Raw genomic sequence first — 144,179 nt, 5'->3', positions numbered from 1 at the left:
TAGGCAGTTCCCAAAACCACGTAAAATATAATGAAAAAAATTCCTAGTTTATGTTTGGAGATGTCTCAAGGAAAATTTTGAATATAGTATGCAAATGGGCATATATCATGATTCTTATTAATATGTAAACTCCAATTTTCATTTGATATCAAATTTGAAATTTCATTGTTTCAATGTGAATGTTTAAATATTTGAAGTTTAAATCATAAATATTTTATTTTTCTTGTTTAAAATGGAAAATATACAAATTCATATATATATTCATATATATTCATATATATATATATATATATATACGAACCCACTTACACTATTTCAAAAAGTGTTTTCCCCGTCTCGATCCTCAAACCCACGTTTCCAAGCAACATAGGTATAGCTCCATCTTCCAAATTTCTTCCTCTAGGTTGTTTGTTATAATTCATATATGATGTATTAGCGCGCTTCCGTTCACAATCATGTGTCAACAACCTCAAGTTGTATTGCACAAAAACCAAGTTTTCTGCTTAGCTTTCATTGAGGCAGTTTCTTCTCACATTGTGGATGAAGCTATAGGTGCTCCAACACCTCTTTGTATAAGAAGTATTAACAACTTGTGAAAGCACTTTTATTGCCAATTTTATCAAAAAGTCCATCACCATCATACATGTTCCACCATGTGACAGCATCCATTCTGTCCCTATCTTCCATTGCATGCAAAGAAACAAACACACCAATGCTACTAAAGTATTTGCCTAATTCTCCACGCAATCTAGCACACTCCTCCCTATAAGGGAGCAACTTGTCTAATGTTGTCATATGCCCAACTTGTACCTTTGGATATGTAATGGGTTTGGTCTTAAACCCACCCCGAGGTGCAGGCTTTCCCAACCAAGATGGAGAGTAGTATTTTGGCATAAGGATATATGCCAAGGCATGTAGTGGAACATTAAGTTTATCCCACCATGCACACACAAAATTGTGAATATGATCATACAAGTTGGGATGTTTTGGTTGAACAATATATTTTATTTGCCTCAACATGTTATCCATCTACTCATACACCTCCACAATCACTAGTGCATTTGTATCCACAAAATGAATCATGTTATAAATGGACTTGGTGTATTGCAAAACATCCTTCACATGTGCCAAAAACAGACCATCAAGAGTGGTTTCCTCCGCCTCTTAAAAACCTTCCTTGTCAGGTGCAGTTGGAGCCATGTCTTAATACCTACCAATGTTGACTTACCATGTTATCCAATAGCCCTCTTACCTTCAAAAAGCACCTAAGGGTGAGGTAATAGCTAGCAAATCTAGTCTTCCCAATCTTCAATAGCTCCAACCTTGAGTGACTATGGAAAAGCCCATGGGTATTGCTATGATTGGTAATAAATTTTATCGTTCTTTTGTCTCTCTTGTACGAATCACCAATCCATTTGTATTGAGGTTCCTTGATCTTAATAATATCATGCATCATAAGGTTCATTGATTGAACCAAACACCCAAACCAAAATATGTTATGGTATTTATCCTCAATGATTGTTCCTACTACCTTATAATTAGAAGCATTATCAATGATGACTTGAATGACATTGTATGGCCCAATACTTTCAATTATTTGAAGTAATGGTTGTGCAATGTTGATGGCGATTTTGAACTTTTTTGAATAATGATGTGTTGAAAGAAAGATTGCACTAGTGACAAACACGCCAAGAACACTTATCAATAGCTTGCTTTTTACACACAAGACAATAGTATTTATGATGGTTGAATCGCTGCATAAAAGATCCCATGCATCACTGGGCATCTCATTTCAATGATTACACAGTATGTTCAGGTCACAGTTATTCATGTTGGAAAGCCAGCAATTACATTGCTTATGCCAATTTAAGTTTAATTGTTAGGTATAGTAGACTAATGCACTCAGGCTGGTTATGCCTAAGCTTGAGCTCCTTATTGCAGGTTTGATGAATGATATGGTTTGCACTCAATCATTAGCAATCTTGGATGTTATTCCATGTGGTTTTGAGCAGTAAAACCCAGCCCATCGTCAGATCAGCTCACTGCCATACCTTCCTACAGTGGTTGTGATAAACATCATGGGTCAGGTTCATTTGCACTCAGGCATTAGCAATCCTCAAGGTTATGCCATGTGGTTTAAACAGTAAAACCCAGCTTAGATCAGCTCACTACCATACCTTCCAACGGTCATTGTGATAAAACATCATGGGACGGGCCCAATCTATTTTTCAAATACAATTGTAAATTGAGATGGGGGCAGACCCATTTGTATACATCTCGATGAAGTCGACATACTTCTTGCATTCACTAGAATTTGAAGGGTTGCGGCTACAGGAACACTATTCTTGCGTTTATTTCAAAGTTTCCATCACCAAGCGCTCTATGTAAGATGTCTCTCCTGTACAAAATCATGTATGATATGTTTTTCCTGAATAAATTGGTGCGTAGAGCAACTTCATTTGGAGTGTTGGTGGTATTTCAGCTGATTTAGGCTGGTGATTCTTGCACCAAATGTGGACCAAAACCTTTCCATGCATGCTGATAATGGTTATATTTTTACCATGGTCAAGTGTGCTACCGCAAGACCAGCTATACAGTTGTTTAATATGACTGTTCTAAGGCACCAGATTCAAGATCGGCTTGCTCATACTCTGATATTGGCATAATAGCATTCGAGTCGGCTTGTTATTTGTTTTCTTGCAAACTGGATTACGGCAGTATAAACAGCACGTCTAAGTGTTATCCCTATAGTTGATCCTAAGACCGAGGCAACCAGTTTAGCAGGTTTAAAAGGGGGTCTAGTTGAAATTTTGGTTTACATCCATATATGCCCATTTGCGCATGGAGACAGTACAGGTGGATCTATATCGTTCAAACCAAAAGGTAAATGCCCCAAACGAGAAGGAGAATTCAAGACAATAGTCCATTGATTGCATATGATTCAAGAGATTCCATCTTAGATCTACTTTGAGAGAGAGTGTGGTATAATTTGATATCCCCTTGTGTAATAAGGAGACATTTTTCGCCAGGAAAATAATGGAATTTTTTGCATGATTTTTTATTAAATCTGGCATAAATATTTGGTTATAGTTGTCAACCTTCAGAATTTGGGTGCCCAGGGTTTTTATGGTGTTGAATCCGATTCCACCATCAAAGAAGATTCAAACACTACAGGGTCAGAATTTTTGAAAAAAAAAGGGTCAGATTCCAATGAAAATTGATCGTCTAAGCAAAATCGTCGTCTCAATAGACAACGTCATTTGAGATCCACTAAGGGTGTCATTGAACTTACTTGGAAGGACGCATCCACCTTGGAGGATATGCTTGATGTAACCACTCATTGTTAAATTCTTTGTTTGACCTGTGTTCAACGCTGGTTAAGAGTTGTCATTATTTTATGTGTTTTCCTTGGAGAAAAAAGCGGATCTAAAACCATTTTTAATATTTTGTGAAAATTAACTGAGGAGGTTAAAAGGTAATCTATTTAATTGTTATCCTTGAAGCAAATTGTGGATCTAAACAAAAAAATCATTTTTTATTGCAAGGGAAGTTTAACTAAACATTGTACTATAGACTTGCTCCTATTTATAAAGTGTGAGCAAAATAGCTCCCAAACTGTGGAATAATATTGTCTCATCTTTGTCTAAGCTTTGTGGAATGGATATTCAACCTTATTAAAATATGGTGTATATTCTTGGTTCATATTAGTAGGATTTTTGTTCCAGGTTTGGATTCCCAAACTTAATTCGTGCGCCATAGAGGACTGGTATCACTATGTTCAGGGAGTGAAACACTCTTTGTTCCATTATTTTAAAGAGAAAGTATCTTCCTCTATTACTCCTTGTGAACAAAAGCATAATTGTATTATTTGGGTAAAGAACGCTCTCAAATTGATTTGGAAATAATGTGAGTCTTGAAGACCCTTTCTTTCATAAAATTGTTACATTTGGCTTGCCAAATCTATGACTCTTTGAATCTTTGTTTTGAGAACCCAGTTTACTCTTTTGATCTTTTGAAGAATCACCCTTTGAAGTTGCATTTTGACCTCATATCCTGACGAAAGTAAGGCACTAATCTTCTCTTTCATCCACCACCTAAAAATATAAACATTTTCAAAAATTATTTATGTTTTCTAAGGATTCTCTTGTTCCCATTTCATACAACAACACATTGAACTTATTTAACCATAGAGAAGCACCCCTTGACTAGAACCCTTCTATCCTAAAGTGAAAAGGTAATACTATTAAGGTGATAGTGAGTAGTTTTCCCAAGTTGTCTTTGGGGTTTCATATCTTATGTTTATAGAACTTTTGCACCAAGTGAGAACCTAAACCACATGGTTTGGGTTCGAATTTGGGTTTGGTATGATTAGGTTTCATTTGAGTTCAAACTTTTTGATGAGATTCTAATGAGGTTCACAGTTACGTTTGTCTATATATTAAAAGGAAATATAGCATAGAGTAGTATGAAATTAACATCAATAAACATAAAAGATGTTACCATGGACTTGGAAATTGTAAAGATAGATTGCAAGCTTGAGTTGTGAAGGTTATGAGTTTTGAGCTATGAACTTGGTCAATGACTATGAGGTTCAATGAGGTTTACCGAACCTCAAAAAAAAATTAAGTTTACCAAATTTCGAACCTCAAGGTTGACGTTTGGATAACCTTGTAACATAGGTGAGAACCTAGGAGATAGCAGGAGCCACATTAGTTGTTGATGTGTAGATTGATAAAGGGTGCACTCAAGGCACTGAGTCTAAGTTCCAATGGAGGATCTTATCTTTTCAAATTGGCTAAAAAAAATCGATGTATCCTAAGAGATATGAATATGTATGTGTAGTTGCAATTACATTAAAAGAGTGGACCAAATCATTGAGATTCCATAATAATATGTGTGTATTTTTTAATTCCTTACTCTATCCATGGATACTCGCTATGGGAGTTGTTGCTCTCCAAGTAACTCCCCTAGAGACACGCTTAGTTGGTGTGATTGGTAGTTGTTTTCATGAGATTTCTACTTATTAACCTGGACCTACTATTCTCCATTCATCAGTTGCATTTTTGTGCTTATCAGTTATTCACATACAATGGTGTATCACTTCTCATTCCCTTGATCTCAAATGTGCTAGATGATATCTCATGTTCATTTAATGATTGGTTGGTATGGTTTCCTTGCTTAACTTCCTCACCCAAAAAATGGTGCTAAGGTTTTAACTTATTGTTTAGATTCTAACATTACATGGATGTTTTAATCACATTTAACTTAGTAAAGATGTCACCTTGTTACTATTTCTAACCATCAAAGACGTAATTGTTTTTGGGTAAGTGTGCCTAAAGCTAGACCACTAGGTACCACTGGGAAGTTAGGGTGGCTGGCATGGTCATATTCCTTCCATAAATAATATTTTTCGTTAAATACCTTTTCACTTTCCATCTTATCCATAAAAAAATAAGATTCCCCTAACCTATGGTTAACTTACCAAAGGTCATCGAGGAAAAGGTCATGAAGAAAGATAAATAAAGAATGCAAGCCTCAAAAAGTCAAATCAAGCCTAATAAAAGGCTAAAGAAGTAAAGAGTAAAATAAGCTAAATGAAATTACTTCAGTATGCACTAGCCTCACCCCCACACCCCAAAGTCCTAAGAAAGAAACACTTTTCTAAAGAAAAAGGACTCATAAAAAACTAAAAAAAAAAGTTGAAGGGGAAGTTTGTGTAAAGCATAGTAAAAGCCCCCTCTTAGAAGGCTTTACCAATGAAAGAAGACTCCTAACCACAATTTAATCAGCCAATTGGACTAGAATTACACCCTCAACATTATATAATGACTTTGGAAGTTAATTCATATATTACCCATACATCCTTTTTTCATAAATAATAATAATAATAATATCATCATCAACCTACTTTAACTTAGAGGACCTGAGAAATATCTTATGTTCTATCCCAAACTTGACATGTGTAACAAACGCAAATTGTTTCCTTGGTTACTTTTCGAGTAATTTGGTAACATTGGCTAAGTTATTTGCGTTAATCTATCTCATCTTTGTTAATGCCAAACTATTAGTTAAAGTTGAACATGTTATTAAATGTTTAGAATTAGACATTAGCGATTTCATCATCCAATGTAGATAACTACATGGTGCTTCATCATCTCTAAATGTATACATCAACATTAATTAGAGAATTATTTATAAATATACGAAGTTTTTGTCAACACATACATGAGGAATATTTATTTTGTCCATGTTCATAATTGAGAAAATATTTCATGTGAAATTGGATTCGTTGGCCAAATGTAAACAATTATCTCCAACTTTTAGGTTTCTAGAAGTTTCAAAAATGTTTTAACCACTTTATTATTTTAATTGATCTTCCAAAAAGTGTACAAATATTCGGTTCGTTTTTAATTATTTTATTGTACAAACGTTAGTTGGAAAATCACTTGTATTTTTCCATTGTTTTCGAGAATACATGGAATTGTAATTGAGAGATTAGAGGTCTCCTTGTCTTATAAAGGGAAAGCATTCTACATGATTCAACAGATTTGGAGATAATTACAATATATATATATTTTCTAGTCATCCGGTGTATATTTTTCTCTTTCCTTGTTGATGTGTCATCATGTTGTAAACAAAATCACGCAAAGGTCCATTTCTTTAGGTGATCAAGGTCAATACAAAAGTGTTAAGAGAGGTAAATTTCTTATTTTTCATGTGTTGTTTAGGTACAATCATTTAGAATAGTTGGGGAGAATATCATAAGATTCTTCTTGGTATTTTAGATTTAGCTACACAACTCCTTTGTTTTCATATAGTTATTTGACTGGTATTGAATTTAACCTCCCAAGGGAGAAGGATTTTTTTTTTTGTTTATTTCGATTTAGCTACACAACTCCTTTGTTTTCATATAGTTATTTGACTGGTATTGAATTTAACCTCCCAAGGGAGAAGGATTTTTTTTTTGTTTATTTCAAGTTGTTAATTTTCCTCCATATCCTTTACACAAAGGAAAATTTCATAACAATAATTTTGACATGAGAATTTGCAATGGAAAGGAAGAGTGGCCTTGGTAGATTTTAACAAGAGTTTCAACCTCCTCTAATCAAGTACGTGTAATATTTCCCCAACCATCTAAAATTTCTTAGGAATTTAGGGTTTGATTGAATTAGTTCTAGATGAAATTTAGGATTAAATTTGAAATTAAGTACAAATTTAAACGTAAATTTAATTTTTAATTTGATTTTATTATTTAGATTTTGAATTTATTTTGTCTTGGTTTTATTATATATTTCATTTCATTAAAAGTATATTTAAATTTTAAAAATTATAGTAGATTTAGGTTAAAGAAGTTTTTTTTGATTGCTAAATTATGTGAGTCTTGAGACCAAAGGTATGTCTAACATGTGGCTTGAGTAGTTGCAAGCTAGGGGCATCTAAATAGTCTCATATGTGGATGTAATTTGTAAAAAGTTGTAAAATCATTGAATTGCTCCACTATTAAATGTTTAAATGTGTTGAGAATTTTCTATTAAATAATTCATGTTAACGAATGATGCTTGAGCACAAGATTTGAATCAATTATCTCTTTAAGTCATTTTTGGGACACTGATAAATTTGTTTGATAGTGTGATAATAAGTGCATGACAATTGCTTTGAAATTAACTTATATGGTTCTTGGCATAAGTACATTCTGTTTTTTTATCTTTTAAGTTTAAAATATTTTGAGTTGCATGCTTATGAATATTTGAACAATTGATTATTTAATTAGAATATCCACTCAAAAATTACTGAAACATTTGGTACATGTGATTGTGTTCAACAAATGAAATTAATGGTGTAGTAATTTTTTCTTGAACAATATCTATTTCGGTTGATAGACACAAGTATGCTTAATATAGTTTACAAATTTTACGCATGAATTCATTAGCATGGTTGTTTATGCACATTTATTAAATGTCTCAATTGCATTGAATTTACACGTCTCTAGATGATCATAAAGTTATTTGGAGCATTCACTTAGAATATTCATTTATCATATAAGAAAATATATTTTTCAATGGAATGAGTGATGATGATAATATATGCTAAGAAACAAAATAACATGGTCTCACATGCACTTTTTGAGCAAGAAATCCCTTTAGAGATCTAGGTTAAATATTTGTTTTGACATCTATAAATAACAACAAGAATTATTATTATGCAAGGAAACTACAGTTTGATATTCATACACACAAGGAAAATCCGTGACTTCAGGGGACTGCTCTTTAAGCTTAAGGCTCACCTTGTTAGAGGTCTAGTTTACCCCTATTGGTACCCACTTGAGTAGTATTGCATTAGACAGGATTGAACATGGACATTACTTACATGTACCTTAAGTATATTGAAAGTCCCCTCAGGTCAATCCTAAAATTAGCCATTCACGTACCTGACTCTTATAATGCACTGAAAACAACATTCAAGAATATTACTCTCTCATACTAGTCTCGCATCAGTATATACGAAGTTTATAACATCAGTAACAACCATTCTACAAGTCATTTATTGGTCAGAAAACCTTAATGTTAATTTGTGTTACTTGACCAAACATTTACTCTTTAATCGTGAGCTTTAATTATGTTAATTTGTGTTACTTAACCAAACATTTACTTTTTAATTGTGGGATTGAATTAAAGGTTAATGATTATATACCTTATTATGCTACAATTTCATTTGATTAAGATATATGGTTCATGTGCAATACATAATTCATTAATATGCACTAATAACTAATTGAACAATCAACATTGGACTAAAAATGTTCAAACAATTCATCATCATACAACGACTCTAAGAAAGGATCAACATCTAATCCAAGTCATACCCTCAATCTACTAAACAACAACCTTAGGATTAGAATCAAACATAGGTAAACCTCCATTAGGATAGGAAATCACACACCCAAACTTAGAAGCGAGATGCAAGGCTACCGAGGTGACAGTGGGTGGTTTGCCTATTAGTTTCCTTAGGCTATCCCCTAGTGAGGTTGGGACTTTTTCTCCAGAAATAATTTGAATGACAACAGAAGCCACACTAGTAGGTTGTGCAGAGTGATATGGAACCACATAAGTCACCAAGTGTAATTTATAGTGGAACCCCACAAGTTTTCAACTTGAATAAAAACATCAATGTAATCTAAGACCTAAATATATAACTCTTTGAAATAGCAAACAAAATAATATAACTCTTGGAAATAAAAAGCAAATTTCTCTAAAAAATATTCCTCCATACCCATTGGGAAAATCCTAAAATAACATAGACATTTGTATGCTTAATCATTAAACATTCATAGAGATACCAAATAAGACACCATGTTGAAATGATGCCAAGATTGTAATACTTATCCAAATCAAATTAATCATATTTGAACACAATAAATTGGTGTTAAAGTTTCTGCAAATATTACTAAATGAAGTCCCCATTTAAGCATTCATAAACAAATCAGTTTGTAGATTAATTCCAACTACGGAGTTATCTTCCCTTGCTTGAACGTTATATGTAGAAAAGTTTAGAACACCAAAGATATTTGAACTGAATAGATTGGTGTTCATTAAAATTTCTACAAACTTTACAAAAAAAAGCTCCCACAGTTTTTTTATAGGTCAGTACAAAAAGATTTCTATTAATATAAAAAGTTTTGCATCGATACCATTCTATGGCCATATGATAAAACCAGCCTGAAGATGGTCATAGACGGAATAGGCCTAAGGATGGCCATGAAACAAAGTAGAGAACACATATAGAAAACAAAAAAACTGAATCATTGGAATCATGCAGCTTGGGGTTGATCACTAATGCATCCTTTCTTTCCTTTCTTCTTTACTACTTTGGTCCAACCTTCTGGAGGTGTGGCTACCAAAGCTACCTTAAGATTGTTCTAATAATCTAAGGAAGCGTCCTTGTCAGAGGCCAATGAGGTTGGTTTATGGGTGTGCTTCATGGCACTCGTCGGAGCATTGTTACTGAGTTCTTCTCTTATGACTGACAAAACTTGGATCTTCTGACCTCCTTCACAAGGATTTTGAAGATCTAAATTATGGGCCTCGTCCGATGGGAGCATGTCGTAATCAAACTCATCATCTTCATGGTCTAAGGAAGAGGAATCCTCCTCTTCTCGAGGAGGCAGGTTGGATAGCTTCCATGATTTAGATCTGGGGTTTTGTTTCATTAGTTTTTGAGAACAAGGGTTCTAAAGATGACATGTTTGATGGAAAAGTCGACACGGAAAAGAAGTGTTCTCATATTCCAACTATTGGGTCCAGCGAAAATCACCTATTTTTAAGTTAATTTTTTTATGCAAGCCTTTGTTGATGTCGAGTTCTACACAAATCCTGCGATAAGTGAAGGCTCCACTCTGGACTTGTGAGGGATCTTCTTTCATAAAATTACCCAAGGTGTTTCCAATACCCAGAAACACTAAAGAATGTCATAAATGGACCAGAAAATTCGAGGGCCTAACCCAAACAGGTAGCTTTATGATAATAGTTTTGGAGGGCTCAAAAGTTGGGAACCAAGAGGTCAGGAAGAACCCAACTTTTCCCTAAAACCAAGGCCCCTTGGAAAGAGCATCCTGATAATCCACATCCTCCTTAAAAACTACGATGAAGAAACCCTTGGAACAGAAGATGACCATGCATTCCTTGGTCCAAGTTGAGTGGACCCACTAGTAAAGGTTTGTTGTACGCAGCCATAGCCCATTGAGCAAACAGATGAGGCCATTACCTGCCAACAATTCATAGATTCCATCCATATCTAGATGAGTGATTTCCACTGAAGGTGCATCCTCAGCTTTGTCTACTATAAAAGGACCTGGAACAGCCTAGGCTTGAGCTGCATTTCCTGAGGGTGGGGGATGTTCCTAAGGTGGCTTTGAACTTTGGGGAACTTGGTTTCGGACTACATCTTTGTAAGAGAAGGCTTGGGAAGAGGAAAGCTTTCCCAAATCTCCCCCACGTAGTAGAAGAGCCAAGAAAATTGTGACATCCCTGCATATATTATAAACAGAGAGGGGAAAGAGATCTTCCATTTGCTAAACTTTGAAAAGAAGGTGTTGTAATCTAGAGGGCATCCCTGTTTTGAGTTCCAATGATAGCTTGAGGTATTTTACCATATCTGTATATCTAACCCAAAAAAATATTGAATGTCCAGAAATAAAATTGATCGAGATTTGAAAAGGGCTCAGAGTGGTGACAGACTTAGCCTTCTCACTAGCGGCTTCCCCAGCATCAATCTACTGAAACCCTTGAGAAACCCACAAGGAATGTGTTTCATATTTGATTGTTTTAGGACCTCTACATACTGTCACTAACAAACTCTTCCTATGCATACTTATGTTTCAACAAATTGTCGCCAGGCCCATAAAAGGGCTCACGAGGAGCCATGCGCATTGGAGTTGAGTGCGGGCTGACTTGGTATCCTAGGGGACTCATTGGATTCCTCGAACCCTCCATGGGACCACCTCCTTCAGGACCCAAATTCTTGTAAGGATACCCTTCCCTAGTAAATCCATCAAGCCCTGAGCCACCCGCCATAACATAATCCCTTTCTGAAGGAATTTCCATCGAATACGGAGGACCCATCCCTGCGACCTTCCCATATTGATAATCCTGGGGAGACCTAGGTATCGAACCTTCTTCACCTGGACATTATCTAGAATTACCATGCCCTAATCCATTAGACTGAAGTGGCAGCATTGTTGGGGTTGCAGCATAAAACCTATCAAGCTCATTGTTTCTTACAGCAAAAGGGCCTGAGGGGAATGGTTGTTGTTGATTGGATGGGGGAAACACATCCATCATAGTGATTGATCACTTCTCGAGTATTCCAAACCCTAACTCCATTTTTGAAACTTCAATCTCCTTTTGGCCAAGAGGGATATGTCAATAGAGAATGTTAGATGTGCAGAGAATATGATAGAGAATCGGGGATCTGATGGCAGAGAAAGGCCAAAAAAATTGTGGCTCAAACTTGAACAATGCAAGAATTCCCTCGTTCTTTGATACCGGGTTAAACACAAAACAAAGTTCCCATTTAAACTTAATTCCATTTGTGAAGATATCTTCCCTTGCTTCAAAGTTATCTCCCATTGTGGTGTATACCTTTGATTGAATTGTATTGGCATCAAACAGAATGCATTGATACTTGCATCAATAATGTATGTGCTCTCCTTCCTCAATTCACAAATTTTCCTCATTAGAAAAACATACAAGTTCCTTTTCCTAGCAACACCAATCCATTGTTTAGAAAAATCAATTAAAAATGGAAAAAACAACAAATTTTTGGCCATCTCTACTACATAATGTTGAAAAGAAAATAGATTCACTCTTTTAGGAAACCCTTACAAGGAAGCAATCATATATAGCATTATTTAAATTTTAACCTTTTCCCAAACTCTACAAAATATTGACATGTCAAACAACATTATTGTACGAATAAAGTGTAATGTCCTCTTCTAATTAAACTGCCCAAGAGAGGATGGAGTAGCCTATCCAACCTTATAGGCTATAGTCATATGTAAAGTGGAAAACCCATTATTTGATGTTATTTGGGTAACTTTGAATAATTTGTGGTAATTAGGGGAAAACTTGTGATTAAAGCCAAATTTGGGGTAAAATGGAAGGAAACTTGTTAGCCCCACCATTTAAAATTAGGAGGAAAGACCCCATCATAGTTGTGGGTACTTTTGATTTGTGAGGTTCTTGGAGGGTTTTAAGACCCCTTATCTCTTATTGGTTTCAGTGGTGAAAGAATCCACCCTAGCCAATCATTTCTCCTCATTTTATTTAGGATAATTTATGAGGTATCATTCATCTATTTGTGGCAATCAAGAGTTTTTGAGGAAGCAAATATGTGGTAGCAAGGTTTTGTGGTTATCTGGGAAGTAAAAATGGCTAATCTTTAGCTGTGTGGGCTTGTTTTAGGTTTCCAAGGGTAGCAAGGTAGCAAACAACCTTATATGAGGCATGCAACCAACTTCAAGGATGTTTTTCTGTGGCAACAAAGTTGTTTAATGGAGGGTAAATCTTAGTTGCAAGGTTTTGAGGCCCTACCTGAGGCTGCAACTAGCCTGGAGGAGTATTATTGTGTCAACAAAGCGCCAACAAGGTAGTCAACCCTATCTGAGGCAGTGGAAGCATATTTTGTGGTTCTAGGGAACCTATTTGGCAATGGAACACCCTTACTCTTCTCTCTGAGGTTGCAGCCCATTTTGATTGTGGTTTCCTATGGCAACACGTTCACCCGAGGAAGTGAAAACACTTGAGACTTCACCTATGGCTACAACCCACCTTAATGATGTTTCTTGAGGCAGTGTAGGTGTTATAGACATTTTTGTGCCTTACAGCTCTAAGCATGAAATGTCCATAATCCAAGGGATCCAAAGTCCCTAAAAGTGTTGTTCCTACCCCTAGAGGAACAAGGTCAACCAATGACAGCTTCTCCCAGAAGTTCTCCACCAGAAACTACTCAGAACTAGTCAAATCAGGATCAATTCAGATGCTCCACTAGCTGGCTGCGTTGCAAAGCACCCAAATACACTGGCTAGGTGTGTTGCAACGCACTTGAATGCACTACCCAGGAGCGTTGAGCGGGAAATGACAAGTGGCAGAGTTATTCAACGAGGTGGAGAGACAATGGAAGCTTCCAGAATCTTCTCCAATGACACTTGCCTCACTGAGTTCGACCAAGGATGAGTAAGAGGCTCTCAGCCTCCAAGTGGAAGCAAGAACTGACAGAGAGAAGCCACAAGTCAAAAGATAAGCTGACTCATCCTCTCTGCTTACATCTATATATGGATCCCTCATCCCAGAGATCCAGGGGCTGGAATTTTGTACTTTGCAGAGAATTGTTGTTGGTTTTGAGATTGAGATTAGTGCATTGGGTGATTTATGCTTTGTTGGAGGTGAGGAATGGATTCCTTTGCTGGGAGGTAGATGCTGGATCGGGACTCACTTGGTTGTATCTCCTCCTGGATCTTCTTATCATATCAATAAAACTATTTTAGTTTCTCCTACATGCTTGTGTATCAGTGATGTTTTGTTATATTTGCATGTTTAGCTTAATCTGATCCTAAGCTTTTTATGAATGTAAATCTATATCTTTGTGTAGTTTCTCTCTTCTGTGATCTTGCAGGAACTTGATGAAGCTGGGCCAGTAAGGGAGCAGGTAGCTGGAAGCTGACGAAGAGGAGAGCGATTGGATCAACAAACTAGCGCAAGACACAGGTTAGTTCATCTTTCCTCTCTGTTTACATTTCATAAAGAAGAATACTCAAGTAGTTTTCCTTGTTTGTTGCTAAGGCACTGTCACACCTTAGAGTGGGATAGGGGCGTTCTGAATAGATACTTTTCCCAACAACAAAATGGCGACTCCACTGGGGATCGTGTCTAGTTAGTTTATTTGTGTTTCTCTTGTTGTTTGCTTCATAAACACAGAAGTAGCAATCGAACTGCATTTGCCATTATCAAATGCAAAGTAGTTGCTGCTTCAATCCTCTCACTGGATTTGTTTATGATTTGAACAGCTGATCCACAAATGCTCTAATTGCCCTTTGTGATAGCTCTTAGTCCTCCTTTAAATCATCCCTCTAATTGTACCTTACTGATAGCTTTTACTCGGCCAAAATCCATAGATTAAACTGCAAACCGTGACCCAGAACCCAGATAGAAGTCTCGTTTCTGCCCCAGCGCAGGCTCTGTGAAGAGGTTCTACATTTCAACGCAGGTCCCGAGAGGGCTACCTGCGCTGCAATTCAGTTTCTCTGTGCAACAGGTGCGCTGATCAGCCCTTGCCCTGTGCAGCTGAGGTTCTTTGCTTCATTTTGTCCAGTTTTATCTCTGATTTTTTGCAGCCTGTTATCAGTGTGTGTACCTATCTGAAAACCCCTTTTCTTTGCCTTAATTCCGCCTCCCTTGTACAAAAATACTGTAGGTGTTCTTTGTGTGTTTGTTACATCATTTACAGTTTTCCATTGAAAAGTAAAATAGTCATACTGTCGTCCTTAGATTTAGATCTGTCGTAAGTGTCGATTTTGATCTTAGGAGAAAGTTTCTTTGTTGTTGACAGTTGATTATACCTTTTACTTTTTCCTTTGGTTTGAATTTGTCTCTTTCTAGTGTCGAAACGAGTGTTTATTTCAAAATCATAAAGTGTCGTAATCTTCTCTACCTTTTTGATTTCGAAAAAGAAGCTTGTTTGTGTTTTTCACTTGAAAGCAAATTCAAATTTGTACATCAACTTTCTTTTTAGGCATCAATATTAAGAAAGTGAAAACAAATACATGCATTTGTGCATTTGCATATTGATAGTTTGTATGGTTTGATTTAGGAAAAGTGCATTTACAGTGTGCTCTTTGCTCTTTGAGAAAAGATTGTGTCTTTCTTTTCCGCTTGTAGCTAGGATTTTCATTGTTGAAAAGAGATAAATGCTTGCTTATCATCTTTAGATTGCATTTAGGAATTACATCTGCATCTCGTGGTGATCCAAAAAGGAAAACTTCTAAGAAAGATCAACTTAAAATAAATTGAATGAATCCAACAATGCATTGGAACTTAACGCACAACATAGAGGTCTAAGCTAGAGACGTGTTCTGGCGTCGTAAAGCCTGGTAACTGTTGTCCTCACTGATGGTTGGGTGATTCCTCCACTGTGAGACGATAAGTGCCAGTACGGATTGTGCTCCCACGTACCGTCGAGTATATATTGGGAGACCCCTATAGGCTTAAAACCTTTTATCCATAGGAAGCCGTGTCAGCCGCCCTACTGATCGCAATGCACCGAACACAGCATTCGGGAAGATTGATTGCCGTACCGTAAAATGTATTCTGCATTTTTGTGATTGGTTTGGCACACCCTCTACCTAGATCTCCTGAGCAGTCCCTTTCGTTCCTTTTCAGACTCCTTAACAGAAAAGGTCCATCTGAGCACTTGTCACTTCAGGCTCATTAAAAATCGAAGGAGACTAGAGTCATCTTTTGTTTTTTCTCGACTCTTTAAAATTGAAAAAACAAGTTGTGTCCAAGCGTCGTAAAATTTATTTTAAACGGAATATTCATACCCTTTTCCTACGTTGATCTTAAATTGAGAAAATGGAGTCTACCAACCAAGGAATTCCCCTTGGTGGAAATCCTAGTCCCTTCTCCTCTTGGGGCGATGTTGGTGCACCCCATATGGCCACATTGTCGCTTCCAGGACTGACAATTGGCTTGCCAGTCTGGCTCTTCTCAACCAATGTCGTTCAGAACACCATTATTCCTGAACAATCGAATCAACAGTTAGACCGGTCCAGAGTTACCCACCAATCTTCTACTTCCTCTAATTCTTCCTCTCCTCCTTCCTCTTCGCTTGATGGGGCTAGCAAAGCCAAAAGTCAAGTTCCTAAGGAGAAGAAGGAAAAGAAGAAGAAAGAGAAGAAGAAGAAGGAGCCAAAAGCGACTGGGGCCAAACGAGTGTCGTCTAACGAAAATCCACACACTGCACTGACCAGGCCTAAATCGCCATGTGTCATTTGCAAGGGAGACCACTTTCACAGAGATTGTCCTTGCATCCCTCGGATACTAAGGGACTGGTCTCCCCGTTTGCACAATCCGATGGCTTCAACCTCTGATAGCCACGTTGAAAGCACACCGTCAACTAGCGAAAGTGAAGTCCCAAGACAAAAAGGGAGAGCTAGATCTCCCTGTAAACTGTGCGAAGGCGATCACGCCATCCACTGTTGTCCCTTCTTAGACGAAGCTAAAAGAGTTTTGGATGATCGTCCGGTTTCACCGTTACGACTCCCTCCTGGATATAAAAAAACTCTTGCCGAGTCCTTCGTTAGTTGAAAACCCATCTGGCCCACTCAAGTGGTCAGCTAAAGCGCCTGTCATTGAAGATGAACCAGCTGAATCCATACCCGACGAAAGTCAAAAGGTCGAGGCGACAGTTGACCCGGTCTTACCTTCAGAGGTTTTATCTTCGAATGACACAGTCACTGGAGAGAACAAGGATGACACCATCCAAATTCTCTTCATCAACACAGACTCCGACGAACACGGGGGCAACCCACCCATTCCTTTATCGCAGGAAGGAAGTTCGTCAGAGCTGTACCCGGCCGTCTACTCGGTCCCACCACCAAGCAACCTAGTTGTCTCCTTCGACTGGAATCAACTAGGCAGACCCCGTTTACCAGCAAGCATACCATTCAGAATTATCGTCCAAATATATAGAATGGTCATAGCTGGTACCATCATAGATGAGGGGGCTTCTGTGAGTATCCTTTCCTCTACTGCTTGGAAAGCGCTTGGTTCGCCATCGCTTTTGCTTGAGATGAGAAATCTGACAGGCTTTGATAAAGGAACCAGTCGACCTTTAGGGATCCTCCCCAATGTGCCCATAACATTGAAAGGGAAGACCGTTCAAATGAACGTAATGGTCGTTCAAGGACCCTTGGATTATAACCTACTCCTTGGACGAGACTATATTTATTGCATGGGAGCCATCGTCCCCTCACTCTTTAGAGTAATGTGTTTTCCGCACGAAGGAAGAGTGGTCAAGCTCGTGGACCAACTTTCATTTCCCGGATCACGCATCGCAAATAGTTATATACCATCCCTAAATGGTCTCTTCATGCAAGAAATGTCTCAACCCACGGTCCGTCCTCCCGATGAGCACGAGTAATTCGGAGGGATATGACTGGAACCCAGGGGGCATGTGTCTTGGTCTGCTTCGGCAGGAAAACTTCGGGTATAGGGTAGGTTTCCGCGGGAGAATATGACTAGTCTGTACCCCGTCCGTCAGTGGAAGAGGGGTTACTCTAGAATAAGATTCTCTTTTCAAAGTTATGTGTGTGGCGCTCATTGTCACCCACCTTTGTTTATCTCGGTAGACATCGCCGAGGAAGTGTTTCATTTGTAACGCGAATGAGACAATCTTTGGTAACCTGAAAGAGGTAGGCCTTTCTGTTGGCATTATGATTCAAGTATTGTCCTTGATGGCAACTCACTCAGAGGTTGGTACAAGTGCTCAGAGGTTGGTACAGGTGATGGCAACTTAATCAGAGGACAGATCTTAGTACAACATGCCAAGAAAGTTCATACACGCAGGTTCGTTAAGCCCAAGTCGCGTATACAAGCAGGTTCACTATATACCAAGTCGCGTATACGCAGGTTCTCTATATATCAAGTCGCGTGTACACGCTGGTTGGCTTCAGTAAAAGCGCGTGTATGTGGAAAACTTATCTTTGGTCCACGGCGGTTATTCCTTGGAAGTTGTGCCTATGGTTTTGGACCTTGGTGTCTCGACGGACGTGTTGATCCCTAGTTTTGAGGATGATGGTATTGGATTTCTATGGTTTTGGCTCTTGGTATTGAATAAGGCCTAAGGCTATATAAGGAGAAGATCATTAGGCAAGTTTAGGTAAGCAAGGTGTGTTTGACGAAGTGAGAAGATCTGGTATTGCTGTTTATCTGTTCGGGACGCTTGGCAAGGGTCGGATCTGATTATTTCTAGATCTGCACGCGGGTTGCCTTTGGAGAAAGCGCGTATACACGCGGTTTTGGTACAGTGAAGTAGCGTATGCATAATAAGATCTGATATTTCATGTTGTTGTTGATTCTAGTGGTTGTTTCAGAGTTCTGGGCTCTGGTTTGGGTTCTGTGTTCTTGATGACAGGGTTTCAGTGATTCAGTATTGGGTTGTTTAATGAATTATGATGCAAGTATAAGTTGATGATTGTATTGCAGTAATGTTTGTTTTGAACTCTTGGATCCAGTCTGAAAATGTATGAAACGTGGTCCCTAAAGGAAAGAAGGTTGTAGGGTCAGCACCTACGTACTAGTAAATGGATCGGCTAGTACAAGAGCTGAGGGGGTTGTAGCTCCCTTCCAGAAGTAGTTGGAAAACGAGAGAGGGTTGTAGCCCTCTGCAGGTTGTAGCCTGCGTACTGGTATAAGGCTGCACCAGTACAAAAGATTGTAAACTGAAGTTTCTTATTAAAGAAAGAAAGAGACGACTTGCAGCAGGTGGTTTTCACCCACATTGGGTTTCCACCTTATATCATGGTGTTCATGTGTGTGGATTTTATGTGATGATCTGTTCTGTTATACTGCACCTGTTTACTGTCAATGTGGTTAATAATGTTCTGATGCATTTACTGAAGATAAGCTAACTGAATCATAAGATTTCTGGATATACGCTAGTTGCTTTAGACACAGTAGCGTGTACACGCGGGTTCACTTAACTGAAGTAGCGTATATGTTTCTGAGCATGAAATTTGAAAAGTTTTATTGATCTGTTAATACTGATTCACCCCCCCCCCCCCCTCTCAGTATTATTTCCAACAATTGGAATCAGAGCAGGTCCTTCAGAGGAAGCTTGACCGCTTGAAGGAAAGGATCCATCAGAATGGCTAATCCAGAAAGAGAGGCACACATCAGGCCACCAGTCTTTGACGGGAACAATTTTACTCACTGGAAGATAAGAACCACTGCATATCTACAATCACTTGGAGCAGAAATTTGGGGAATCGTAGAAGGAGGATACAAATTCCCATCAGCAACTCCTACAGATCCAGCAGAGAAAAAGCAATATGAGCTCAATGCCAAAGTTGTTACTGTCCTATTGAGTAGTTTGACACAATCAGAATTTATGAAGATCATGCATTTCAAATCAGCTAAGGAAATATGGGACAAAATCGTCACAAGCTACGAAGGAGATGATCAGGTAAAAAGAGCAAAGCTTCAAACTCTCAAAATCCGGTATGAAACTCTTAAGATGCATAGTAATGAAAGCATAGCTAATTATTTCCTGCGTATGGATGAGATTGTGAATTGTATGAGGGATCTGGGTGAAGAATTTGAGGAAGTTGTCTTAGTTGAAAAGGTTTTGAGATCTCTGTCTGCTAAATTTGATTCTAAAGTATCTGCCATAGAAGAAAAGGAGAATGTGCAGAAAATCACCATGTCACAGCTTCACGGGATCTTAACTGCTTTTGAAATGCGACAAGAGGTACCACCAGAAGCCGCATTCGAAGTGTCAGAGGAAGAAGAAGAGGTAAATTTTGTCAAGAATCTTGAACGGGGAACTGGACGGTTCAAAGGTAAGCTACCTTTCAAATGTTTTCTATGTGGTAGAGTTGGTCACTATGCTGCTAGATGCCCTCATAACAAAGGAAGGATATCTGAAGAAGATGGTAGAAGCTATTATACCCATATTACAAGTCCATTCAATGATAGTGAAGATATTAGAAGTCTCATGGCACATGAAAAGAAGAATGCTTCATCCAATAATAGCAAAGATATTAAAAGTGTCATGGCACATGAAAAGAAGAATGCAGAAACTGAAGAAGTTACCAAATTAAATGAACAATTGGAGACAGTAACCAGGGTAAGGGAGAAATTGCAGGATGTAGTAAAGGATCAGAGCATAACTATTCAAAGGCTTGAATCAAAGATCATCTCTCTAAAAGAAGATCTTAAAAAATCAAGAGAACAGAACAAAGAAGCTCTTGAAGATCAAGAACATGAAGTGATCAAACTAAAGCGACAAGTGGAAGAAGGAAGAAAAGCTGAAGAAGACCTAAGGAATCAGTATCTGATAAAGGAAGAACAACATCAAGTTGAGGTAAATATCTTGAAAGGTAAACTAGAAGAAAAGGATAAGCTTTTACGATTTCAAGATAGTACTAAAATCTTGGATGACATTCTTAATAGCCAAAGGTCTCCTGCTATCAAAACTGGTCTTTGTTTTCATGAATATGTTGAAGGTGAATCTAGTTCACAAGGTGAGGCAAGAAACTCTAATGAGAAATCTGAAATGCTCAATAAGGAACAACCAAGGAAAGAAATTCCTCAAGGAAGATCCTTTGCTCCTAACTATGGACGTGATAGACGATTATTTCCTTCACTGAATAATGTTGAATGTTATGTATGTCATAATCTTGGACATGTTGCAGCCAGATGTAGAAGTAGAATGGTTCAAGAAAGATCATCGCATCCCAGGTATTTCAGAGGATATTGCTTTGCCTGCAATGCATATGGACACAAAGCAATTGATTGTGATAGAAGGAACATGAAAAATGTAAGGTGTTATACATGCAACAACTATGGGCATAAAGCAAGGGAATGCAGGAGTAGATTTCAAAATTCAAAACAAGAGGACCATACATCATCACAGTTCCAGGAACTGAAGAAGACAGAGACAGAAAGGTGTGGCATAATTCAGACAGCTGACATAACAGACACAGGGGAATCTGAAAGTGATGAAATTCAGTATTCCATCCTGCATACGCTGATATAATGAAGACAAGTCGCGTATATACGCGAGTTACAGGCTGCAAAGTCGCGTATATGAAGAAAGGGCAGCAGAACAGACCCAGGTTTAGTCATGGTTGGCTCAGGCTCAGGGGGAGCAGAACAGACTCGGGAAATGGTTCAGTCATGGTTGGCTCACACTCAGGGGGAGCATATACTTCAAATCATTCATTGTTGGCATTATGGTCAGAAGTTGCTGATGAAACTAAATGATACATCTTGTTGTTTGATCAAAGGAATAGTATTGCAGATCTGAATGGCTGGTCTTAGAACCTGCATCTGCTCAGGGGGAGCATGGATGGATTGATACAACTTGGCATATACAAAGGGGGAGCCAAATCAGAAACTTCAGCATGTACTCAGCGGGAGTATGGACAGCAGTATGGACAGTAAAAGGTATACCAAAGAAGAGAATATCTTGGTCCGCCCTTTGCCCTTGATGTCAAAGGGGGAGAGTGACTTGGTGTGGTGGTTGCCATCAAGTCCAAAGGGGGAGATTGTTGGCATTATGATTCAAGTATTGTCCTTGATGGCAACTCACTCAGAGGTTGGTACAGGTGCTCAGAGGTTGGTACAGGTGATGGCAACTTAATCAGAGGACAGATCTTAGTACAACATGCCAAGAAAGTTCATACACGCAGGTTCGTTAAGCCCAAGTCGCGTATACAAGCAGGTTCACTATATACCAAGTCGCATATACGCAGGTTCTCTATATATCAAGTCGCGTGTACACGCTGGTTGGCTTCAGTAAAAGCGCGTGTATGTGGAAAACTTATCTTTGGTCCACGGCGGTTATTCCTTGGAAGTTGTGCCTATGGTTTTGGACCTTGGTGTCTGGGCGGACGTGTTGATCCCTAGTTTTGAGGATGATGGTATTGGATTTCTATGGTTTTGGCTCTTGGTATTGAATAAGGCCTAAGGCTATATAAGGAGAAGATCATTAGGCAAGTTTAGGTAAGCAAGGTGTGTCTGACGAAGTGAGAAGATCTGGTATTGCTGTTTATCTGTTCGGGACGCTTGGCAAGGGTCGGATCTGATTATTTCTAGATCTGCACGCGGGTTGCCTTTGGAGAAAGCGCGTATACACGCGGTTTTGGTACAGTGAAGTAGCGTATGCATAATAAGATCTGATATTTCAGGTTGTTGTTGATTCTGGTGGTTGTTTTAGAGTTCTGGGCTCTGGTTTGGGTTCTGTGTTCTTGATGACAGGGTTTCAGTGATTCAGTATTGGGTTGTTTAATGAATTATGATGCAAGTATAAGTTGATGATTGTATTCCAGTAATGTTTGTTTTGAACTCTTGGATCCAGTCTGAAAATGTATGAAACGTGGTCCCTGAAGGAAAGAAGGTTGTAGGGTCAGCACCTACGTACTAGTAAATGGATCGGCTAGTACAAGAGTTGAGGGGGTTGTAGCTCCCTTCCAGTAGTTGGAAAACGAGAGAGGGTTGTAGCCCTCTGTAGGTTGTCGCCTGCGTACTGGTATAAGGCTGCACCAGTACAAAAGATTGTAAACTGAAGTTTCTTATTAAAGAAAGAAAGAGACGACTTGCAGCAGGTGGTTTTCACCCACATTGGGTTTCCACCTTATATCATGGTGTTCATGTGTGTGGCTTTTATGTGATGATCTGTTCTGTTATACTGCACCTGTTTACTGTCAATGTGGTTAATAATGTTCTGATGCATTTACTGAAGATAAGCTAACTGAATCATGAGATTTCTGGATATACGCTAGTTGCTTTAGACACAGTAGCGTGTACACGCGGGTTCACTTAACTGAAGTAGCGTATATGTTTCTGAGCATGAAATTTGAAAAGTTTTATTGATTTGTTAATAGTGATTCACCCCCCCCCCCCCTCTCAGTATTATTTCCAACACTTTCCTGATAGAACAAATGTTTTGTCTGCAAATTGAGGGGTAACCTTGAAACCATATTTTATACCTGGGGGCATGCAAACCTTTTGGAGTGCAAGCAAGGGGCGGCTATTTATTTTTTTAAATTTTTAGGTCCTCCCTTTAAACCTGTAGGCTAACCCTTTAAACTCGTAGGATTAGTCGTTTCCAAACTTGCATAACGAAAGGATGCGGGGCAAAGCTTTGTAAGGCGCAAGCTCCATAAAAAATGGCATCTTATATGAAACATTCTTATCATATGACTGGATTATCGAGCAGTTTTAGCACATAGTTCATGCTCGTTAAAAAATAAACATAAGACCGAGCAAGTGTTTCAATCCGCGTTTAAGCTCGTTAAAAAATGAACTATCCTCCGGTAAATAACCACCATGAATGTAACATTATCAGCCATTAAAGCCTTGGTCGTGTTTGCACCGTCACCTCCACTTTTCCATTGACCGATCATTCACCTCCATTTGATTGTTTACCCATTTTGAGGAACAGCTGCGAAGAGTGATTTCACTAGCCATCCTTGTGACACTGTCGTGCTTGGAAAATTCCAACCCTTACCTGGAATCAGCTGCTACCCATTTTATCACTCGTTCCTCAAAAGACGAGTCTTCTTTAAGCTCTTTTCATCTGACTCGTAAAACATGAAAAGATTGTCGAGTTTTGGCCTTCCAGCTCGTTAAAGCGACCGGAAGAGCTATCCCTCCTCTAGATTTTAATCTTTTTGGACCTGAGGGATTATTGCACAAAAAGATCGAGCGCTTGTTTTGTTCGGCTCGTTAAAACTATCGAAAATTCATCCCTTCTGTATTGTTTTATACTTTTTCGGACTTAAGGGATTAGATGACGAAAAAGGAATTCCGGAGTTAACTTTACGTACCTTTTCAGACTCTCTAAAAATGAAAAGGACCGAGTTATCTTTGTTGTTAGACTCGTTAAAAACATTAATAGCGACAAACTTGTCTTTAGACGAGAACGAGTTTCACTATCGCTAGGCTCGTTAAAACATAGCGATGGGTTTGCCCGAAGGGAAAATTATAGAACAAGCATATGTTATCCTCCTCAAGCTTGACAAAAATAAAGAGGTACTGGTCAGCAATGACTGGGGAAAAATTGGGAAGAAACTCAAAGAATCTTTATTGGTAGCAAGTCGCTCTTGAACATGACACTTCCACTCCGTGCCTGAGTCTGGTTGGGTTGTTTCATTCACCGGTCACATCACCATGGTCTCGCCATACCATCCACATTTGGGGTAAATGCTACCGATCCATCACATAAGTGTCGTCGACATGTTCAAGAGAAGTCATCCAGAGAAGTCACCCGTGTCCCATCCACTACCATACATTATACTTCATTCTTTCATGACCGCCACCCTGAACCATATATCATCAGATCGTTTTCACCTCCATCAAAATCATTTGGTCTGTTCTGTGTCATTGATGTGGGATTCATCAAGGCCCTCCTTTGACGGATCGCTTCTTGTCGACATCAGCTCATTATCCAAGAAGTTGATCTAGGAACACCCCATTCAGTACTTTGAAGCTTGCATGCCTCAATGGCAAGTTTCTCACTTCCGGCGATAGGTATACATCAATGACCTTCGACCGAAAGATTTTGCGTGGTGTTCGACGCCAAGTCCTTTATTCACACCACGTGAATTGTACTGCAGTACCTTGAGGGTCATCATCCTTATCGGTGATTCCTCTCGCTCTTGTTAACAGTTTACATCATTGACTGGTAATCAAGCGATGTCTTTCCGTGTTCGACTTCAAAACATTTTTCACATGGATCGACTTGTACTTCGAGTAAAGATCGGACGAGATTGAAGACCCCGGATCTAGTTTCATCCATCCGGGCTACGATATGTATTCAGGAAAAATAAAGACATTGACATGTACAACATTGCAGCACAGATAATCATCCTACCAAAAGGATGATGACTTCATCAAAATCATCAGTCTACCATCAGACGATTGTCTGTACTGTGTACATAAAAATGAATTTATAAAGTTGAGCATGGGAATGCCCGCCTCAGCTAGATCATGAAAACAGTATGAAAATAATGTATTGTATTGTATCTTATTACAGGTCTCCTCCCAGCATTGAAAGAACTTCGGATCCTCCTAATAAAGCATTTCACCCGATAAACGGCCTCATACTTTAGGGGGCAACTGTTATAGACATTTTTGTGCCTTACAGCTCTAAGCATGAAATGTCCATAATCCAAGGGATCCAAACTCCCTAAAAGTGTTGTTCCTACCCCTAGAGGAACAAGGTCAACCAATGACAGCTTCTCCCAGAAGTTCTCCACCAGAAACTACTCAAAACTAGTCAAATCAGGATCAATTCAGATGCTCCACTAGTTGGTTGCGTTGCAAAGCACCCAAATACACTGGCTAGGTGCGTTGCAACGCACTTGAATGCACTACCCAGGTGCGTTGAGCGGGAAATGAAAAGTGGCAGAGTCATTCAACGAGGTGGAGAGACAATGGAAGCTTCCAGAATCTTCTCCAATGACACTTGCCTCACTGAGTTCGACCAAGGATGAGTAAGAGGCTCTCAGCCTCCAAGTGGAAGCAAGAACTGACAGAGAGAAGCCACAAGTCAAAACATAAGCTGACTCATCCTCTCTGCTTACATCTATATATGGATCCCTCATCCCAGAGATCCAGGGGCTGGAATTTTGTACTTTGCAGAGAATTGTTGTTGGTTTTGAGATTGAGATTAGTGCATTGGGTGATTTATGCTTTGTTGGAGGTGAGGAAGGGATTCCTTTGCTGGGAGGTAGATGCTGGATCGGGACTCACTTGGTTGTATCTCCTCCTGGATCTTCTTATCATATCAATAAAACTATTTGAGTTTCTCCTACATGCTTGTGTATCAGTGATGTTTTGTTATATTTGCATGTTTAGCTTAATCTGATCCTAAGCTTTTTATGAATGTAAATCTATATCTTTGTGTAGTTTCTCTCTTCTGTGATCTTGCAGGAACTTGGTGAAGCTGGGCCAGTAAGGGAGCAGGTAGCTGGAAGCTGACGAAGAGGAGAGCGATTGGATCAACAAACTAGCGCAAGACACAGGTTAGTTCATCTTTCCTCTCTGTTTACATTTCATAAAGAAGAATACTCAAGTAGTTTTCCTTGTTTGTTGCTAAAGCACTGTCACACCTTAGAGTGGGATAGGGGCGTTCTGAATAGATACTTTTCCCAACAACAGTAGGGTTCTGAATGGCTAATCTTTGTGACTACAATGGTTTTAAGCATTTGTTTGTGAAATGAATTATTAGCCATACATCCTTTGAGGAAGTGAGGGTTCCTGTGTCATATTTGATGGAGGATATGTTCAGGGAAACTCAGGTTAATTCAAGAGTAGTAGCATCATCTCATGTAAACCTCTCCAAGGAGTTATGTGGTAGAGACTAGGGTTTGGTTGTTTGATTTCTTATGTGCGGATTTACAACAATAAATTGTGGCAAATGACATCTAAATGTAGCAAATGGTTGGGTGAAGGTGAAACCTAGAAGCGTCATGACAATAGCTAATGTAATAGAAAAGTTGTGACTTACTTTGTAATGTGGGAATTGGGACGATTGTGAACCTAAACTCATTGTATAAAGTTGGATTAACTTCATGTGAATGACTTGTTAATTACGAATTACCCTATCTTATTGCATTTGATATTGTCACTGATTGCAGAATTTGAAAGAATATTGTGATAATAGCTAGAATATGAATCTTTTCTTGTGTTCTTTCCAAACCCTAAGGGTAAATTTTCCCTAAGGGATATTATAGTGGAATCAGAATTGTGCATCTTGCCATCATGTGCACATATGAACCTTGGATATTTCTAGAAGACAGGGAGAATGTTACAGTCAGGAAGAAGTGGGGTGCCCACAACTCAATCATGGAAGTCGGGGAAGAAAAAAGAACCTTTTTGACATCTTGAATGAGCTATCCAGGGGGCAATAAGAGATAATCCAAGGGTAGCAGAAAATAGCTCAACTGTTAGCACAAGGGTAGCAACAAATGACCCATTTTTTGCCCAAGTCTGGAGAATCTAAACATTATAGGTAACAATGATACTTGTAGATTTAATGGTGGTAACAGGAATTTTGCAGAGGGGAGTAACAACCATAATCTTAGTTCCTTCAACAACCTTGCACAAGCAAACATAGAGGCGACCAGTAGAAGGAACCATAGGCCTAAACTACCCCAGCTTCTAGATAGTCAGGGAGTAGAAACCCAAGGAGAAACAGAACATAATGGAGATTTTACAGAATATTTCCGAGAGTATGCATCACTAGGAGAAGATGTTCGGGTAGCCATGACTTCTCATGAGTTCAATAGCATTAAATACATAAATAAGCCCAAAGCACAACAAAATCATGATCTAATGTGTAATGTTGAGAAATTTCCCATTCCCTCCTTTGATGGATCACTCAAAGGCTCGCCAAGGGCTTGGGTACAAAAACTAGATACCTACTTCCAACTTAACCCCATGTTGGACGCAGATGCTATCAAATTTACCACTTTGCATTTGGAAGGGGAAGTGCATGAATGGTGGTACCATGGATTGGTGATCTAGATTTAAACAGGAATGCAACAAATTACAAAGATAACCATAAACACAGAGATGTAGCGGAAATAATACTTCATTTCATTAATGTAAAATACTAAAATATGCTTACAAACAGAAATGGAAATAAACCAGCTAGGGCGATGGTAGCTTATCTCTGAGAAGATATGTGGTGGCTACATGCCTCTGAACTGTCTTACAATGAGGCTCAAGGGCATATTTTATCATTGAACAATAAGAGCAAACCCTAAACAACCAAAACCCTAACTCGATTAGATGTAACACCAAGAGTTTATGGGCCCCGTTGGGGTGAGTTGGACAATCAACTTCCCGAGGTCGTGACTTGGTCATATTATCTCCATTTGACACGCATGATAACCCGTTGGAAATATCTCTCCGAGGACTACGACAGAAAAGACAATTTTAGACAAAAATCATTGGTGGTAGATTTCCAAAAAACGTCGTTTAGGGCCTCAAAACGGCTCCAAAAGTTTACGACCCGAAAAACTGCTAAAAATAGTAAATTGTGCTACAATTAAGGAAACTGAAAAACTGAAAGAAGCAATGGTGGGGTTCCAAGTGGAATTGGCGGGTGGCCACCAATATCCACCTGGATCATTCCTTCCCCCTTAGGAAGCAATGGTCCCCATTACGTTGAGTTCCTCCATGAGATGAGGAAACTTCTGCTGAACTCGGTCCCTGGTGAGCCACTTCCCCTGGTGAAGGAGTTGGCCTGCTTTGACAACTCGATACAGTTGGATATTTTGCTAGCGAGTGTGCTTGATCTGTGTCTCCATGATCCGATCATTTGTAGCTTGTTCCATGCAATCTGGATTTAACTCTATGGATGTGAGTTGTTCTGCAATGTCGAATGTGTCTAGTAATGGTGGAAGGTATGGCCGAAGGCAATCTACATTGAACATTGGGTGCAGGCCAAGGAATGGGGGAATTTTGAGCTCAAATGCATTGTCTCCCACAGCCTTGGTAATGGTGTAAGGACCACGTCGGAGTGGTCTGAGTTTCCGATAGGTTCCGGTAAGGCATTCCTTTTGCAAATGCAACCAAACTTTGTCACCCACCTGAAACTTGTGTGGCACCCGATGTTGATCATGTCGTTGCTTGTACTTGGCATTTGATTCCTCCAGAATGTCATGGACCTGCTGGAAAATATGTTGGATGTGCTCAGAGAAGTTGTTTGCCTTATTTGTTTCAGATTGGACATGAGTCGAATCTGCGTGAGTAGCTGCAAATGGCATGGCCACATCAATGGGACATGGTGGCTGGAATCCCAAGCCCACCTGAAAAGGGCTATGGCCAGTCAAGCTATGGAGAGCCCAGTTGTAGTTGTTTTGAACATAAGGGAGGCTCTCGTTCCATGTGCGTGGATGCTTTGAGTTGTAAAATTATGCGTAGATGTGTACGATCATCCTGTTGACAACCTTTGTTGGGCCATCAATTTGAGGATGGAAGGTTGTGGACTTAGTGAGTTTGGTGTCCAGCATCGACCAGAGACTGGACCAAAATGTACTGGGGAACCTGCTGTCCCGATCTAAGATGATAGATTGTGGGATCCCAAAGTGTACCCACAATTGTTCAAAGAATAGTTTAACAGTGGCTTCGCCAATGATATTCTTCTTGTAGGCCGCCATAATGGCCATCTTTGAGAACCTGTCGACGACCACAAAAACACAGTCGTTTCCATGCTTAGTGGAAGTAAGGCCTGACATGTAATCCATGGAGATGGATTCCCAAGGTCGACTAGGGGTAGGCAGCGGGGTATAGAGGCCTTGCTTCTTGATGGTCAGTTTGGAAATGGTGCATGCAATGCATGATCTGATGTAATTCTCGACATCTTATCGAAGATTCGGCCAATAGAAATACTTCTGCAGTACTACCACCATTTTCTCAACCCCGAAATGCCCAGTAGCCTGACTGTAGTGTGCTTCCAAATCATCTTAGCAGGCTCGCTCGAAGGAACACAAAGGTGACCCAAGTGGCATAACAGGGCATCCTAGAGGTGAAAATCTGGAACACGCTGACCCTCCAAGAGTGTCTGGTATGTGTGGCTGAATTCTGGGTCGCTTTTATAGAGAAGTAGCTAATCAGAAGTCTCATGCCCATAAGAGTTGAGCATGGTGGTTAACGCTATGATCGATGGTCGACTGAGGCAATCTGCAACATTATTGGTGCTGCCCTTATTATACTTGATATTCAAATGGAACTATTGCAGGTATGTGGACCACTTCTGATGGCGATCATTCTGCAATTTCCCTTGGGTCTGTATGAACTGCAGGGGTCGGTGGTCTGTGTGAATGACCGCTTCCTTCCCCAAAATGTAATGCTTCCATTGCCGGCAAGCCTGCACAATGGAATACATCTCTTTGTCATAAGTGGGATACTTCCGGACTGTGTCTGAAGGTGTCTCATTGTGATATGCCACTGGATGCATGTGTTGAGTAAGGACTGCCCCAATAGCATAGTTAGAGGCATCTGTCTCGACCTCAAATGGTTGTTGCAAGTTTGTAATGCGAGCACTGGTGCTGAGCAGAGGCGATGTTTCAACTCTGTGAATGCCTTCTTTTGAGATTCAGACCAAAATAATTTTTCTTTCGATCCTCCCTTGGTGAATTGACTCAAAGGCCAAGTGATATGAGAAAATCCCAACATGAACCTGCAGTAGAAGTTGGCAAGACGTAGAAAGTTGCAGAGCTCTATCAGAGTGGTTGGCTATGGCCAATCCTGAATGACTTGGATCTTGGTTGGATCCACATGCACCCCCTGTTCATCAATAATGTATCCCAGATACTGAACCTAGGTCCAAAAGTGCATTTCTCCAAATTGGCACATAACTTGTGTTGTTGCAATGTTTGGAGAACCTGTCGGATGTGGTGGAGGTGCTCTTCCCAACTCTGGCTAAATATCAGGATGTCATCCAAGTATACCACTACAAATGAATTGGTGAATGGCCGCCAAATGTCATCCATTAGCCTCATGAAGGTTGCAGGAGCATTTTTCAATCCGAAAGGCATAACCAACCATTCAAAAAGGCCCTCCTTGGCTTTGAAGGTAGTCTTCCACACATCAAAGGGTTCGATTGGTACCTGGTGATATCCTAACTTCAAATCGATCTTGTTGAAATATTTTTCCCCCTTCAGTTGGTCTAGGAGGTCATCAATCCATGGGATCAGGTACCTATTATGGACAGTGGTCTTATTCAGCGCCAATAGTCAGCACAATGTCTCCAAGTCCCATCCTTCTTCTATACCAACACGATCGGGCTCCCACAGGGCGATGAACTTGGATGGATTTGAACTTTCTGCAGCAACTCCTAAATCTGCCTCTTGCTTTCATCGTTCTCCAGAATGGAGCACCGATAGATAGGTCCATTGGGCAGCGGCGCACCTGGGGTCAGATCGATGGAGTGCTTGACCTTACAGTGTAGAGGAACCCCTATACTGGAGGTGAAGATGTCCTCGTAGTCCTCCAGGACCTTGTCCATTTGTATTTGTCGTGCGGAGGGGCCCTGTCTAGAGGTCGTGGCCACCGTCTTCTTCTTTCCTTAAGGGCGTATCATCAGGAAAACAAATTTCTCAGTTTTGGAAATGAGCTTACTGCATTGTTTTGCAGTAACCAAAGAGATGGCGGTACGCGGTGCTATCTCTAGTATCATGTACAACTTATTTCCCAAAGTAATAATAACAGCACGGGACCTTGATTCATACACAGCATGTCGCTTCCACAAGTATGGTTTTCCTAATAATACATCACAAACTTCATGGGAAGCAATGTCACACAATACCTCATCCGTGAAGGGCTTGATGTTGTATGGAAAGTGACACTGTTGGCTCACGCGAAGATCCCGTCCTTGGTGAAGCCACCCGATGGTGAATAGTTGTGGATGTGTTGTGGTCGGTAAGCCCAGCCGCTTCACGACCTCTACTGAAATTAGGGTTTTTTGGCTCCCGCTGTCAACAATGGACTGTAATGGGGAGCCCTTTACCCACATCTAGGAGTGTGAAGCGAACAAAGTTCCTTCTATAAATTAATTACTCCAAAAGACTTGAAATGTCAAGATATCCATTTAGGATACAAATATCATATTAAATATGAATAATAATGAATGAATGATTTACAATGAGAACGAGAGGCTTGCTTATATACCACACAAGTGTCTCTTCATGAAGAGTCATGTCTCATTTAGACATGCCTCTTCAACCTAATTACTACTTAACTAATTATTATTTATGATTATTATCATTTACATTATATTTATATTATTTATATATTTTATTTGTTACATTGCCTCCTTCCTCAAAAAGCTTTGTCCTCAAAGCTTGTTGATGAGAAAAGGCTTGATCTCTTTTTCGGCTTCGAAAGTCTTTTTGTCTTGGAACACTCATCTTCGTCGATACAAGCTGATATAATCTTCTAAGTGACAAACAAAATTGTCACACCGAGAAGGGATCAGACCATCCCAGATTAATCTTCTGTATAGTATTCTGATCACCGGAATTTTGCAACGACTTGTTAGCATAAGACGGAATTGATGTTATGTCATTATTCTCTGAAACATTAATTTGTTGTCTATAGTTTGAATGGTCCTGATACACAGCGTGGTTGATTTGTCTATTCTCATGATTCGGATGCCGATATAAAGTTTTTAGATTTTCTTCTAGTGAAGATGTTGTTGAATTGGTTATGGAACATTTACTTAGGATGTCCATTTTCTGAACTGCAACATCTACGTGTGTCGTTTCTTCAACTAACTTGTCTTCTTGAGTTGTCATATTCACTGGATCGATATTCGTTCCCTTATTTTCAACTTGCACTATTGTGACTGGAGATTTCGATACTTCTTCTTGAGTGACTTGTTCCAACTTATATTTTAATGCTTTCTTATCCTCCTTAAGTTTCTTAGTTTGATTGAGCAAACTTTGATTATGATTTCTCAGACGTAAGAGTTCTTTGGTTTTCGATTCATCAACCTTGTTTTCAGTGTTTTGAATTTTAATTTTTTCATCTTTTAGATCTCTGATTTATTCTAATAAATTTTTATTAAGGTTTTTTAAACGTAAATTTTCCTTTTCTTGTTCTGATAAACGCTGCTTGAGTTCTTTCTTTGAGATGTTAGTCTTCTTCACTTGTGCCAATAATTTTTTGACGTGGTCCTTGAGACGAGAAATTTATTCGTCCTTTTCCATTATTTCTTTGTAATGTATATCCACAAGATTTTTATGTTCGCATTCTAACACTTCCTTGCTTTGTTGAATTTTGGCTATTTTGTCATTCTCTTGATTTTTTTGCTGCAATTTCTTGGTACATTGGATTATATCGTTTGGTAGAAGCGATGATGGGCTTTCAACTTCCAATATGGATTCTATTTTCTTCATTTCCTTATGTCTTGCCATTAATTCTCTCATTTTTCTTGCTATTAATTGTTTATCTGCATCACTTAGAAGTTCGACTAAGGTAAAAGTTTTGTAACATTTTGTGCAAACAACATTTTGATTTCTGAATGATTCTTGACAATTAGGGTATCCTTTTGAACAAAAAGGACATAGTGCAAAGAAACCATTGTTCTTTGTGGACGACATCTCTTTTTTTTTTAATAAATTCTTTTTGTATATATAAATTTTTTTTACTCTCTTTTTATATAAATTATCCTCTTCTTCTTCTTCTTCTTTGTATATATTCTCTTATTCTGTAAAATATATTTCCACTTCTCTCTTATAAAAATCTAATATATATATATATATATATATATATATATTTCAAATATTCTCTTTTCTTCTTCTTATTTTTTGTTCACTCTTTTAATAAAAATTTTATATAATAATAATTTTTTTAAATATATATAATTATAAATTATATATATTATATAATTTTAATTTATATATATTATAAAATTATAATTATATAAAATTTATATATACTTTTTTGAGACCTACTTTTCCTTTTATATGTAAGTATATAAGGCTTATATAGTATCTTTTTTATAATTATAATAATATTTTTTTCTCAGAAAATTTGGATGAGACGTGATTCTTGGTACAGTCACAATCTTTAGATTTGAGCGATTAAAATTATTTAGATCACACCTTTTTTCTCCAATGTTATCAAAATATCTTTTACTTTTAAAATACCATGGGTTGTTTCTAAAACCTCGGTTAATATTCTCCACGTAAAATGTAAAACTTACTATTGGTTTCTAAAGCCACGGGCAATTACCATTGGTTTCTAAAACCACGGGCTTCTCCACGAAAAAAGTTTCAAAGATACTTGAAAAGATTCTCGCTTATCTTTTTTATGCATTTTTTATCAATAATGTAAAACCTTATATATATATATATATATATATATATATATCACTTTTTTTTGTTCGTTCAGAATATATTATTTCCCTTCCTCTTTTTTTTATATACCCTTCTTTTTTATTCTTTATTAATTTTTTTTAAATAGATTTTTTTTTTTAAAGCAAATGGCCAAAGACCTAAAAAATGGAGAATCTCCCAATGTGTGCTGAAACACTTCAATTATGACAGCAACAAGGTTGATGATAGATTGATAGCCAAAAGCCTGGTGATCAACCAAACGTGGCTTTGATACCAAATGAAGCGAACAAAATTCTTTCTGTAAATTAATTACTCCAAAAGACTTGGAATGTCAAGATATCCATTGAGGATACAAATATTATATTAAATATGAATATGAATGAATGAATGATTTACAATGAGAACGAGAGGCTTGCTTATATACCACGCAAGTGTCTCTTCATGAAGAATCATGTCTCATTTAGACATGCCTCTTCAACCTAATTACTACTTAACTAACTATTATTTATGATTATTATCATTTACATTATATTTATATTATTTATATATTTTATTTGTTACAGAGTGGAAGAGACGCTCCTCCTCCTCTAGATCTTTAAATTACTCCTTCTGGATCTTCGTGGTGGCAACGGTGGCATTGGGCTCCGCATCGATAATTTGCTTCCCTTTGTCATTCCCCTTGTCGGGTTCTGACTCAGAGTCAGAACATGCATTTGATTCTGAAACCTTTAGCTCGACCACCAGTGACTGCTTGACCCGACACTCACTTGTTTTGTGAGTGGAGTTCTTATGGAACTCACACCACTTTCCCGTGTCCTTTTTCGACTTCGCGGCACTGTTCTTTGCTTGCAGCTTTAGCGGGTTGTCTTAGGCCGCCCCGCCTTGGCTTTGTCCTTTGTTCTACGATTTGGGGGCACCTTTCCCTTGCTTCAAATTCGCATATTCAAAGTTTCGCTTCTTCTGTTTAAACTTTTGCTCAACCTTAACGGCATATCGATATGTTGTGTCGAGCGAGGAGATGTTTAGGAATTCTATTTCTTCCTAGATGTACTTGTGCAGGCAATCGTGGTATTTGAGTACCAAACGCTGCACTGAATCCTTGATACCCAATTTTGTGCGAAGGGTATGGAAAATATTGGTAAACTTCGGCACGTCTTGGTCCCTTCCTTGCCGCATCATGGTCCACTTTATGTATTGATCCTCATAGCTTCTGACAGGGTAGTACTGCTCCTTGATGGCATCCCAGAATGAATTCCAAGTGGGCACGGCTAAAAATAGTGAGCCTGTACTTTCATCCTTCTGCTCGCAGTAGGTTTCCCACTAGTCCTTGACGTGAGGGGTTGCTTTGAGAAGAGCGAAAATAATATTTTCCCTGCTGGAAAAGTCATGAACAGAAAAATAATCCTCTAGCAGATTTAACCATTATCAACGACATCTGCGTCTATCTAACCCTCGAATATGGGGATTTCAAAATTAACTTGTACCTTAAACAGTGTGGCATTTCCAGAGTAGTTTTTTGAAGCCGATGCGTCGCCCCTGGGTAGCCTCTGAAGGATCTGGGCAAAGTTGTCCATCATCGCGTTCCTTTGTCGCTCGAGGGCTTCTCCAAGCAAGATTTTGATAGGATCTCCTGCCCCCTCGTCTTTCTTTTCATCCGCCATGGGAGGCCGTCGGGATTTTCGAGGCTGGTCTTGCAAAGGTTCGACCAGTTTAATCCTAACCCCTTATATCCCGACCTTGTTGGGGACATGCAAAGAAAAACAGAGAAAAAAAGCAGACTGCTTGGATACCACTAATCTGGATTTAAACAAGAACGCAACAACTTATAGAGATAACCATAAACACAAAGATACAGTGGAAATAATACTTCATTTCATTAATGTAAAACACTGAAATATGCTTACAAATAGAATTGAAATAAACCAGCTAGGGCGATGGTAGCTTATCTCTGAGAAGAGATGTGGCGACTACATGCCTCTGAATTGTCTTACAATGAGGCTCAAGGGCCTTTTTTATTATTGAACAATAAGAGCAAACCCTAAACAACGAAAACCCTAACCCGAAGAGATGTAACAACAAGAGTTTATGGGCCCCGTTGGGGTGAGTTGGACAGCCAACTTCCTGGGGTCGTGACTTGGTCATATTATCTCCATTTGACATGCATGATAACTTGTTGGAAAGATCTCTCCTAAGACTACAACGGAAAATATGATTTTAGATAATAAATCGCTAGCTGGTAGATTTCCAAAAAAATGTCATTTAGTGCCTCAAACGGCTCCGGCAGTTTAGGACTTGAAAAAACTATTAAAAATAGTAAACTGTGCTATAATTAAGGAAACTGAAAAAACTGAAAGAATAAATGATGGGGGTCCAAGTGGAATTGGTTGGTGGCCACCAGTATCCACATGGATCAATTGGTCACCTTGGGACATTCCAACGACATTCCAACATCACTTCTTACGAGGTCTTCACGCAAAGAGTGATAGACTGGCTTGATAGGAAGGATCTATAGGTACACTTTAGAGAGGTAGCACCACTGAAACAGATTAGCACACTAGATGCCTACATTGATGAATTTCAGCAAGTGGTTGTTACAATGATAGATATATCTGAGCAAAGGTTGGTCATGCTCTTCACATAAGGTTTATTCTAGCCACTACATGTGTTATGAATATAATTCATATAAAAATAATAAATGTAAATATAAATATAATAATAATAATTAATAATTAATTAACTAATAGTTAGTTAGTTAGTAATGAAGAGGCATGTCTTAGAAACATGACCATTCATAAAAGGGCACCTGCCTAGGTATATAAGCGGGCCCTCATTGTAATCATTACCCACATTTTTTTACAATTCAACAATTTTTATATACAATTACGACTGGTCCTACGATGGATACTTACATATTTTAGTTCTTCTGAATTATTTCATTGCGTATATGAACGTTTTTCGTTACATTGGTATCAGAGCAGTTCTCTGAGTATACGAACTTCGTTACAATGGTATCAGAGCCACGTTGGCAAATCCCAGTCTTTGGCCATCACTCCTTCGTCAACCTTGTTTTCATCGCAACTAAAGCATTTCGCTACACAAGTTAGAGGTTCTCCATTCTGTCAGATTCGTCGTCATGCCTTGGCCATTTAAGGGAAAACAAAATAATAATAATAAATAGATAAAAGTTAAAAAATTATATTAAAAAAATAGAGGGATTTTGGCCATTAAAATATATAGACATAAAAAAATGAATTAAGAAATAATATATATATATATATATAATATTAAAAAAAAATGAAAAACAAAAAAAAAAAAGTGAAAAATTAAATAAATTGTATACTAAAAAAATAAAAAAATAAATGTATATATCATTCAATTTAAAAAAAGAAAAACATCATAAATAAATTAAAAAATTACTGTGCAACCCCAACAGAGTCCTGCAGCACCGCCACAGACCTCTACCGCCATCGTTGAACCTGTGCGTCACAACCAACAGGCCGCCATTGCCTTCACTGATGTCATCAATCCTCTGCATTCTCCATCAGTTTCACGCTACATACATTCCCTACCCATTGACTTTGTCACGTGCATTGCAACCACCAATCCATTATTGATCATCTGCCCCTCACTAGCGACTGAGGCCAACCCCGTATCAGCGACCGTCACACCTGTCATACCTGAAACCAAATAATTCCACCACACAGACCACCTCTATGAGCTTGCTCTATCTTCCAACCATCTCTATTCATCATTCTCCACATGTCTCCTTCCTACGCACACAACACAGTTACAGTCATTACTATACAGCCGCATCTGCAACCACTCTGTGCAATTTCGCCAAACTGCAGTGCTACTGCTTCCATCCACTGCAATGTGATACAAATTTTTTAGATTAGTGGCCATCACAAGATAAGGGTTGTGATTAAAAGAAGACATGACACGACGATTCCAATAAATAATAATTTATATGTTTTAATTTAAGTTAAGGCTATTCCTTAAACTATATAAAAGAATTAAAGATAAAAAGAAATTTGATTAAAAAAAATCCCTATGTAAAGGAAAAAGAGTAAGGTTACTTATATATATAAGGGGGCGCTATTACAAAACTCAAGAATTTATTAGCAATCAAAGAAGATTCATATAAAAAAAATTATTCTAAAGATTAAAAATGGGTACCTTTAAAAAATCTAAGGTCAAGAAAAATAGAAGTGGGGGTAATTTTTGAACCAAAAAAATGGATTATAATCAAAAAATGAAAGATGAGTCTTATAACCAAGTAGATGTTTCGGACTAAATGTTCATTTTGTCTAAATAAAATTGGATATACATATATTCAAAAAAAATTCAATTTAAGTTGTCCAGCGTGTGGGAGATTATTTAATACCGAAAAGCATCAAGGTAATACAGGGACACAAACAAAAAGATCAGAGAAAGAATCCGCAGAGCTTAAACAAAAAAAACAATGCATCGAAAAAGAAATATAAAGATCTCGAAGACATGTTTTACAATAAGTCAAAAGAAAATGATGAGGAAATTTTGCATCTAAGGGACCATAATACTAAAACTTTTGAGAAGGTCAAGTAGTCCAAAGATACCAGGAAAAAATGAGAGGAAGAAAATGGATGTCTCAAAAAGAAATTCAACAAGAATCTATCAGAAAAGGAAGAATAAAATTTGCGTTTAAAAACCCTTAATCAAAGGTTATTAGATCAAATCAAAAATTTAAAATATGAGAAAGATACTAAGAACAAAGTCAACAATCCAAAAAGCGAAGAGCTTTTACATCTAAGAAATCGTTACCAAACCCTACTTAAGCAAATAAAGAAGCTTAAAAGTGACAAGAAGTCACTAAATGACAAGTTAGAACAACTTACTCAAGAAGAAATATCCTAGTATCCAGCCGTAACAATCCAAGTTGAAAGTATAGCAACAAATACCGATCCAGTGAATATCATAACTCAAGAAGATGAAAAACCAACAAGAATGTTAAAACATATTCATATGTTGTAGTTCAAACAATGGAAATTCCAAGTGATGATGTCGTAGCCAACTCAACAACAACAGTACCTAAATTAAATGAGGAAATTACCACACACATAATAAGGGGAAATCCAACAAGTAGAACTTCTTATTGACATTCGAACCATAAGAGCAAACAACTAAGTCAGTCTATATATTTGAACCATTCAAAACGGAAACAACAGATTTATGTTCCAAGGAATACTTTACTCTGCATAATCCAATCCTATGATAACAATTCATTACAAAATTCCAGTGATCAAAAGTTTCCACAAAACGTTAATCGAGGATGGTCTGATCCATTCTCAGTCCGACAATTTTGTTTATCACTCAGAACAACATATTTCCTTGTATCAACGAAGATGAAAGTTCAAAGACAAGAAGATATTTGAAACGGGAAAAGAGATCAAACCCTTTCATCAGTGATCTTTGAGGACAAAGTTTTTTGAAGAGGAAGACAATGATATGAATACAATTCATATAAAAATAATAAATATAAATATATAATAATAATAAACCATAATTAATTAACTAATGATTAGTTAGTTAGTAATTAAGAGGCGTGTCTTAGAGACATAACCATTCATGAAAGGGCACTTGCCTAAGTATATAAGCGGGCCCTCATTGGAATCATTACAAACATCTTTTATACATTCAATAATTATTATATACAATTACTACTTGTCCTACGATGGATACTTACATATTTCGGTTCTTCTGAATTATTTCGCTACGTATACGAACTTTGTTTGTTATATTGGTATCAGAACATTCATCTGAGTATACAAACCTTGTTCGTTACAGCATGGGTGAGTCAAGGCCTTCAAACCCACCACCTTAAAAGATGTCATTAGCAGGGCACGAGATATGGGAAATGCAGTTCCAAAAGTCGAGATATGGGAGATGTTGTACCAAAAGTTAAATTTCCATCCAAACCACACAACCATTTGAAGAACAAAGATAAGAAGCCAGTTCAAAGAGTTGGGACTAAGAAGGGCAAGTTGGATGAGGAAACTCGAAGCGAGTTGAGAAGGAATAAAATTTGCTTCACTTGCAAGGAACCATGAAAACCAGGCCGCAAATGCTTGGGAAAGGGGAAGGTCCACTATATTGACGTAGTCTCTGATAGTGACGATGAAGATAATACAATGCCAACACCAAGCAATGAGCTTAGCAGTTCTGGAGAAGAACAGTGCTTTGAGGAGGCCAAAGGAGATAAGAGACCATGTACATGAATTAAGAATGGTACCATCACCTCTCTCGAGAGTCCCAAAATATTACACCTTCAAGATCAGGGGGGTCATACAGGGGCAACAAATCATAGCTTTGGATGGTGGAGCTACACAATTTCATCAATGTAGCTTTGGTGGTGAGTAGAGGTATTCCCACAGAATAATTTGAGGGCTTCAATGTGATGGTAGTTGATGGGTACAACATGAAATGCATGCAGGTGATCCACATTTGAGTGTGACTCTAGGTAATTACACATTCACCGATGATTTCGACATAGTACATATTGCAAACAGCAATGTTGTGTTAGGGGTACAGTGGTTGTACTCAATAAGAAAATTCTCAATTAACTACCGGGTGATGGAAATGGAATTTAGGGCCTCGAATGGAAACCAGATAATATTGAGAGGTATATCCAATGGTGGTCCTCGAACTATATCAGCTAAGAAAATGGAGGTGGTATACAAGAATGAAGATGTGGCTTGCATAGCAAAATGTTGGATTACAAAACCCAAGTTATCAAATACCAGCATAGAGGCCTATGAGTTTGGTACTAAGTACAAGAAGAACTTTGTGGTTGATGCGCTCTCTAGGAAACCAACCACATGCACACTCATGGAAATCACCAAAGATTGGAAAGCCCACCTCCTAGTAGAATATTCCAAAAATAAGTTTGCTTGCAAATTGATGAACAACCTCATCCAAGATGACAAATACAAAGTAGAGGATGAGGTCATTTTCTATAAAGACAGGATATGTTTGATCCCTTAATCTACACTCAATAAGGAGATCTTCAAGGCCATGAATAATGCACAACTAGTAGGACATCAAGGGCTCTTCGAAACATATGGGCAAATTAGAGAAAGGTTTTCTTGGAAAAGCCTAAGGATGATGTGTTAAGGCACGTAAGAGAGTGCAAGACTTGTCAGCAGAATAGGCCTAGGTGTACTCTTATAGGCTGCTACAGCCCGAGTCAATTTTAGTGCTTATAGATGGGAATGCCAAAAAGAGGAGGCAATGCTTGGGATAAATTCTTGCTAAACAGAAAGAATTAAGCATTTAAGTATCTAAAGTACCATATCATCATATGAATGGATCATATGAAGCAGCTATAAAGGTACCATGTATCAGGAACTTTACATCCCCAAGGTCTGTATTGAATGATGCTAGTGACTTTAAGGTGAAACAAAATAAGGCATCAATTGAAACAGTCAACCCTGCTTTTGGTATTCAATGCCCTAAAGATGCTCCATGAGTGGATAAAGGCAATAAGGGGGACTTTGGCATAGCCCCACAAAATGATATCATAGTCATGGATGAGCTTAGGCATGATGAATGTGCATCTCAAAGAGAATTTGAAGGCCTACTTGTTTTGCTGTGGATTTGGCTTTTTTCCTTACCTACAACAATTAGCTTTAGGAATCTTCTGCATTTGAGTTGACTGAGACACTTGCAAGCTTGTGTTCACATGCATTTAAAGAAATACCAATGGAAAACACTATGGAACATGATGTTCGGAATAGGAACATGGATTATCTCAATCTTCCTCAAAGTGAGTATAGCATGGTGTTCACTATGAGTAGAGACTTTGCCTTCAAATTTATTGCGAAGGCATATCCAAGTCACCATAATTAAAGGTCGTTAACCATGTTTGTCAACAGAAGTGAATATCTTAACTAGATGGATCAGACTGGGAGAGAGAAAGGGGCCAAAATACAAAGTGCTTGGTGCAAGTGGCCAACACTTCAACTATGTAGTGCAAAGCTTAGAAAGCAACTCAAGCATAGGAAAAAACAGAAAAAGGATTTTGTGAAAGGACCCTTTGTGTTTCTTGTCCAGCCTAAGGTGAATGGAGCTAAGCATTCTTATTAGTGATGTCTTTGGCACAGCAAAACAAGTTGCATGTATTACTTGATGCAACTGCATTTGGACTAAAGAATATGGATTCTCTTGAATTGTCTCTTTAAGCCAGATTTTATTATCACATCCTTTTAGGAGGGAAATGGAAGCCTTTCCACAATATTGAGTTTTGCTTCAAGGAAACCGCCCTGGGGAAAAATTGTTGGAAGAAGTGGACCTTCTCGTGAAATGCATAATATGGGAAGGGTTGATCCCTAGGCAAAAGGTGGAAATCGTCATTTGGGTCCCTATAGACATCATTCTCCTAGTTATTACAATGATCATGTTGGGTCCAGAGCCCATGTTTTTGCAAATGCCATTGCTACTACCAAAGTTGAAAGAAGTAGCTTTGTTGTTCCCATGGATGGTTCTATGACAAAAGATGATTTCATAATATCTTAGCAGGTGGAAGGAATTGCCCGAAGAGGACACCACATGGGAAGGAGAACAAATTTTGCAGCACCCAAATTTGCAATTGCTTGGGGGAAGCAATATTGGGAAGGGGGGATTGTAATGTCCTCTTCTAATAATTGTCCAAGGGAGGATGGAGTAGTTTATCTAACCCCGTAGGCTATAGTCATTTGTAAAAAGGGAAATCCATTATTTGAGGTTATTGGGGTAACATTGGATAAGGAGTAATTGGGGGAAAGCTTGTGATTAAAGCCAAATTTGGGGCAAAATGAGAGAAACTTGTTAGCCCCTCAATTTAAAATTAGGAGGGAAGACCCCAAAGGGAATCTATAAAAAGGAGAGAGGAAAATCATTTTTCTCATCAAGGTTGTGGATATTTCTGATTTGTGAGCTGAGTCTCTTAGATGGTTTTAAGACCCCTTATCTCTTATTGGTTTTGGTGGTGAAAGATTCCACTCTAGCCAATTCTTTCTCCTCATTTTGTTTAGCATAATTTGAGGCATCATTCATCTGTGTGTGGCAATCAAGGATTTATGAGGAAACAAATATGTGGCAGCAAGTTTCTGTAGCAAAAAGGGCTAATTTGTACAGTGTGGGCCTGTTCTAGGCTTCCAAGGGCAGCATGGTGGCAAACAACCTTATATGAGGCATGCATCCAACTTGAAGGAGGATTTTATGTGGTAGCAAAGTTGTTTAAGGGAGGGTAAATCTTACCCAACAGGGAAGCGAACCCTATCTGAGGCAGCGAAAACATTTTTTTTGTGGGTCTAGGGCACCTATTTGGCAGTGGAACACCCTGACTCTTCTCCCTGAAGCTGCAGCCAATTTTGATTGTGGTTTCCAGTGGCAGCACATTCACTCGAGGCAGCAAAAAACCCTTGAGTCTTCACCTAAGGCTATGGCCCACCTTAATGATGTTTCCTAAGGCAGTGTAAGGTTCTGAAGGGCTAATCTCTGTGACTGCAGAGGTTTTAAGCATCTGTTTGGGCAACGAATTATCAGCCAGACATCCTTTGAAGCAGCGAGGGAACCTGTGTCATATTTGAGGGAGTATCTGTTCAAGGCAACTCAGGTTAATTCAAGAGCAGCAGCATCATCTCATGTAACCCTCTCCATGGAGTTTTGCGGTAGCGACTGGGGTTTGGGGGTTGGATTGCTTTTGTGTGGGTCTACAACAGTAAATTGTGGCAACCAAGGTCTGGAGGTAGCAAAAGGTTGGGTGAAGGTCAGACCTAGAAGCATTAGGACAGTAGCTAGTGTAATAGAAAAGTTGTTACTTACTCTGTAATGTGGAAATTGGGAGGACTGTGAACTTAAACTCATTATGTACTGCTGGATTAACTTCATGTGAATGAGTTGTTAATTATTGGTTACACTATCTTATTGCATTCAATATTGTTTCTGGTTGCAAATAATTGAAAGAATATTGTGATAACAGCTGGAACACGGATCTTGTCAGCCATTTTGCCTTTCATTTGTCAAAGGTCTTACCATTCTGCCAATTGTTACAATTTTCTACCCTTCGTGTTATGCCAATTTTGAAATGTTTTTTTTCCATATTGCAAACCGGCGTCATTTTATTTTTTATGACATTGAGGAATATAACAATTGTTTAAGATGCCACATTTGAAGAGAAATTATTCTCGTTTACAGATGCATTAACGTACATCAAAATCTTTGACCAGTAAACTCCCATCCAAACAAAAGCAAATCAGCCAGCAAAAACTCTCCCACTCAAAAGTATTGAGATCACAACAACGTCAGTTGAACCTGCCTATATCCATAACTCGATGGTTGAACATAAGCTTAGATTCACATATATGACATAGATAACATCACCATATAGTTTGATCAGTAAACCCCCATCCAAACAAAAGCAAATCAGCCAGTGAAAATCTTTAACTCATAACTATTCAGATCTCAACACCTTTAGCTGAACCTATCCATAACTCGATGGTTGAATATAAGCTCAGATTCACATATATGACATACATAACATCACCATATAGAAATGCATTTGATTCTCTTTGCTGAAGTAAAAATATGGCTCACATTTTTCATGGAAAATCAGTAAGAAATACCGGAAAGATATAATTATTACATAAATCACATTAAACGACTAAATTTTAATTAATATTTTGAGATGTATCTTTTACTGTACAAGGGCCCTGCCTCTTAACAATATTTGGGAGCCTTTTCAATGGGACTCCATGTTAAGCTTCTTTACACAGGTCATCTTGCACTTCAAGCTCAAACGCACCATCTTTACCAAGACGTAGGATCCATCTTAAAGCTTGGAAATATCTAAACCTGCAAAAACATAAATTTGAATTCAAACCATCTGGAAAGATCCACTAAGATGTAAAGGAAAGACTCCAAGCAGAGATAACACACCTAGTACTTTTGCATTGACAATGCTTGGACAGGCAGCTGGAGGTGTAGAGTTCTCATCTAGAAAGGGTTCCAATCTGTTTGCATCTGGCCACACAGGGTATCCCTTGACCTTGCCCTGGCAAGGTAAATACAGCCCAATCAAAATTCATATTTCATGGTCTCAATAACTGAAGGCTACAATTCAGACATTTTCCAGTAAACTCCCATTGAAAAATTGTGCACTTTTAACTTACGAGTACATTTAATGCAGCAAGTGTGGCCATCCCTTCTCGAGTCCACTGAATACACAATTTGAAGATCTCTTCAGTGGGCATTTTATGTTTATAACATTAAATACAATTGGCAAGATGAGATCCAAAACCAATGATAAATACCTAGTAGTAGTCATTTTATACTTACTGGAAATTCAGTAATTTTTCATGCAGGAATATACTTTTGATACAGATTACGAAGCAGTAGCATCACAATGACATAGTCAGTGAAATCTCAAGAGGAAAATAAACACATCATGATGCCAACAAGCACTTACCATATTCAAAAGGGATGCTATATCCTTATTATTGTCCTCAAAAGAAGAAATAATGACATAGATGACCTGACACCAAGTCGCTTGTGACACAGAGGAAACCAAAATCATGAATCAGAAGCCAAGTCCCATACGATCTTGGAGAATGTTGCTCGGTTGTAATTTTAGAGTTAACCTTCCAAAAAGGAACAAAGGCAAAGGCAGCCATCACAAAGCCCACACAACCACTCCAAGGAGAAGCACTGCGACGATTGCAAGTTTTGAAACAAACTATAATGCGCACATCTCAAGAGACAGTCACAGCGTTGGTATGCCTCACATATACAGACAGTTACCAAGTACAAGATTGCTCAATATTTCTGGATTTATTCGAATGACCAATTATATCCATTAAACTTTTATATTTTACTAGAGCTTGCTATTGTGTACATGTTAGAGCGTTCTAACTTAAGATATGTCATCAGATGGAGTAACCAATCATCGAGGATAAAATATTTTGTTTTATTATGAATTAGAGGAGGGGATTGGTCAAGTCCATCAGGGCTACTAACTGCTATTGTGGCTGGTAGTTGAGACACCCTCCATCTGGATATTGCAGGGAAAATGAGAGGATCCCATGAGGTTTTCCTTCAAAGAAAACAAAATTGAGCTGATAATGAACATAAAGGCGTTGGAATGCTAGCCTCTAACAGACAAAAATCTCCTAATGCAAATCACAGATTGATGAGGAACTGTGGGCAAAAACAATACACTGGACAGAAATACAGAATTGCAAGAAAAACTTGTGATAACAATACCTTGGAGAATGTTGCTCGGTTGTAATTTTAGAGTTAACCTTCCAAAAAAGAACAAAGGCAAAGGCAGCCATCACAAAGCCCACACAACTACTCCAAGGAGAAGCACTGAGACCAATTGCAAGCTTTGAAACAAAATATAATGGGCACATCTCAAGAGACAGTCACAGATTTGGTATGCCTCACATATACAGACAGTTACTAAGTACAAGATTGTTCAATATTTCTGGATTTATTCGAATGACCAATTATATCCATTAAACTTTTATACTTTACTAGAGCTTGCTAATGTGTACATGTTAAAGTGTTCTAACTTAAGATATGTCATCAGATGGAGTAACCAATCATCGAGGATAAAATATTTTGTTTTATTATGAATTAGAGGAGGGGATTGGTCGAGTCCATCATGGCTACTAACTGCTATTGTGGCTGGCAGTTGAGACACCCTCCATCCAGATATTGCAGGGGAAATGAGGGGATCCCATGAGGTTGTCCTTCGAAGAAAAAAAAATTGAAAAGCTGATAATGGAACATAAAGGCATTGGAATGCTAGCCTGTAACAGACGAAAATCTCCTAATGCAAATCACAGATTGATGAGAAACTGTGGGCAAAAACAATACACTGGACAGAAATACAAAACTGCAAGAAAACCTTGTGATAACATCCTTTAAAAATTAGTGAACTAAAAAGAAAAAACAAATGTGCATAAATGAAAAATGCAGAAAAAGATGCAACAAAATGCTAAACTCTTAAAACTACTATTTAGACTTCAACCAATTGCTCCAAGGGGCAAACATAGAACCAATTCTGGAATTGTAGACATATAGCTTCATTTTTTCCCTATCATTCCTACTTTTGTACATATGAAGAGTCTGCATAATAACCTTTGAAGCTGAGGCAATGTGTGGCACCACAACAACATTCTTCTGCTCTGCAAGACCAGGCTTCATGTATGGCTCATTCTGTACCATGTCAAACAAGGAATGAAGCGGTTTATTCCTAACACCAAAAAGATTGAAACTTGCTAGTATGTGTCTTCTAAAACTAGTAAATATGATAAGAGAGTGCTTTGCCTTCCATGCTTAACATAAATTCTAGCTTCATTCGCAATATCAACTTGGTCATTAAACCAACATATTTTGCACACACCAGACTTCAAAACTGCAATAAATATGCATCCACATGAAAGTGTGCCAAGGAAACATATAAAGTAAATTACCTCAAACACATCCAATCCTACACGAAACATGGGATTTGCTTTCAAATGGTCCACTAAGGCTGCTTCATCAATCACTGGGCCTCGGCTTGCATTTACAAGAACTGCTTCCTGCATCCCAGAAGAAACTTTTAACGATAAGTTTTCCATTTTGTTAAATGCATTAAAATTGAGAATTATCAAAAATTAGATGCCCAGTCCAGACACAATCAAGCGGGATACATAATATGTTGTTAATGATGAATGCTCTGATTTCATAAAGCAAGCGTTGAAATAAAGACATTACCTTCTTCATGATCGATAGCCTGTCTTTGTTAATCAAGTGGTAAGTAGTCTTGTCTAGTACAGGATGAAGGCTTATCTGCCAAAAATTACTATATGTTAAAAGTATAGAAATCAGAGAACTAAATAGTATGGAATACTCACCATTTTCCTATTACATAGTGTTTTCGAATTTTCAGTACACATTTCCAAACATTGATTTTTGGCAAAGCTGTGATATGGTACAAATTTTATCTCTTAGATTCTGATTAGTCAAGATATTTTATACAAATGGAATCAATCCAAAATAAACAGCAAATAGATGTACATTGTATACAATTCAAAATTGCAGATTTGAATTTAATCCTAATGAAAGCACAAGATCCTAAGAACAATTCAGTCAACACAATATATCCAATATATCTAATACAACACTCAATCAGACATTCCCTTAAAGAAACTCAATATCATATAACACAATGATTGCATGTCCATGAGACAGATAAGAATTTCAAAAGACTGCATGTTATTTAAGTGTAATTAAGTAAAGCAATCATGAGATACAACGTTATGCAAATGCATGTACATCAGCACACATCGTGATGCTTTAACTACTGTGATATCTCTCAGGGAAAAATTGCCCTTAGGGTTGCAAAGAGCACATGACGAGATTTGTATTATAACTAGTATCACAGTGTTCTTTCAATTTTTGCAAATGGAAACAATATTGAATACAATAAACAGTGTAACCAGCATTTAATTCCACCAACAATTCATGTACATGAAGCCAATCCAACAGAACCTAATGGGTTATAAACCCATAGTCCTTCCAAATCTCACACTACAGTTTTAGATACACAACAATTGCTATTGCATCAGCAAACCCTATTATTCTAATATTCTTAATCTGACCTTGCAACCAGCCTCAGGAATCAGCCAGATTTCGCTGCCTCTCTGCTACCACAGTTCAATGGCTTCATTAGACCTGCCCTGGATAATCACAGGGTGATCTGCTGCCCAATTCATGCCCTAAACTCACACGCTGCCATATCTTAGAGATGGTGAGCCGCTGCTCCAGCAACACCTTCACCAGCCTATGCAATCCCAAACAGCCTCCGCTGTTCAAACCAACCTCAGGAGGTCTTCTGTCACAAACTCAGGCAGATCATTGAACTAGGAATGACCTTACGTCCTCTAACTTGTCTTCCAGATGAGCCGCGGACAGTGAGGAACCTACAAGGGTAACCCACAGCCACAATAGGGCTGAAACAAGCCCTTGCTGTCACAGAAATACACCTTGTTGCCTCAGGTAGGTCTCGCCGTCCAGTTAGGGCATTCGTTGCCACAGAAAATGCTTCTCCAAGGTCGCCGCTGCCTCAAGTAGGGCCTCAGGAAGCTCCACTGTCAAGATCTATTCCTTAAATAATTTTTTCTGACACAGAAAACTCCTTCAGAAACCCTTGGTTGCCACAAACAGATGGATGATACCTCAGAAATTATGCTAAATAGAATAAAGAGAGAGGATTGACTAGGGTGAAAACTTTCACCACCGAAACCAATCAGAAATAAGGGGTCTTAAAACCCTCCAAGAGCCTCAGCTCACAAATCAGAAAGATGAACAATCCACAATGATCAAAATGAATCTCCTCCCTCCTTTTTATAGATTTCCTTCGGGGTTTTTCCCTCCTAATTTTAAATTTTGAGTGGCTAGCAAGTTTTTCTCCATTTGCCCCAAATTTGATTTCCATTACAAGTTTTCCTCCATTTACCCTAAATTATCTAATGTTACCCCAATAACATCAAATAATGGGTTTCCCCCTTTATAAAACAGAAAAAGGACACCAAGGCAGTGTTTCCTAGAGCTTTTGTCTTTTCACCTAGGAAAACAAATTAAAACACCTTTTAGTGACTTTATGAGTTATTAAAGTCATGTGACTTTAGTCACTTTATGTGGTATAAAAGTACAAAGTACTTTATTATATTAAAGTTACTTTATGAGAAAAAACGCATGGTACCTTATAATATTATAGCCACTTTGTGTTTTTAAAGTGACTTTATGTGAAACTATGAGTTTCTGATATATGTGATTTGTGGACAGTTGCATATATCTGGGGAGGTTGCTAGTTCCCCCATCAAAATTTTATCATTAAAGAAAAAGGTACAAGGTACAACTTAAAGTTATCAAATGACTAGGGAGACTCATTAATGAGGGGGGACACATAAAAAGGAGGTCAAGTGAGGAAAAGATCTCCACCATTAATCTAGAAGGCCGAGATCTAATCTCAGCCCTAGATCAAAAAGGCCAGGTTCTCTCATCTTAATGAAGCTAAAAGGGGGGATGGAGGCAGGGGAGGTAAGAGAGCACTCATTCTTCATGAGCAATGTTGGAGAAGAGGAGCAAGGAGAAGAAGGGAGGCAGAGATTGTTATTTTGCTGAAGGAGAGACAAGTTTACGGGGGGCAAGACCACTTATAGGCTTGATTTTCAAGGCTGGGTGTGGCAAACAGTTTGAGGAGAGGTTGTAGTATCTCCAGTGTGAAGTCTGAGACTACTACAACGAATTTTCCTTGGTAGAAAAGAGCTGATAAGCAGCTCGAAAACAGGGGGACAGCCCAAGTTTTAAGGCTGTCACAGCACGAAATTCAAGGTTCTGCATGATTTTCGAGGTGGTCTCCAGCACAATTTGTTAGGAAATCCAGCGCAGATTTTGAGGAACATACTACATTTATTTCAGTTTGACAGGCCCACAAATAAAGGAGAAGTAGCAGGCTTGTGTCTCAAAATTCGAGGCAGATGATGTCTGCCATTGGCACAATTTTCTGGGCAGTGAACTGCTGGACTGTGGCACAAAAATCAAGGTACAAGTGTTGAGTAGTAGCATGTTTTTCAAGGTGCAGAGGTCTGGAAGTAGGGCTGAAGTTTCAATCTAGTGGCTCAAATTTTGGCATAGAGAAACCTAACCAGAGGCTGAAAACACATTGGACAGTGGCCCAAGTTACAAGGCAGAAGTCCAAAACTGTAGCTAACTGTGGCCCAAATTTCTAGGGAGATAAGTACCTCGGATTTTGTTGCTGTGTAAATTTCCTGAGAGAAGTATAATGATAATCCTCTTCTAGACTGGTTTTCCCCTTGTGGGTTTTTCTAGGGTCAGAGATTGGCCAAAAATCTAAGTCTCTAGATGTGTGAATGATTATCCATATTTCTATTATCAGTTGAATGGTTAAAGTGTAGAGGTAGACTAACAATATTTGTTTAATGCATATGATGTTTAAATATCATCCAAGTGAAATGTGGGGTTGTGGGTGTAAATGCAAACAAACTAAATTGGGAGGTGCTACAGGAAATCCTAAAAATTTCCACATGGTATAAGAGTTACGAGTGAACTTCAGCTGATAAACAGTGAACCTACAGCAAGCATACCTTCTGCTAAAACAGTGAACAACAAACCAAAACCTACCTTATATACCAGAGAACAATGGTTGAGAGGGAGGTTGTTTGTGCCTTTATTTTTTCAATGATTGAGAAGTAGTGTTGGTTGAAAGGGTCATAGCAATTGGACTGAGGATGGAAGATATGCTGAGTGGAGCTGAAAATTTTGGCCCATGGAAGGAGAGAATGATGTTGCTGCTTGAGGAAGTTGAGGTGTGGGATATTGTAGAGAGTGCAATACAACCTCCCACTGATCCAGTTCAGTTGGCAGACTTCAACAAGCGAAATGTGAAGGCAAGGAGAATCATTCTTGATGCTATTAAAGACCACCTATTCCCTCATGTGACAGGGAAGAAGTTTGCCCATGAGATGTGGGATTCCCTAGTAACATTTTCACCAGAGCTCCAATGAGAATAGGAATATGGTGTTGTGTCAGAAGTTAAGAAACACCAATATGACCAAGACCGATGCGATGACCTTATACCTCACCAAGATCACATAGGTGAGAGATGAGTTGGCTGCGGTGGGAGAGGCTATCCCTGAGGACCAGTTGGTCAGGACGGCATTAGATGGTTTTCCCAAGCAATGGGATAGATTCATAGATGGCATTGTTGCCAAAGAGCATTTTCCTGATTAGAAGAGGATGTGGGATGATTTCATTCAAGACGAGACCAGGAGTGCTAAGAGTGGCAGCCAGCGTGGTGGGGTATACGAGGAGGAGAATGTTGCCCTTGCAGCCAAAGGCAAGAAGAAGAAGAAGGGGTCCACAAGTGGGGCAAAGCAGCAGAAGGGGAAACAGGAGTCTGAGAAGGACTTGAGCAAAGTGAGATGCTTTTCTTGTGGGAAGATGGGTCACAATGTTGCTCAGTGTCCCAACAAGAAAGGGAAGAAGAAGGATGTGGCAACATCAGCTGAGGTGGATGAGTTTTCCACCAAGTTTGACTCAAACGTGGATGCGTTTTCCACCAAGTTTGACTCAAACGTGGATGCGTTTTCCACTAGTGTTACATCCTCTAGTGTTTGGTTTATAGACAGTGGAGTATCTTGCCATATGAATGGAGTGAGAGAGCACTTTCCAAGTCTTACAAAGGATGATGTAGACTTGGAGGTGGTGCTTACAGATAACTCCAAGATCAGAGCGACAGTGTGGGGACTATATCCTTTCAGAGGGAGTCATTGCCACCTTTGAAAGTGACAGAGGTCCTATATGTTCGAGGGCTAAAGAAGAAACTCATTTCAGTTTCCAGCATTGAGGACTAATAAAACATACAAGACTTGGGACAAAAATCCAAAGAAGGGTAATTTGGAGGATTGGACAATATTTTGGAATACTTGGAGTCCAATCTTGCTTTTTGAGGCTAGAAGAGTCTAGATATTGATCATGCTAAGATCTCAGCCTCATGAATTGCCACTGTCAACAATGCTCCAAATGCAACAGCTTCAACTTCACATCCACGACCACATGGGCATCATGTAGGTAGTGGCAGTGCCCTTCCCAATGTCCTTAATACAGCTAGCTTTAGAACATGAGAACTAGTAGAAATTGATTGTGGCAGGAAGACAACCAAGTAGATAATATAATTAGAATATTGAAATTTTTTCATGTTTTTTCTATTATTATTAATAGTTTTATTTTTTTAATATAACTTGTCATAGACTCTAATACTTTAGCTCACTCAGTGTTTTCAGTTTCTCAATTTGGCAAATCGACTATTTTGTGAACATCATGTATCATATGCATGCTATAACTGTATGGTAATGATGGGCTATTTCATTTTATAAATTCAAATTTCATAGTTTACTTTCTGCTATCTAATCTAAAACTTTGTGAGTTTGTAATGACTAAAAAATTACCGCTACATGTTATCTGTGCACTAAATGATTGATGTTCTAATGATTAATCTACTAAATATGGAAATTTCTAACTTCTAAATAATGTAGTATTCATCTGCAAGTCATAGCACAAAAAACTATGTTAAATATTTTCTGCAACTAATTTGGCATTTTGCATGTTTTTTTGAATCTATATGCATTAACTTTAGATAAAAACATGGTTTTTTGGGAATCAGCACTCCCTCTCCGCACTTTTCTCCTGTTTCTGCTCCAAGAAACCTTGAGTCTAATTAATAATTACAAACTACAAAGCAAAATTTGCTTTCCAAAGAAATGTCTGAAAGGACATTCCTAGCATGGTATTCCACGCTTGCAAGAAACTATGCATATTCCAGTGTGTAAACGTAAATCAACGCAATACATAATGTCAAGATATTGTATTGTTCTTATTCAGTATTTACAATAGATATTTGCAATATTGTCAACATCATAGAAATTTCTACCAAAGTCATTACTATGTTATTCAGGAGGATATACTTCTCCTCTCTTTCTGCATATAATAAAGGTAATAGTACTATCTGGCAGGATGTTTTTCAATATCTGATGCCTTTTCCAGTTTCTTTTGCCTTCGAGACATGCCAATGTAAGTTTTAAAGTTACAAAATTATTGTTCTAAACAAATTAGTCCTTTTCTTTATCGAGGGTGCAAAATTTATTGAAGTCTTTTATTACATCATTCACATTTACAATTTGCAAATAATGAACCAATGAGTTTTTGTATCTTATATAGAGCCCTTAAAAAATGGATTGGACCATGAATTTTCTTTTCTGTGCGGTGGGGGGCTGGGGGGATCTAAAAATTGGAGAAGCATCAATCCAATAATAAGGCTAAAAAAACAAAGCCATATTGTCTCCCTCGACAGACTGTAAACATGGAATGTGCGAACAATGTGACAAAATTAAGAAAACATATGAAGCATAAATTGAATGATAAAGACATACCAACCAGTCTAATAAAAGATAGCTCTTAACTCTAAGTTTAAGATCAGATGCTAACCACGTCAGCGTCTCTGAGAACATCCTCAACAGTGGAGGCCCTTTTCCATGTAACTGGCGCTTCACCTTGAGACATCAAAAACTCCCCATAAGCTGCAAAAAAGTCACTGACAACATTAGTGAGAAAAGATGCAAGCAAAAGTAAAGCCACTGAAATTAAGATAACAGTGTGAAAAGTGATTATTTCTCAGTGCAACTCGGCATCTACCTAATAAGCTTCGAAAAAGTTTGTGTATTTCCACACAAATAGATAATGAACATAAGAAACATTTCCATCAAACAAGACTCTAACTACAAGAGAAATATTTTTAAAGAGTCACATAAATGTCGGGAAGTCAAAAATGCAAGGCATGGTAATATTGTCTTCGTTGAATATATGGTATGGAAAATAGTTTGTTGCCTACGATCACAAGTAATTCAACATTTATACAAACCTGTCAGATATTTTTCAAGTCGAGTAGATTGGTATAAATCATAGTATATGAGATTCATTTTAAAACCTTCCACCTGAAATTGACAATAGACATATTAAACATATGGATAAGCAGTAATGGCCAGGTCTCAGTTAGATTAACTTTGAAACCAACAACCCAAAAACTAAAGATGAAAAAATATTTAGAACTCTAATTTGCATCTACACACATTTAATCAATTTTGTTAACTATAGAAGCCAGTCAACTGTTGTACCATCATTCGGGCATACGCAGAGCCAATCCTTCCAGCGCCAATTATGCCAACGGTTTGTCCCTTGAGCAAGTTTCCAACAAATCTACAATTCTCGTAGTCATAGCATTATTTAAACACTGAAGCAAATTAGTTCTAAAAGTATGTTTCATTTAAGGTTTGTATGTTTTTAGCTTTTGTGAATTTTATGTTATGCAAGACTCTACACCAAAAGAGACTTTGTATTTAGGTGTGCCTCATAAGTAGCATTATACTTTTCTTTATTTTAAGAAAATTATCTACCATTAAAAGAAACGCAGGATCTTTAATAACTCAGAGAAAAGGATAGACTTTCAAGAAACTCACAAGTGAGGTAGCCAACCATCATATAGACCTGCTCTCATAAACTGATCTGCTTCAACTACTCTTCTAGCAGCTGCTACTGTTAACGCAACTGCCAACTCAGCAGTTGTTTCCGTAAGAACACCCTACCGACATTTCAGAAGTAAGCATTCTCAGGTTTGTCATGAATCAACTAAATAAAGATCACACAAAAACATGCCATGGCACTTACTACTGACTTTTACTAGGGTGAGATAAATTCGTGCTATTGTAATCATTGTTTTATTTGTCATTACAAATATACTTGCGAAGTTACTGAATTAATTCCACTTTCCACTGGATTCTGTTAGGCATCCTGTAAGCATTAAATTTCCACAAAGTTGAACTAAAGTACAAAGGTCCTTGGATCACTTGAAACTGGTAAGTTCACAATTTTTTTGATATGATAATATATTATTCCAGTTTAACTTGAGCAAAGTCATTCCAACTTAATACTTCATACCGGAGTGTTGCCAACTGCTATGCCATATTTGTTTGCAGCATTCACATCCACATTGTTGTAACCGACAGCCATATTACTAAATGCAGTTCCTCCAGCTCGTTTGAGGGTGCTGAAAAGAGTTTCGCCCCAATCCTCTGTCAACTGCAGGACAGAACATTAGGTGAAAGTTGATTATAAGCAATTATCTCACCAGGACATCATAGAAATTACAGAGCACGTCACACAACAAGAATTCCAGGAAAAGCTTACATTACAAATAAAATACGCTAATCACAAACTACAAGTCAAAACTAAACCAAGAATCCTATCTTCTATAAGACGTTTCAAGTTTCAACCATAACATGAAATTACTAGGCAGACACGTGACGTAATTAAAAAACTATATTCAAACACGCAGTTGAGTTACAGGTTATGGCACTTCAGCGGATACATTTTGTACACCTATTTATTTTGCAATTGTAATATATACATTCAATATTCAAACATGAGAATCTTGAAGTGGATGGCAATCTAGAATCATTCAAACATGAGAATCTCGAAGTGGATGACGATCTGGAATCTTCTTCAAACTTCGTTTTGATGCTAAGGGGGGCAAGGTGACTCTTTGGGATGCTACAGGAGTGGTTTCGGTAGGCTGCATGGAGAGTTCCCAGCATGCCTCAAAGGATGGAGTAGGACTCATAGCGCTTTTAAAAGATTTGAAGATTGCAAAAGAAAAGAGGACTCAAATGATGCTAGTGCAGGGAGATATAAAGCTGTAATTGAGATCATAGGAGGGAATTCTTGACTGAACTATGTGGTGCACAAGAGATTAGCAATTAATATCCGAAACCTATTTGAAGACGAAGAAGAAACCAAGTTGACATGCATTTCCACAGATAAGAACCATCAGGCAGGTGCTAATGTCAGGGCAGCTTTGTATCTCGAGACGAACAAGTTTGTGGTAGAAGAATTATCTAGTCTTTGAACCTCAGAATAAACATTTATAAGATGGGGGTGGCCTTTTTTTAGGGCAAAGGAGACCAGTTAAATGCGTTAGGAGGCTATAGGAAGAGGAAGGTTGTCTCCATGTAGAAACTACTACCCATTGGGTTGAGGCTTCCTTGCATTTCAATCCTTCCAAATTTTGATTTGCATTTAATTGTTGATTTTAAGTAGTTTGAATACTTTTGCTGGTTGGTCTGAAAACAATAATGAAGAAAACTTGCCTGTCCAATTACTCCGTCACATTTGTCACCAATAAGCGCCTGTATGTCCTCCACGTCTAAAATAGTTTTCTTCTCCGAGCAAATCTGACAAAAAACAGTGAAAATCTTAGAGATTATTTCCATAAGAAAACGCTAGTACTTACCAATGTAAGCAATTGAAATGCTACGGGCCCTCTAGGCCATTATAAAATAGCTATTTCAGATATGTTTAATATCTCTATAATCAAATTTCAGACGATAAAAAATTTGAAAATAAGTAACATATATAGAATAAATTCAGAAAAAACAAAAATAATTAAAGAATTTCTAAAAAATATAATGTTTATTATAATTATAATTTTAAAAACCCAATACTTATAGTACTGGAATGGATGCCATTATCATCCTTTTAAATTGTATATACAAAGTCAATATTACATCAAAATGGTCTTTCCCTTACATATCCATGCAAGTAGGGTATGTGCATGCAATTTCTACATTTACTAGTTTTCCACCATCTTTGTTAAGGCAATCAAACAACCTAAACATCGTAAATCCAAAAAGGCTCAAATTGGCTAACCCAAACAATATTGTGATTGGAGACATTAGGGAGATTTTCCTTGACTCTCTCTCCATGAAATCCATTGACGGGTGACTTTGCCATAAAGTTGTGCTAGACAACCGATTGAATAAGTTGTAGAGACTTAAATCGAAGCGAACAACTCGGCTCCTTTAGATGCACAATAACTGAAAACCCTTGGTTGAACCCAAGAAAGCCTTTTTTGCTTGGTTGCTTGGTCCCTTACCCTTGGAGGCTTGGCTCTCAACCATTGGTCAGTACATCTTTGTTGAGAATTTTGCTCAGACGGGAAGTTCCGCACAAGTTCATTGTGAACATGCGAGAACTAGTTAAGATATTTTCAAAAAGTAATTCTGTTTTATAAAAGTCATGCTATTTTGTAATTCAGTTTAGTAAAAAACGAAAAGTCTTATATTTAGCTGCTAAATCTACAAAAGGTGCATCTCATGCATGCATGACTTTAATTAGAAGTATACTCAAAAATAGATTAGGATTTTGATTCAACTAAAAGTATTAAGGCAGAGCAAGATAGAGGTCTTCAACAAACTAGAACATCGAGCAGGTTGAGCGACCAGGAGAGAGAGGGCAGGGATTCAGGCAGAAGCAAATCTGGGCAGCAGACTGTACAGGGTGTCATACGGATCCATACAACCATACGAAACAATTCCATAGAATCATACAGTCGTACAGACAGATTTTATAGTTCATATAGCAAGCCATATAAGCTCAGCTCAGCGTGATTTTGTAACAGTGCAGCAGTTGTTTATTGGGCAGCTTGTGGAGGTTTCCTTGTAAGGTTTTCGAAGGCATGAAAAGTTGATGTGAAAAAAAAATTACCTGTATATGTGTGAAACTGTTTTATGCTTCCACTATTTAATTTCCAGCTATTGTGAAATGGATATTATTGTCTGAAATTTTAATTTCCTTGTAAGGTATTCGAAGGCATGAAAAGTTGATGTGAAAAAAAAATTACCTGTATATGTGTGAAACTGTTTTATGCTTCCACTATTTAATTTCCAGCTATTGCTAAATGGATACTATTGTCTGAAATTTTAATTTCAACGTTAATTACATTCAACAATTTATATATTTAATTAAGATCAAAAGGACGTCAGCTATCTAGGGTTGGAAATTTCTACTTGGGATCAAAGCTATTTCACTGATTGAGATTTTTGGGGGTTTGCAGTAGTAAATCAATTACGAGGAAGAAGGACAGGCTAGAGGGTTTCACAGTTTTATTTTCTGATTTGGGAGTTTGTGCAGTAGATGTTAGAGATGGCATCAACTAGCCTCAGATCTGAGGACAAATTGGATGGTGCCTCCAATTTCTTATCATGGAAGGTGAGTGTTACAGTCTTACTAGAAGAGAATGATCTTCGGGAAATTATCAGGAGCGTTATCACTCTGCCTACAAATCTGCAGCAATTGGCAGTTCAAAACATGAGGGAAGTGAGGGCCAAGTGGATGATCTTGGATGCTATAAAGGATCATCTAATCCCTCATATATTTGAGAAGAAGACAGCAAAGGATGTGTTTGATGCCCTAGTTAGTCTCTACCAGAACGAGAACATAAACATGAAGATTTTATTACGAAACAAACTCAAATCCATAGTGATCATCAACAATTACCTTATGAAGGTCACACAAACTCATGATCAAGTTCTAGCAGTTGGGGTGGAGGTTGCAGATGCAGAACTAGTGAACATGGCACTGAATGGATTCTCAGCTTCATGGGAACCATTTGTCAAAGGCATTTGTGCTCAAGAGAACCTTCCTAACTTTGAGAGGCTTTGGAATGACTATATCTAGGAGGAGACTCTGATGGAGTTAAAGGTCAACAAGAAGGGTGGTGATGAGAACCTAGCTCAATCAAATAAGGGCAAAGATAAAGAACCAGCAAGGGTAAGGGAAAGAGTGAGTAGCCAACTTCATAGATAGGAAAGGACTTAAGTAAAATCAAGTGCTTCATTTGTCATAAGCATAGTCATTATGCATCACAGTATCTAGAGAAAAAGAAGGGTAAAGAAAAGCAGCAACGAATACAGGTAGCCAAGTTCAAGAAGGATTTCTCATTGGTATCTTGTCTTTCTACCAACACGATTCTAATGAATGCATGGTATGTGGACAGTGGGGCATCTCAACGTATGACACCAATTGGCAATTATTTTCTAGTATGAAGAAGTAGGAATTAGGCATGCAAGTTGAGCTTGGTGATGATGCCAAGTATCAAGGAGCAGGAGTTGGTACTATTCCCTTCCACTCAAGTCAAGTAATTATTTATATTTTGATGATGTCTTGTTTGTTTCGGGCAGTGTTCCACAGGGTTGTGTCCCCCAGGGTGGGGGGAGGGCCACTCCCCATGTTTTCCACGTTCTCAGGATGGGGGAAACCCTATAGAAACATTTCTCCACATCCCCCTATTAGGGAAACTCCGATAAGCACAAGGGGAAACTTTTCCCAATGTGGGGGATGTTTCTCATTAGTATCTTGTCTTTCTACCAACACGATTCCATTGAATGCACGGTATGTGGACAGTGGGGCATCTCGACATATGACACCAATTGGCAATTATTTTCTAGTATGAAGAAGTAGGAGTTAGGACTACAAGTTGAACTTGGTGACGATGCCAAGTATCAAGGAGCAGGAGTTGGTACTCTTCCCTTCCAACTCAATTAATTATTTATATTTTGATGATGTCTTGTTTGTTCCAGGCAGTGTTCCATGGGGATGCGTCCCCCAAGGTGGGGGGAGGGCCACTCCCCATGTTTTCCACGCTCTTAGGATGGGGGAACCCCTATAGAAACATTTCCCCACATCCCCTTATTAGGGAAACTCCGATAAACACAGGGGGAAACGTTTCCCCAATGTGGGGGGCGTGTTTCCCAAAACGGGTGCTTGTGGACATCTCCTCTCAAAAAGGGGTGTCTATAAATGTCTCCCCTCTAAAGGGGAACATCTGAGCACCCCCGCTAAATTTTGCCTTCAAAAAATAATTTATGAGTGGGGAAGCCTAATATTCAACCCTAGGGCCCTACTAATGCTATGTAATTAATAGTCATCCTTTTACTTAAATTTTTAACATTCCCATTAATTATTTTAGGATGTTTGAGAGTGTTTCCAACATCAATGGATTTCATATGGAGAAAGCAGAATTTTAGATCCCGCTCAAAATCTAGCAAACTTAACAGCGTTCAAGATTTCAAGAGTGGGGCGCTTGCAACGTTTCCATTGGATTCTATCATGTATGAGGGTATGGAACTAGCATTTAATCAAGAGCTACAAGCCCTCTATATACCTCAACGTTGGTGCCATTGATTGTTGAACTTCTTTATCATGACACTAGTAAAAATGAACCCATCACTCAAACAAGATCTCAATTTGACATGTTAAGCTTTTCCTATCTTATTCTAATGCTTGGAGGGTGATATTGATGATTAATATCTCAATATACGCAATGATTTTGATGATTTGTAGGTATTTGTTGTAGAATGATTTCTTTTAGACTAAAGGGCATGTAGAGCCTCTTTGTTGATGGATTTTTGGCTCAAAGATGGATTGCACCTGGTATTTGCACCCTTGCTATATATACGAAAACTTTGCAACTACTTAGTGTACAACTGAAAATAAGGTAACCAATACTAAAACCAAATTTACTACCATGAAGATATAGAGTTCATTAATTAATAAGCAGCAGAATAAACAAAAAGATAAAGACACAATCACAAAAATTAAACAAAATATTTTTTCTAGGGAACCCAGCTGGGAAAACCCTCTCCTTGTTATAGAACTTTATTGATAAAGTTACAGCAATTAGATCTCTTTGCAATGCAATTTATCTCACTAGAAAACTCAATGTTTTCACTGCTTACAATAGCTTGAAACACCCTGTAACAACTTTGTCCCAGCTCCTCCTTGCTAGTGGCCTACCTTGCCCACTTTCCTTGCGCCAAGTCTGCATTGCTGGCACGAATTCATTGCACACAAGCCTCCTTTGGCTGGCCCAAATTCTCTGTGCACAGACCTTCTTTGGCTAGCCCTAATTCTTTGCGCACAGCCTCCTATTCTCTAGTGCTAAGGGCCTCCTATACTTTGGGATGCAACCCCTCACACCTAGCACAATCTAGCATCAAGGAATTCTCTCTATGCTCTGTAATTTCTCCTCCAAGGTACCAATCCACAGCAAGAATCTCTCTCACACACAAACTAGTGAACCCTCTCACAAACTCGTGAGCTATTGTCTTGTCTCACAACCTTTAACACAAAAAATTTGTTCAATTTTGTGCCTTCGTCCTTTTAACAATTCGATCCATGTTATAATTAGAAAATTATAATTAAGTGAATGGAGACTTTCACAATTACTCATATTGTGATGGAGATTTCTGGAATTAATCTGTGTAATGAATTTGATCCGTCCAATGTTTCAGATGGTTACTCCATCCGTCATCAGGGATCAAAGCTAATTTGTCCCTAATGATGGATGGAGTAAGCATCTGAAACGTTGGATAGATCAAATTCATTACACAGATTAATTCCGGAAATCTCCATCACAAATTATAATTAGACAATTACAAATTTGGAATTGCAGTTACGATTGACTTGGTTAATTGAGTTCGAACTAAACTCTCTCCAATCATAACTTGGAGTTATAACTCGTCCTTCTTCAATCAAGGACTAAAGTTCCCAACTCGTCTTATCCCAAATTCAACTGCCACTTGGAGATCCAGTTAACTGACCCTCAAACTCCATGCATAAATCTACTAACTCGTTCATCTCCACGAACTCGTACTTGACAAAAGGAAGACACCTTGTGTTCTTTCTTGACTAAGGCAAAAGTCAAGAAGACCTTCTTTGCTACCATTTTCAACACTCCCTCTTATCGAGGAAGGTGCTTCTAGAAGAACTTCGTCCACCTGGATCCGTCTCCAACACTACCACGTTCTTCGTTGTTGTAGTTGCACCCTCTGAACTAGAAGACTTCCCTACTTTCTTCTGCGAAATCTGACTTGAAGACATATTCTTTCCAACCATGCTCTACAAGTCTATCATTCTAGTCATAAGTGCCATGTACCCTATGTACCTCTATCGTTGGTTCCTTTGGCTGAAGGTGATACTGGAAGATCCAATTCTCTCCTGATCTCCCTTAAACAACTCTTATGCCCACTTGGCATGAACTCTCCTTGTACTAGGAGTCACTAACTGAGTGGTTTTCTTCACTCACCCTGGGTTATGCTCCTCATCATCCGGTTGGTCAGCCCAAATGCCAACTAGTCGGGACTCAAACTAAGATAATGGTTGAGGCTCCATCTTGAGACTCAAGAGCTCTATCATGCTCTCGCTCAACCATCACTTCTCTACTTTGTGCACTACCTACATTACTGCTCAAGTTTGTGCTCGTCACAACTTGTAGTAAGTACAGATTCTTCTTCCTTACCACTATCTGCTTCGTACATCCAGAAACCAAGTGTTGGAGGTAAGCCTTACCTCTGCTGAAGATGATATCATAACCCTTGTCCTCAAGGGTAGATACTAAAACAAGATTCTACTCCAAGCCTGGAACATAGAGGACATCTCTGAGATGGAGGGCACTACTTGACTCCCTCTTAAAACTGACAGTATCAACTCCTCTAGCTGTATACATACCATCATCTCCTAGCTCGATCTGAAACTGCATGTCCTTCTCCTTTAGGTGGCTGAAATTCTTCTTGTTCCCAGTCATGTGGAAGGAAGCTCCTAAATCAATATATCGTACACTATTGTCTATTGAGCTTGCCATGCAAGCAATCCATGAGAAATCTTTCTTGAACTGGGCAAAAAATGCATTTGCCTCCGTTGATGCAACTACATGATCCTTCCTGGACTCCTTCCAATTAGGACACTTAGTAGCATAGTGCACTTGATCTTGCTCAAATCCTTCTTCTTCTTCTCGCCCTTCTGACAGGACTTGGCCTCTCCTTGGCCCTTCTTTCCCTTGGCTTTGCTACCTGCCAGGGCAAAGTTCTCCTCATCCTTTGTCCTTGCTTATCTACCATCTTTGGTTCCTCCGAAACTCTTCCTGAATGTAGTTAACCCACAACCTTTCCCAACCAGGAAAAATTTCTCGGCCACTTACCACATCCTGGAAGCCATACCATGACTTATGAACTCCTAGGAAAGCAAAACTCACCAGGTCACTCTCTGGTACAACCACACCCACTCCTCCTAGCTCATCTCAAACTTGAGTGAACTTAGAAAGATATGTGACGATGGGCTCATTTTTGCTCATCTGAATACTTCTTAGCTTCTCTTTGAGAACTAGCTTCCTGGCATCATTGGTCCCTTGAAATAGATCTAAGATGGATTTAAACATCTCATATGTTGTCTTCTTCTCATGGAGATGAGGAATGATATGGTCTATAACCCCCGGTAGAATGATCCTCTTCGCCTTGGTGTCATTCTTAGTATGTTGGGCCAGTTGTTGGGGATCTTGAGGTGGCGCTATCACCTACTTGATTATCTCTCCCACCCCATTGTTATTCGCTCCTTCTATGCACAAAATTCGAGGCTCCCTCTTGTTATTTTTTGTAGTATCGATTGTGTTTTAGCCTTGAAATTTTGTAGAGAGGCTAGAATACATGAGATCTCCAAAACCTAGATATTGTTTCTGGAAATTCCGCCTAGAAGTGTCTCAATTAGATTATTAGCCAATTTTTAAATATTTCCTAAGTCTAAACTTAGTGAATATGGTTAATTAATCAATATTAATTGAGATAAGGTTAGAATCATCTAGAAACTCAAAAGGATCGATCCAAAAATTATCCTGGCCATTGATTAAGTTTTAATCTTGGTCATTGATGCTCCAGAAGTGGATTATAAAAGGAAGTCGATGTGGTGATGGAGAAATCATCCAGTGCAGATACTCAGTTGCCTAGGCAGTTCAATTTTCTCAGTGGCAGTAGCTCAGCAAAGAAGAAAGAGCCAAAGGGTGAGTAGCAAGTGGAAGAGGAGAGCACCAACGTTCCAGGAGGAAGATTTCCAGTTCCTGGAAGAGTCGAAGGAAGGAAGGTCGAAATCTTCAGAGGTCCAGCGTAGGCCCTACGCAGAGGGTGACGCAGGGAGTTCAGCGCAGAGGTTGGGGAAGCTATTTCAGAGGCAGAAAATAATTGTGGGGTGAGAGAAAAATCTCACAATATTTTTGTCAGTATTTTCCTCAGATTAGATTGTCAGCTAGGCATCTAAATTATTGTACTCAGAATTGTTGTTGAATATTAATAATAAAACCCTCATCTGTTGCACTGGTTTTCCCAATTTGGGTTTTTCCGCGGACAATTGTCCAAAAATAATTGTGTTGAAATTATTGTGTGTGCTAGAATTTCTCAATTTCCAGTTTTTTATTTTTCATAGTATTTTTTATGGTGCAAATTGCAGTGGTGATTTTATTCGTATTTGTTGTAGCAAAGAAACTACATAATTAATTTTTTGAGTTAGAAGAATGTCAGGCCAGGCAGTAACTCTCCAAAGGCAGAAAAAACTGATTCGTCTGATTATTCCATAGGTAGGTTATTGTTATATACATTAGGAGTGATTGTTCAGTTCATCTCCCGATGACTGTTCACATTCATGATTTATTTATTTACAAATTCCCCCCAATCATGAAGATTAGGTGTCAACATTCCCCCCCTTAATCTAAAGGGATGTTGCTGAGTCCAAGCATCATTCTGAATCGTTCAAGCTTTTCCTTTCCAAGTGCTTTGGTGAAGATGTCTGCAATTTGCTCATTTGTGGAACAATGACGGAGATGGATTGTTTTGGCCTCAACATGATGTCGAATCAGATGATATTTAGTATTGATATGCTTTGTTCGATCATGGAACTTTGGATTCTTGGCGAACTTTATTGCAGAGGTGTTATCAATCATGAGTGGAGTTGATTGTACTTGTTTTACCTGCAAATCTTCAAGAATTTTCCTGAGCCACACAATTTCTTTCGTTGCTTCAGCTGCTACCACGTATTCTGCTTCTGTTGTGGAATCTGCTGGAACTGATTGTTTGCGTGATCTCCAGGAGACAGCTCCCGATCCAAGACTCATAGCATATCCTGAAGTAGATACCCCAGTTTCTTTGTCTCCATCGAAGTCTGAATCAGAGTATCCAATCAAGCTGAAGTCGTCCACCTATGTATACTTGATTCCAAGGTCTTGAGTTCCCTTCAAGTACCTTAGAACTCTTTTTGCAGCAGACCAATGTCCCTCACAAGGCTTTTGCATGAACCTGGAGAGGATTCCAACAGTAAATGAAATGTTTGGTCTGGTAGTAGTGAGGTAGATGAGACTTCTTACAAGCTGTCTATACTTTGTTGCATCCTCAAATTCCTTTCCTTCAATAGATGTGAGCTTTAAGTTTTGTTCCATTGGAGTAGAAAGAGGATTGCACTCTGTCATGCCAAATCTATTTAACAAATCTCCAATGTATTTCTTTTGAGAAAGAAATATGGATTTTGGATGTTGGGTTACTTCAATGCCAAGATAGTAATGAACATAGCCCAAATCAGTGATTTCAAAACTTTTCCCCAATTCCTTCTTTATGGATGCAATGTAGCTTTCATTGTTCCCTGTCATTAAAAGATCATCTACATATACCACAAGATACACAACTGTTTTGCCAACTTTCTTGACAAATAAAGTTGCATCATCAAGATCAAAATGATTGAAGTTGAGTTTCAGAAGATGCTCAGTTAGTTTTTCATACCAGGCTCGCGGTGCTTGTTTGAGGCCATACAAGGACTTCACAAGTTTGCATACTTTATGTTCATGTCCTTTCATAGCAAATCCTTCAGGCTGGGACATAAAAACATTCTCTTTTAGATCTCCATTCAAGAATGCAGTTTTTACATCCATTTGATGGACTTTCCAACCGTTCTGAGCTGCTAGTGCAAAGAGTGTCCGAATGGTGGCCCATTTTGCTGTGGGGGCAAAAGTTTCCTCATAATCGACCCCTTCCTTCTGTGCAAAACCTTTTGCCACAAGCCTAGCTTTGTGCTTGTCAAGTGAGCCATCAGCTTTGTACTTGTTCTTGTAGACCCACTTGCAGCCAATTGGTTTGGTTCCAAATGGAGGATCAACCAGCGTCCAAGTGCCATTCTTTATGAGGGCATCATACTCCTTTTGCATCGCTTCTTTCCATTCATCATGAGAAGCAGCTTCTTTGAAGGAAGTTGGTTCAAAATCTGTAGACAAGTTCAATTCACAATCATAAGTAACATCCATATCAACAGGTGAATTAGAGTCATCTACATCACCTCCATTTTGTCGGTTTGAATTTCTGGTTCCTGTTTTTCCGATTTCATCAGATGAACACTTTCAAGTGTCTTTGTCAGCCACTTTGGGGGACCTTTCTGAGATGGTCCAGGCTGCTCTGTTGATTGAGTTGGGACTGAATCAAGATTGAGTCTCCCAATTCTATCAATTACATCACTTAAAGCATCATCCGTTGTTGGAGTTTCATGCAGAGGAGATTGTTCTTCAGAAGAAGATTCCACATGTTGTTCTAGTATAGGAATCCCCCCTTCAAGATGTGGAATCTGATTATCAAACTCTTGAAATGATTTTGTTTTTGCGAATCTATCCAAGCGATCAAGTTGCCGCTCAACAACATTGTCAGATTTGGATGATTCAAGAAAAATTACATCTCTAGATACAACAAACTTTTTATTTACTTCATCATAGAGACGGTATGCTTTGGAGGTGTTTGAATACCCCAGGAAGATACACTTACGACTTCTAGCACCAAGTTTGTTTCTATGTACCTTTGGTATCAAAGCATAACAGGTGGAACCAAAGATCCTGAGATGTTTTACCGAAGGAACATGTCCATACCACAATTCATAAGGAGTCTTGTTTCTTATAGCATTAGATGGACATCTATTCTTTATATATGCAGCACATAGAACAGAATCAGCCCAAAACATTATCTTTACATTTTTGAAGAAAAGCATGGATCGTACCATATTCAAGATTGTTCTATTCATTCTTTCAGCTACACCATTCTATTGGGGATTATAAGGCACAGTTGTTTGATGTTTGATCCCATGTTGGCGAAGATAGTTTTCAAATTCATTTGATGTATATTCTTTTCCATTATCAGTGCGAATAGACCCAATATGAGATTGTGCATCATTTTCAATCCATTTATGAAAATTCTTGAATGTTTGAAAGGCATCAGATTTGTTCTTCAATAAATAAACCCAACAGATTCTAGTGTAATCATCAATAAATGTCATGATATATTTATTTCCATTTGCAGAAGGAACAGGCATTGGACCACATAAATCTGAATGAATGAGTTCAAGCTTCCTATGTGCTCTTGAATGTGAATCATGAAAAGACTGTTTGCTATGCTTTCCTAGAATGCAAGCATCACATTGCTTATGTTTCCTAGGAATTGTAGGCAAACCAGCAACACCATTTTTCTTCAATAAGCAGAGACTGTCATAGTTTAAATGTCCAAATCTAGCATGCCATAATAAACTTGATGGAAGTGTACCTTCTTCATGATGAGAAATATATGAGAAATGTTGTGCACGAGCAGAGGTTCCTTGCAGTTTGAGAAGTCTTTCTTCTTCTATTCCCCTCATGACAAGTGAGTGGTCAGATGCTTTTCTTACCTCAAGCTTGCCATCAAACATATGAATGGAGTGACCTTGCTGGCGGATGTGGACCAAGGACAGCAAGTTTCTCTTAAGCTGTGGGAGATATAGAACATGATCCAGAAGAAAGTCTGGAAGACCACGCAGTTTAAGCCTGATTGTGCCAAGCCCTGATGGCTTGATTTTTGACTGATCTGCAAAGTATACTGCTCCATCAACATTGTCAGTGAAATCTTCAAAAAAATCTTTTCTATAAGTCATATGACAGGTTGCTCCTGAATCAAGCAACCAATCATTTTTCGAAGAAGCAAGTGAAGCATTAAACAAATCTTCATTTACTCCAATGTTACATTGTGCCTCAATATAGTGAGCGGATTCAAGGGCTTTACCTTTGTCTGTATCATCAGTTTTACCTTTCTGTTGGTTTCTTTTCTGCTCAATTTTGTCCCATGGTAGCTTGCATGTAGAAGCATCATGTGATCCATTTCGTTTGCAGCGAATGCAATGCAGATCTACCTTTTCTCCTTGAGAATGTCTGCCCCCCTGCCTCTGAAGTATCTTCCTCTTCCTCTTCGTCCACCTCTTCCTCTTGTAGAATCTTGAGCAGGATGCTTTTCTTTATGAGCAAGGCACACAGTGTCTTCAGAAGATTCAGGGGCTGTCTTCTTTCCAAAGGCTTTCTCTCTTTCAGCGAACTTTTTCACAAGAGAGTCAAAGGTTATATCTTTAAGATTTCCATTTGCTTGTAAAGACTCAAGATAATTGGAGTAGGTAGGATAGAGTGCCTTGAGAAAAGCAATAAGAGGGATATCCAGCTCAACCTTAGTGGATTTGATATCATGCATTATAGACTTTACTTCAGATGCAAGAGCAAGAGGATCATTATTTTTCAGTTCAAGAGTGAAGAGTTTAATCATGAGCTGAACAACTTCAAGTGCAGAATGTGAGCCATAGAGTTCTTTCAGCTTTTGTAAAGCTTCAAAGTCAGTTGAATATGATGAAATATGGCGACTCACCTCTTCATTTACAGATGCTGCGATTAATGCATAGGCTTTGTTGTTCTTGTTTTCCCAAATGATGAGCTCTTTGTCTGATGTAGGCTACACTAAGTCATTGTCTCCTTCTCCGACACACACTCCTTTCCACAACTCATTGAAGATGAGGGTGTGTTTTATCATCCAGGACCATTCAGGATAGTTCTCCTTGCCAGTGAGAACTATTCCTACCATAGAGATGATTGAATGCATTCTGTAAAAAATTACTTCTGCTGATAAAAAAAACTTCTGCTGATAAAAAAAACTTCTACTGATGTAAAGTGAAATTGCACTCAAAAAGGCATTCTCAAAGGATTTCAAATCTCTTCCTTACGCTACAACTTTATGCACTATATTTTCTTCAAATCTCTCTAATGTTAGATAAAAGCATCCAGAATAATACCAGTTGTTCATCCATACATAACTTCAATACTTACAAGATTATCTGAATACTTATTACAATGATGCAAACTCGGTTTCACCTTATACTTATTACAATGATACCATAATAATAGCAGAAGGCTGAGGCCAAACCTACGCTCTAAGTCTTCCACTTTCAGCCAAAGAACACCCAACCGGAGTATGATCTTACCCAGATGTGGATGAAGACCCACGTTGAAGAAGCGCCTTCCCACTGGGTAAGGCTGAGAGCCACAATTCTGCAACCAAACAACCTGTAGATAACAATCCACTGTCGGACTCTAAGGTAGAAACGGTAAAGACTTATCCGAGCAGGCTCCGCTGGGGAGCGGCATAGCGAATGGAACTTATTGCTGGAGATATACTTTAGCTAACCGTCTACAAAGCGTGCCCTCACTGAAAATATCTTCCTTAAAATATCATTAGTGTCAACAGAAACTAATTGCTACGGTCCCTACAGCGTGTGCTCTTACTGAATATATCTCCCTTAAATATCTTGAATGTCAACTGGAACTTTTTGTTCGCTATATAATTTACAGTCTCTACAAAGTGTGCTCTTACCGAAAATATCTCCCTCAAAGTATCCCAAGTGTCAACTATTACAGTGAAACACTTCAACATATACCACAATACCCAGAATTTTACCCGCGAGTGCAGAGATTTATGGTTTTACATAAGGAGTGATTTAGAGTTTTACCGCATTTTCACATTTTTGCGTTGGAGAGAATGTAGAAATCGCCAGTTTCTTACCATCGTCCAATCGACTTCTCTGCCTCTATTAGGATCAGCAAACAACTCGTTTCTAGCAGGCGAGTCGAAACCATCGTTGCAGCAAACTCCATCGACGTAGACCCGAGTCACAGCAATCCAGTTATTAATGCGAGCAATCAGTTCACATACGCTTCAAATCTTCAAGCAGCTGCAACTCGTTACATAAATCATGATTCACCACCGGTGAGGCAGAGAGACGCCATCAACATGCAGAACGAAGAAGGACAGAATATCGATCTTTACATTCCAAGGAAATGCTCAGGTCTACAGCTGCAGTTTCCAGAGAGCCAATGTCTGGAAAATTAACCCAATCGATTCATTGACGTAGCGCAGTGGAAGAGGAAACCGTTTCTCCAACGGAATGTACACAGAATAATCAAAGGAGGAATAGCACCCTTTTTTTTTTGAAACGTTTATGACATGGCTCTGACTGTTCAGAGAGCGACAGAGGCAGAGGCAGAGCAGCGCTCTGGACAGAGGCAGTGGCAGCGCTCAGGACAGAGGCAGTGGCAGTGCTCAGGACAGAGGCAGTGGCAGCAATGAAGGGAGTTACAACTATTTTTAGAACTGGCTCTGATACCATGTCATGCCAGGTAGTAACTCTCCAAAGGCAGAAAAAACTGATTCGTCTGATTATTCCATAGGTAGGTTATTGTTATATACATTAGGAGTGAATGTTCAGTTCATCTCCCAATGACTGTTCACATTCCTGATTTCTTTATTTACAAATTCCTCCCAATCATGAAGATTAGGTGTCAACAAAGAATAATTTCCAGTAGCTGCAAGAGATAAAATTTCACATGGTATCAGAGCATAAGTAATCAGCAAGGAAGCTCAGTAGCAAAGAGGAAAATTTTGTTGCACAGAGGGAGCAGCAAGCTGAAATTTTCAGAAGCAGCGCAGTCCATTGACAAGCTGGCCAAGTTGGTAGGGCAGCAATTCGATTTTCAGTTGAAGGGAGGCGAGAAAATCAAATTGCCCAGATTAGTGATTCCAGCAGTCAAAGGGAGCAGTTGCAGCTCAGATTTTCGCTAAGCAAAATCCTGGTCAGATGCAAAGGGTTTTGTTGCACGCCACAGAAGCAGAGTCTGCGTCAGGTGGAAAAGAGGAATAGCACACTAAATTTTTTCAAGTATAGTCATGGACAGAAGTAACATTCAAGAGACTTCAGATTTGTCTTCCAGATTGGAAGACGAATTTGCTTGCTAGCAGGATTAGCTTCACAGGGAGTTTGGTACATAGACAGTGGAGCATTAGCTCACATGACAGGGGTTAGAGAATATTTCTCTAGCTACAAAGAGGAGCAGATGGACTTCCAGATTACCATCGGAAACAGAACGAGATGTACTCCAATAGGGAGAGGTACCATAGATTTTCAAGAGTCAAGAGCAAGCACCAGCGCTACGGATGTATTGCATGTGTCAGGATTAGGTATGAACCCGATTTCAGTATCCCAGTAACAGGATAAGGGGTATGATAATCACTGTTGATTTTCAGGTAGCATATGATGTGCTCTAGCTCCGAAATTTTGTGGAGGGGCTAGAACACATGAGATCTCCAAGACCCGAAGATCGTTTGGTGAAATTCCACCCGAATTGTATTTTATTAAAATAATTAATATTTTGAATGGGGTTCCCTAAGTCTAAACTTAGGAAAATTAAAATATTAATGGGTATTAATGAAAATATGGGTGAAAAGCTTCTAAGAGACAAGGATCAAATCTAATTTAATCTTAGTCGTTGATTAGAGACTTAATCTCGATCGTTGATTTCTCAACAAGAAAAGTATAAATGTTGGCTTGGTGTCAGTTGGAGAAGACACATAGAGAGATTGAGGAAATCGATTTTCTGAAGTGAGAAGTTCTCAAGAGGGGAATTGATTGGGGAGATCTTGCAGTTGAGGGGTAGTGATAATTCGGGAATACAGACAGAGAGGCGGAGAGAAGCTTGTGGAGGCAGCGCAGTAACTGGGAGAGCTGACGTTGGGCCAGTCTGGGCCCACACAACCTTGACGCAGAGCCAAGAGGGCCATCGCAAAGGAAGAGCTTCCTACCACGCAGAAAGTCGGGGAGTTGCTGGAACAGCCGAGAAAGCTGACGCAGAGCCTCAGAGAGCTTCACGCAGGCCCACGCAGTTACTGCGAAGGGGCAGCAAAGTTGTAGCCGGGGCCAGCCAGTTTTGTTGCCGGATCAATCGGATTCTACCAGGTAAGTGAGGTAAAACTCACTCAAGTTCTCCACCATTGTATTTTTGTCACTGGTTTGCCGGGAGAGAAACCAGCGTTCGTATTCAGAACTTCAGCTTAATAATAGAAAACCATCATAGTTGTTGCACCAGTTTTCCCGCATTGGGTTTTTCCAAGGATGTTTAGTCCAAAAATAAGTGTGTCCTTTGCATGTTTGTCACATATATTTTTCAGTACTTGATCTGTATAGTGGTGTAGGCTACAGTGTATTTACATTAATATTTTATGAATATTTCTGAAAATAACTTGTTAAATGAAGAATACAAGTAGGTAACGTAAATCAGTTTTCTGCAGTAGGATTTCTGGTTTGTTAGATTCAAAAATTTTCACATGGTATCAGAGCGATTGCAGATCAAGGAGCACTGAAGCCATTGGCAAAAGAATAGAAGAAACTCTGTGTGTGGAAGCCATTGTCCCGTGAGATAGTGCAGTTTCTGGCCGAGAGTGCAGAGGAGGGGTGACGTAGTCACCAATGGAGGCTCATGCGTCAGCCTATTTTTGTGACGTTGTAGCTGCAAAGGGCAACGCAGTGATTGTTGGGCCAGCGCAGAGACTATTGAGTCTCGTTTTCCCAATTAGCAGGGCTAGAGGTGCAGCGCAGACTTCATCTGGAGTTGCTGGTGGGGTGTTGATTCTGTTGGTGCAGAACAATACCTAGTGGGGCAAAAACAAAGTAGAGGGAATCAATTCCTCAGAAGATTTCCTGCCAAGAAATCTAGATCTAGTGTTGAGCAGCAGCAAAGAGAGATCAAAGAGGGGTGGTTCGACAGTTGTTGGCAAAAGGATTTCCGTGAAGGAAATCGAAATTCAGAGGGAGCTTGTTCCAGATCCGAGTTTTGTTAGGGCAGCAGCGAAAGAGGGAGAAGAAAACCAGTTCGACATTCATTTAAGTAGAGATGGCAGGTAATGGACTGAGCAATTAGGAAGGCAATTAATGGACTCAGCATCCAACTTTGTCATCTGGAAGGCCAGGATCCTGGCAGTTTTGGACAAAAATCGCATCAAGGATTATGCCTTGAAGACAGTTGTTGTTCCGGTTGATGTTGATCCTCTCAAGAAGTACCAGGAGGTTCAGGCTAAAGCAAAGTGCATGATCTTGGATGGGGTCAAAGATCATGTGATACCACATATTGTTGAGAAAGACACAGCAAGGGAAATGTGGGAGGCCTTGACCACTTTGTACGAGGGAACTTTTGTTCAACGGAAGATGTTGCTTGAGAGTCAGCTGAAACAGTTTCAAATGCAGAAGGGAGAAGAAATTGATCCCTTCCTTCCCAGGTTGCAAGGGATTCGTGACCAACTAACTTCCGTAGGGGGCTACACTAAATCTTGAATTTATGGTCAAGATTGCCCTGAATGCAATCACTGAAGACTGGGAAACCTTTGTTAAAAGCATCTTGGGCAGGGCTTCTCTTCCCAATTGGGAGGAGATGTGGGCAGCTCTTCGACAGGAAGAGATCAGATGGTTGACCATGGCGAGAAGCAACGACAAAGGGATCAGAGTCAAGAAGGGGGAAGAGGAGGATGTAGGTCTCGCATCAGCAGAACAGCAAAGGGCGGTAGAAGAGAAAGAAAAAGGACATATCCAAAGTCAGATGCTTCAGATGTGGAGAAATGGGTCATTTCGCCACACAGTGCCCTCGGAAGAAGGGCAAAGAAGAGAAGTTTGACTCAAAGGTTGCTCCAGCGCAAGCTGACAAAGAGGGCGATGATGATGATTGCACCATGAGTGCTCATGCACCTCTAGAGAAGAGGTGGGGCGATATTGAGTTGTAGTCAGGAGGACTATAGTAAGGGGAAGGATCCTTGAGGTGCCCAAACTCTTGGATCACATACGGCTACAGGAGCCCTTAATGACAGTAGCAAAATGACGGGTGTCAATTGGTGTGAGGGATGATGGAGCAACAGTGGCAGAGCTAGAGTGCCAAAGTCTGAAGCAGCGCAATGGAGTGTTGCAGCAGTGCGGGAGGCAAAGAGCAAATAAACAGTAGCGCAGTAGCATCAGAGGGTCAACATAGATTAACAGCAGAGGTAGCTTCAGCATCTAGGGGCATCCAGACTAACCAGCATGTCAGTTTTGGGGGGGCTTTTCAGTTGCTTACTTCTCAGCAACTGTGTTGTAGTGCAACAGTTAGCAGCGGCAGTGCTATGGGCAACCTGATGCAGCATATTGAGAGGGAGCTGCAGTACAAATGCAGCAGTGACAGTGGCAGTGTCATGGGCAGTAGTACAGATTGCAACAGCGCAGTGGATGAAGGGCAGCAAGCCGAGCATCAGCAGCGCAAAGGACCAATGTCATGGATCAGTGTGATAATTTTGTTGGGAAGTATTGCTAGAGCACATTCCTCGCTAAGAGAGAGTGTTGATTTTTGGGTAGCATTGGATGTGCTCTAGCTCCGAAATTTTGTGGAGGGGCTAGAACACGTGAGATCTCCAAGACCCAGAAATCATTTGGTGAAATTCCACCCGGATTGTAATTTATTAAAATAATTAATATTTTTAATGGGGTTCCTAAGTCTAAACTTAGGAAAATTAAAATATTAATGGGTATTAATGAAAATATAGGTGAGAAACTTCTAAGAGACGAGGATCAAGTCTAATTTCATCTTAGCCAGTGGTTAGACTTAATCTCAGCCGTTGATTTCTCAACAAAAAAAAGTATAAATGGAGGCTTGGGGTCAGTTGGAGAAGACACAGAGATTGAAGAAATCGATTTTATGAGGTGAGATTTTCTCAGGAGGGAAATCGATTAGGGAGATCTTGCAGTTGAGGGGTAGTGATAGTTCGGAATACAAACAAAGAGATGGAGAGAAGCTTGTGGAGGCAGCGCAGTAGCCGGGAGAGCTGAGGTTGGGCCAGTCTGGGCCCACGCAGCCTTGACGCAGAGCCAAGAGAGCCAGCACAAAGGAAGAGCTGCCTACCACGCAGAAAGTCAGGGTGCTGCCGGAACAGCCAGGAAAGCTGATGCAATGGGTAGAAGTGCTAACGCAAAGCCTTAGAGAGCTCCACGCAGGCCCACGCAATTACGGCGAAGGGGCATCGAAGTTGTAGCCGGGGCTAGCCAGTTTTGCTATCGGATCAACCGAATTCTGCTGGGTGAAGTGAGGTAAAACTCACTCAGGTTCTCTACCATTGTATTTCTCTGTCACTGGTTTGTCGAGACGGCAACCAGCATTTGTATTTAGAACTTCTGTTTAATAATAGAAAACCCTCAAAGCCGCTGCACCGGTTTGCCCGCATTGGGTTTTGGGGTCAGTTGGAGAAGACACAGAGATTGAAGAAATCGATTTTATGAGGTGAGATTTTCTCAGGAGGGAAATCGATTAGGGAGATCTTGCAGTTGAGGGGTAGTGATAGTTCGGAATACAAACAAAGAGATGGAGAGAAGCTTGTGGAGGCAGCGCAGTAGCCGGGAGAGCTGAGGTTGGGCCAGTCTGGGCCCACGCAGCCTTGACGCAGAGCCAAGAGAGCCAGCACAAAGGAAGAGCTGCCTACCACGCAGAAAGTCAGGGTGCTGCCGGAACAGCCAGGAAAGCTGATGCAATGGGTAGAAGTGCTAACGCAAAGCCTTAGAGAGCTCCACGCAGGCCCACGCAATTACGGCGAAGGGGCATCGAAGTTGTAGCCGGGGCTAGCCAGTTTTGCTATCGGATCAACCGAATTCTGCTGGGTGAAGTGAGGTAAAACTCACTCAGGTTCTCTACCATTGTATTTCTCTGTCACTGGTTTGTCGAGACGGCAACCAGCATTTGTATTTAGAACTTCTGTTTAATAATAGAAAACCCTCAAAGCCGCTGCACCGGTTTGCCCGCATTGGGTTTTTCCGGGGACGTTTAGTCCAAAAATAAGTGTCCTTTGCATGTTTGTCTCATTTATTTTTCAGTACTTGATCTATATAATGGTGTAGGCTAAAGTGTATTTACATTAATATTTTCTGAATATTTCTGAAAATAACTTGTTAAATGAAGAATACAAGTAGGTAATGTAAATCAGTTTTCTACAGTGGGAATTTTGGTTTGTTAGATTTAAAAATTTTCACATTTACTTCATGGGGAAAAAAGTTTATGTCAAACACCCAAGCTAGAAAAAGGTAAGACAGTTTGGAGTTCGAAGTAACAGGTTGTACTGGTTACAAATCAATTCTCCAATGGCACTGATAGGCAATGATAGTAGCAGTGTGAAGGAGCTAAATGAGTTATGGCACATGAGAATGGGACACCTACACCATGGAGCACTCGAGATGCTCAAAGAAATGGTAACAGGGGTTCCTGAACTTGGCACTGAACACGATGATGTGTGCAAACGATGCGTACTTCGGAAGTATGTTAAGGCTGCATTTCCAAGAAGTGATAGCAGAGTTGATGGCGTGTTAGGACTTACACACTCGGATATTTGCAGCCTGATGTCCACTAGAGCTCTCATCGGTGCTGATAATTTCGTCACCTTTATTGATGATCATTCCAGGAAAGCCTGGATCTACTTCTTGAAGACCAAAGGTGAGGTCTTTGATCGTTTCAGAGAGTTTAAAGCTCTCGTGGAGAATGCGACAAGGAAGAAAGGTGCTTCGCTCAGATAATGGAGAATATATTGATAAAGACTTCACAGAATTCTGTGCGAAAGAAGGCATCAAGAGAGAATGGACAATTCCATATACTCTACAGCATAATGGTGTAGTGGAGCGGAAAAACAGAACCATTGTTGGAGCTACAAAGGCTATGTTATATGACCAGGATCTACCCAGATTTTTGTGGGCAGAAGCATGTAACACAGCAAAGTATATTCAGAACAGGACTCCTCATAGAACATTGGGGAAGAGAACACCAAAAGGAGTCTTCACAAGGAAGAAGCCAGAAGTTAGCCACCTCAGAATTTTTGGCAGTGTTGCTTATTGTCACGTGCCAGATGATAAAAGGATCAAACCAGATCAAACTGCAGAGAAGGGGTTCTTCGTTGGGTACAGCGAAACATCAAAGGCATTCAAAATCTACATTCCTAGCAATAGGAAGATAGTAGTAAGGTGAGATGTGAAGTTCATGGAGGGTCGAGCTTTCAGGAGGTCTCCTGAGATGCCTACAGGTGATCATAATCAGTCAGCAGAAGCTCCTTTAGGCTAGCAACAGGGACAGTCACAAGGGTAGCCAATGGGACGGGTAGGAGGGCAGTCACAAGGGTCAAGTACTGTGACCAGCACCAGTATTTCCTCAGGTGCAGGAAATCCGGGGAGTTCTCAGCAGATGGAGCAACAGAGACAGGATGAGGAGGAATTGGCAGAACCTCCCACGACTAGTGGTCGAGCCAGCAGAGAGGTTCGTCAGACATTAAGAGATGCAAAGGAGTTTATTACAACTCCTAGGATGAGTAAGAGAGCGCAGACAGCCTGACAGGTACCAAGCATTGGTAGCTCAAGTTGCAGAACCTTCTAGCTTTCAGGAGGTCACTCAGCACCAAGTTTGGATAGATACCATGGTAGAAGAGTATAGCTCTATCATGACGAATGATGTTTGGGAGGTAGTGCCAAGGCCAAAAGACAGATCAGTTGTAGGTTCGAGATGGATCTATAAGATCAAATATGCGGCAGATGACAGTGTGGAAAAGTACAAGGCTAGGTTTGTGGCAAAGGGGTATGCACAAAAAGAAGGGATAGATTATGAGGAGACCTTCGCCCTAGTTGCAAGATACGCTTCTATCCGGTCAGTTATATCTCTAACAGCTCAGATGGGATGGCGGAATCACCAAATGGATGTCATGACAACCTTCTTGAATGCAGTGATAGAGGAGGAAGTGTACATAGAACAACTAGAGAGCTTTGAGACTCAGGAGAGGTGCACGCATGTGCGCAAATTGAAGAAGGCTCTATACGGACTCAAGCAGGCTCCCAAGGCATGGTATGGTAGAATTGACACCTACTTGCAGTAGATGGGGTTCGTCAAGAGTGACGCAGATCCCAACCTTTACTATTTGATGGTAGAGGATGAGCCTCTCATGAGGTTAGCGTGTCTAAGCTACTTTGGAAGTAAGTAAATCAAAGTTGTGCACAGCGAAGTACAGCGTGAAAGGGAGTTGGTCACATTGTAAGTGAAGGGCTCACTACAATGTCGAAGTTGCAGGCAGGTCTCCGGTATGAGGACAGGTTGGAGGGGTTGTCCAACTATAGTCCTTGGAAGGAAAGGATCAAGTTGGTATTGCAGGTCAACAAGATACGGGAGTTTGCCAAGAAAAAGATCAAGAAGCCAACCGACCCTAAGGAGATGGAAATATATGAAGATTTGGATGTGAGGTTGAGATTGATCATCCTAGATGGTGTGAAAGATGCCCTAACACTTCATTTGTGTTAATTTTAGGTATGTTCTATGCTAATAGCAAATTTACTTCAATTTTCCATATTAGCTTAATATCAATTCCAGATTGGAAATCACATTTAGCATGATAGTAAAACGTAGATAGAACATAAACATAAATCGCAGAAGACAAGCCAAGACAAGAGGACACAAGGTGTGGCGCCAGCCAGGGACAAACACCAATGTGGGGAAACCCTTGATCAATTTTTCTTATGAGTTCTTCAATAGTTCAGCAGAGAGAGATAGTACATATACATCAAAATTCAACATTTTGACTTATCAAAAATAAGAGCAGAGATCTTCTCTAAGAAGATGTCACACAAGGTAGCTGATCTGGACTCACGTGATTCCATCACCTTGTTGTACCTATCACTGTGTTGCACCATGTTGCACCATCATACCATGTCCATCATCACTGTGTTGCACCATGCATCACTGCGTTGCACCACTGTCACTGTGCACTATCTTGCACCATCACCATGTCCATCATCATTGTGTTGCACCATGTTGCACCATCACCATGTCCATCATCACTATGCTGCACCATGTTGCACCATCACCATGTCCATCATCACTGTGTTGCACTATGCATCACTATGCTACACCACCGTCATTGTGCACTATGCTGCACCATCACCATTTCCATCATCACTGTGTTGCACCATTCATCATTGCGCTGCACCACTGTCACTGTGCACCATGTCCATCATCACCGTGTTGCACCATGCATCAATGTGTTGCACCATGCATCACTGTGTTGCACCAGTGTCACTGTGCATCATGTTGCACCATCATCATGTCCATCATCACTGTGTTGCACCATGTTGCACTATGCATCACTGTGATGCACCACTGTCACTGTGCACCATGCTGCACTATGCATCACTGTGTTGCACCATGTTGCACTATGCATCATTGTCCTGCACCACTGATGTAACCTTCATTGAGATCATGATCTTCATCTCCAAGATCATATATTGTGTCTGTGCCTTACTCTAGAGTGAGACGATGTATTGTATCAAGGCTAAGGTTGTTACTATTCTTGGAAGTACATCAAGACTGCATCATACTAGATCCGAATGATACCTCTTGAGACTGTCTGTCTCCATTCATAGGTATGCCTAAGATCTCTTGTACATCTCCGAGACCTATTACACCTTTAGAGTTATGGCAAGGCTGTAATACATATACATATACATAGTCTGTTGTTCACTGTCTAGTCTTCACCATGATCAACGTATGTCATGACTGTTGTTAGATCATTGTTATACTGAGATAGATATGTCGAGAATATCAACCTATTGTTGCGTCCTTACACATGGTCATGACTGCACCTAAACCCAAGACATTGGTGCTGTCAATACCCTTCTGCGGCTCTCTGTTTTTAGGACAGCGTATAGACTTCTTTTGGACAACGTTTAAGGCTTGCTAGAACACCATCTCATGACAGCGTATAAATCCTTATTGACTGCGGCTTGGAGACTGTGTTTAGGACAACGTATAGTTTAGGCATCCCTTCCATGACAGCGTATAGGATTTAGGCTTCCTTAACATGACAGCATATAGGATTAGGCTTCCATAACAGCGTGTAGGAATAGGCTTCCATAACATGACAACGTATAGGATTAGGCTTCCATAACAGCATATAGGAATAGGCTTCCATAACATGACAACATATAGGATTAGGCTTCCATAACAGCGTATAGGAATAGGCTTCCATAACATGACAACATATAGGATTAGGCTTCCATAACAGCTTATATTCTTAGTGACTTTTCCTTCCACCAAAACCCAAACGAGTGGAGAGGAAAAGATCTGCAAGCCACCTCCTTTTATAGTAAAACGTTGAGCACATGTGGGGTTTATTTGGTTGTTGGTCGACGTTGACGAATTGTCTTATAACATAAATAAATTCATAACTCCATGAATACTTATTAGAATCGGATGATCTTTAGATCAATCCTACACCTCTCGATGAGAGGGAACCAATAAAAATATCAGTGGCCACAGATAAGATGACCCACATGGAGTTTGGCCCTAGTTGCCAATTTTTACAATTTGTTCGGGAAAAACAATGCACATGAGATGTGGATGGCTCTTCAGAATTTGTTCCAAAATAAGAACAATAACCGAGTACTGGTATTGGAGGATAAGTTGAAGTCCACCAAGATGATAAAGGATGAAAGCGTGACCTCATATCTGACGAGATTGTCTCAGGTCAGGGATGAGCTTGCTACCGTCGGTGTGACTATTTCAAATGGAGATATGGTGAGGATTTCTTTAAAAGGGTTCACCGAGGAATGGAAGCCCTTCATCAAAGGGATTGTTGCCAGAAAGAAGTTGTTAGACTAGAATAGGCTGTGGGATGATTTCATTCAGGAAGAGTTATGAGATGAGGATCTTCATCCAAAGAAGAAGACTTTCGATGATGACGTGGTCACTTGCAGCACGAATGAAGGGTAAGAAAAAGGAGGACTTGAGTAAAGTCAAGTGTTTCAATTGTGGCGGGATGAGTCATTATTTGTCGAGATGTCCAATGAAGAAGAAGGGAGAAGAGGAAAGGAAAGCAAGCCGACGGTGTTGCCACTTCAGCTGAGATAGATGATCTCTCCAAGAGATTGGAAGAGGAGGACTTTGCTATGATTTCTCATTTCTTGCATGGCACTATCAATGAGAATGGATGGTACGTGGACAATGGTGCGACGAAGCATAGGGTCACAGTGGTGTTTTGAGACTCTAGCTGAATGGGACCCAAAGTTGCACATGGTGTTGGGTGACAAGAGTAAGTTGGAGATCTGAGGATCGAGTGTTATGCCATTCAGGATGGAAACAGGACATGTGATGTGGGTCCAGGATGTATTGTTTGTACCAAGACTCCGATATAGCGTGATTTCTGTCTCGATGATAGAGAGGAAAGGGTTTGAGGTCTTGTTCCAAGATGGGAAGGCAAGAATCAGGCCCAGAGGCTCTAGCTCCAATGGGATTGTGCTTGGAGTTAGAGAGCATGGTCTCTACAGGTTGACGGGCAAGCCTATGGATCATGGAAAGAAGCAGGTGGAGCAGGTGCAGGTTCCAGAGAAGAAGGCACACCTTCCCGAGAAGGTCCAAGTTCTAGAGACTCAGAGGGAGTCTAGTTTGAGAGGGAGATTGCAGATTCAAAGGGAGACTCTGCAGTCCAAAAAGAACACATGGTCAGTGGGGAGAAAGGGTGCTCCTACAACTGCCAAGAAGGAATCATGGAGAGAGTGGAAGACGTTACAGGATAAGAAGAAGAAGTAGGGTGCTTCCAGCAATGACAATGACACTTCCGAGAAGGGCGAAGTTCATCGTACAGGGATTGCTGCAATTGTGAGCACCAGGAGTTGGGCAAGTGTTGCGAGTAGTGATGACGATGACGAAGTACTTCTTAGTCTTGAAAGTGCCTCCCTCACTAAGAGGGAGTGTTGATTTGTGTAGCTTGGGAGGTACTTCAAGCCCTAGGGTTCGGGGATTGGAGGGCAAAGCGCCACAAGAGTCACTTGTGGGCTTGGAACCCAAGGATGGGGTTTTGCACTCAATCAGGTTTAGGGAAATTCCAGAAGCACATTTCTACATGTGATGGAATGAGACAATAGAGGGGAGAAAGGAGAATCCAATGCTTCGAGAATCGTCGAATTCTGAGTTGTAGAAGTGGAGAAATGAATTTTTTGAAGTTGACAAGTAATTATTGATTTTCAAGTCGTGTAGGCTTGAAGTAAAATTCCTCCAATAGATGTGTCCCTTCACCAATTCGTTGGAGCCTCTTTATTGGCTATAAATAAAGGGTGATGACATGTTGTTTGACCATCCATCTTGTGCAACGCTTACCTCACAAGAAGCTCGTTGGAGAAAGGATACTTCTGTGCCCTAGCCGCAGCAAGAAGGAGGCAGAACAACGTGTTGATTTGAGGTTTGTTTCAGGGTTGTTTGAGGACCGAAGTTGTTGTAGTGGAGGCCGAGAGTGTTGGAGGCTAGGCCGAGTTGAGGAGGCTCCTCGTAGGCCTGTTTTGGAGGCATTTCAAGAGCACCGAGATTGCTGAAGTAATGTCGCAGTGCCTTGCTGGAGGGCCGCAGGAAGGGGGAGTTGTTTGAGGGTTTGTTGTGGTGGGACAACCCTCAAAAGAGGCTACCATAGGCAGTTTGAAGGGTTGTAAGACAATCGTTGTCATAACAAGGAGGACAATTCATGTTTAGGGCTAGAAACTGCCCAATGATTGCAGCATGAAGGGAGACCCTTTCACTAAAGGACAGTCACAGTCCTTAGGGGCAAATTTGGGCAGGTTTAAGGGTTGGAAAAGGGACTGTCATGATGCCCTAGTTTGTAGCAAAGGAGCAGACTTCAAATAGTGGACAGAGGTATATATTGTGGTGAATGTTTGTAGGTGTTGGATCCTAGATGAGGATCAGTTTTGGATCAGTTATCATTGTAGCCTGTTGATGTCGTGTGGAGGGTCTTCCGTGGTGGCAAAGAGTCTTTCCTAGGAGCAAAATCGACAGTGAAGTATTGGGTGCCATTGATCTAATTGGAGGGCAGTGTGTTGGCAGCGCAAAGCAGCCCTAAAGCAGCATACAAGAAGGATGTTGTTTGGTGCGTGATTGGGTGAAGTTTGCAGCCTTACGAGTAGCTCTTTGATGGACGAAAGTGTAATATTCCTAATTAGCCATGGCTAATTGGAATATTCGATTTTGCTCAATTTTTGCCTTCTATAGTTAGTTATGAATAAAAAGGTGAGTGAAGAGTGACATGACTCACTTTTAGAATAAAAGTCACTTCCTAGTAGCACAATGTTGTGACTTAAAGGGGAGCCAAGGGGGCCAAAGGGGGACGCAAATATGGAGCCCACGCAGACACTTGGAGGGACTACGCAGAAGGGAAGAAGCACGTGGCAAGCGAGGAATTACGCTGCATAAGGTGGGCCTTGGGATTGAGAGAGGCAAAGGCTATAAAGGAGAGAGGAACTTCCTCATTTTGGCATTCAATTATGTGGATTTGAGCTAGTCACTTCGACTTAGAGCACGCTGGCTGTTTATCTAGTCTGCAGCACTGTTTAGTGCATTGAGTGTCTCCGTTCGGAGATCTCACCCTTAGCCCCGGGGGACTTCGAGTGCCTGCTCAGACAAGTTATTTCCATCAGCATTTTTGCAGTAGTTTCATCGGCATTTTTGGCAGGAGGATTGAGCATCTTGGAGGGTCTTCCGTGGTGGCAAAGAGTCTTTCCTAGGAGCAAAATCGACAGTGAAGTATTGGGTGCCATTGATCTAATTGGAGGGCAGTGTGTTAGCAGCGCAAAGCAGCCCTAAAGCAGCATACAAGAAGGATGTTGTTTGGTGCATGATTGGGTGAAGTTTGCAGCATTACGAGTAGCTCTTTGATGGACGAAAGTGTAATATTCCTAATTAGCCATGGCTAATTGGAATATTCGATTTTGCTCAATTTTTGCCTTCTATAGTTAGTTATGAATAAAAAGGTGAGTGAAGAGTGACATGACTCACTTTTAGAATAAAAGTCACTTCCTAGTAGCACAACGTTGTGACTTAAAGGGGAGCCAAGGGGGCCAAAGGGGGACGCAGAGATGGAGCCCACGCAGACACTTGGAGGGACTGCGCAAAAGGGAAGAAGCACGTGGCAAGCGAGGAATTACGCTGGATAAGGTGGGCCTTGGGATTGAGAGAGGCAAAGGCTATAAAGGAGAGAGGAACTTCCTCATTTTGGCATTCAATTATGTGCATTTGAGCTAGTCACTTCGACTTAGAGCACGCTGGCTGTTTAGCTAGTCTGCAGCACTGTTTAGTGCATTGAGTGTCTCCGTTCGGAGATCTCACCCTTAGCCCCGGGGGACTTCGAGTGCCTGCTCAGACAAGTTATTTCCATCAGCATTTTTGCAATAGTTTCATCGGCATTTTTGGCAGGAGGATTGAGCATCTTGGAGGATTGCGCAACACTGAGAGGGATGACGGAGTTCTTTTTGGCAGGAGTTCTGGAGTGAGGGCTTGCAGTAGGATCTGTGCTGGGAGATTGAGAAAGGGATCAGCCCTTGCATATTGGAGGGTTTTTGACCGGGGTTTTAGGCAGATTACTAGAGAGTTTCATTCAATGGCAGCGCAGAGCCTTGAGGGACAGCGTAGATCCCCAAGGGAGCTATTTTCGGAGGTCTGCCATTTCACAAAAGCTTTCTGGGTTTTTCTGGGTTTCTTGAGTAGAGTCTGATTCCAGAGTTTCAGCCTTTTCTGAGGAGGGGAGCAGCCCCAAATCCTCATTGATTTCTACCAACAGCAGTAGCACGGCAGTTCTCCAGCAGCTAGGACACAGATCAAAGAGAGGCCATTCCTTTGCTATTCTGAGTGTATTTCTTCACTTGCCTTGTGCAAGTCGAGGTGCCATCTGTCTGATCAGCTCCTGTACTCATTCTATTGCTCAGTATAATAAAATGGCTTAGCATTTCTCTCTGCATTTCTTGAGTATCTGCTTATATTTCTCGTTTATATTATTATATATTGCACCATTATTATTTTTATCATTTTGAGCTTCCCGGTTATTATATCATTTGTACATATTTGGTTGAAGTTACTGGGGTTTTGGAGAATATCTCTGAAACGGGATATTACAGTGGTATTAGAGCATAGATCTAGCTCAGCCTGTGGAGTTAGCAATCTATGACACCGAAGGAAAAGCCCTACATCTGTTACAGAGGTAGGAGATATAGAGACACTTTCTGTAGGTTGGAGAACACCTACAGAAAAGGAGACTGTGTTCCAGTGGTGGACGCAGAACAGGAGGAGCCTGTGGTGAACGCAGAACAGAAGGAGCCTAGGGTGGACGCAGAGCAGGAGGATCCGATGGCAGATGAGGACAAGAAGAGATTTGCGGATATGCTCCTCAAATCAGTGCAAGATCTGTCGAGGCAGATTGAGGTGATGGGGCAGAGATTCATGGCAGTAGAGGCTAGACAGCGTGAGAGCCCACGGGTTTTTCAGGTTGGTGAGGGATCGGTTGCATCCCACCATTTGCCAGTGCAGCGTGATACTACTCAGCAGGTGGCCTCACATGCCCCTACACGCTCTACCATGCCCACTTTCTTAGGAGCAGACACAGGGGCCAGAGCCCAGCAGGAGGCGAAGCCCGGTCATATGGGCGATTATTTCGCAGAGTACCAGGCCTATGGGCAGGAGTTTGGGGAGGCTCTCTCATTCAGAGACTTTGTTCAGCGCCAGCGAGAAAGTAGACCCCGCGCCATCACAGAGGATACTAGCATTATCATGATGGTGACACCCACCGTGCAGCTAGTAGATTCCACTTGCCTACATTTGATGGTTCATCAAACAGTTCAGCAAAGTCTTAGGTGGAGAAGCTGGACATTTACTTCCAGCTTAACCAGATGTCAGAGACAGAGGCCATCAAGGTGGCGACATTACATTTGGATGGTGAGGCTCAGGATTGGTGGTTTCATGGGATGGTTACACTCGGACACTCCACAGTGATGACATATGCCGAGTTCACCAGGAGATTGATGGAGCGATTTGATGGGAGGGATCCAGAGCAGCGTTTTGTTGAGCTGACGAAGCTCAAACAGACAGGGAGCCCAAAGACCTACATTGCAGATTTCTTGAGGGTCTCAGTGATGGTGTCAGATCTATCCAAGGCACGGAGGATCTATATGTATGTTGAGGGGTTAGCAGAGCCACTACGGGGTTTAGTCCGTTCAACTAGACCAGCCACACTCTAGGACGCTATTAGCAGGACCCGAGACTTACAGGATGTCTTACCCAGGACCCGGACACCTTACCCCCAGAGACAGACTTTCCAGTCTATGGGGAAGGATGTGAGGATTCCACCTCCAAAGGGGAATCCAGGACGAGCACAAGTTGACGATGATGCCAGAAGGGAGCTGAAGAAGAAGCGGTTGTGCTTCACCTATCAGGAGCCGTGGGCACCAGGACATAGATGTGTTGCTGGCAAAGCACATTTTATTGAGGTCTTCTCCGAGAGCAGTGGGGAAGAGGATGATGAGGATAATGTGGAGGCAGGAGATAGCCATGCCGTGCAGGGACCTTTGCCACCTCCATCGCCAACAGCAAGTGGTGCATCTTTTGCACCTACCGGAGGGGCCTTTGCAGCATTGCGAGGAGTTTCCAAGTATCTGACGCTACGCGTACGGGGGACAGTACGTGGCCAGCGAGTATCAGTTTTGGTTGACAGTGGGGCAACCCACAACTTCATCGATGCACAGATGGTTGAGCGGAGAGGTATAAAGATAGAGAGCTTGATGGGTTTTCAGTTTTGGTCTCAGGAGATCAAACCATGATGTGTGCTCGTTATGTTCCAGAGCTATCAGTGACGATGGGCACCTACACATTGACTGACCACTTTTTCATGGTCGATATTACACCAACATGATACTGGGTGTTCAGTGGCTCATCACTCTAGGGAAGGTCACGATAGATTGGAAGACCCTAGAGATGGAGCGGGATGATGAGAAGACAGGGAGGCATGAGAAGATACGGGGACAACACACATATCCGCCTCAGACTGTTTCAGCTCATCAGATGGAGGCAGTCTTCCGGAAGGGAGACGTAGAGTGGGCAGTAGAGCTGCGTGCATCATAGGCAGGGACTATAGGGCAGACGGTGCACCCAGAGATACAGACCATCCTTGGCCGGTATGCCATAGTATTTGGGGAGATTCCGCCGGGACAGCCACCGGACCAGGGGTTGAGCACACCATTGAGCTTGAGCAGGGCATACAGGCAATTATTACTACCCCTTATAAACATCCCAAGGCCTATCGGGATGACATTGAGCGGGCTATTCAGAAGTTATTGGCTCTTGGGCACATTCGGTCGAGCACGAGTCCTTTTGCTTCTTTTGTGGTGTTGGTGAAGAAGAAGGATGGCACATTGAGGATGTGCATTGACTACAGGGCCCTGAACAAGAAGACACTGAAGAACAGGTACCCCATACCCAGGATCGATGAGTTGATGGATGAGTTGAGAGAAGCACGGTTCTTCTCAAAGATTGATTTGAGATCTGGGTACCATCAGATTCGCGTGAGGGAACAGGACATTCCCAAGACCGCATTCAGGTGTCACTATAGGCACTTTGAGTTTTTGGTGATGCCCTTCGGGCTAACCAACGCCCCAGCTACATTCCAGTCTTGCATGAATCACATCTTCCGCAGTCACTTAAGGAAGTTTGTGTTGGTGTTCTTTGATGATATCCTCATTTACAACAGGACTTGGGAGGAGCATCTCCAGCACATTGAGACAGTGTTGTGCATCTTGGAGGAGCAGCAGTTCTATGCCAAGCTCTCCAAATGTGAGTTTGGGTTGACGGAGATGTTATACTTGGGACACATCATAGGGGTGGATAGAGTGAGGGTCCACGAGGAGAAGATCAGGGCCATCAGAGATTGGCCAGAGCCGAGAAACGTGACAGAACTCTGAGGATTCATTGGCATTTGTACTTACTACCGAAAGTTCGTCAAGAGTTTCTCACAGCATGCTGCACCCATGACAGATTTGACGAGGAAGAGGACATTCAGTTGGTCGGATACAGCACAGTAAGCCTTTGACAGGCTCAAGGAGGTTATGAGCAGCTGCCCAGTGCTTGCATTTCCAGATTTTACGCAGCCATTTGTTTTGGAGTGTGATGCGTCGAGAGAGGGGATCGGCGCAGTATTGATGCAGGGAGGTCACCCTATAGCCTATGAGAGCTGGAAGCTCCTTCCGCACGAGAGGTTGTATTCTATATACGACAAGGATATGCTGGCCATCATGCATGCATTGGCCAAGTTTCGGCAATATTTAGTGGGTAACAAGTTCAGGGTGAGGACTGATCACAATAGCCTTATATTCTTTTTGGAGCAAAGGCAGCTATAGGAGAGGCAGCAGAAGTGGATCAGTAAGATCCAAGCATATGACTTTGACATTGAGTATGTCAAGGGTAAGAACAATGTGGTAGTTGATGCCCTTTCACGTAGACCAACGACGTTGTCTCTTATGAGCTTGGACGCAGACTGGAGGGCTCGACTCTTAGTAGAGTACTCCAAGGACAGATTTGCATGTGAGGTTCAGATGGGCAGGTGGCGGATGACAAGTACAGGGTGGTCGATGAGATCATCTACTACAAGGACCGGATCTTCTTGACTGAGAGATCTCAGCTCAAAGAGAAGATACTTCAAGCGTCACATGATTCACCATTGGCAGGCCATCAGGGGTTTACCAAAACCTACAAGGCCATCAGAGAGAAGTTCTCATGGAAGGGCCTCAAGGAGGACGTACTCCAACATATTCGGGAGTGCGACGTTTGTCAGAGGAACAAGGGGGAGATGAGCCATCCCGTGGATTTATTGCAACCTCTTCCCATTCCGGAGGGGAAATGGGAGAGTATTTCGATGGACTTCATCACAGGGTTGCCCATGGTACAGGGCAAGGATTATATCTTTGTTGTCGTTGATCGACTGACGAAGTATGCACATTTCTTTGCCATATCCGCACACTACACGACAGGACAGGTGGCCGAGCTGTTCTTCAGAGAGGACTTCAGGCTACATGGTCTTCCTAAGACCATCATCAGTGACAGGGACAGCCGTTTCATGGGCGGGTTTTGGCAGGAGCTTTTTCAACTAGTGGGGACAGAGTTGACACCGAGTACCAGTTATCACCCACAGACAAACGAACAGACAGAGATAGTTAACAAGTGGCTGGAGGGCTACTTGCGTAACTATGTCAGTGGGCAGCAGCGAGCATGGCTGAAGTGGTTGCATCTAGGGGAGTACTGCTACAACACTACACATCACATGTCCATTGGTATGTCACCATTCTATGCTTTGTATGGGTATCATCCTTTATCTTTTGTTGACATGATGTTTGGTGATAGCAAGGCTCCGAGAGCCAAGATTTGGATCCAAGAGAGTCAGGATATCCTCCGAGCTCTCAAGGATAACATGGCTACAGCACAGAACCAGCAGAAGCTGTATGCTGACAGGGGTCGGGTGGAGAGACAGTTTGAGGTAGGGGACTTGGTCTACCTACGATTACAGCCATACCGACAGTCGTCACTGAAGCAGAAGGGGGCTGAGAAGCTCAAGCCCCGCTTTTATGGACCATACAGGGTGATACGCAGGATTGGACAGGTTGCATATGAGTTGGAGCTGCCCCAAGGCAGCAAGGTTCATAATGCTTTTCATGTATCATGCCTGAAGAAGGCATTGGGGCAATAGGTGACAGTGACAGATGAGCTACCACCCATAGATGATGACGGGCATTTGGTGTTGCAGCCAGAGGCTATTATTGATACCAGGGAGAGGCAGCTGCGGAGCAGGACAGTCCGGGAATTCTTGGTGAGGTGGAAGAATTTACCGGATGAGGATGCCACTTGGGAGAGCGAGAAAATTTTGCAGCATCCATCACTTCAGTTGCTTGAGGACAAGCAACATTTTGCCGAGGGAGCCTGTAATATTCCTAATTAGCCATGGCTAATTAGAATATTCAATTTTGCTCAATTTTTGCCTTCTATAGTTAGTTATGAATAAAAGGGTGAGTGAAGGGTGACATGACTCGCTTTTAGAATAAAAGTCACTTCCTAGTAGCACAACGTTGTGACTTAAAGGGGAGCCAAGGGGGCCAAAGGGGGACGCAGAGATGGAGCCCACGCAAACACTTGGAGGGACTGCGCAGAAGGGAAGAAGCACGTGGCAAAAGAGGAATTACGCTGGATAAGGTGGGCCTTGGGATTGAGAGAGGCAAAGGCTATAAAGGAGAGAGGAGCTTCCTCATTTTGGCATTCAGTTATGTGCATTTGAGCTAGTCACTTCGACTTAGAGCACGCTGGCTGTTTAGCTAGTCTGCTGCACTGTTTAGTGCATTGAGTGTCTCCGTTCGGAGATCTCACCCTTAGTCCCGGGGGACTTCGAGTGCCTGCTCGGGCAAGGTATTTCCATCAACATTTTTGCAGTAGTTTCATCAGCGTTTTTGGCAGGAGGATTGAGCATCTTGGAGGACTGCGCAGCACTGAGAGGGATGATGCAGTTCTTTTTGGCAAGAGTTCTGGAGTGAGGGTTTGCAATAAGATTTGAACTGGGAGATTGAGCAAGGGATCAGCCCTTGCATATTGGAGGGTTTTTGACAGGGGTTTTAGGCAGATTACTGGAGAGTTTCATTCAGTGGCAGCGCAGAGCCTTGAGGGACAGCGTAGATCCCCAAGGGGGCGATTTTCGGGGGTCGGCCATTTCACAAAAGCTTTCTGGGTTTTTCTGGGTTTTTCTGGGTTTCTTGAGTAGAGTCCGATTCCAGAGCTTTAGCCTTTTCTGAGGGGGGGAGCAACCCCAAATCCTCATTGATTTCCAGCAGCAGCAACAGCACGGCAGTTCTCCAGCCGTTGGGACGCAGATCAGAGAGAGGCCATTCCTTTGCTATTTTGAGTGTATTTCTTCACTTGCCTTGTGCAAGTCGAGGTGCCATATGTCTGATCACCTCCTGTACTCATTCTATTGCTCAGTATAATAAAATGGCTTAGCATTTCTCTCTGCATTTCTTGAGTATCCGCTTATATTTCTCGTTTATATTATTATATATTGCACCACTGTTATTTTTATCATTTTGAGCTTCCCGGTTATTATATCATTTGTACGTATTTGGTTGGAGTTACTGGGGTTTTGGAGAATATCTCTGAAACGGGATATTACAGAAAGAAGCTACTAGAAGGCAGATTGGAGCTCGGGAATTAGGCCTACCCAGAGAGCAGATTGGATCAGCCTATGTACATGCTACAGAAATGACGTGTAGCAATGTTAGAGGGCAGCCCTCCTAGAGTCTCGATGTGTTGTCCTTTGAAAGACTAGGGAACAACTACTGAGCAATATGAGTGTGAAGGACTGGCAGGACAAGATACGACATAGAAGTTGCAGCGATGTTTGTCATTGTATCTTGTATACCATAGACTGTTGTATTATTCAAATTGGTTTAATATAACGAAGATTGGTGATTGTACATTATTGTACAATTTTGTTAAAAAATGTGTGTACTTATGCATATGTGACTTATTGCTTTATATTTTCCACTGTGCAAAGTAGTTCGTATTGAGATTTTTGGTCTGGTAGCATCAAAGATTTTAAGATTCTAACCTAAACCCAAGATCGTGGAAATTCAATAGTTCAGTGGACAGGAAAAGTACCTTCAAGTACTGCTTCAATGTTGGATCAGGGATGGTTTCTTGGTGTAGCAAGAAGCAGAAGTCAGTAGCACTGAGCTCTGTAGAAGCAGAGTATATGGCAGCCAGCACAGCTACATGCGAAGCTACATGGCTTCAGAAGCTGCTAGTAAGCTTGTTCAGGCAAAGGATGGAAGCGACCAGTGTCTATCGTGATAATCAAAGTTGCATAAAGCTATCTGAGAATCCAGCGTTTCATGAAAGGTCGAAGCACATTGATAATCGATGTCACTTTATCAGAGATTGTATACAACGTGGAGCAGTCCAACTATAGTGTGTTGCTACAGAAGAGCAGGTTGCAGATATACTCCCGAAACCTCTAGGGAGAGCGAAGTTCATTTATTTTAGAGAACATATGGGTATGGTGGAGAACCCGTTTCACTAGCAAAGACAAGCTATTTTGGATGCTCTTCAGTTGCAGGGTTGCAGTTGTCGCAACAACAGATGAAGAGGGAGTTGCAGTGCAAATGCAGTGTTGGCCGAAGTTCAGCAAGGTCGTCAGCAGCACAGATGTAGCACATATCAGAGTTGCGTAGTGGTTGGTGGGCAGAAACAGCCAAACATCATCAGCGTGACAGGAGATGATGCAGAGACAGTGTTGTCACAGAATGTGCAGTAGAGCACTAGAACACATTCCTCGCTAAGAGGGAGTGTTAGTTTTTGTAGCATCGGATGTGTTGTAGGGTTGAAATTTTGTGGAGAGGCTAGAATACATAAGATCTCCAAAACCCATAAATCGTTTTTGGAAATTTCGCCTAGAAGTGTCTCAATTAGATTACTAGCTAATTTTTAAATATTTCCTACGTCTAAACATAGGGAATATGGTTAATTAATCAGTATTAATTGAGATAAGGTGAGAATCATCTAGAAACTCACACGGATCGATCCAGAAATGATCCTAGCCATTGATTAGTTTTAATCTTGGTCATTGGTGCTCCAACAGTGGATTATTAAAGGAAGTCGATGTGTTGATGGAGAAATCATACAGTGTAAATACTCAGTTGCCCACGCAATTTGATTTTCTCAGTAGCAGCAGCTCAGCAGAGAAGAAAGAGCCAAAAGGTGAGTAGAAGGTGGAAGAGGAGAGCAGTAGCATTCCGAAAGGGAGATTTCCAATTCCCAAAAAAGTCAAAGGAAGGAAGGTCGAAATCTTCAAAGGTACAGCGTAGGCTCTGCGCAGAGGGTGATGCAGTGAGCTTAGCGCAAAGGCTGGGGAAGCTATTTCGAATACAAAAAATAGCTATGGAGTGAGAAAATTCTCACAATATTTTTGTCGGTATTTTCCTCTAAATAGATTGCCAGTTGGGCATCTAAATTATTGTGCTCAGAATTGTTGTTGAATATTAATAATAAAACCCTCATCTGCTACATTGTTTTCCCAAGTTTGGTTTTTCCGAGGACAACTGTCCAAAAATAACTGTGTTGAAATTATTGTGTGTGTGCTAGAATCTCTCAGTTTCCAATATTTTATTTTCCACAGTATTTTTTATGGTGAAAATTGCCGCTGTGATTTTATTCATTATTTGTTGTAGCAAATAACCTGCATAATTAGTTTTTTGAGTTAGAAGAATAATTTCCACTAGTTGCAATAAATAAAATTTCACATCTCTAAACTGTGATCTGACCTTAGTCCTAGGAATGCCATAGTGTTATCCAAGGAATTGCTCTGCTCTGTCTGGTCATGACTAATTTGTGCTCTTCAACAAACTCTGATCTGTGTGTGTTGGTCTTTATGCTAATCTCTGCTTTGATACCGTGTTAAATTTCCATAGAACTCTGCAACAAATTAGTGTATAACTGAAAAAAAAGGTAACCAATATTGAAACCAAATTTACTTCCACCAAGATATAGATTTCTTAACTGATAAGAAGCGGAATAAATACAGAGATAAAGACACAATCACACAAATTCAACACTAATTTTTCTAGGGAACCCAACTAGGAAAACCCTCTCCTTGCGATTGAATTTTATTGATAGAGCAATTAGATCTCTTTACAAGGCAACCTATCTCACTATAAAACTCATTGTTCTCACTCCTTACAATAGTTTGAAACACCCTATAACAACCTTGACCAGCTCCTCCTTGCTAGCAGCCTACCTGGCCCACTTTCCTTGCGCACAGGTTTGTACTGTTGGCCCAAATTCACTACACACAAACATCCTTTGGCTAGCCCAAATTCTCTGTGCACAAGCCTTCGTTGGCTAGCCTGAATTCTCTGCACATAAACTCCTATTCTCTAGTGCTAAGGGCCTCCTATACTTTAGGATGCAGCCCCTCACACCTAGCGTAATCTGGCAGTAAGGAATACTCTATATGCTCTGTATATTGGCTCCTCCAAGGTACGCATCCACAGCAAGAATCTCTCTCACACACAAATCAGTGCACCCTCTCACAAACCCGTGAGCTATTGTCTTATCTCACAACCTTGAACACAAAACAATTGTTCAATTACATGCCTTCATCCTTCTTTTAACAATTTAATCCATGCTATAATTAGACAATTACAAATATGGAACTACAATTGTGATTGACTTGGTTAACTGAGTTCGAACTAAACTCTCTCCAATCATAGCTTGGAGTTATAACACGTCCTTCTTCAATCAAGGACTGAAGTTCCCAACTTGTCTTATCCCAAATTCGAACTGCCACTTGGAGACCCAATTAACTGACCCTCCAACTCCATGCATGAATCTACTAACTCGTTCATCTCCATAAGGTCATACTTGACAAAAGGAAGATACCTCGCGCTCTTTCGCGACTAAGGCACAAGTCAAGACCTTCTTTGTTGTCATTTTCAACACTCCCCCTTAGCGAGGAAGGTGCTTCAAGAAGAACCTCGTCCACCTGGATTAGTCTCCAACACTACCACATTCTTTGTTATTGCATCTACTCCTTCTGAACTAGAAGACTTTCCTACTTTCTTCTACAGACTCTGATCTAAAGACCTGTTCTTTCCAACCACGCTCTGCAAGTCTATCACTTCAGTTATAAATGCCATGTACCCTGTGTACCGCTATGGTTGCTTCCTCTAGCTAAAGGTGATACTAGAAGATCCAACTCTCTCTCGATCTCCCTTAAACAACTCTTTTGCCCACTTGGCTCAAACTCTCCCTATACTAGAAGTCACTAACTGAGTGGTCGTCTTCACTAACCCTGGGCTATGCTCCTCATCATCTGATCAGTCGACCCAACTGCCAACTAATCGAGACTCAAGCTGAGATATTGGTTGAGGCTCCATCTTGAGAGCTTTATCTTTCTCTCGCTCAAACATCACTTCTCTACTATGTGCACTACTTGCCTTATTTCTCAAGGTTGTGCCTGTCTCAACCTGTAGTAAGTACAGATTCTTCTTCCTTACCCTTATTTGCTTCTTACATCCATAGGTTAAGTGTTGGAGGTAAGCCTTACCTCTGCTGAAGATGACATCATAACCCTTGTCCTTAAGGGTAGCTACTAAAACAAGATTTTGCTTAAGCCTGGAACATAGAAGACATCTCTGAGATGGAGGGGACTACCTAACTCCCTCTGAAAACTGATAGTACCAACTCCCCTAGCTACATACATACCATCATCTCCTAGCTCGATCAACATGTCCTTCTCCTTCATGTGGCTTAAATTCTTCTTGTTCCCGGTCATGTGGAAGGAAGCTCTTGAATCAATATACCATACACTGTTGTCCGTTGAGCATGTATTGCAAGCAATCAATGAGAAACCTTTCTCGAACTGCATAGAAAATGCATCTATTTCCGCTAATGTAGCTACGTGATCCTTCCTGGACTCCTCCTTCCGATTAGGACACTTAGTGGCATAGTACCCAAACTCATGGCAATGGAAGCACTTGACCTTGCTAAGATCCTTCTTTCTTCTTGCACTTCTAACTGGACTCGGCCTCTCCTCGGCCCTTCTTGCCCTTGCCTTTGCTACCTGCCAAGGAAAATTTCTCCTCGCCCTTTGTCTTTGTCGATCTACCATCTTTGGTTCCTCTCTGGATCTCTTCTTGAACATAGTCAGTCCACAACCTTTCCCAACCAGGAAAATTTTCTCGACCACTTACTGCATCCTGGAAGCCATACCAAGACTTATGAAGTCCTAGTAAAGCAAAACTCACCAAGTCACCCTCTGGTACAATCACACCCACTCCTCCTAGATCATCTCGAACCTAAGTGAACTTAGAACACTTAGAAAGATATGTGATGATGGGCTCATCTTTGCTCATCCAGATACTTCTTAGCTTCTCTTTGAGAGCTAGCTTCCTGGCATCACTGGTCCCCTGAAATAGATCTAAGATGGCTTTAAACATCTCATATGTTGTCTTCTTCTCATGGAGATGAGGAATGATATGGTTTCAGACCCCCTCTAGAATGATCCTCTTTGCCTTGGTATCATTCTTAGTATGTTGGCCTAGCTGTTGGGGATCTTGAGGTGGCGCTATCGTCTGCTTGATGAACTCTCCACCCCCTCCCCCCCCACATTATCTTCCAACACTATTGTGATTCTCTCTTTCCATGCACAGAAATTTGAGGCTCCCTCTAAACTATGATATGACCTTAGTCCTAGGAACGTCACACTGTTATCCAAGGAACTACTTTGCTCTGCCTGGTCTTGACTGATCTACACTCTTCAACAAACTTTGATTTGTGTGTGCTGGTTTTTATGCTAATCTATGCTCTGATACCATGTTAAATTTCCATAGAACTCTGCAACTATTTAGTGTATACCTAAAAATAAGGTAATCAATACTTAAACCAAATTACTACCACCAAGATACAAAGTTCTTTAACTGATAAGCAACAGAACAAACATAGAGATAAAGATACAATCACACAGATTCAACACTATTTTTTCTAGGGAACCCAACTAGGAAAAGCCTCTCCTTGTTGTAGAATTTTATTGATAGAGTTAAAGCAATTAGATCTCTTTACAAGGCAATTTGTCTCAATAAAAATATAATTGTTCTCACTGCTTACAATAGCTTGAAACACCTTGTAACAACTTTGACATAGCTCCGCCTTGCTAGCAGCTTACCTGGCCCACTTTCCTTGCGCACAAGTCTGCACTGCTGGCCCGAATTCACTGCACACAGGCATCCTTTCGCTGGCCTAAATTCTCTGCGCACAGGCCTTCTTTGGCTAGCCTGAATTCTCTACACACAGCCTCCTATTCTCTAGCGCTAAGGGCCTCCTATACTTTAGGACGCAACTCCTCACACCTAACGCAATCTAGCAGCAAGGAATTCTCTCTATGCTCTGCATATTGGCTCCTCCAAAGTACGCATCCACAACAAGAATCTCTCTCACACACAAACTGGTGCACCCTCTCACAAACTCGTGAGCTATTGTCTTGTCTCACAACCTTGAACACAAAACAATTGTTGAATTTTGTGCCTTCGTCCTCCTTTTAACAATTCGATCCATGCTATAATTAGAAAACTACAATTAGATAATTACATATTTGGAACTGCAGTTATGATTGACTTGGTTAACTGAGTTCGAATTGAACTCTCTCCAATCATAACTTGGAGTTATAACTCATCCTTCTTCAATCAAGGACTGAAGTTCCCAACTCATCTAATGCCAAATTCGAACTGCCACTTAGAGACCCAGTTAACTGACCCTCCAACTCCATGCATGAATCTACTAACTTGTTCATCTCCATGAACTCGTACTTGACAAAAGGAAGACACCTCGTGGTCTTTCTTGACTAAGGCACAAGTCAAGAAGACCTTCTTCGCTACCATTTTAAACACGCAATGATTTTGATGACTTGTAGTTATTTGTTGTAGAATGATTTCGTTTAGACTAGAAGCCATGTAGAGCCTCTTTGTTGATGGAATTTTGGCTCGAAGATGGATTCCACTCGGTGCTATTTGCACCCTTTCTCTATATATAAGAAACTTTGCATATTTGTGTATAATGGTTTTGGATTCAAATGGATGCACATTAATATTTATGTATTTTTTTCAATTTGAATATTTATGTATTTTTTCGGATGCACATTAATTAAGGATCGGTTTGATGATTGGTTTGGTTCTAATAACATCGGTTCATTGTACATTGTTCATTTTTAGTTTTAACTTTTGATCAATGACTCTAGATACTGATGAGCTCAGACCAAGTCTTTGACTGGACCCTCTTTACTATTTTTGAGTTTGAGTAATTTCAATTTACTATTCTAGTCTTCGGACTTTAGCATCTACTATTTCGCTTAGTATTAATCAGATTCTAGAATAATGTATGATGAATTTAAATCAATGTCAATTCTAAAATGATGAATGATCAATTTAAATCAATTACAATATTTTACTATTTCTATCTCATTGAACCATTTATGATGTTTGAATAAATGTATTTAATTATTGAAATTGAATTTAAATCATGTTTATACACACACACACATGCACACGTACCCCAATGTCCCCTCTGAATTTCCCTAAAATTTGGGGGTGCTCCCACACATCCCCCCATCCTGAAAACTTGGCGGAAATTTGGTTCTAAGTCTCAAAAAGTACTCGCTTTCAGTTTCCATCATGGAATATAAGGTCTTTGCAGCTAAGTTCGAGAACCAACAAGTCCTCATTAGGTTGAAAAATTCTAATGCAAATAGAGCTCAATAATTGAGGTTAGAAAAGGTAATTTGTACAAGTTGTTGGGTGAACCTGCTCCAGCCCTAGTCAATAACAATGATAACTTGTGCAAGTTGTGACAAAAGAGGCCAAGGCACTTGCATCACAAGGTGTTGCCTAATCTAAGGGAGATAGTCACAAGTCTTCTAGAGTTCAATATTGAGCAACATGGTGTATGCAAAGAGTGCACACTTGGCAAGTATGTCAAGGTTGCCTTCCCAAGCACTGACAATTAGATCTAAGGGAATTCTAGACCTAGTACATTATGATGTTTATGGATCGATGTCATTAGTGTCAATAACAAGAAGCATGTCTTGTGTTTCCTTTATTGATGATTTATCTCACAAGACTTGGATCTACTTCTAAAAGACCAAGGATGAGGTTTTTAGCAAGTTTCAAGAGTTCAAAACTCTAGTTTAAAACCAACTAGATAAGAAGATCCAAGTCTTGAAATCAAACAATGGGGGTGAGTATACCTCAAATGATTTTGAGGGTTTCTCCAAGGAGGCAAGAATCAAGAGAAAGCTAATAGTCCCATACAACGCACAATGGATTGGGCTTGCAAAGAAAAAGAATCGATCAATTATAGGGGTTGCTAAGGCCATGATTCATGACCAAGACCCGTCAATGTTTCTTTGGGAAAAGGCATGCAACACAACAATCTACATCCAAAACTAATGTGCTCACAGGATCTTGGAGAATAAGACACTAAAGAAGGCATTCATTAGTCTGAAGTCAAAGGTGAGTCATTTCCATGCCTTTGGTTGTCTAGTTTATATCCATATACCAATAGAGAAGAGGACCAAGTTGGAGCCCTCCAACAGGAAGGGTTTATTTGTGGGTTACAGTGATACTTCAAAGGTCTGGACTTTGGAGGGCCTATTTTCCAAAGAGAGGAAGACAATAGTGAGACAACATGTTAAATTTGAGGAAGAGTTTGCATCCAAAAAATCCCATGAGCATATTCTAAGGACAAAGGATGAGGACTAGGACTAAGTAGCTCCAAAGGTTGAGCCAAGGTCACCAATGATTTCCAAAGCAATACAACAGCCTTCAAGTGAAGAGGGGGAGATAGTAGGCCCTTCCAATTTTGTTAAGAGACCTCGATGGTTCACTCAAAAATTAACCGATGCTCAGGAGCATGTTGAGACTCCTGGGAGCACATTTAGAGAGAGCGGACTTCGAAGAAGTTTCCAAACTATATGGCATTGATGAGCAGCATTCTAGATTCCAAGCCTTCTAGTTTTCCAACAAACTAGGAAGTATGGCAAAATGCCATGGTGGAGGGATACACCTCCATCATGAAGAATGATGCTTGGGACATAGTGCCAAGAACAAAGGGGAAGTCAATAGTGAATTCTAGGTGGCTCTACAAGATCAAGCATGTTGTAGATGGCAGCGTTAAGAAGTTCAAAGCAAGGTTCATAGCGAGAGGGTTCTCCCAGAAAGAGGAAGTGGACTATAAGGAGACATTTGCTCCAATCACCAAGTACACTTCCATTAGAGCAATTATGTCCTTAGTTTCATTTATTGGATGGAGGATACATCAGATGTATGTGAAGACAACTTGCCTTAATGAGATCATTTTGAATGAAGTGTACATAGAGACACCTTACAACTTTGAAGTAAATGGGAAGGATTCCAATGCTTGTTCTATAGTGAACACCTTGGGTCAATTCATGGTGGAGCTACAACAACCATCGTCAAATTCTTCTCTTCTACCTAAAATGTTAGAAGAGTTTCAATGAATCACTCTAGGCTTCTTGTCAAGCTCACCCAACTAGGGCCTCTCAACCTTGAACATTACCCTAAGGATATTACCAAGTTTTGCATTGGCCTCTTCACAAGAATAGATAATGATAAGCATGCTTTACTCCCCCCCCCCAACTCTACTTCTATCAATACCTTTAATGTTCAATAGGTTTTGACTTTTCAATTCACCCTTTCCCATGTACTCCTTTTCCTCTCCATGCTATGACCATTTTCCCGAGGTTGTCCCTCAAAATGCAATGTTTAAGACCCAAAACAAGCTTTGAAAGTTTCAAGACCCAAACCATGAAATCAAGATCAACCCTAAAAATGGTTCTATGTCACCAAGTTTTTCCCTCAAAACACAGTGTTTAAGGCCCAAATCAAGATCTGAATGTTTCAAGACCCAAATCACAGAATCAAGATAAACCCTGAAAATGGTCCCAACAAGGCCATAACTCTAGTTTTTTTACTTCAAAAAGCATCAAGCAAGAAAACAAATATCATATTGATCCAATTTGGATCAATGCTCCAACATGTGATCGTTTGCAAATGTTAGGATATTCCGACACATAGGATATAGTTAAGTTCAACTTGGTCTAGTATAGAGTTAGGTAAAGTGTGTTTCTTTACCGTTGTACATTTTGTAACTTGCAATCCGACGGTCACGATATGTAGTGATCCGACGGTTCACTCTCACCTCGGTATTACCGACACTTGATCCGTGGCTTGACACCCGATTGGTCCATGAGTTCTATTTAAAGCGCATGGAGGGTCATTGTTCGGGTAATCCGTGCATGAGAGAAGCTTATGTAAATTTTCATTCTTTGATTAATAAATTGCCTGTAGTACCCACGTTGGGACAGGCCGTGGACTGTTTCCCTCCTTGCACTTTGAGGGTTTTAACCACGTCAAAAATACTGGTGTATTGATCTGCGATCTGGTTGTGAGCGGTGTCCTTTTAGTATTCTTTCTGAGGAACTTACCCTGTAAATTCCTACATGGTATCAGAGCTATTTGAGGGCCGCGTCCGTTGGTGATCCAAAACTGAAGCCGGTAGAACTGCATGTGGCTGTCGTTTCCTAGATCTGCTGTTTCTGACTGCTTTCGGGCCGAGAGGACTGCTCTGTTGCGTTCGGAGCATCTGTTCCAGTGAGGAACCCCTTTCGTTTCACGCGAAAAGGTTTCCGGTAGCCCTAGCTGCGTCATTTTTCAGATCGGGAGGTATACAGTGTTTTTTTGCAGTTTACTGTTATTTTCTCTCTGCTTATTTCGGTCTCAGTTTATTTAGCCTTTTTTTTAACCGGATCTATACCTTTCATTTCTGCGTATGCTCTTTGCCCTGCGACTCTGTGCGATCTGGGCAAATCAGAAACAGAAAGGAAGGATTTTTCTCATGCGTATGCTCTTTTCCCTGCACCTTAGTGTGATCTCGGAAAATCAGAAACATTGAGAAAAATATTTAGTTTTTCGGCTAAAGCTAACTTTGAGATTTTTTTTTTTAAATTTCTAGTTTTTTGGCTAAAGCTAACTTCGAGCCGCAAGGTTCGTTTTTCTTTGCATATTCGTGTTGGGTTTTGTGTTTTGTGTTTTGTAGGGAAAAAGAGCTTTCTCAAGGCAAGCACGCAAACCAAGGCCCCCCCCCCTCTCTCTCTCTCTCTCTCTCAAATTTTTTGTATAGATCAATTGGTTCAAAGCTATTTTAAGAGAGTAGAGGTCTTGGGTTCAAGTCTCCATTTTGTGGGGGCGGATTTTTTCATTCCCGCACATTCGCGCACTTTGCCGGCAACTTCAACAATTTTTTTTCAAAAAGCCATAACTTCTTCATCCGGAAGCCTTTTTCAGAGCCGTTTTTTTTAAAACCGCCTATTTTTTCGAAATCTATCCATTGGAACACTTACTTTCAGCATCTTCAGCTTCAGTTTTTTTTTTAAAATGGAAAGTCCATGCCAAGTCATTCTTGACAGCACTAACTACTTCCAATGGGTAGCCTACATGGAAGATTTACTTAGAAGTAAAGGTCTCTTCAGAATAGCCACAGACCAAGAGAAGAAACCAAAAGATGAAGACAAGGTTGCAAAATGGGAAAATAGACAAGATCAAGCACGTGGTTTGATTGGGATGTCTATTTCTCCTGATCTTAGATTCCACATTGCAGACCTTGAGACTCCTCATGAAGCATTAGAAAAACTCGCTAAAGTTTTTGGGATTAAAAATGAAATTAGAGCCCATCAACTTGAAAATGAGTTGCTTACTTTGGATCCTAATAATTTTTCTTGCATTGAAGATTTCTTGTCCAAATTCAAGACCCTTAGATATCTCTTGGAAGGTGTTAAAGTTAAGAAAGAAGATGGTAACCTTATTTATTCCATCCTTACTAAGTTGGGACCAGCCTACTCTGTATTTGTTTCCACTTTCCATTCTACAATGGAAGCTTTCATTTGTCAAGGAAAAGACTACAAGGCCCCTTCCTTTGACTCCTTTTGTGATTCCTTAATAAGAGAACAAGAAAAACTCTTACACCTTGGTCTTCTTAATCTTGGAAACTCTTCCACGAAAGCGTTAGCCGCCCAGCAGCAACCAAATTCAAAGAATCCTAAGAAGTCATATCCTCAAAAGAATGGTCCTAAACCATCTCAGCCTCAAAATGAAAGATCATTTCAGCAAAATGATAAGACCACTAAAAACAAATGGAAGAAGACTGATAGACATTGTAACTTTTGTAATCGAGATGGCCACTTAGAATCTAAATGCTTTAAGAAGATGGAAGCCTTGGAAGCCGCAATGAAGAAACATAACATCCATGTGGAGCCTACTTCAACTTCAACTTCCGGAATGGCACTTTCTGCATGTCATTGTCAATCATCTCAGTCTGGTTATGCATTAAATGTATCTTCTTCTTCTTCTCATTCTCATGAGTGGCTCATTGATTCTGGAGCCTCTTGTCACATGGCCAAAAACCAAGCCATGTTTTCTTCTTTAAATGATTGTAACACCAAAACTATATATGTTGGTGATGATAGATCTCTTAATGTTGTAGGGACTGGAACTGTTCATCTAGACAATGGTCAGTTTAATGATGTATTATGTGTTCCAACCTTATCCTGCAACCTTCTATCTGTCTATCAGATAACTCATTCAGGTGAAGGTAAAATTGTTGAATTTTCACCTCATGATGTTGTAATCAAGGATCTAAAAGATCCTAAACAGATTCTAGCTACTGGTCTTGCTGATGATTCCAAAAGGTTGTATAAGTTTCACAACTTTGGGTCATCAAATCTTCCCTCAGTATTTGTTGCTCATAATGATGAAGTGAGCAAAGTTTGGCATGAGCGATTTGGTCACTTAAACTATCGCTCCCTTCAGCATCTATGTAAAGAAAATATGGTGACAGGTCTTCCTATGGTATCTTGCAGAGATGGTGTTTGTTCCGGATGTGTACTCGGAAAACATCATCGGGACAGTTTTGACAAACGTGCCTCTTGGCACGCCTCAGCCCCTTTACAGCTTGTGCACAGTGATTTATGTGGTCCTCTTCCTGTTGCTTCATTCTCTGGCTGCAAGTACTTCTTAACTTTCATTGATGATTTCTCCAGACGCACTTGGGTATACTTCTTAAAACTCAAGAGCGAAGTATTTAACACCTTTTTGGCCTTCAAAGCCTTTGTTGAAAAACAATCTGGACATCAAATTCTTAAGCTAAGAACTGATAATGGTGGAGAATATGTTAAAAACACATTCATCAACTTTTGCACCGAAAATGGAATTCAAATGCAACATACTGTTCCATACACTCCACAACAAAATGGTGTAGCTGAAAGGAAAAATCGCACCTTAAAGGAAATGGCTAATTGTATGCTGCAATCTAAAGGACTCAGTCTTAGTTTTTGGGCCGAAGCAATTAATTGTGCAAATTATATAATCAATCGCACTCCTACTAAGGTTCTAGATAATATCACTCCAGAAGAAGCTTGGAGTTCCCTTAAACCAGATGTAAGTCACTTTCGTGTGTTTGGAAGTGAAGCATGGGCCCATATTCCAGATGAAAAGCATAAAGCTTTAGAACCTAAGAGTGAGAAATGTACTTTTGTTGGATATTCTGAAGATGTAAAAGGTTATAGACTTATTCCATTTAAGTCCAAAAATGTTATCATTAGAAGAGATGTAAAATTTGATGAAAATAAATCGGCCTGCGAGCCTAGTCCGGCGGATGTGCCACCTCTTCCTATCTCTTCTACTTTTGAAAACATTTCTTCTTCAGATGATGAAAGCGAGGATGATAATCCTCCCCCACCTTCTCAGGATCCTCAACTTCCAAGATGGGTCCGTGCTACTCGGGATGCAGCAGGTGATCTTGCCGGTGATCCTACAGATCAGCGACGTACACGCTCTCAGTTTGAAAGAGCCTCTTCTTTACTGGCTCAAGCTCCAGTAAATCATGATCCTGACACTTTTGCAGAAGCTTCAGGCCATCCACATTGGGAAGCAGCTATGAATGAAGAATATCATTCATTGATGACAAATGATACATGGGATCTTGTTCCTCTACCAAAGGGACGCAAACTTGTTAGATGTAAATGGGTTTACAGAACCAAGTATGGACCAGATGGGAAAGTTGATAAACATAAAGCTCGTCTTGTTGCTAAGGGCTTTTCACAGGTTGAAGGCATTGACTACACTGAAACCTTCTCCCCTGTTGCCAAAATGAACTCTATCCGCCTTGTTCTTTCCCTTGCTGCCTCTTTAAAATGGGAAGTCCATCAGATGGATGTTAAATCTACCTTCTTGCATGGGGACTTGCAGGAAGAAATCTATATGGAACAACCCATTGGCTTCATACAAACAGACTCCAGCCTTGTTTGTCGACTTAAGAAATCCCTTTATGGCCTCAAGCAAGCTCCTCGGGCTTGGTATGCCAAAATGGATAGCTTTCTTTTAGAATCTGGCTTTTCTAGGTGTCATTCTGACAATACTGTCTACACCAAGAAAGTGGGCAACTCTCTTATCATCCTTGTTCTTTATGTTGATGATCTCATTCTTACTGGTAGTGATCCCAACCTTATAAATCATGTGAAGTCCAGCCTTAAAAAGAAATTTGAAATGACAGACTTAGGACACTTACACTATTTTCTCGGTCTTCAAGTCTTGCAATCCCAGGAGGGTATTTTCCTTTCCCAGACCAAGTATGCTTGTGATATTCTTCGTCATTTTCACATGGAAGACTGTAAGCCAGCCCCTTCTCCTTTTCAGTCTGGAGTCAAACTTTCAGTCTCTTGTACTTCTCCTGAAGTTGATGCTACCTTATACCGTCAACTTGTCGGAAAACTCTTGTATTTAACCCATACTCGTCCTGATCTTTCCTTTGTTGTTGGCCTTGTTGCTCGTTTTATGCAAAACCCCCGTGAAAGTCATTGGAAAGCAGCTAAAAGAATACTTCGTTATGTTCGAGGTACAGTACAGTTTGGGATTCATTACAGTGCCAAAGCAGCTCCTCTGTTAGTTGGTTTCACTGATTCTGATTGGGCTGGTGACCCTGATGATCGGAAGTCTACTGCCGGTTATGTCTTCACTCTTGGTTCAGGACCTATTACATGGGCTTGTAAGAAACACGCTGCCATTTCTCTTTCGTCAGCAGAAGCAGAGTATCGTGGTGCCGTGGAAGCTAGTAAGGAAGCCTTGTGGCTTCGTCAGATCCTATCAGAGTTTGGCTTTGAGCAGCAGCATCCAACCACACTTTGGTGTGATAATCAAAGTGCCATTCAGCTATGCAAAGATCCAGTCCAGCATCAGCGCAACAAACACATTGAACTACACATGCACTTCATCAGAAAGATCATTCATGACCATGTTCTTGAAGTGCAATATTGTCCAACAGATGATCAGGTTGCAGACATCTTCACAAAGGCTCTCACAGAGGCGAAGTTCACTAAACTTCGGTATATGCTTGGAGTTCAGGAAGTTGTCACTAAGGGGGGATAGGCTCTAGTGCCTCCTTCCTTCTCCTATTGTGTCATATTTGTAAATCCTTCAATCCTATCCCAAGTTGTTCTTAAGGGGGGATGTTAGGATATTCCGACACATAGGATATAGTTAAGTTCAACTTGGTCTAGTATAGAGTTAGGTTAGAGTTAGGTAAAGTGTGTTTCTTTACCGTTGTACATTTTGTAACTTACAATCCGACGGTCACGATATGTAGTGATCCGACGGTTCACTCTCACCTCGGTATTACCGACACTTGATCCGTGGCTTGACACCCGATTGGTCCATGAGTTCTATTTAAAGCGCATGGAGGGTCATTGTTCGGGTAATCCGTGCATGAGAGAAGCTTATGTAAATTTTCATTCTTTGATTAATAAATTGCCTGTAGTACCCACGTTGGGACAGGCCGTGGACTGTTTCCCTCCTTGCACTTTGAGGGTTTTAACCACGTCAAAAATACTGGTGTATTGATCTGCGATCTGGTTGTGAGCGGTGTCCTTTTGGTATTCTTTCTGAGGAACTTACCCTGTAAATTCCTACAGCAAATGCATTGTTCCACAAGCAATTGTTCAAGTCAAGCTTGGGGCCCATCATTTATGGTGAGAGTATTTTTAGGCTTTTTGTGTCCCTTACAAGGTTCTCTCCTTGGAGGCCTTAACTATGACTACAAGATAAGAGAGATACCCCTATTTGGCCCTTTATTCTTTGGAGTGAACTACCTCCCTAAGCCTCCCTAGACATAGCCAACACTAGTTTTAAGAAGCCTCTTCACTCCTTTAGTACATCAACATTTATGTCGAGTTCCCCCATTTTTCACCCTAAATCAATGATTGGGGGCACTAAGTGCCCTGCAAACTTCCCAGCCATGCACACAGAGGACATCAGATTTATGAGAGAGCACATTTTCTCACCCCCGTTAATAGAATGCCTCACCTCCACCAGATCACAGGGGCATCCACACTCCTTGCATGGTGCAATGTCGCAGCCCAGATGAGGCAGCCATCACCAGATTCTTCTCTTCAGCCTCAAATGTTAGGAAAGTGTCAACGGATCATTGCCAAGCACTTTCCAAGTTCGCCCAACAATACACTCTCTTTGTGAGCCAATATTGACTGTTGATTTGGCATTGAGCCTTGAAGAATCGGTTCACCCTAGGCATCATCCTCGGAATGAGAGGAAGTACCTGGTGCATTTCCCTAGGAAGTGCATTATGCTGGGAAAAAAATGTGAAAAAAAGGTTGTGGTTGTTGAGTATCAAAGCATTTTTTATCTTTCTACAGCTTCAATGAATCAAGTTGCAGATGCATGGCATATCAACTGAAGTGCCAAATGGGACATGTCTCATAAGAAAGAATGGTCTGCCAACTTGAATGATAGTGAAAGTCGAGGAGAAAAAGATTTACTGGGAGATGACATAGTACATATGGTGCAAGGCAAAGGCAAAGAGAAAGAGCTCATGAAGATGTCAAATGACAGTGCTAAAAGAAGGGTGCATGACGTACTATATGTTTCTAAAATAACAAAGAACATGCTCTTTGACCAAAAAAACACCATAACGTAGATTTTTGTCAGAATAAGGGCCTCATAAAGGATAAAAAGAATCGCTCTAGAAGGAATTAAAGATTTTTTTTGTCTCAAACTTTTGTGATTCATATTGATTCTTTGAAATTGACTTTCGGATTAGTCAGATCATCAATATTTGTTGGTCGACGTTTCGAACTCTCTAATGTGGTTCATCCTCGGGACCAAGATGAAAAACCGAATCTATCCTTACGAATAAATAGCAGAGATGCATCATGTTCCAGAACTAGTCGTTAAAAATATAATTTATTTTAATCAACATAATAACGTTAAAAATATTAAAAATAATTAAGTCAATGTAAATTATTTAAACAGGCCGCTCCATTAATTTGAGAATTCATGAGCATGCAGCAGACATTAGCATAATCGTTCCCGTTCCTCAGTTATCGTTGAACATGCAGAGAAAACTAAGCACCATGTTTGCATTAAGGATTCCAGGGTCATCGCGAGGATTGGTCATTTCCACCATAGGAAGTTGAGAGAGGCCATTGCAATTGAGAAACAGGCAGAACATCTCAAGAGGGACGATGATTGGAAATTGAGAAACAGGCAAAACATCTCAACAGGGACGATGGTTGGATATTGAGTAAATGTCGGATTCCTACCCTCTCCTCCTAATCATTTAGGTTTTTTTTGTTAATTAATTATATATATATATATATATATATATATATATATATATATTTTTCGTTTGGTGACATTCTTATTGTTTGTTATATATAATATCTTATTATTTTTTGTCCTTAATTATTTTAGATTATATATATGTATATAATTTTTTCAAAGTTTTTCTATCTTTTATTTTTTAATCTTTTAAAATTTTATTTTTCTTTTATTTTTTATGTTCCAATATTTATTTATTTTTTACCTATTGATCCTATTTATCTCTAAATTAACCTTAATATTTTTCTTTCACCTTTAACCAAATTATTAATCTTTTCTTTATAATTTAATAACTTATTCAACAATTTTATACTATATTACTAGTATAACAATAAAATTATATTTTTTAGCCCTTTTCTTTTCCTTAATATAATAATTTAATTTGGTCAAAGGTATTTATTCTATCCCTTTTTTAATGTATTAAATTTCTCTTTTTTTATTTTTTTACTTACATATTGACCAAATTATTTTTAAATTTTATTAAATATTGACCTAAACTCTCCCATTAAACATTTTTATTTTGATTTAAATAATTTATAATGACCTAATTATTTTAATATTTTAACGTTTTTATGTTGATTAAAATAAAGTATATTTTTAAGTGCTAGTTCTGGAACATGATGCATTTCTGCTATTTATTCTCAAGGATAGATTGGTCTTTTCATCTTGGTCTTGAGGATGAACTGCATTAGAGGGTTTGAAACTTCGACCAGCAAATATTGATGATGTGATTAATCCGAAAGTCAGTTTCAAAGAAGAAATTAAAAATGATGGTTTATACAAGTTTGCAACTATAAATGGCTTATACGGGTTTACAACTATAACAATAAGACAACAAACTCTCGTAGTTGAACACAAATCTGAAAGCCAGCTTCAGCATGTGTACAAGTGTGAGGTTCTTCAAACTTCCAAAGAGTTTAAAACCATGTAGGAAAGCAAAATGGACATAAAATCAAGGTACTCATAACAGATACTAGATAGTGGACAAGTCCAAAGACTTTTACAGGTATTGTAAACTCCATAGAATTTGAAAACAGCTTCCATGTTTTTATACTTCTTATCAAAATGAGGTTGCTGAAAGAAAGAATCGGACATTAATCGAGATCATGAGGAGAACGCTTTAAGGCAAAAGTCTCTGCCAGTTTTTGAGCGGAAGCAATTCATAAAGTAGCGTATTTACCGAATAGAGGTCGAACAAAAGAAGTAAGAAATATCACACAGATGTAAGCACGGAGTAGGAGACAGCCGCTTGAAAGTTATCCTAGAGGTGTTGGTAAATGTTGCTTATATGGATGTGCAAAATGAAGAAAGGCACAAATAAGAAGACAAAAGTAGAAAGTGATTATTATTAGGTCACAGTAAAGATTCCAAAGCATATAAGCTCTTTGATCCCGAAAAGAAAATATAATTATAAGACACGATATCTGATCAAGATCATAATCATGTGGAAGAAGAACGTGTTGTCTAATGACTGGCTTGAAAAAAGAAAAAGGGAAGTTGAACCCAAGAAGGATAGGTAAGAAAGTGGGCGAGAAAAAGTTAGTCCAGTTCATAGCAATAATGAAGAAGGTAGTGAAAACAAAATAGGAGTAATGAGAAAAACCAAGAAAATACTTAAGTGTCCATTTGAAAACTTTGAAAGATAAAGAAAATACACTTGAAAGCAATGATATCAAGTCGAAAAGATAACGGCAGTCAGCTTCACAGTAGATGAATTTAGTTTTGATCACTTCTGTTTGAATTAAATGTTCATTTGAAAACTTTGAAAGATAAAGAAAATACAATTGAAAGCAATGATATCAAGTCGAAAAGATAACGGCAGTCAGCTTCACAGTAGATGAATTTAGTTTTGATCACTTCTGCTTGAATTAAATGTTCATTTGAAAACTTTGAAAGATAAAGAAAATACACTTGAAAGCAATGATATCAAGTCGAAAAGATAACGGCAGTCAGCTTCACAGTAGATGAATTTAGTTTTGATCACTTCTGTTTGAATTAAATGAAACTGATGGCGATGGAAAAGAGGTATGGGCCAAAGTGATACAGTATAATTTCATATAGAAAAATGGACAGATGGAACTTGTATATTGCCTGAAGGTAATGTAAGTTGTAACTAGATGCAAATGTATCTATAGCACGAAGTAGAAAAAAACAATCAATGCATCACGTGAAGCAAATTGGATAAGGAGACTTCTCAATGGCATGAACCCTTCAACAAATTCAAGACACGTCCCGCTACAACGCAACTAAAGTTTGATTAAGCTCATAAAGCACCCAGTGTTTCATGCAAGGATCGAGCGCATTAAGATCCACTGTCACTTCATCAGGGTACAGGAGCAAAATGATGAAAAAATTGTCGTTGTAGAAATGAGGAGCAACTTGTGGATGTCTTCGCAAAAAAGTTTTCGTTAGGACGATGGGAGATGCTTGGCGTATAAGAAAATAAAATGGTCATTCAAGGGGCTACTTTTATTTAGTCGGAGACCCCACTCCATAAAAATAGTGAGGATAAAACTATATAGTATTGATAATTTGGGGATGAGATTACTCCCTTCTAAGGTGATATTTTTGGCTGAACGTTGATTCTCGTCATCAAGACCAATTTGAATTAAATTTTGGTCTGTAATTTGTGATCCTGTGCAATACGATATCATCGAAGTTGGTGGAAATTTTATCTTATCTTCTTATGCATTGTGTGCTCTAAATTAGCCAACAGAAAGAATGCGAGGAGATGTAAAAGGAGACAAGGAAGGCGAGAAGACATTGTTTGAACTTTGATGTTTAAAATGGCTAGGTACAGCGTTGTCAAGGAGATCGTGGAAGAGGAGAGCTAAGAGGAGGGATATGTTAAGAGATACAAAGTTCAAACATCAACTCTGTCGAAAGAAACTAGAGGCTCTTTACAGAATTTGATGAAGTAATGACTAGAGTCCAGCAAAGATACATGCACGAGTAGAGATAAAATCTGATGAAAGGAAAAGATTATAAAATTCAGGTAGAAAGGAATCAATCCTTAGAGTGAATAGAGATACAATACTGAGACCCACACTTAACAAGGGAGAGGCGCAACCTCTATGTTATTAGCTGCGGGTGTCACCCCTTTACCAACTCTCTTCCTGGAGTCAAACATGAATCAAGTCGTGGATGTCACCCCCTTCACACCTCTCTTCCTGGTGTTAAACATGAAACAAAAGTTTGGGCAAGTATGACCTGAGTTAATGCCATGGGTTGCGCAAATGGAAAAAGATGTTGTTGGCCTTTATGAATCAATATCTTGGAAAATTATAGCACAAAAGGTGGACTTATTACATAATGCTATGCTTCCAGACGTCGATGACGACAATCAAGAAAAACATTCACAGAAGGAAGGACCTTCATTAGAGTATAATCAGTCTCACCCAATTCATCAGCCGAACATCAGTAAGCCAGTCAAGAAATGAAGGAGTAATTTCAATTTTTTGTCAACGTCTTTCTAACCTAATATTTGAATTGGAAATTTTGGTAATAAAACCTTGGTAATCATTGCAAATGTGAGTGAGGAAGGATTGGATAAGTAGAACCCTGAGATAGGAACAGGTGAATCTGCCTTGCTGCAGAAGGGCAGCACCCAAACACTTTTGATCAAACCCATCATAACTGCATCGATGAAATTAATGAAGATCACTAGCAAATCAAACTAAATAAGCATTGATAGACAGGACGTCATTGAAGCAATGAAAGCTACCCCAACAGCAGAATCGTGGGAAGGGAAGAGGGTTTATATATATCATTTTGATTATTGGTTGAGCAACAGTTTAACGTCTTTCTTGGACAATGGATTTCTTCAAACGATTGCTATGCAGCAGTGGCTGCATCCCTCCTTTTGTTAGTTGTGGTTGAAAGCCCTGTTTATTGAAACCTATAAATGGGTCTCTGTACACCAGTGTTCCACAGGGATACATCCCCTACGATGGGGCCATGAACCCCACCTTTCCCATGTCTCGAGGGCAGCGGCACTTATGGAAATATTTCCCACATCCCCTTTTGGGAAACTCATAGAAACACATGGGAAACATTTCCTCATGTGTGGAGCACGCATTTTCCCAAAAAGGGATGCCTCGGCATCCCCATTTGCTGCCTCCCTCACCCCCTTCTCCCGGATTCGTCCAACAACCCTTTAAGTTAGAACAAAGACAGGGGATAGCGCTTTGAAGAGTTTGTGGCCTTGGTAATTAATGGGAATATTAAATTTTTAAAGTAAAAGTGACCTTATCATTAATTGTTTCAGGATGTTTGAGAGTGGGTCCAACTTCATCAGACTTTATACGGAGAAAGTAGAATTTTGTATCCCATTCAAAATTCAGCAGGCTTAACAGTTTTCAGGATTTTAGGATTTGCAGGGTTAAAGCATTTTTACTAGATTGCACAATGATAAATATGCATGAGATAAATTGTTATTGTTAGAAATTTAACATTATTATTTTTATAATTTTAGAGACATGGACCCTTATACTAAGTACTCAACATCCCCCTTCTCCCCTGCATTTCCCCAAAAAATTGGGGGTGATCCCACACATCCCCATGTGCATCTCCCGCACTCCCCCATCCAGGATACTTGGTGGAACATTGCTGTACATACCAGTAAGCCATGGTCCTTTTCTAAATGATGCCCTTCCTATGCTGTTGGAGCTCCAAATTCTCAACATTAAATTATCCCACTTTTGAGTGTTTGAATCTCAATCTTTTCTCTGGTTTTAAGATCTTTAAAGTTCAGTTTTTTCAATCGGAATTTATTGATCTCAGTGCTACCCTCTCTTTTCAAGTTTTCAGTGTTTGGCGGTTGTAGAGTCTGACTTCATTTTCAGTCTTTACTACATTTCCCTGCTTTTGTAGTTTCTAGTCCCTTTAGTGTGGTCAAGTGCCTTATATTTATAATGGTCAAGGCACTTTGAGGAGGATTTTGGTGCAGATGCATGAAGAAGGGGTAGATCGAAGAGGGAGGCATTTCATTCCTGGCCCCAAAGTGATCAAGCTAACAAAGGGATACGTGAGGGCGACGAAGCTCCGAGGAATCAAGTAGCAAATAAATCTGGCATTCGTTCCCCACACAAAGGAAGCTTTCACGAATTGTGAGCCAGCGCAGGCTAAGCTAAGAAAATCTGAAAATACATTGGATCAGACTTGAGTTTCTCCTTGCAAGGATCCCAGTTACACTACCAAACGAAATACTCTCTACATGTTGACTCTGGGTTTAGATTTCTATATTGAAGACTTTGTTGGGTACTCTCTACATGTTGACTCTGGGTTTAGATTTCTATATTGAAGACTTTGTGGGGCACTCTCTACATGTTGACTCTGGGTTTAGATTTCTATATTGAAGACTTTGTTGGGTTTCTGGGAGAAGATGATAGACAGATTTGATTTAATGTTGCCAAATCAGATTGATAGAATGGACTCTTGACTCGGTGAAGGAAGCTTAAGAAGTCACCAAACAGTCTGACGATTGGAAGGGATATATGGAGGCCAAACTGGGTGATGCACTACAGCAATTGGACACCATGAGTGAGACAATCCAGAAGTAGTCCAAGGAGATATGGGGCCTGAAAAGCAAATTGAGCTACATTCTGGAAAATCAAACAGGAAAAAACATCACTTTTGAGGTTTGAAGACCTGGACAATTGCACAGCTGAGAAGCCCAGAACTCTCTGGTCATACAGGATGACAAGAAGTTTACAAAATGAAGGGTAAAGGTAAGGTTTTGTCTTGCTCACAGCCATGGTTAGTGTTTATGTAGTATTTAAATAAATATGGATATCTAGCAGGCTGGTTTAAGCCCCAAGGGTAGCTCTGCTGGCTCAAGTACCACACTTGGTATCTCCAACCTGGGTTCGATCCCTTTAGTAAGAGTCCACGTGTTTAATCATAATGGCATGAAGTGGTGGGAACAAAAAGTCTGTGGTTGGCTCCCAAAGGGTAAGGCATACTAGTCTACACCGATGGCTTTACAAGGGACGCTAAGGCAAACTAGTCTACACCGATGGCTTTACAATAGACGCCATCCACAAAATATGGGAAGATGGGAAGCGTCCGTGGATTTCCATCAGAATTGTTAAAAAAAATGAATGGTTTAATAACAAATCAGAGATGGTAGAATTTGCATTAAAAAAATTGACTGGTTTAATAACAAATCTGATGAATGGTTTAATACCAAATCTGAGATGGTGACTCTTGAGGTTTAGTTTAATTGGTCAACTCTTTGTTATTAAAGTGTACCTCTGCTATTGAGAGGTCACAGGTTCAATTCCTTTACTAAGAGTCCACGTGTTTAATCATAATGGCATGCAGTGGTGGGAACAAAAAGTTTGTGGTTGGCTCCCAGAGTGTCAGGCCCCCGAGTCACCGTCGCACTTGGGTGAGTCGAGTGCCCACATCGGGCGTGTTTAACCGACGGATTGGCGGACGAGTCGCCGGGGCGCGTTTAACCAACGGGTTGGCAAACGAGTCGCCGAGGCGCGTTTAACCGACGAAATGGGTGGGTGCGCACATAACCGACGAGCTAGGTGGGTGCGCACATAACTGAGGAGTTGGTCGGGCACACTTAACCGACAAGCCGTGGAGACGTGTTTAACTGACAAGCCGGGTCGAACGCACTTGACCGACGAGTTGAGGGGCGCCAACACCAAGAAACGACTAAGTGTTGGGCGCATGAGACACTTCAGTTTATAGGCAGACAAGTTGGAGGGCAACAAGCTGGGCACACCACCAAGGTCGACGAGTTAGCCGACATGTTGAATTTGTGAGTTGGAGTGAGGACAATTCGGCTAGACCAAGCCAAGCCCCCTGCCCACATCCAAGAACTCATATAAGAACGCGGAGGTCGAGATTCAAAGGAACCATCAGACAACTGAACTGCAGAGCTACTAAGCATTCGGGTTAGCGGAGAGGTGAAACCGAGCCATACGGGATGAGCCCACAGGTCGGGCGGAATTAACACAGAAACATCGCGGAGATCTGGGCGCAAATGACGGTCGACCCGGCGCTACATCTGGGCACAAAGATACGGTAGTGCGGCTGCCCTTGGGCGAGGCTACACACGGTCTGTTTAACACAGGGCGCGACGGAACGAGGTGTCGAGAGAGGGGGAGTCTGTGGGTAGAGCACGGTGGTAGGGCGCGGAAGTGCTGGGCAGCTCGGACTCGCGGCAAGTGTGCCGAGAGCGACCGGGTGGAAACGATATTGCAACGAGCTGCGATCGGGTCGTGCAGCAAGCCGACCGACTAGGTAGCTCACCCACTTTATGTTGTAACTTATAAAACTGATTGAGTTTTATCTCCCGGGCAATTGTAAAATCTGCAGCATTATTACATACTTGATATTTACATGAAAATGTGTCTTGTGCATTTGTAATTTTTGTGAATGTTGTTTAAGTTATTATGCACTTAAACTGAATAAAAAGATGAAAGATGAATGTTATAGGTGTAGTCCGGAAAATGATAAAGAAACTAATGTGTTGAAGCATTTAGCTAGTGCCGCACGTTGCTCAATTCAGGAAAAAAGAATTGGGGCCATGACAGATGGTATCAGAGGTTTTTCGACAGCAAGATGCAGAGACCAGGTATGTATGCAGTCTAGAATTTTGGGAAAGAAATCTTGGATACATAGTTTGGGGTTTCTTGACTTGGAAGTTCATGGCAAAACTATCCAAGCGTTGGTGGACACGGGTGCCACACACAACTTCATGACGACAAGATTGGCAAAAGAAGTTGGGTTGCAGATTGTTCCATCTAATGTGGAAGTCAAGGCAATGAACTCGAAGGCTAGAGTGTCGGGATTGGCAGATGAAGTGCCAATTCGAATTGGAGACTGGCAGGGTCGATTGGACTTCACGGTGATGGAGATGAATGACTTTGACATGATATTGGGGCAGGATTTTCTGAAGGGCAATTATTGTCCCATTTTGCAATGAGGTTATGTTGATTGGAGGCTCACGAACTTGGACTTTGCCTACTCATAAGCAAAGGAAGGAAGTTAAGGTGCAGCATGTTTCTGCACTAAGCTTGAAGAAAGCAATGCGAGAGTTAGATGTGGAGACATATGCGACAATCATCAGGGGAGTTGATAGCGATGATGGAGTGGGGACGCCTATTCCAACTGAGATTTCCGATGTATTGGACAAATATGCAGATTTGATGTCCGATGAGCTACCAAAAGCACTTCCACCGAGGCGTGAAGTGGACCATAGCATTGAGCTAGAGCGAGGAAAGCAACCTCCAACAAAAGCTCCTTACCAATTATTAGGGCCAGCGTTGGAGGAATTGAAACGACAGTTGAAGGATTTGGCTGATGCAGATTTCATAAGACCTTCAAGGTCCCCATATGCAGCTCCAGTATTATTCCAACAAAAGAAGGATATGAATGAGCTACGGATGTACTGTGATTATCGTGCTCTTAACAAGCAAACAATAAAGAACAGGAATCCTTTGACGTTAGTTGCGGATTGCTTCGACAAGCTTGCGAAGGCCCGAGTGTTTTCCAAGCTAGACTTGAGGCATGGGTACTATCAGGTGCGAATAGCAGAAGGGGATGAGAAGAAAACTGCGATTGTGACAAGGTATGGAAGTTTTGAGTTCCTTGTTATGCCTTTCGGGTTGTGTAACGCTCCTGCTACATTTTGCACTTTGATGAACGATGTACTACGTCCATATTTGGATTCGTTCGTAGTAGTATACTTGGACGATATCGTGATATACAGTGATAACATGGAGGATCATAAGAAACACTTGGCTTTGGTGTTTGAGGCGCTGAAGAAGAGTCAGTTGTACTTGAAGAAGTCGAAGTGTATGTTTGCCCAGACCAAGATTCCGTTCCTTGGACACATTGTAGGCCAAGGGCACATACGGATGGAGCCGAGCAGAGTGAAGGCGATAGAGGATTGGGCCAAACCAAAGAATGTCCATGATATGAGGGTGTTTTTGGGGATGACCAACTACCAATGGAAGTTTGTAGAGGGGTACTCCAAAGTGACATCGCAAGAAGGACAAGCGATGGAATTGGACGAAGAAGTGTTGTACAGCATTTGAAGACTTGAAGAAGAGGATGGTTACAGCACTAATATTGAAGTTACCAGACTTCGAGAGACCATTTGAGGTACACACAGATGCTTCAGATTTTGCGATAGGAGTTCTTATGCAAGATGGGCATCTGGTGGCGTATGAGAGTTGGAAGTTGCAGGATATGGAACGATGATATCCAGTTCATGAGAAAGAGATGATTGCGATCATCCACTGTTTGCAGGTATGGAGGCATTACTTGATTGGGAAGCCTTTTGTTGTCAAGACTGACAACGTTGCAGCGAGTTATTTTGCATCACAATTGAAGCTATCAGCAAAGCAAGCTTGTTGGCAAGACTTCTTGGCAGAATTCGACATGACAATTGAGTATAGACCGAGTAAACTCAATGTAGTTGCAGATGCCCTCAACAGGAAGAGACAGTTAACCGCACTTGAGGAGGAAGAAGATCGGGCAGAACGAAGTAGGAGTCAGGTATAGATGACTGATGAGATGCAGAATAGACTTCGGGCAAGCATTGAGACAGATACTCAAGCATAGAGCATTGTGAAGCAGGTGAAGGAAGGAAAGACACGAAGGTTTTTTCTATGAGATGGACTCTTGTTCTTTGGGAATTGACTTTACATTCCAAAGTCATCAGGGCTTAGGAGACACCTTTTGAAGGAGTTCCACGATTCTCCATGGGCTGGCCACCCAGGGCAACGTCATTCTTTGGCATTGTTGGAGAGAGGTTATTTTGGGAGAAGATGCAAGAGGATGTAGAGGAGTATGTGCATACGTGCATTATTTGTCAGTAGGACAAATTGGATAACCAGAGACAGGGAGGATTGTTGCAACCTTTACCGATTCCAGAGAGACCATGGATGAGTGTTTCGATGGACTTCATTACTCAATTACCGCAGGTACATGGGTATAACGGGATTATGGTCGTGGTTGATCGTTTTTCCAAGTATGTCGTCTTCATTCCAACGAAGATACCATGTGGAGCCAAGAAGACTGTTGAGTTGTTCTTCAAACATGTTGTGAAGTATTGGGGAATGCCATTGAGTATCGTATCAGACCAAGATCCGCGTTTTACAGGCAGATTTTGGACCACTTTGTTCAAGTTGGTTGGGACAGAGTTGCTACAGAGTTCGAGTTACCATCCGTAGACAGATGGGCAGACTGAACAAATTAATGCACTACTGGAGGACTACTTGAGACATTATGTGACGGTTGATCAGAAGAATTGGCCTGAACTCTTGGATGTGGCTCAGTTTAGCTACAATATGCAAAAGAGTTCCACAACCGAGTATAGTCCATTTGAGTTGGTAAATGGACAGGTGCCAGTTGCTCCACACACCGTGTTATCGAGAGGTTTTTTGAGGAGTCCACATGTGAAGAGATTTATGACAGCATGGGAGGAGACCTTGGAGTTGGCACGAGTGCACTTGCACGAAGCTGCAAGGAGGATGAAAAAATGGGCAAATAAGGAAAGACAGGATGCACACTTCAGTGTTGGGATATGGTTTTTCTGAGGATCACCGGAGATCAGTTTCAGCCATCGAAAGGGTCTACGAGATGTTTGACAAGGAAGTATGAAGGACCATTCCGGGTAAAGAAGCAAGTTGGAGAAGTTGCATATGAGTTGGAGCTTCCGAACCACATGCGTTCGAAACATCCTGTGTTCCATATGAGTCAGCTTAAGAGATGTCGACTTGATGCACATCATCCAGACAGGACAGAACCACCGAGGGGACCAACCATGATTGTGGACAGGCCACACCTTGTTCTAGAGAAGATTCTGGATCTTCGGACTATGGGTGTTGGGAGCACTACACGATGGGAGTTCTTTGTTAAATGGAAGAACGCACCGGAGGAGAGTAGCTGGGAGACGAAGGATTCACTGTGGAGATGGAAGAAGGAGATTGTTGAGTATGACGATGAGTTGAGGAGAGTAGTTGGATTGCTGAGGACGACAATGACTTCTGGTGGGGGAGGATGTCAGGCCCCCGAGTCACCGTCGCACTTGGGCAAGTCGGGCACCCACATCGGGCACGTTTCACCGACGGGTTGGCGAACGAGTCGTCGGGGCGCGTTTAACCGACGAGCTAGGTGGGCGCGCACATAACCGATGCGCTGGGTGGGCGCGCACATAACCAACGAGTTGGTCAGGCGCACTTAACTAACAAGTCATGGAGACGCGTTTAACCGACGAGTTGGGGCGAATGCACTTAACCGACGAGTTGAGGGGCGCCAACACCAAGAAACAACTAAGTGTTGGACGCACAAGACACTTCGGTTTATAGGCGAACGAGTTGGATGGCGACGAGTTGGGCGCACCACCAAGGTCGACGAGTTTGCCGACGTGTTGAGTTTGTGAGTTGGAGTGAGGATGGGTCCGCAGGACCAAGCCAAGCCCCCTCCCCACATCCAAGAACTCATATAAGAACGCAAAGGGCAAGAATCAAAGGAACCATCAGACTACCAAACCGCAGAGCTACTAAGCATTCGGGTTAGCGGAGAGGTGGAACCGAGCCATACGGGATGAGCCCGCAGGTCGGGCGAAATTAACATAGAAACAGTGTGGAGATCTAGACGCGAGTGACCGCAGTGGGTGGGTCGACTCAGCGGCTACATCTAGGCGCAGAGATACGGTAGTGCGGTTGCCCTTAGGCGAGGCTGCACACGGTTTGTTTGCCACATGGCGCGACAGAACAAGGTGCCGAGAGAAGGGGAGTCTGTGGGTAGAGCAAGGTGGTAGGGCGCAGAAGTGTTAGGCAGCTCGAACTCGCGGCAAGTGTGCCGAGAGCCACCGGGTGGAAACGATATTGCGACGAACTGCAGTCAGGGTGTGCAGCACACCAATTGACCGAGCAACTCGCCCACTTTATGTTGTAACTTATAAAACCGGTTGAGTTTTATCTCCCGGGCAATTGTAAAATCTGCAACATCATTACATACTTGATATTTACATGAAAATGTGTCTAGTGTATTTGTACTTGTCGTGAATGTTGTTTAAGTTATTCCGCACTTAAACTGAATAAAAATATGAAAGATGAATGTTATAGGCGTAGTCCGGAAAATGATAAAGAAACTAATGTGTTGAAGCATTTAGCTGGTGCCGCACGTTGCTCAATTCGGGAAAAAAGAATTGGGGCCGTGACACAGAGGGTAAGGCATACTAGTCTACAGCGATGGTTTTACAAGGGACGCTAAGGCAAACTAGTCTACACCAGTGGCTTTACAATAGACGCCATCCACAAAATATGGGAAGCCTCTGTGGATTTCCATCAAAATTGTTAAAAAAAATGAATGGTTTAATAACAAATCAGAGATAGTAGAATTTGCATTAAAAAAATGAATGGTTTAATAACAAATCTGAAACGGTGAGCCTTGAGGTTTAGTTTAATTGGTTGACTCCTTGTTATTAAAGCACATCTTTGCTATTAAGAAGTCACAAGTTCAATTTTCTCAACTCTCTCGAAATCAAACTCCATAATTGAACCAACAATAAAGAAATTATCCCTTCGAAAGCATAGACTTAACTATGACTAGTCTCCTACATAGTTAAAATAATGAGAAAAAAGCCAAACAACCAAAGGCGGGACTTTTGAAACAGTCTATCGGTACACATGCTTTGCATGTGGCAAACGAATACAGGTGTGAAAGACAAATCAACTCCTACCCTTTTGGCTCGGACACAATCGTTTTGGCATATGCTTGGGACATACATTTGCATGCAGTCTAGCTATGACAGAAGATAGATCGAGGATCAGTATAGTTATGTATATGATATATGGAAGAAATAGCCAGAATTTCAAATGGTAACCATTAAAGGTGGATATTATATACTTCCTGGTTTTTGAAACACTACGCACTACAAATTAATAAGTTTTTTATTTACTAGTTAAAAATATAAATATTGGAATTGGAAACTTCATCCGATTTTGATATTAATTTGCTTATGCAGGTCTGCAAGCAGATTTTGGTATAAATATTTCTGTCACTTTGCAATAAGGCTAGCAACGAACAATCTGCCCATTTTGGTTATTAGAATGTTCCATTGGAAATTTAAATGTTAAAAAACTTCTTTAAATTAAATACATCATTTTACACAATTTTATTAGAAATATCATTAACAAATTAAAACCAAAAAAGACAAACAACCTCTATGAAAAAAAACTCTCTGAATTAATTAATAAAGTAAAATGACTAAACGAGATTTTCTTGGAATTAATATGATGTAGATTTATCTTAAAAATAAGTTAAGAAAACCAAATTTCCATAAAAAAATAATACATCATGAAATAAATTTAGATATCTATGAATATATGATTAGTTCTATCTTAAATAGTAGTTTTATGAGTATATGATCAGTTATATTTTAGATAGTTTTTAAGTGAGATTTTGTGGAGTTTTCAGTAGATTTCTGGTTAGAATCCGAAGGAAAAATTATGTGGCAAAATCTTTTTAAACTGGTTTTTTGACTACATATATAAATTCAGCATTCTCAAAAATTCCGTTTGTGAAGAGTTCGCCTCTCAAATTTATGATTTCAATAAATCTTTTCCGAATTCTAGAAAAATTAAATCTGAAAATAAACTTTAAATATTTATGAACACATTTGTTTACACAGGCGGGTGTAAACTTAATTCAAATTTTGTATCCCTTTTCAGCTTTAATAAGTTTATTAAATTGCATTTAAAAAAAAAAACTGAAAAGAAAACGGATAACACTCTCCAGTATAACGTGTCTAACGAATTGCTGATAAAACCCCACTGCGGAAGTTCCTGGTTCATCGAACCACCAGAAAGCCTCAGGGACAGAATCACTACCAACGGGGATTTTATGTGATATGTTTCGCTCGGGTTATTTCTATACAAACTCCTTGCAATGGCTTTTTCGTGCCGCAAAGTGGAAAGTGTAAATATCAAATAAAATTCAAGATCCTTAGAGAGACTTGCGAATAATTATGTGGTGGTTACCTCAAGACGACAGTCTGCATCGGTGAGAAGGCGAATCCAACGGGTGCCAGGCATGGATTTGGTGCTGACCACCCTGTGTTTCCCTGCAGGATTCCATACCTCGATCGAAATCGGCTTCGCCATGGACGCCACCACTTGCCCAATTTTCTGTGAGAGTGCTATACTGCTCCTCATTCTATACTACCTACCCTACAGGTTAGCGGATAAACAGATTGACACCTTGGGCCTCTCATTTTTGGAGCCATTTCCCTGCCACACAATAGCCATATCAACATATATACCTTTTCTGTTATTAATAAACACGTCACTTTCTTTTTATCAATTTTTTTTCTCTTTCGCATATACACCTTTCCTATTTTTAACAACTACCATCTTTTTGTTTTTGGCGTTTTCTCATCATTGTAAATTTTAGGTTGGAATTCTGTGAAATTAAATTTTTTTTTAATATATGAATTTAATAATAAAATATATATATATATATATATATAAGTAAAAGAAACCATTTAAATTTGTAATTCCAATCATTTTTTATGCAATTTTAAATAGACTAAACCAAAAAATATACCAAAAAACTTTATTTTTCTCAAACATTTCTCGCTTCGTCCATTTGCACGATATATATACCTTTTCTATTTTTTTTTATAGCACCCTTCTTTGTTTTTCTCGAATATTTTTTCCTCCACCCATTCAACTACACTTGGTTGGGGATTATAGTCTTATGCAAGTTGATTATTTTTATCTTAGAGTTTTTTCCAATTTTGATATTTATAAGTATTTATTTATTTTAATAGATTATAGACTTAAGCAAGTTGATTATTTTTATCTGAATTTTATTTTAGAGTTTTTTCCAATTTTGATGTTTTTAAGTATTTATTTATTTAATAAATATAATTTTATGATATAGTTATTAGAAATATTTAATTTTTTAATATTAAAAAGATAAATATGTATATATATAGAGTTGTAAAATGTAATTTGTTTCAAGAAGATGACCGGAAAATGATTTAGCAAAGTTGAAAATGATGGGTCCAAATTGTATTATATAATGATTTGTCAGAGTTGTATTACACATATTTTAAGTGCAAATTCAAGAAAAAGACATATAAAGATTAAATAAATTTATATTTATGTAAAAAAAATATTACTTTTTCAAAGTTAGTTTGATTGGTAAATGGTCTGGCTTAAATTTTAAAGAGATCTTAAAATTAAATCTAAGTTTCTTTCAAGGCTATTAGCTAGTTTTTCAACTAATAGTTACTATCATCCTTAATTCAAAAGCCAAGAAAGAGGAGGGAAATCTACAAGGTACTAATGAGTTCTAATGAGGTAGCAACATAGTTCCTTAGAATCTTTAATACATAGAGTGACAAACTTTATTTATTTGGACAATTAAAACACATCATTACCTTTTATTGCAAGGGAGTAGGGAGGTGAATTCTTTTTTATTTGAAAAGAAATTATGTCAAACGACCCACAAATTACAATTTAAATTACATGGAGAGAGGGAAAACCCTACATACAAAGATCTTATTCCTTCTTTAATGTCTCTAATATGCATCAATGACATTTAAAGAGTGTAATGTAATATTAATCACAAGAGAAGACTAAAATTGTATAAAATGGTGGAGTGATTTATTAGTCTAAAATGCTTCCTCCTCATGCAACCATAAGAGGGAGATGGAAATACTTCAAAAAATAAAGGGAGAAAATAGTCATAAGAGGCCTCACAAGAGTAGTGAGAAGCTCTATGTCATCCCTTTTAATGAATATTTGCAAAAGAGGGTGGTCAAGCCTAGGGATATATTTAAGATGGCTAGTGTCAAGAGGGTCAAAGGTTCCCAAATGATCCGTAAACTACCATGGATATTCCACTAGATAGTACGCCACAACATATCTACTAAAATATAGTAGAAAATTTGGAATCTACATGATGAGGGTTCATTTCTCCTTAAATTTATGGATTTGTTAATTATTATTTATAGTGTGTGCATGTAAATTATAATAATGCTAAAAAAAGGGAACAACAATATAAATCTCACAAACCAGAAATTAACATAAGATATAACCTAGTAAACCCTTTCAAGAGAAAACCCAATTGGAAGGTGAGGTTGCTCTACTCTCTCTCTTAATGGAAAATGGATGCAAGTACAAAGAAGTGATACTTATGGTATGTTGATTTCTACTGTGCACAAATCCTCTTTGTTTTCTCTCTTCCTATCCACGCTCAACTACTCTTCTCATCAGTGGGACAAAATGTACTCGGATAGAATGGAACCCCTTTTCATCCTAGTGGCCCTATTATAACACGGTCAAATAGCCTATTAGTGGTTAAGTTTGACTCATTCAACTCTTAATTAAAGTTACAATATGGATTCTTCTAGAGTCTTCTTCATCATGATCATATGTCTAGCCCCTTTTCCATGAATAATGAAGGTTGACATAGCATCCTCTCGAATTATGGTGGTCAAAGCAAGAAGGTTAACTTCCGAGTGGCATAACTTTTGCATACAAACTCCGATTGATGTGATGCTTGTATTGTTGAAAAGTTATATGTGTGTAGAATAGTGAAAAAATGTGTTACTTACGCAATAAACTTTTACCCCCAAAAAATGTCAATTAATGCCTCAAATCACTTCTGAAAGGTTTTAAACACTAATTTTCCAAACTAGGACTCGTCGGTAAAAATGGTCCCATGAGCTAATTTGTAACGTACCCTAGCCACTATCAGCTTATCCTTGCCTCTCTTGAAGCCCAATTTTCCATGCTAGATAACCCCTAGCAACGTGTGCTCTGGAAACTTCCCCTTCCTTTTGGAACTACCAACATATTGTAATGCATGTCTAAATGCACACTCATATGCATAGCATCACCCAAAAAAAAAATTGAACATAATTAATGTGATTAATATGCAAATAGATTTCACAAGCATATCGAAACATATATATTTATACATAAACATTGCAACGGAAAGTACAACATAACACAAAAGACAATTGATTATCTTTTATAATGTGCAACTTCTTGCAGACTTTCGACATTCCACCTAGCCATAGACCACGTTGCTCCTTTCCTTCAACAACGGGTCACCCCTTGCTAAGTGGACTAATCCTTCTTGCGGACAAGATGGATCTCCCTAGATTTCAAACAAAACCTAGTAACAAACATCAAAAGAATTGCTACCTTTCCTTAGCTTATGACTAAAACATGAAACTTATAGTATGTGAAGAATCACTTACCTATTAGCGAAGTGCTTGTTGAAGTCCTTTCAGTGCTTTCCACAACCAACTTTTCCTCAATTCCTTAGAGGCTTTCCCTATGCTTTCGGCAGCTTCTCCATGATGCTCCAAAAGAGATCTACATAGACAAAAACATTCAAAAGGATCAAAGCATCTCGAATATAAAATTAAAGGTAAATGAAGTTCTTAACTTAACATACATCATATAGTTGAATCAATAATCAGTTATAAACCATGTGAGTGATCAAGAAATCTCGCAAATAACATCAAAATAGACGCAATTAGGAAAGAACAATTGCTTTGTCTTGAATTCAAAGGAGAACAATCTTACAACCTGGTTGCCTTGATGTCACAAGCATCTTCCCATGATCTCCAACCTTCTGCTTGGATGACTAGCCTTCTATCCATATTTCAATAGCATAAGCCTACCTTTAGTGGTCCTTTTCAACTCTCTGCCCTGTGTTTCATTTATAGGCCAAGAGGAGGAGGTTTGAGATCCTCTTCTTGAGGGATGAGATCCTCAAATGGTGGGATAGGGGATCCACAAAGAGAGGGAATTAGCTCCATGGTGAGAGGGATCAGGCTTGAGTAAGCATCAACTTTAAGCTTTTAGTTAGGAAAGATTCAACTACAAAATATTATAGATTTTACTTTTTATTTTTTACTTGCGTTGAGTCATGTGTGCAGTCCATAGTGGAAGACAGCGCACACTTTTGTGCTGACTTTAATAGTCAAGTTTGCGTATGCACAGAAACTAGTTAGGGAACCACGCAGGCAATGAAAAATAGGTTTTTGGGCCTTGTAATCCATAAATTTCATTCGCTTTAGGATTGTTTAGGTTCTAGACTTACATGGGAATGCTTTGGAACACTTTGATGGATAGTGAAAGATCCATACTGATGGTCATTTGCCTAATGGTGACAAAATGACGCGTAACACCCCCGAGTTGGGGCTTTGACTTCATGGGTAGTTAGTATTCGCTTTCCCACAAACATGGCACATACCCAATACTAAAAACTATTTGCCAAGGTACCAAGTCCAACAGCCTCCAACCAACAATCTTGTGGCTTCCAGGAATTACACTATCCTCATATGCCTTCTAGGTCTCACATATCTAAGGTACCAAGCCCGACAACCTCCAATCAATAGTCTTGTGGCTTCCAATAGTTCTACTGCCCTCATAGGCCATCTAGGTTCCCTTTTAGGCCCAGGGTTCCACAACTATCTCCATGCTTCCATGGCGGTATTTCCAGAATCCTTCATGGGAGCCATATATTATCCCTCCGGCATAGAAATCAGTCGTATTAATCCCTTCACAATGCTAACACACTCATTTTTATGTGCATGCCCTCCTTCTACCACTTGGCATTCACCCAAGTCCTTAATGGACTTTGGTTATATGCATGGGCACTTTATATGATTATTAAATCATATAAACCCCTTTAACTCACTCATCCATGGAGTCTCAAGCCCCCATTCTTGTTTTCACATTTTTGGTCTGCAGTCAATGTATTATTATTAATATGTCTAAATAATTACATTACCAGACCTTCCAACCTCAAAATACACAACATTTGTACATGGTCATACCAACCCCAAAACATAACACATACCTATTTGGATAAAATTTGGCTCATCGACCTAGTTCCATATTTACATATTATTTACATTCCAGGGGTTGAGCATGGGTGTTATATGATTCCTCCACTTTTTCCACTCTGGAAGCATTGAGATGGATAACAAATAATATAATGATCCAATCTGGATCATACCTCCCCATTTTGGGAGGCTTTTGATCCCTAAAAGGTTCTACTAAATGAGGTGAGGAAATTTTTCCTCCACCTTCTCTCGAATGTACCATTTAGCTTTACCTAGAAGCTTTCTTTCAACCCAATTTGCCAAAGGTCACGTTGCCCCTATCGTATAGTTATGGACCTATTTTATCTTCTGTCAACTACTTAAGTATATGGTGCCAAATCCTCTACATAAGGTAGGACTTGTTCCTCATCTTGGTCTAGAATGGAAGGCTCATAGAGTTTTAGATTATCTACATTCATCGCTAAGTAAATGTGCATGTATGGAGGTAGATTGAGTCTACGGGAGTTATCTCCCACTTTCTCTAGTATCTCAAAGGGGATATATCACAGAGTCTTGGTTTTCTTACCAGGACCTTATAGCCTCTCCTTGTTCAACTCTAACCATACTTTGTTTCACACCTTGAATGACTTCTCTATCATGTGATCATCATGCATGGCCTTGTATTTTTACTATGACTTTTGTAGTGTCTCTTGTACTTATATATGGATTTGCCTAATCTTCTCAACATTTTTTTTTTTTCCTTATGGGATCCTCCCTCGCTCCTCCTTGCTTTCCATATGCAATATCCAATGATTAAGGTCGAAAATACCCAAAACAAATTTCAAATGGGGACTTACGAGTAGAAGTGTGTAATGTTTTTTATAGGAGTGTTATATATATACCAGATTTTCATCCCAGGTCTTCGGATGCTTCTGATAATTTCCCCTCAAAAGTTACACCAAAGTTTTGTTAACTATTGTTATATACCTAGGGGGGATAATATGGGGTACCAAGAGAGGTACCCAAGGTAATAATGTAATAATGAGATGAGCCATAGTAATAAATAAGGTGGTTAACCCATGTCATGTAAGGGACCACAAGTAGTTCATAATAATGTAATGGGCCCATGGTATTAGTTGATGGTATGAGGGAACCATGGTAATGATGCATGGTATTGTATGTATGAGGCCTATATAAAGGCTAGAGACTCCACATGGAGAGATATGAAGATAAAGAGAAGTATTATTGTATGAACAGGCATATGGCTTGTGGAGTGTTCTCCTTCCTTAAGGAGTGAATGTATGGTGTTGCCCTACCTTAAGGGTTTTGATAATAAAGAAGCATTTCTATCTATTTTGATCTTGTTATTCTTGGGTTATTGCTATTATCTTATATTCTTGGATTAGATCTACAACAAGTGAGTAAAGAAAAAGCCATCGTGGGTTAAAACTTCAACATATCATCACCCACATCACCCAGCAAGACAACAATCAAGATGGCAACCAATTAGCCACATCGACAACAAACCCCGCAGGACAGATCGAGAGGAACAAAGATCCACCTACTACACATCCACACAGAAGAGCTACCGCAGTCAACTTCCATCGCAAGCGAGCGAGGCACCAGCAAGATCGAGGGTTCACCTTTCTCTTGGATGGCTAGATGCACGTGCATGGTATCAGTGGACTACTCTTTTGAGTAGATCTTATTATTTATGTTCTTCCCATGTTTCGGGGACGAAACATGCTTAGGGGGGTGGAATGTTATATACCTAGGGGGGATAATATGGGGTACCAAGGGAGGTACCCAAGGTAATAATGTAATAATGAGATGAGCCATAGTAATAAATAAGGTGGTTAACCCATGTCATGTAAGGGACCACAAGTAGTTAATAATAATGTAATGGGCCCATGGTATTAGTTGATGGTATGAGGGAACCATGGTAATGATGCATGGTATTGTATGTATGAGGCCTATATAAAGGCTAGAGACTCCACATGGAGAGATATGAAGATAAAGAGAAGTATTATTGTATGAACAGGCATATGGCTTGTGGAGTGTTCTCCTTCCTTAAGGAGTGAATGTATGGTGTTGCCCTACCTTAAGGGTTTTGATAATAAAGAAGCATTTCTATCTATTTTGATCTTGTTATTCTTGGGTTATTGTTATTATCTTATATTCTTGGATTAGAAACCACAGGTGGTGGGCCCATAACCCACAGGTCCCAGGATCGAAACCTGGCTCTGATACCACTTGTTGTAGATCTAATCCAAGAATATAAGATAATAGCAATAACCCAAGAATAACAAGATCAAAATAGATAGAAATGCTTCTTTATTATCAAAACCCTTAAGGTAGGGCAACACCATACATTCACTCCTTAAGGAAGGAGAACACTCCACAAGCCATATGCCTGTTCATACAATAATACTTCTCTTTATCTTCATATCTCTCCATGTGGAGTCTCTAGCCTTTATATAGGCCTCATACATACAATACCATGCATCATTACCATGGTTCCCTCATACCATCAACTAATACCATGGGCCCATTACATTATTATTAACTACTTGTGGTCCCTTACATGACATGGGTTAACCACCTTATTTATTACTATGGCTCATCTCATTATTACATTATTACCTTGGGTACCTCCCTTGGTACCCCATATTATCCCCCCTAGGTATATAACAACTACTTATGTTTTCCCATCTGTCTGTGGATGGAATGTTATAGGCTTCTTTATCTCCATGTCCATCTGCTCCCACAATATAGTCCAAAATGCATTGATAAATATCGTGTCTCTGCCTAAAATGATATTCCTTGGTATCCCAAGTGCACCCAGACTTATCCAAAGAACAATTTCGTTGCTTCTTGACCATTGATGGTCTTTTTATAGGGCATCAATACACACATCTTGTTGAACCTATCAACTACCACGAACAGGTAGTCATGTTCCTTCCTATTTGTTGGTAAACCTCCCATAAAGTCAATGGAAATGATTTCCCAAGGATGAGTGTGTATTGGAAAGGGATGTTGTAAACCTTGCTTCCTATTATTAGGCTTTCTAGTACAACAAAGCATGCATCCTCTTATGAACCTAGCTACACTGTTTTGCATCTTGGGTGAATACACATACCTCTACAAGTTGGTCATTACCTTCCCTCCAACAAAGTGCCCTACAACCTTGGAAGTGTTAACATCTTTAATTAATTATAGGCATTCACCTTTAGGAACGTGTATCTTATCCAACCTATAGAGTAACCCATCTTAGAGTTGGTAGTCAATTGTGTTGTCATCATCGTGCACATGACTTTGGTTCTACAACTATTGAAGCACATCCTTGAATTCTCCGTCCTTTAAATATGCCTCTCTGTATGCATCATGGGTGAATGGCTCCATGTGCATCAGAGTTCCCAAAAATGTGATCTTTGATATAGGTGGCCTTCATAGCATGTCATCCAACTTGTTTGATTTTCCCTTTTTATACTTAACCACTAAATGAAATAATGTAAAAACCCCATCTACTTGCAATGTCTGGTTTGTTGTAGCTTACTTTGGGCCTGAAAATATTGTAGTAGCTAGTGATTTGTGTGGATTATTGTCTCGTTTCCTATCATGTAGTGTTTCCACTTCTTCATAGCTTGCCTAAGGGCATAAAGTCCCTTATCATAAGTAGGGTAGTTGAAAGTTTCCCCAAGAAATACTTTATAATGGTACCATACAAGCCTTCCTCCCTATATAAAATACTTACTCGCATTTGTCTCCACTTCGAAGGGTTGTTGCAAGTTTGGTAATGCTAGAATTGGTGCTTGACTAATCTTCCTCTTTAGCTCTTTAAAGGCCCGTTTTTGACCCTTTCCCCAGTGGAAACTCTTACCACTTGTTGTTACACCATGGAGTGGTGCTACTATTGTTGAAAATGAGGCTATGAATTCCTTAAGTATTGTAATGCTCAAATGAAACTCCAAACCTTATAAACATTAGTAGGCATTAACCATTTCATGATGACTTCCATCTTGGAAAGATCTATCTTCAACTCTCCTCCACTCATCACATACCCAAGATACACCAAATATTATTATGCAAACTCATACTTCTTGAGATTTCCCAACATCTAGTGTTTATTCAATGTCTCTAACACCTACGTCAAATGTGATATGTGCTCCTCTCAGGTAGCATTATATACTAGTATATCATGCAATAGACAACAGCAATTGAATCTATAAAAGGGCACAATATATCATTCATTAACCTCATAAATATAACTGGTGTATTGCATAGGCCAAACAACATGACTAATCACTCATACAAGCCTTTCCTGGTTTTCAAGGTGAACTTCTAAGTATCTTCTTCTCTAACTTGAACCTAGTGATATCCATTCTTTAAGTCTAGCTTGGCGAAGTGTTTGGCTTGTTGTAATTGATCTAGTAGATCTTCTATCCTAGGTAGGGGGTACCTATTCTTGAGCATAATTTTGTTTAACACCCTGTAATTACTGCACATCAACCAAGCCGCATCCTTCTTTAACACAATGATGATGGGTGACACACATGGTGAGGTACTTGATCAAATGACACCTTGTTATAGTAGCTACTACAATTGCTTATTCACCTCACTTGTTTTTATAATGGAAAGTCTATATAGCCCAATGTTTGGCAATGGGGAATCTGGCAAAAATTGGATCTCATGCTCACTTACCTCTTGGGCAGTATCCCTTTAGGCTCCTAGAACACGCCCTTATATGCATGTATCAACTCTTTTAGTTGTTGTTTCTATTTCTTAGTGCACCCTTCCAAGGATGACTTTGCTCTCACTAACTCTTCTATAGACTTATTTTCTCTTTAAAACATACTTCTTACTAGAATTGATCGGTTTCTTGGCTGGGTTGGCACTTACGAGCAAAATTTTGGACTTGCCCTTGTGTGCATTGATGGTGAAGGATTTTCCATCCTTAATGAGGTCGTATCTGTCGGATATTTGCATGAATATTGTATCTCATGTGTACATATAGGGACTTCCAAACACCATTGCACATACATCAAGGGGAACTACATCTAGTTGTACTTCATTAATCAAATCAAAATTCATAGAAAATGTGATTTAACACTATTTGGTTACCTTTATTTCCACATCCTTAGTTACCCATCCTAATGGATATGGACTTGGATGATCAAAAACTTTTAATCCCAATTTTTTGATCAACTTTGTTACAATGAGATTCACCTATGATCTGAAGTTGAACAGAGCATCAAACTTTGACTTCATAACCTATTTCTCAAGGACACTCGGATTCACCTCCTTCTACATTGATGTACAAACGATCTTCTCATCACATCTGAGCTTATTTCAACCTGGATTCTTGAATCAATGGCCATGAGATTCTTCTTATTTTCATCTTTCTTTTTGTTTTTCTGTTGGGCATGGAATCCCACCCACAACATGTTTTGGGGCTCAAAGCCCAAGTTTTGGTCAAATGTTTTGTAAGACTCCACGAATTGTGGGCGCAGAGTGCGAAGTAGAGGTTAAGTCATAGGGCTGTCCGCCCTAAAGTAATGTAATGTAATGTAAAGTCATGTTGGCCTACCCATGGTCCGTGAACCATGGGATTGTATAAATAGAGCGAGGCTCTAAGTTGAAAAGAGAGGAGATGATAGAGGGAGTAGCGAAGGAATGGTTCTAGCTTAGAGTAGGATTCTAAGTGTATTGAATCGTAGTAGTAGGAAGAGGCTCTGCAGCTGAGTGCGCAGAGGCCTAGTAGAGTCCGCAGCTGAGTGCGCGGACCCTTGCAGCTGAGTGCGCAGGGTGGTGTCGAGTCTGTAATCGGGATTAAAGATTAATAAAGAGGAGTTGATTCTTATTTCTGTGTATTTGTTATGCATTATCTTCTTTATGTTTATATTGGTTTATGTATCGCGCGCACTGATATGATTGCTAAATATGTTGTAATAACCATAAATCTTACACACACAAGTTAAGTAATCTGTTAATTAGCAAGGAACTTGGGTATTATACGGGTTGTGCCCCGAGTAGGGCTGCGAGGAAATAGCAGCATGGGTTGCAAAGGACTAGCAAGTGCGCGTAGCGATGGGTCGGACCACGAACCTCCATAAGCCCATCAAATATCCCCAGGGTGCGGAAACCTGGTTCTAGCAACCTCCCATACTACTTCGGGTGAGAACTCAGTTCGCGCTCAACGGACTATTGCCGAAAGGGCCAGTAGTACCGAGATTTGCTTGGATAAATCACCTCTGAACCTGGGTCAGGCCCATATAAGCCAACAAATGGTTCTGTTGCCGAGACCGGGATCTGCATAAAGGATATTTGATGTCGTGCCACTGGAATCCAATGAAGAAAGAAATTGAAGAGTGGTTGGACAAGAAGATTCACGAGTTCGCGGCACAGGAGAATAGAAATCCGTGAGTATCTAAGGAACAATGGTTGGAGTGCTACTTGTACATGGAAATCCACGAAATTTTCTTTGCATCCTTTCCTTCTGAGCTATATGAGTGGATCGCGAAGTTAGCAGACAGTCAGGGAAGGTGTAGGCTTGACAAACCAATAGTGGACTCCAGAACTAGTGCGCAGACTAGAAGCATCAGAAGATAAGATAGTGCGAGCTGTGGACCACCGGCTCGACTGAATAATAGGAGGATTTATCATTGAGTTCATGGTAGACACGACCGTCAGCTACAGTGAGGCAGAGCACCATTTTCACAAGGGACCGCGAGATAAGTATATTAAATCCTTGAACACTTGGATTAAGATGCTATTGTGTGAAAAGCAGATTATGAGAATAAATTAATGTTTGGGACTACACGAAGCGGGAAGATCTACAAAAGCGAAAGTAGTGAGGAGTTGGAAAACAGTCCCTTAATTTCACCCTTGCGGGTAAGCGAGGAGGAGCTCACGAAAGTTTCTCCGAGAAGTGCGGTCAGTTTGATAAGATAGAGAATTCTGCGTTTACCACCTCCACCCACACCGCCACCCATTTCACTCCCCTCACCTCCATCTCCACCCACTCCACCTTCGCCACCACCGCAGTTCGGCATGGCGAGTGTGATCAAACTGCTGGTGTTCAGAGGAGTAGGAAATGAAGATCCAGACCAATTCTGGTTTGTGGTAAGAGCAATATGGGAAGCGCAGGGCATCATGGATGATAATATTAAAAATGCTATGCTGGTGAGCATGCTGCAGGATCGCGCCTTAACATGGTATATCAAGCATTCTAATGACCACACGAATGCAGGAATTGCAGAGATCCAGACCGCGTTGAACAAGGAATTTAGCAGGCCAAAATCAGAGACACAATCAATCATCGGGTTTAAGGAGATTGCGATGCTCTTCAGCAAGACCCCCTGAGACCTGGACCAAAGGCTAAAGAGTACGATCCGCAAAGCCAATATGACATTAACAGATGCACAACATCGTGCATGGTTTATGGCCTCACTTACGCCACACTTAAGGATGACGCTGTCATAGCAAAAAATTTCCACCCAGGCCAAAGCGTTGGAGATGGCAATGAGACTGCATGAGACCCCTATACAAGACCCTGGGTTGGGAGTCCAACAAATCCACACGCAACTGCAGAATGTCTGGAGATGCAAAGTTTGAAACAGGACAGGACAACTCGGCTGAAGGTGCGCGAGGAAGTATGGTGCATAAAATGCAAAGGCCAAGGGCACGACAAGGACCATTGTCTAGTGTTCGCGAACTACTTGGTAGGGGGAGGGCCAATGCCATTAAGACCAGAGGCATAGGTAGGGCCGAGCACGATGTCTGCATTATGGTACGCGATCTACCAGATAGGAGGAAAACACACTATGGATAATTATCATCTGTTGTAGAAGTATATGCAGACGTCCCAGCAATTGTTTTGTAATTCCTGCAGGTCGGTAGGCCATGAGGAACACACCTGTCGAAGCTATGAACTAATGATGGATTAGACTCCTGTCTGCAGGGAGCAGGTCGAAATGCGAGCCCTCGACCCAATTGCGGGGATGGAGTGCGTTGGGTTTCAGGGGCGCGGTCGGGGACGAGGTGGAATGGGACCAGGAAGGGGTCGCAGCCAGATAATTTGTTACAATTTCAGAGGGCTGGGGCATTATGCCCGCAATAGTATGAACCTGACTAGGATATCATGTTGGTACTATAATCAGTTTGATCATGAGGTAGAAGATTGCCCTTCGCTAATAGCGAAGATGCACGAAAAGGGGGTACTCTAGCCCCCTCCGACCCATAATTTACAAATGATGAGGTCTGAACCGTGCGAAGAAGACCCAAATGTAAACATGATGCTCAGGATTGGTATGACCATGGGAGATGATAAAGAGAAGCAGCCAGAAGAAAGCATGTGGGTTCGCAAGGCTCCTACAAAGGAACCCGAATTTGACTTAGAACACGTAAAGGAGACATTCATGGAAGCTAAGAAGAGCTTCACAAAGGCCTCCACTTTAGGTAGTAAGGATCAACTAGAACCAGGGATGGATCCTTCAATGCTCACTACCTTTCTGGAGACATGCATGAAATTGTTGTGCGACAGCAAGGCAGTCAAAGGGCTACAGGAACTTATCACTAGGTGCGCGAGGTCAGGAGAACCGCGCGTGGTCCGAAAACTTGGAAAGCATGCATTGCACACAGGAAGGGAGATGAGGTTGACTGCGCAAATAGGCGAGTATGAAATGGATCAAGTAATCCTGGATCTGGGTTCAGACGCGAATGTACTACCAAAGCAAACATGGGAACACATGGGCAGACCTGCGTTACAATGGTCCCCTATTCAGTTACGAATGGCGAACCAACAGAAGATTTTTCCCATGGGAAGATTGCAAGGGGTGACAGTCGATATTGAAGGCGTGAGCGCGCAGGTGGATTTTGAAGTGATAGAGATTGTCGATGACAACAATCCCTATCCCGCGCTACTAGGAATAGACTAGGCTACCGATATGAACGGAGTCATAAATCTAAAGAAGCGCAAAATGATCTTTGAGAAAAAGTCACTACACATATTAGTACTGCTGGATCCAGCCGAAGGAGCGCGATACACTGAACAGGTGTGTGACGACGATCGATCTCAACTGTATCTACAAGATAACTGCACAAGGAGAGGATTGGGTGAATCTGACTACAGATGGAAGGATTTCGTGGGAGTGCGAAAGCTCCTGCACTTCGAATTCAGATGAAGAGATAGAGTGATGGCAGAATCGGCTGCACGACGTAACAACATTGAACTGCAACATGATGATATGGTCATTGCGGTGCGTAACAATAGAGGCATTTCAGCGGTGAATGAATTTCTGAGAAAATTCGAAAGTGCAGTACCAAAATAGCAGCGGTTCGGTGCGCTGAAGTGGGCACTGCGCGCAACACCCGCACAATGGTGGGGTACCCATCAAGGAAATTTCGAGGACTAGTGCGGATGCAGAAGGATGATGTGCCTATGGTTTGGAAAACCCCAACTTCAAAAGCAAGTCAGTCAATAGGGGCGGAACAACTTGCGTGCCCACCTTTCTCAATGGGTATAGACATATGTTGTAAAACCCGCACAAGCGCACACCAGCCCCAGAATAACGAATTGGAACAAAGCACAGCAGCAGGAAAGGCGACGTGCGCTACCAGTTCTCCATGACGAAGCCTTCGATAGGGTGTGCAGAGTACTGAACAAGGTTCACCAGGCAAGATGAAATGATTGGGACTTACGCGTGCCAGCGATTCGATGGGCCTATTGGACCATGTGTAAGACCCTGAATGCAGAGACGATTCCAAAGGAGCGGAACTGAATGGAGACGGTACTTACTGAAGAAAATACAAAAAGGAACCCACACGTACTGGACCCTGTAATAGTGACAGTGCGCGGTGACCAAAAGGAATAAATCACACATCTACCCAAGGTAGAACATAGAAGGATTCACAATGCCATCCGATGAGGGAACCTTAGACTTCGCGCACTAAAAAATGACTAGGTACAATTAAGGAAGAAAAGCATTTTGATGGACACTAAGATCAAGAGGCTAGAAAATGAGATCACGCAGGCATGTCTCGTCGATAAACCAAGGATGACAAGGCAAGATACAGGTGATCATATCACTGCGTTAGAAGAATGTCACCGTGAATTTATGACTCTGTTGCCATGGATACAAACGCACCTCACCAAACATAGTAACCAGGGGCGTGCACTACATACGGTAAAACGCACAGCGCCGACGGTCATGCAGATAATTGAGGCGTTTTCGTCGGCTATGCTAGAAGGCGAGTTGAAGTCTCACATAGGTGGTGCGACCACTTGACTAGCTATAGGGAGCCCAGTCTCAGCGCTCCATATAGTTGAAAGAGACCGCGAGACTCTAAAAGAGTCTGTTTGGGAGCTACATGATAAGGGAGATGCGCGCATAACCAGCATGTCACAAGGATCGCGACTGTGCATAGGGGCTGCGCTGCCATGCGGGTAGGCTGGGAAGTGACCGTTGGTGTCACTATTCATGACGGGATGTCCAATTTAAGGCAAAAAGGAGCGGGCAGTGGGCATTTAAGACACGAATTAAGGACAAGATTTGGGACGATTTGCCACCAAGAATGCATTAATGACTCAGAAATGGGGGGAACGATCGAATTCAAATTCAAACGATGCTATAAAACTCCAAAGGCTAGCCACAAGACAACACTTTTTCAATTGAGATTTGAGCTATTACGAAGAGCACAGAGCGTTGAGCACCAAGCGGTATTTGGGGCCCTAAATTAGCAAACAACCACAGACAGTTCAAACAAGATGACAACTACCAGGAGAGGTGTGGGTTTTACAGAGAGTACCACCGAGGAAGCCACGCAGAACCCTACGATGCAGGTTGGGGATGCGTCGGAAATTCCGAAATCACCTCAAACGCCGAGGCCCAAGAAGGATAAACAGGCAGCAGGACCAGTCTGCATGTCCCCGCGAAATCTGCGGTTTGGTAAACTTTCCATGGAAGAAAAGGAAAAGGCGGTCACCATTGAGACAAATGATGAGGAGGAAGACCTACAAGCTCTCGTAGTTGAGATAGAGGCAAATGAAGAAATGAAAGAAGACATCCAGCTAGTGCGCGCTATAACAAAATTACCTGAGTACGTTCCTCCATAGAAAGGGAAAGCTAAGGTACCCAAGGATTTGAGCGCACTCCAAACCCTGCTCCTCTCAGATGGAATTTTGTTTGAGGGATCGGCCCTGGGTCGAGTGCCCACAATGAAATTTGAAGACTGGGACCTCGCGGACAGTGAGAATTTCCCACATTTAGATATTGAGAACCTCATGAAATAGAGCAAGGAGCGGTCAGTTACAACGCTAGAGCTGCAGAAATGGTTGCAGAGTGTGCAGAAGGTCGGACTAGTCCAACTACTATGGATTCTGCACTTTCACCGTGCACCTATCACAATCTTTGTCATCAGGCAACTACTTTGCCTGGTGCACGATGGGTACTTATGGCTGGAGGAGCTATTCCCATCACAGCAAAGCTTATCCACATGATTTCCTAGCTTCCCTATAAGGGAAAGGACCCCGCGGAGATAGTCGTTAAAAGCAGAGATTTGGCGCTCGCAGAGGCCATGAAGAAGAAGTACAAATTGGAAAAGAAGAAGAGGGGCTACGTAATCAGTAGCATTAAACATAAAGGGGTGTGCGTAGCCACCCAACTCCTAGCCAGGAAGGTGATGAGAAAATGCCACGAAGACGAGGTACCAATGCCGATAGTTGGGTTGGCAGAATAATGCGCGGAGGGGGTCCAATTCAACTGGGTTGAGTTCCTCTGCAAAGAATTCCTAATTAACTACAAGGAAGCTCAAGAGTAGGGCAAGACCTTCCACTACGCGTGGTTTCTCTTGTCTATTTTATTGGTGACAGGGGAACTGCCTAAGGACAATCAGTTCCCTCATATTGAACAGGAGTTGGCAGAGGCTGCAAAATATATGTCGCTCTGGACTACAAAGGACGCCACCCGGATCCGTGAGACTGAGATCTTCTGGGTACTCATGGAGGCAAACGTCTGAATGTGGATTAACAAGAGACCGCGCCTATCCCCCACAGTGTACAACAGTTTGCGGAGCTTTGCAGACTTCAAGGCAGATATGCACAATGTGTATATCAAGGCGCGTAAGGATCTGGCGCAGAACTGGACCAAGCTTCCTTTCATCGCAATTGATGATGCCATCTTCTCCGTGCTCGAATCATGGCCTCTCGAGTGGTGCGCCCTGGATCTGGCGGAGCAGGATAGAACAATGGCACAAAAGCAGAAGGATGCCACCAAGCTGTGTATCAACTAGTTGGCCCATAAAAAGTGCAATGAACAGTTAGCCATGGAGGTAAGGGCTGCCCGCGAGGCAGCGAAGGCAGCCGCAGAGCAGGCAAAGGCCACCGACAAAGCAGTAGCAGCATAGGCAACAGGGGCCACCACGATGCAGGAGGAAGGGGGCCCAAACTTGTCCACAAGACAAGGAGTAGGCGACACAATAAAAGGCACAAACCCGAGCAAAACGTCTACACAACTAAAACGGTCGTGCATTACGAAAAGATCAGGCCCACGAAAGAAGGCCAAGGCTTCCAAACTAGACATCGAACCAATTACATTGACAGAGGGTGACCTCTACGACATCGGCAACACAGTTCGCGAGGTCACCAGGGAAGCGCTCCAGGAAGCTATGACAGAGCAACAGAATGCATTGGGGGCACTAAGGGCGCAGCTGCATGAACTTCAAGTAAGGCCTCCACAGGAAGGAACAGTAGCCACCTACCGCTTCGCAAGTACATTAGCAGCGGAACAACTACTGCGTGCAAAAATGGCCAACACCATAATGCTACCAGAAGGAGCAAGAACAACGGAGAGCGAGGAGGGCAGAGCCGCGGTGGGCCAGATCAAGGGACTTGGCCTAAATTTGGCTACCCTTCTGCGAGACACATTGTACCAGTTGCAGGATGGCATAAAAATAGAGCTACGTGCCTGGGAAGGTCGCGCAATCCAGGTATGAGTGAGCAGATGATCAACATTGAACAGCTCAACCTCCAGCGTGACGAGCTAGTGGCACAAAATCGGCAGATCACGCAAACAGTGGATGAAACGTGCTGATGCGTTCTAGAATTATCCATCGCCGTAGACCTACCAACTGAGATGCGGATCCACTGTCTGGCAAGTGGAGTCTGAAGTGGGCTTATGTAGAGTAAGTTTACATGGTTTCTTCACCTTATGAGTTAGGGTTTGGCTGAGGAATGTAGGTCCGAGGGCCTAGGGTTCCACAGGTGGAGAGCTAGGAGCTTGTAACACTGACAGGCAGGTGTATGAGAGGAGGACAACAGTGAGGAAGCAGGTGCGCAGGTGGTAAGAAGCGGCAGCAGACGGAGACAGTTGGAAGGTTCGTAGGTAGGGTACCTGGGAACGTGGGCCGAAAATGTTCCCTCTCTAAAAATGGCAGCTAAAAGTCTCTTGAGGGTTGTTTCTCGGTTTCCCCCTCGCTATCACCGTCCCCGAGCTACTCATGGCTGCACCTTGACAACAAAGGAGGGCGAAACAAACCATTTGCAGACAGGTTATTCGCGTTTACTTGCTGTAATTTGTTTAATCATGGTCAAACCTAACGAAGTTGTTGATCTCGATCCCGAGCCGGAAGACATTCTGTCGGTATGGGGAATGGACATAACTGCACAGAACCTTGAACGATTCATTGGGCCAACTGGACGCCCTGGAAATACTAAATCCGGTTCGGAGGTGACCTAGAAAAATAGGAAAGCGATAATTCTTCTGGAGGAAAGTCTGGGGTTGGCCTTATTGAGCAGCCAAGGAGCTACAACGTTTTCTTCGCCTCAGGAGCCGATAATTCAAGAGGCAGTTTTCACTCAGACGGAATCCCAACAGTATCATCATGTAAGTACTATGAAACCCCTCTCGCCTGAGCATTTTTTCTTTGGAGGTCTTGAGGACATTGTTTTCAGTTGATGTCTGTGGAAATTGTCTGGAAATAGCCCGGGTTGTGGTCTTAAAGTAGATCTAGGGTTTGCAGAAGCGGAGCAGCCGCCGGACACTAGTAAAATCTTTTTAGCCCGGGACCTGTCAAACCCTAGATTGTCATATGGGAAGGTAGATGTAGGGCCTGGCCGAGGTTCGGCCCCTAGGAAGGAAGTCCCTGATAATGAAGATGGAGGGGGTCTCCCCGAAAAGTCAGGGGTCTTGGGGTCTTCAGAAGGGATAGCAGGAGGCTCCTGAAGCGGGATTATAATAGACAAGGAAGGAAGAGAAAACCCTACCTATGGCACAGGGAAGAATTATGTTCTGCAGCAGGAAGGAGCAGCAAATGGTGCAGCAGTTGCCTAGATCAGGGAGGAAGGGTCGGGCAAGAGGCAAACGGGGGAAAAAAGGAAGAAGCAAAAAATCATAAAGAAGAAAGAACCCGCAACAAATCTAGTCTTAGGAATGGATGTTCAGATAGAAGATGCCATTGAGGTGACTGAGCTTACCCTGGTGGGTAGAGCAAGGGGAAAGAAACATTCTGCTCCATTTATCCAAAGTTGGGCCTCGCAGCAATGGCAGTCGACTATAGACAAGGGTTTCCAGGTCATATCTTTGGCGAAAGGATGGTTCATGGTAAGATTTGAGAAAAAAGAGGTGGCAGATTGGGTCCTGGGGAAGAATTGGGCATTCAGCAGTCACCCTGTAATGTTCAAGCATTGGACACCTCTGTTCGACGCGCAGCGAGATAAGGTCGAGGACATCCCTGTCTGGGTGCACATACCTGGACTGCCACCTTTCTTGTGGGTGGAATCAGTCTTCAGATCCATCGGGAATCACCTCAGCTCATACTTGGAAACAGACATGTCATTCATTCAAACAAGGGACAAGGCGATGGCTTGGATAATGGTGAGTTTGAATCCCAGAGAAGGACTTGTGGAAAATATTAAAATTCAATATAAATATTTCATATATGATCAGCCTCTGGACTATGAACATCTGCCATTTAGATGCCATAGATGTCATTTTTACGGTCATCTAGCAAGAGACTGCCCTCTGGGATACCACCGCAGGTGGAAGTAGAAGAAGGCCGAGGGGGATCCTTTGGAAGCAGAGAAGGAAAGGTCCTCGCCAGTAGAGAAGGATTAGGAGCCAGATCCCATGGAATTAGACAGAAGTCAGGAGGAGAAGATAAAGGATCCAGTTCAGCAAGAGAATTCAGCTCGGTAGGTCGTACCTGTATAGTCACAAGAGCCCGAGAAGTATGTTCAGGATACCATTGAAGCTCCGACAGCAACCCTCTATGAAAACACAAAGGATATGCGACTAGACTCAAGTATTCCATCCTTATCTCCATCTTTATCAATAAAAGATGCTAGTTTACTTTCTTGTGCTCATATTAGTAATTGTCCTATATCTGCTGAATATTCACAAGTTGATAGCATCATAACTTCCATCCCCAAATTAGATCTGAACTGTGAGGGGGTTCCGGTTGAAAAGGGTGGAAAGAGGAGTGATCCCCTTCTGTGTTCAAAAGATTATAATCTCCGTTCTCATGACAAAAAACTGACTTCTTTTGGAGCCAATAGGGGTTTTAGGAATGGATTTGTCCTTGAGTACCAAGCGGAAAATCCGAGGTGGGAAATCTGATCTGTCAAAAGCTTAGGTGAGAGCTAAGATCCACGTGGCTGATGAGAAACAAATGTCTATCTATGGGGTTCTTAGAGCAGTGAAACCCTGTGTGGAGATTATAAAATGATTTTTCTTTCCTAGAACTGTAGGGGTTTAGCCAATAAACCTAAAAAACTGGCTCTCAAAGAAATCGTCCATCGATATAACCTTGATGTCCTCATGTTGCAAGAAACCTTAGGCAGGGGTGAGGAAGGATCGACAATTTGAACCTCCCTTCTCCCAGGATGGAACTTTTAGGCGTTGGACTCCATAGGACGCTCAGGAGGTATTGCCATGGGCATGAGGGAAGGAAGATTGAAATTGAAGAACCTGTGTGGGATGGAGCATGCTTTGGGTATGGAAGTCCTATCCTCCGAACTAGGAGTACCTCTGATGATAGTTAATATTTATGGCCCATGCCAAGGGAGAGCTTCTTTCTGGAATTCCTTTCTCTCCAAATCAGTGATGAGGAATTATAACCTGGTGGTAGGCGGAGACCTGAATTTCTCTATTGGAACTGCTAAAACTTGGGGACCATCAGCCAGAGAAGACTCGCTATCATAATTTTTCCTTAATTTGCTCAACACCCATAATCTGATGGATGTAAACCTGTTGAAACTAAGGCCCACATGGAGGAATTGACGAACAGGTGAAGCTAGAATTGCAAAAGATTGGATCAGTTCCTCCTTTGTGAAGAGTTAGCTTCAAGGATTCCTGCTTTCTGTCAATGGGTGGGAGAGGGAGGAATCTCGGATCACTTTCCAATTCTTCTTGAGCTTTCCAAGCCTCCACAAAAGCTGGCAGCCCCTTTTAAATTCAACTCCTCATGGCTGCAGGAGGACTCTTTCAATAAGCTCTTTAGAGAAACCTGGAGAACTCCAAGTATGAACTCCACTGAGGATAAGGGCTTCCTGTTCATGCAAAATCTTAAGAGACTGAAAAAAGAAACAGTGGAGTGGTTGAAGGCTAGGAAGCAAAAACAGAATGAAGATCTAAA

General features: G+C 40.6%; 1 protein-coding gene across 1 annotated transcript; it reads right to left on the bottom strand.

The window, feature by feature from the left end:
• Window positions 1-44,695: 44,695 nt before the first annotated feature.
• Window positions 44,696-122,982, bottom strand: HPR (hydroxypyruvate reductase). The gene is made up of 13 exons (XM_089416208.1): window positions 122,737-122,982; window positions 56,917-57,000; window positions 55,709-55,849; window positions 55,231-55,352; window positions 54,889-54,970; window positions 54,636-54,708; window positions 54,203-54,294; window positions 47,909-47,983; window positions 47,626-47,733; window positions 47,291-47,368; window positions 45,319-45,363; window positions 45,086-45,200; window positions 44,696-45,001 (listed from the first exon to the last, which is right to left on the bottom strand). Exons 1-13 carry the CDS (start codon window positions 122,908-122,910, stop codon window positions 44,979-44,981), a joined length of 1,212 nt encoding a protein of 403 aa, XP_089272334.1. The 5' UTR covers window positions 122,911-122,982; the 3' UTR covers window positions 44,696-44,978.
• Window positions 122,983-144,179: the final 21,197 nt, after the last annotated feature.

This window comes from Pinus tabuliformis, chromosome 3_2 (assembly GCF_031772625.1).
Source record: "Pinus tabuliformis cultivar Carrire ecotype Pingquan chromosome 3_2, CPIR1, whole genome shotgun sequence".
In the NCBI taxonomy this organism is placed as follows: Eukaryota; Viridiplantae; Streptophyta; class Pinopsida; order Pinales; family Pinaceae; genus Pinus; species Pinus tabuliformis.
The sequence above is the reverse complement of the archived record's forward strand: the minus strand, read 5'-3'. Positions and strand labels throughout refer to the sequence as shown.

Coding starts and splice junctions, on each gene's coding strand:
- HPR (XM_089416208.1), bottom strand. CDS start 122,910: ATGAGGAGCAGTATAGCACTCTCACAGAAAATTGGGCAAGTGGTGGCG. Junction 55,353..55,708: donor TAGCAGTTGGCAACACTCCG/GTATGAAGTATT, acceptor AAATGTCGGTAG/GGTGTTCTTACGGAAACAAC. Junction 45,364..47,290: donor ACATTGCCTCAGCTTCAAAG/GTTATTATGCAG, acceptor TTGTGTATTCAG/TGGACTCGAGAAGGGATGGC.